Below are 124,336 nucleotides of genomic sequence, written 5' to 3' on the forward strand. Positions count from 1 at the left end.
ACGCATGCGGCGGATGGAGGCTAACGCGAAACCGGAAGGAAACGTTGCATAAAAAAAACGAGAATCAAACAAAAGCGAAAAGCTGGACAGCTGTTTAAAGGCACCCGAGAATTCATCGGCAGTTTTATACAGTGAAACCTGCTGTTTACCTGCGCTCGCGCTCAGTTTTCCTTGTTGTCGTGGCTTCTCGGTGAACACCTGCTTGCAGAAGGAGTGGGAAACACAAGTTTAAACACGTCAGTGAAGTCGTGCGCTCCATATACTCTCGCTGTCCTGCAAATCAGCCAATATGAGTGAGCAAGTGTCTACCGGAACGAGCACGCAGACGTGGGTCAGCGAACACTTACGCAGCTACGAAGACAGCTTTATTGTTAAGAAGACAGCGGTAAGTGTAGGAAGCGGCAGTTCTGTCGGTTCTGATTGCTTAGTTAGACTTCCCACAATACGCGGGTCAAGACCTCTTAATTGCTCTACATGAACTGCGGGTTTAACGTCCCAAAGAGATATGACCTTATCTTATTAAGATGGCTACCGACTATCTGTCCTCTTAGACCTATAGCACTAAGGAATCACGTCAGTTCTCGCTTCACCGCTTGAATTGCGCTTTCCTATTGTTCAGCAGCCGAGATAGCACAAAACAGACAGAAGAACGGAGATATGGACTGAACAGAGTATGTAAAGTGGCAGTCCTGCCATCGTGCTTTCTGCAATTTAGTATTTCGCGCCGTTTTCGTCGTTCAAGTAGCCTGCGCAACTGACCATTGAATTGACTTTGCAGACGTTCATTTTCCTACTCACGCAGCAAGAATATGCAGCGGAATGGAGCTGCCGGAGCATAAGGAATAGCATAAGAATTTCATTTCAATTCTATTTCATCTTCGCTCTTACCCGGCCCCTACGGCTGTCTCAATTAACGCCGCGCCCATCTTTCTCCCAGTGTCATTAGCTCAAGGCCGGAGATGATGAAGGTGTAGCGCAACAATAGTTAATTAAAAGAGCAAAAACAACAAAGAAAACCAACAGAATGAATCGATTCAAATACCAATGGTTGTTTTGTAATGGTCTTTTCGTCGAACTGAAACAAATTCTTAAGAAGATCGTGCGTTGCTGGTGGCAATAAGAATGACGAATACGTGCATGCCTTTGTAGGGCGGCCAGAGTCCACCAACTTTAGCAATGGATAAAGGGTTTCCGTGTCCATGCGCTGATTTATTTATTATGATGCCTCTCATAGGAAGTGGTCCTCGAATAGTTGCATCAATGTCTATTGGACAAGCTTATAAAAACAGCAAAAAAACTACGTCATGTAAGCTGTTGCTTAACGCGAAAAAGGAAGGGAAAAGCTGCTCCCGTTTCAGCGTTCCTGTTGGTTTTCGACTGTGGGAGAACGCTCATCATCCGCTAAAACACGTTTAGTAGGCACCGGCCCGGTGGACAGTCCGGGCAAGGCCAAGGGGGCAGCTGATACCCCTGTCACACGGTCAGGTCCGAACCTCATTGATTCAATGGTCATCGAATTCAGTGCAGATCAGAGCTTGTCATACGGCCACTTTTAAGCGCCATCGAGTACGATCCTGCTTGACTCGATCCCGACCTCCCGAGCACTGTCAGTGTTTCAAGCGCAATCGTAAACCCGCATTGACACTCTCGCCCTCACTGATCTATTAGACTAAAATCAAGTTAGTGAAGTAAAAGGAAACAAGTTAACGGATAAATTAATGAAAGCACAAGATAGGCGAATTTCAGAGTGTTATGCCTGCTATACAAGGGCGGATATTTACATAATATGAACACGCTCTACCGTCGGTGCAACAATAGCGTCCTCATGTTCGCCATTTGACGCAGCGGCCACTTCGCTGCGTGTTTCCACACGGTTGACAGCAGTATGTCGGCGAAGAAAATGAAGTTTGACAATTCGCAACTACCATCCCGCTCCCAGGCACAAAGACCCGACCTTGCATGCAGAGTGTTGGCGGACATTGGCAATCTCTCGCGTCTCGGCGGAGCATATGGCGCCTCATGAGGGCAACTTATAAATGAGCATTCAAAACACCCCGTGTAGCACCGCATGCTTCGATTCTCCTCGAAAACCTCGAGTTGAATTTGGAAAGAAAGGGCTTGTGTGACGGTAGTATAAGCCGGATGCCTCCTCTCACACAGGCGACAGCACCAAAAACATGCCGCATTCTTCTGGCGACTATATTTAGTTTGACCCCAAATCCTAGCGGGTGTGTGTTTAGCTGCACGTACGGCTGAACTCTGACGTTACCGTCGCTTCTTCTCGTGTTCACGAGAACTTCGCATCTAGGCTGCTGAGTTCAGCTTATCACGTACTCCCGATAGTGCCGTTACGAATGACCTGCATGCCTCTGCCGACCTCAGCTATGAGCCCACAAAGAATGCGAAGCGGCCACGAGCGCTTGGGGTGCGCTCGTGCTACTATGCAGATCTGTTGCGAAGGAGACGTGGCGGATTTCGCGAGCAACCTCTCTATCACAGGTTTCCAATGTAAAAAAAAGTGCTGCTTTCCCTTCATAGACCGCGTTACGTCATCACTGGGTTGACATTTTTCGGCACCTGAACCTTAAGCCCACATTAAAAGGCGTAGGAATGGAGTGGAGATTTGTTCCCACTCTAAACAGTACAGCGACCCAAGAAAGGATAGCGGTCACAAGTTCGCCAGGGTATCTGGGATTGTTCTACTGTTTTATGCTTTTTCTGAATTTCCCTCGTGTAACGTGGTAAACAGATTTTTAATCACGGTGATTGGCACTTGGAGAAACAAGCTTGTGTTCGTTATTTTGGATATCTACATCCAACGGCTCTCTATGAGAGCACACTGCAGAACTTTTATCACCTCGTTGAGGAGAGAAAAGTACACACATATTGCTGAATTAGTGCGGGTTCGTAAAGACGTTAGGTTCACCGCGTAGAGCTTTAGAATAGTGGGAACATGGTGAGAGCGGTTTGAACGCTCACTAGGCTTTAAATCACTTCACCCTCCGTTGCCGATCTTTCACAGTCATTGTAGTCCATTCTCGATTAAGAGGGCTAGCCCTGTCCATAGCATGGTGTAGCGCATGAATTCAAGGAAACGGTCAACGTATGGCCATGGAAAATTCGCACATGATGCGTTTCGGTTCGAAAGCGAAGAGAGGTATGCGAAACGTATGTCCTCGCGGCCGCAGACTTCGACCCGATATCTGTGACGTCATTTGCCTGGAGAGGACGAGACACTAACGTTCATCATTAGGTGCATCGGGTGACCTCTCTCGGAGAGCCGCTTTTTTGGCCGGTATTTGCCTGCCGCCGCGATCGTGCGCAAGCACACCGCGCTACCGACCATGATGTAAGGAACATGCGCATAGCATTCATTTTCGATGCTTTCGCTCGCGCCTCCACGGCGCGGAATAATTCGAAGACTATTAAGTTGCGTTCAGACTGTAATCTTGCGCACCATCTGTTCGCGGTGCAGCATGCTGCACCTCACTCGTACTTCTAACGGAACGCCACTTGACTACGACCTGTGAAGCGGCGTTGGGTTGCTCGTACCTGTTCGCTATATTTACTGCCACCACCGCTAGCGGCATTGTTATTGACGCTAACAGGTAATCTTAATGTACTATGTGTTGTTTCCTGCTCTGCTAGGTGTTGTTTCCTATATTGCTCTGATATGCATTTATACTAGTCTTTCTTTTATTGCACTCAATATTATATAGGCTCCTCCGTGATGGAAGGGCAGTGCGGCCGGCTCAGGATCAAAGGGCCAGCCGCTTCTGTGCTGGCTCAACAATTTTTGTTTTCAGCCCAACTGCATTTCTATCATCAGAATTCATGAGGTAATGAGGCTGCGACCCTCTCGACCAACCGCAATTATCGTCGCACCGTTGGAGCCAGGGTTCTTTGCCCCAACGGCAGCTCTAACTCTGTCGGGTTAAAACACGAAGGGCAATGCCGCGTACCACGCTGAATGTATATCCGGTGCAATAGGGGCGCCGTGGGAGCCGCAGGCTACTGAATAAATTGTTCTTTATAATAAGCTGTGCGTTATAGTGCGTTTGGTGCTTTAACTTTGTGGTCTTTGTTTTTGTTTTATAAAAATTATTTTTCTCTTCTTTTGCCCACTTTTTCTACGTTTACGTATTTATTCCCTCTTCCGCTCCCAGTGTAGACTGTTCGCAGTGCAATTTCACTGTATAATAAACTGCATCTGTTAGTGCATTTCTTCTTTTAAATTTGTGCTGTTCGTTTTCTGGACAAAAAATTATTTTCCTCGATTTTTTTTTGCACACCTGTTCTGTATTCACACTTTTCATTCATTTCGCGTTCACAGTGTAAACCCGTGTAGGATATTGCATGTTTTACTCCGAACTGTGTTCATCCATTCCCTGCTTCTTTTATACTGTCCCTGCATTTCTGGTTCTGATCTCTGTTCTTTTACGTTCTTTCCTTGTTTGACGTATTCGTCTGTGTTTATGCAAATACACAATCTTCTACCATCCTACTTCCAGAGATAGTAGCTTTTAAAATGAATCACGTGAACTGCTGCGGTGCAGATGCGGTATTTCGGAGAAGGATGTTCTTCGCTTTTAAAACTTAAAGCGACTGGATCATGACTACTATTATATCCACGTGCGCATAAATTGCAGTGATTCTGACCTTCAGGTTTAGAATCGGTTCATTTTATAGTTCGCACAGGAGGTTAAAAGAGAGGGCGGAGAAGAAGTTGTTTGAACCCAGCTTGACAATGATTCACCCCCTCAAAGGCAACAGTAACTGGCTTGCCGGTGCGTTGTGACCGTAGCTGCGGATGTGTGCTGCGAAACATATTGATTTTCTTTTTTTTCTGCCATTCTTAGCGGGATATTCTGCACAAGTGCATTTTTCAAAGGGGACTTGTTTAAGACCACAATTTCTTTCGCATACGAAAACACTACTGCATAACAATCAACACATCCGCGGTACTTAGTCGGAACGGTTGTAATTTGTTTGGTATTTATTGTGAAAATGCACCCCATTGGTTTCTATGGCAGTCTAAACTACTCGGTGCCAGACAAGAAAAACTTTAAAAGCAAGGTTTTGCTGCGCATAGATTAGTATATTCACATTAATATTTTCGTACAGTATCATGCGCACAATATAACATTGTTGCCTCGCAAATATTTTTAGATTCGCAGCCAACAGAGTTTGAAAGACAGACTTAACTAGTCGGCGCCAGCCCAGGGCAAACATTGAAAGCGAGATGTATTTGCGCATAGGAAGGGTAGACCACTTTATTAAGGCGGAAGTCTTTAATGTCTCATCGTTGTAAGCAGCAGCTGTCGACAGAAATGTCACGCTTTTCAATTGGTCGAAACCGTCGTGACATTTGACCATGCAACCAATTGAAGGGATCGTATAGTGGTGCTCCAAGTAAGTGGGACTGAGCTTAGTTAATCGCTTAATTGCCCAATTAGCCTAATCAAATTTTCTGGACGGGCCATATAAATAAATAAAACCGAGTAAGAAATTTGTCGAGTTCGGGAATCGAACCCCGGTCTTCGGAGTGCGAGACGAGCGTGCTATCCACTCCGCCATGCCAGCTCGATGGTTTGGAATGAACAAAGGTGCGTCTAGTGAATACGGTGTCTTCGCTCACTCCCATCCTCCTCCCTTCCCTTCCGGCGAGGTTTAGGTGTCCACTGAGATATGAGAGACACATACATTTCCTTTCCTCAAAAAACAATTTACCGACGAGCGAGGCGTAGAACAGAATGGGCGATGGCGTTCTATGAACTCCCTGGCAGCGTTGCAAGACGCTGTCGCGTTCCACTCTTGCAAGCGAAGCTTAACATCTTAACCACACATCAGTGACCGCACTTTAGGTCAAAAAAGTGCCCCCCTGAATTTTGACGGGTGTCTACCGAGATATGTGAGACACTTACTGCGTAATTTCCTTTCCTTAAATACAATTTTCATATTCTTCATTACGGGCCCTCTTTGTCTTTCTTCTTTCACTCCCACTTCCTCCCTTCCTCTACGGTGCGGTACAGGTGTCCAGCGAGATGACAGAGAATTACTGCGCCATTTCCTTTCCTCAAAAAGCGTTGCGTTCAAAGGGCAAGGCATCGTGCCGAACGGGTGGTGGCGTTCCGTGGGCTCCCTGGCAGCGCTACAACACGCTGTCGCGTTCCACTCCTAAAGGCGAAGCTTAAGCGACATTAATTAGCAGTTAATTAGTATTCTGGCATTAATCAGTACTTAACCATTAATTAGTGATTTGTCGTCACTTAGTAATTAGTACTCAATCATACGTGACGCCACCAGTGCCACAGAAGCAGTCAAAGTGGTGCGGAAAACGCTTTCGCCTCTACGCACTTTAGACAGTCAAAGTGCGCCCTGAATATTCAATGCATTTTTAACAGTGCCCCACTGTTTTTCACAGTTGCCTCACAATTCAAATTTATATCCAGGAAAACTGGACTTGTGTTTTTGACCTTGTTCGCCCACGGCCATAAAAACAGCCCGTGTCCATTAGGTGAAGCATGGCGCGTTAAAATCTAGTCTCACCAGACCTGACCTAAAATTGCGGCATTCGAAGGTGTCCCTCACCCTCTTGTCTCCGTTATTACAGATGAAGGCAAGGATTGAAGAAGGTATCATCCACTCACCCTATCCGGACTGCCAAATGCCGCCTGTCTCACTGTACTCACTCCTCGCTGAACGAATGCAGAGAAACAGCGATAAGACGGCCATCGTAAGTCCCTCAGATTCGCCTAGAAGCAATGTTTCATGCTCATATTCTGTATTATTTCTGGTGTTCCATAAGCCTGTGTCATAAGCCTTGAAAGCAAATGCCATGCTTATATAATTTATTTGCACATTATCTCCTGAATGCATTGGGTCTGCTTAATTCTTTCATATTCGCCCACTCAGGAAATATAAATCACAGGGACCAAGCAAAGCAGGTTGCTTGAATATTTCCCATGCAATTTTTTGTAAGTTGCTCCGAGATTGACACCATACGTACCGTTGAGCTTACAGTTAGCTGCGGTCAAACACATCCGGAACACCTAAAATGCCTTCAGCAAGAAGGAGCCTGACCTTCCTGTAGGATCACACATTCGATTCTGAAATCTCTTTATATAGAGCGTACTCTTGGGCACATGTCATGCTGTTTGAGCTTAGCGGTGTTGCATAGAACCACGAGTATGAATGGCCTGCTCGTATGAGGCCTTGTAGAACGATAATAGAAGCGTTGCCGCGCAATTAAGCTAAAGTGGTGTTTACGCTGCTTAACATTCATGAGACAGATGTAATTTGCCATCATGCACTGAACTGACACCAGGGGAGTCCTACGGTGCCAGAGCCATCTCATCGATCTTTCCTTTAATTGCGCTACGCGGACCTTTAAAATGGAATATTTGGAATGCGGCGCCGATTTCGCCAACCTGCGCCATTGCATTAAACTTTCTGCATCATCGTCTTCAACGTGACTGCGTCCGCGCCTGGACAAAGGCCAATCCCACAGCTCTGTGACTAACCCTGGCCTGTGCCAGCTGCGCCCAACCTATCACCGCAAACTTATTTTCGTCCGCCCACCTTGTTATGTGCACAGCCCTGCTCCACTTGCCATGTCCCACCCGTACCCTCAAAGACCACCGGTTATCTTGTCTTTGCATTACATGCCTGCCACAACCCTGTTTCTGCTTCATGATTTCAACTAGGATGTCATTAATCCGCCTTTGTTAACTGACTTTGCCTGCCCTCTTCCTGTCTCTTAACATTACAAATATAAAATTCTTTTCCATAACGTGCTGAGTAGTCCTAATTTATGATCAGCTCTTTTTGATAGCCTCCGCATTTCTACCGCATATGTTGGTGCCTGTAAGGTGCAGCTGTCGTGTCTTTTTATATTGCGGAATATTTGTAAGCTGGCAATTATAATCTGACAAAAAACTACCGAATGCGCCCCATCTCATTCTTATTCACGCAATTATTTTACACCCGTGATGCGTCGCTACCGGCCCTAAATAAACGTATTCCCTTACCACTTTATGCTCCTCGCTACATTTGCAAACTCCTGTTCCTTTGCGAGGCTGTTGGTCATTACTTTTGGTTTTCTGCATATCTTCTAGACCCACTGTTCTACTCTGTCAGTCTAATTCATAATGCTTTGCAGGTCATCTCCTGAGTAACTTAGCAAGGCAATGTCCTCAACGAATTGGAAATTACTTATGTATTCTCCATGAACTTTTGTCCCAGCTATTCCCAATTCAGGCCTAGGAATAACCACTGTAAACAGGCGGTGAATAGCATTGGCAATCGTGACTCTTGACTGACACTGCTCATTATTGGAATTTTGTGACTGACTTTATGTAAGACTAAGGTGGCTCTGCACCGATTATAGACATCTTCCAGTATGAAGGCGAAAACCTTTTTTGGCGCATGACTGGCTTGACCAGGATTTGTCACGCTTTCACCAATCCATAGCCAATCCACAACCCAATAAGATAATTCATATTTCAAACCAAAATCCGCAGTCCAATCCATAATCCACTCCATAACCCAAAAATGCAGGAACTGTCAGTGAAATGAAAAGAAAATTTGCCTTCAGGCGCTGTTCAAATCCAGGCCTGCGGCGTGCGAGACGGATGATTCCACTGCGCCCCAATGGTTCTTTTTTTCACTGTTGCACGGAAATCAAGCCTGCTCAGCTAACAAATGCTTTAGGTACGCACATAATATTCCGTGATGCAGACACACATTCTCATCCCTTTGTGCACTGCACTCTTCCAGCACATCAAAATTGCGGGAGACATACACATGCGTCAAGAATCGGCAACAATTCACGCGGCCGGTCCTGGCAGCATAAACGCCCCGCACAAATGCGCACTGTTCACTGAACGGATAGTTAGATGAACGTGGTGGTTCTGCATGTCGATCCATCATGCAGCTCTTCCACGGGCTAAAAAGTCTAATCAGCATTAACTGATCACACGGAATCCCGGAATTTTTCATGACAGGCAACAACTGTATACTGTAAAGTGAGGTCTCAGTGTCCTTTTTGATTGTACGCTGTAGTATGTGCTAGAAAAAAAAAACTGCATCGCGGCACCACACTAAGCAGTGATCGATTGTCTCTGTCTCGCCGCACATGTGAAAGTTCACTGACAATGGCACAAAAGTTCCCTTGGCGCGAAGCCAGACCTTGACGGTTAGAGCTAAAGTGTGGAGTTTAAGAAAGAAGTATTTTGCAGCAGGTTGAATATTCATTAGCTGAAAACGCTTCAATACACTCCAATCTATAAAACCAAGGTAAGGCTGCCGATGCACTGGCATAGGGAATTGAGATTCTCTTAGTACTCTTCACATCTGCCTCCTTGACAAGTCAAATAAATATTGCAACCAGAAGCACACGGTAAGGAAATAAAAGGTATTAGCAGCCTCATTAAGGAAAGCACACAACGCCTCATCTTGGCCCTCACCAGTAGAAGTAAGCAGATAAGGCAGGCGACAACTTAGTTGCCTTCTAAGCACCGTTCGCTGAACTGAGTGGTTTGCAGCCACTGGTTTCTATTAAACTAGGGATTGAATCGGTGGCTTGAGCTACAGCGGTTCGACGTTTGCTGCTGAATAAATGCGTGTCTAGTGTATGCAGATTTGTCTCAGAAGCGTACATGATTAATTATGAGCATACAAATTAGGGATGTCGCAATTTACCGAGTAGAAAAGTACGTTTAGAGAAAATCAACTTCTTGCTTGAAGTGTCGGAGTGCCATCATGCGGCACCCACTGGAAACCTCCTCGCAATGTACGACGCGGGCTCAGCAGATGGCGCGATAATGCAAGCACGAATGCTTTAGAATTACGGCACATAAGTTGTCTAAAATGTCTCCTCGTATTTTTTACTTTTTTGATATAAGGCTCTTCTACACCCTGATTCCATACTGGCTGCATGACTGCTGAAGTTTAGACTCAGTCAAATGCGTTCTGGTAATCTATAGAGGCTATATATAGCGGTCGGTTATATTCTGCGCATTTTTTATCGGCTGATTGATGGTGCGAATGTGATCTCGTGTCCAGTGATCTTTAAAAAGTCCTGCCTGATCGTTTGGTTGGTTGAAGCCTAAGGTTGTTCTGACTCTATTAGTGATTACCTTGGGAAATACCTTGGAAGCAACGGTCAGTAAGCTTATTGTCTTGTAATTTTTCACGTCTTGACGTTCCTTTTTTTTTACGGTCTAAGATAATCTTAGCGTTCTTACAAGCTGACGGTTTGCTCGAGGTCACAATGCATTGTGTATACAAGATGGCCAGCTTTTCTACCACAGACTCGCTACCGTACGTGAACAGGTCTGTGGGTACCTGAACCTCACCAGCTACTTTCCCCCTTTGCATTTTACTGAAGGCTTTCTTTAATTTCTCTTTTTTTTTACTAGCGCGATGTCTAATTCATGTGCGCTACTGCCTCTCTCATTAATGTACTGATTGCACTACCTACAAACGTTTTTGTAGCTTTCAACGCATACATCTGATTTTTGCCTAGGCCTAGTTTCCTCTTCATCGCTCTTAGACTGCCTCCTTTCTTTAGAGCATGTTTGATTCTCTCCATGATAAAGTTTGTAATGTCGGTTAAATTGCGCTTATTTGATCAGTTTTCCTAACTATGCCAGTTCTAAGCTGTCAGTGGTTGTTTCTTTGGCGTTCCTTACTCGCAACTTTCGTGTACTGAGAGAGCTTGCCGGTGTCCTGTGTAACGAATGCTCCCGCCTATTTTTTTGCATACACCCTTACGAGATCCGTCAGATTATCGTTCATGCTGCTATCAATTTGTGGTTTTTGATGAAATTGTGCCGTTATATGGCCGCGAATCATTGTAGTGTTTGTTTGTTCATTCTTTAAAGCTGCCGGCGTGCCCCTTTAGATCTTTTTTGTGATGCAGGATGCACCCAGATTTATCTCGATTTACCCCATCCATGCGGAGCCGATTCTACCTCATTCCAGAATGTTCTAGGAACTTTCAACGCTTGATCTCGAAAGTTCGCTCTGAGCTTAAAAATCAGCACGGCGGAGAGCGGCGGGCATTTGGTTCGATGACCGCCGACCACGCTTGTTGCTGCGGCGCCGCCGATTCATTCAGTCCTTTTGCGGGCGCCAGTCAGCCCAAATCAACAGTTTTGTTTAGAAGCCATTTTCGCGATCTTCCTACTCTCCGGGCTCCAGTCATTCCCACGCAACAATATTATTCTTACAACAGACAGAAGGGAAGAGGGTAAAAATGCCTCGCCTTGTTTATCTTTCTTCCCTTTTGACATCTGTTGTTAGTACACATTCTGCGAGTGTTTTGCATTTGTTCGACGTCGCCAACTCTGTGCCACAAAGCTGCACCAGCCCCGACTGCCGCCGATGTTCAGCGGTTCACCGGGCGAGGATCCTGACGAATTCTCGAATAGTTTGACCGTGTTGCCATATTAAACATTTGGGATGAAAAGACAAAATTAAGCCACGTTTTCTTCGTCTTGGAACAACCAGTCAGAATTTGGTTCGAAAATCACGAAGCATCTCTGGCGACGTCCGAATCATTCAAGCGGAAATTCCTGAAGGCATTCACAACCATCATCAGGAAAGAAAGAACTCAGCTGCCTACAGTCACGCATCCAGCACCCTAATGAAAGTGACCGCGTACGTAGAAGACATGAAGCGCTCCTTTTGACGAGTTGATCCTGACATGATAGAAGAGAAGAAGGTAGAGTTTTTGATGAGTGGTAAGAGGCACTTTTCGTTGGTCTGACCCGCAGTCCACCGAACGCCGTCGCTGAATTCACACCCGAAGCAGCCCTCGACAGCTCCAGGTGACTTAAAACACACTCTCCGATGGCACAACGTTCGAAGGAAACCTTCGGGATGTCACCCGCGAAATTGTACTGGAAGAGCTGCGTCGCCTGTTACCAACTTCCAATCAGCCGCAAGTAGCGACCCTTGAAGAAGACGTGCGCAAAGAAGAGCAGTATGCGTTTGGCTCTCCGTCATCGACGTCTCTAGCTGAAGCTCAAGCCTTGACCTACACCGCTACAGTACGAAGTCCTCAGCCACTGCGACACACCCTAAGACCACTTCTTAAACCCTTATCACACGGGCGCAGTTGTTAACCGTGGTCTTCAGTAACTACAGTTGAAACTGCTCACACGGCGAACCAAATCGCGGTTACGCCGCTAACCACGGTTATCGCGAACTGACCTTCGCGACCTCGGATAGCGTCGTTAACCCAGAATATGGCGGCGTCTGTGCACAGAAGGTCTCCGTAGGCATGCGAGTTTCGAAAAGCCTACGAGCAAGTGCGCTTCAGCAGCGTTTTTTCTCACGCGAAATCACGTTTCAAGAGCAACACATTAAGGTAGGCAGTGTGTAGAGTGCCATCCGATGCCGCTTTGCTGCAGCCTCAGAGTGCCGCCCGACGGCGCAGCAACAGCGTACTGCACCATAGTTCCGCGATGCTCGAGCTGCGCTTTCTAACGATGTCAAAAAAGGAACGGTTCCATCCGCATCTTTAAAGTAGGCGACAAGTGCGGAACGCTCCCAGCACCGGATTTCGCGATCTTACTGCGATGGCGCTGACTGCGAGCGCGGCGGACGACGGCACTCTGGCAGTCTGCTACTCCCTAGACGTCGCTAAGCCTAACTTGTTTCGGACCGAAGCCACAGCGGCTGCGCTTTTGGATTGACCAGCGATACAGTAAATGGTCTACTCATTGCACTGCCTTGCTGACTAACCCATTGTCTCATGTTAAAAGATATATGATCGACTGCAGCGACGGCTTAGTAGCGGAGCTAGCATGCAAGAAACTGGGTGAGCCGCGGTGCACCAGCTGTAGCTGCTACGCCCTAGCTGCTTGTATAGCAGTTATTAGACCTACTGTCAACTCGGTACTGGTCAGCAATCCTCAAGGGAGATTTATTTTTGACATTTCCATATCCTGCGGCTTATTATTTACGAGAGCATGAAAGCTTAGCACGATTTTCACACGCTGGCGCCAGGGCTCCGTCGCTGAGGTGTTGCGTTGGCGCGGACGGCTTGCAGAAGGCGCACCGATCTATGTATCACGGCAGTGAAGGCAGTGCTGCCACCGGACGTCGCCGTCGGACGGCACTCACGACACTGCGTTGTAAGGCATTTGCAAATGCTGCTTAGTTCTGCCGATCATCGCGTCACTGCGTTTGTTGCACCCGTCCGTTGGATGCCGAAACCGAGAACGGTACCGAGCCGTGTGACAACGGCGAACCCATAATCGCGATAACCGCAGTTAATTTCGGTAGCCTCCCTGCCTTCGCCCGCCCAGCCTACGAACGACGCCCAAGCCCCTGTAAATGTGACTCCTGAAGAACTTCCGACAACCGCCTACTGTGGTCTCATGGCAGTGAAATCGGCCATATTATTCGTCACTGCCCTTCCGACGTATAGATCCTCGTATTTTCCCCCTGACACACCCCGACCATGCTTCGGCTAACTCCCGCAAGTAATCGACGAATACCTGCGTCGTGACGAGTATGCGCCGAAACGCCTTTCGCGCTCACCATCGCCATCAAACTCCTGTTTCGCGTCTCCACGCCGCAGCTACGCCGGGAAGAGGAAGGTCTCGCACCCCCGTAGGGCCAACTAAAGGCTGCTGCGAAACGACGAAGGTACTCCAACGACCATACCGCATGAATACACTATCCCGATACGCCGAGGCCGCATACAATTAAAACCTCGACCACGACGCGAATCGTCTTCAAAACGACGCCGCCACCCAGAAAACATTTGATGACACGCCCTACCACGATTCACATACGCAACGAAGTCGTGACCGTACGCCGAGGACGGCGTGCAACCCAAGTGCCGGGACATCGAACTTAGAAGTGGTTATCGACGGTACCGCTCTATTCAACAGAGGAGCCGATTACTCGGTGAGTAGAACATTTCCTGCGCAGCTGAGGAAAGTGACGACCGCTTCGGACGGCCCGAAAATTCGCACCGCAGGAGGCCACCTCATTACGCCATACGGACGATGCACAGCGCAAGTGACTCTCAAGGGACAAACCTATCCTACGACCTTCGTGGTGTTGCGGAATTGTTTCTGCGAAGTGATCATGGGCCTGAATTACCTAAATGAGCATCAGGCGATCATCCACCGGCGATCGAAACAGATCACGCTTTTGACGGACGAGGCCATTTCTTCGTGGAGAACTCTGGAATATTACGTTTCCCTGAGTGTCCTGGCGGAATAAGTGAGCGCCCCACCCCGCTCAACCGCCATCGTCACCGTAGGCGCCACGAAAGCCAATAACATTGAAGCCGTATTCGAGGGGAACATGCAGTTTCTCCTAGACCGAGGAATCGGCATCGCAAGAGGCATCGCACGCTTCCTCCATGGCCAAACAGAAATACTGCTGACTTACTTCAGCGAAGAGTAACAGCACGTTAACAGAGAAACTACGATTGCTTTCTTCGACGAAATATCCGACATACGAGACTTCTTCAGCCTCTCCAACCGATCCGTACCAAGAGAACTCGCCCACTTTCGACAACAAGCAGCCCTTTCTCAGAACAGGCAGGACTAGATCCGCAATCTGCTTCGATGCGGGATGCGGTTGTCGAGAAGGCAAAAAAGACGAGGTTCACGACTGAAGACTTGGGATTTTCCCCTACCCAATCAGTGTTTGTAAATGAGCACCTGTGCCCGCAACTGAAAAAACTGCTCGGAGAAACTATGAGAAAGAAAAAGGAAATGGGCTGGAAATTTGCCTGGTCGAAGGGCGGAAAGATTTTTGCGCGGAAAACAGAAACTTCCACTGTCGTCCCAATCGCATGCGAAGCTGACTTAGCAAAGATATCTTGAAGTGCCACCCTCAAATGTGCTAGCTTATCTTACCGATTTTCGCGATGACCGCAACACGCGATGTCACACTCCCAAACAAAAATGGCTATCTTAGTTTTTTGCACTGCAATGCGCAGTCTGCAAAAAATAAGAATGACGAACTGACAGCTTTCTTTGACAGCTTTAGTTTCAAATTTGACGTCATCATGGTAACAGAAACCTGGTACACTTCACAAGAAGACGTACTTAGCATGGATGGCTTCAACAGCTTCTACTTAAACAGATGCCGACGCCGAGGTGGCGGCGTACTGCAACTTGTCTCCAACCGCCTTACTTGCAATATGCTCTCCGAATTCTCTGCTATGACAGCTGATTATGAAGTGTTAACACTACAAAGCCAAAACACAGTTTTTTCCGTTATATACCGCCCACCGGACGGTAAACCTGACCTCTTTTTCACGTTTCTAGATAAGTTATTAAGCTTTACATGTTCCAATCAATTGAATCTCATTATTGGTGGCGACTGTAACATAAATTTTCTTGAAGATACTTCCAGCTCCCATGAGTTTCAAACACTTCTAGATTCCTTTCACTGCAGTAACGTCATAACAGAACCCACACGCATCACCTCCTGTTCTGAAAGTCTTCTTGACTTGCTTATCACAAACAAAACAACGGAGTGCGCCAAATCAGGTGTCGTTGCTGCACAGCTAAGTGATCATTTGCCAATTTATCTGATCTGCAAACAAAATGGTGTTTTGAAAAACTGTGCCAATCCCCCAATGTCTTTTCTTACACGAAATATTAACCTGAAAACTCTCAATCTTTTTCGAAGTCGGGTGGAATGCACAAACTGGACCTCTGTATATGAATGCACAGATGGAAATCTAGCATATGACACGTTTATGACTGTCCTTAAGAATGTTTACGATAGTTGTTTTCATGTGAAAAGAGTAAAGAGTTCAAAAAAAATTCGCAAGCCATGGCTCACAGATGAGTGCCTCGAAATGATACGCGAAAAAGATGAAATGTACTTTCATTTCGTGAAAACTCGAAATCCTGCAGACTTTTCTGCTTTTAAAAAATACAGAAATAAAGTGACCAAGTTCTTGCGGAAATCTAAGAAAGATTACTACGAACATGTTTTTAATGAGGCATCTGTCCGCAGTGACCTCATATGGCGTGAAATAAATCATTTATTGAAACCAGGCACAAAACAGAATGATAGTCTGAAAATCACAATCAACGATCAGCAATTAACTGGTACGCAATTAGCATCTCATTTTAACGAATACTTCACAACTCTTGCAAATAGCAACTATAATGAACATGCAAAACTCTTTTTAGGTGCACCTAATGCAAACTCTGCTTTTTTTGAACCTATTACACCACAGGAAATTCACTCAGTTTTTATGTCCTGCAAAAACAGCAAAGCACGAGATATAGACGGGCTGGAAATCAGGCCTATTAAGTTTGTTGTCGACCTCCTGGTAGACGTTATTGCCCATATTTTCAATGTGTGTCTAGCCACTGGTGTCTTTCCATTGAACATGCAGAGGGCTAAAGTGACTGTCCTGTACAAATCTGGAAACAAAAATGAGCTTTCGAACTACCGCCCAGTTTCGGTGCTGCCAGTTATCTCAAAGGGATTTGAAAAAGTCATCTGTAAAAGGATTATGTCATTTTGTAATAAGCATAATGTTTTGTCGGAGCGCCAGTTTGGTTTCCGCCAAAATATGTCTACGGAACTGGCTCTTCTAACCCAAAAAGATTTCATTATCAAAGGATTCGAAGAAAGAAAAATAACATTAGGTGTTTACGTTGACTTTTCAAAGGCTTTCGACAGAATTAATCATCAAACTCTTTTCGCTAAATTAGAGCACTACGGTTTTCGTGGCATTGTCCTTGCTCTCCTAAGATCTTATTTAGAAAACAGAAAACAATGCGTTTCTATCGGAGAAGAGCAGTCCACATTACGAAGCATAGCATGCGGAGTACCACAGGGCAGTGTCCTCGGACCGGTACTCTTCAATATATACATTAATGATATAACACGGGTATCCCCAGAAGCCTCTTTGGTAATTTATGCAGATGACACGAGCTTTTTCATTCAATGTGACGATACGACGGAACTCGAGAAATTTGGAAATATTACCCTGAATAAATTGTCAGAATGGAGCAAAATTAATTCTTTAGCAATAAACAATAAAAAAACAAAGGCTGTCATTTTCTCGTCATCACAAAAATTTGTTGACCGTAATCTTAATCTCTATTTAGGATCTGAGAAGATAGAAATAACAAAGGAAGTGAAAACGCTCGGTGTCACCTTTCACGAGAACTTGATCTGGGATATCCATGTAGGCTGTGTGATTAAATGTCTGGCCAGGGCTTGCGGGATACTTTGCCGATTTAGACAAGTTCTTCCACTCAAAATAAAGCTGCTACTTTATAATGCTATTTTCAATCCTCCCCTAAACTATTGTAATCTTGTATGGGGAACTACATCACTAACGAACATCAACAAACTCCTTCTTTTACAAAAAATAGCTCTCTGTCACATAGCAGATGTTCCATACGACGCTCACACAAGTGACCTGTTCCCCTTACTTGGTGTTGTTCCTGTGACACATATGTACGAGCTGAATGCCCTATTAAAATACAAATATTCCCTGAAATTTAATCGGATGCCTTTTCTACGATTATGCAATTTAACAAAACCACCCGAGGTGCCGTACAATATAAGAACAACAGAAGTATGGTTGGTGCCGTTTTCCCGCACGAATCATGGTCACAACAGACTACAATACATTATGCCTACTTTACTTAACAACTATCATAATTCAAACACGGACATCCACACACTATCGAAACAACACCTTAAGTGTTTGTTCACTCACAATTTAGGGAGGTAACGTCAATGTTTTGAAATCTTGTTTTATTATTGCAGCTTTTTGTGCACGTATTTTTAATGGTGGCTGCATTACACTGTCTGTGGTAAAACTGTGGTCTGTGCTTATATGCCTGCAAATGTAGCAGGAAATGTTTTTAGTCCTGTATAGCCATATATCAATTTCGCCGTTAGATGTTCTTCAGTGTGCAAAATATTGGTGATTAAGTATTAGTATTCGTCTTATTGAATCCATGTCTATCAGTTACATTGAACCAGTATTATTACTTTTTACTAATATGCAGCATTTTTGTTTGGAATTACTATGTATATTATGTATTTTGTGTTTACAGTTTCTATGTATACTACATGCTCTTATCTTCGTACAATTTTAATCGCAGCTTTGTATTATTTCTGCTGTTATCCGTTGCCAAGAGAAAACAAGGGGTAAGAACCGTTGTCAAGCTGCTCGAGAAGCAGCTTTTTGTTCTTATCCTTGCATTTATTTCTGTATTGAAAGAAATGCTAAATAAATTGATTTGATTTGATTTGATTTGAAGCTACAGCGACTGCTTCTCGTCATCGCCAAAGGTCCGACAAACGCCGACTGCCAAGCATGGCATTACAACCGACCAGCACGCCCGACCTATCCGCCAAAGCCCTTACCGAGTGTCGCCGCGAGAACGAAAAGACGTCCGCGACCAATTAAAAGAAATGATTCGTGACGACTTCATCCAGCCTTCAAAGAGCCCCTGGGCGGCACCGGTTGTCCTAAACAGAAAGAAAAACGGCGCACTTCGATTCTGCGTTGATTGCCGAAACTTGAACCCACTAACAAAGAAGGACGTCTTCCCCCTCCTCCGCATCGATGACACTCAGGACCGGCTCTGTAACGCCAAGTATTTCTCATCGATGGACCTCAAAAGCGGCTACTGGCAAATTGTTGTCGATGTAAGAGATCGCTAGAAGACCGCATTCATCACTCCGGATGGCCTCTTCGAGATCAAGCTGGTGCCATTAGGTCTCTGTTATGCAGCAGCGAGGTTTCAGCGAGAAATGGATACAGCGCTGGTAGGCCTCAAGAGGAAAATTTGTCTGCTATATTTAGATGACGTCGTTGTCTTCGCCTCGACCTTTGAAGAGAACCTTAAAAGTCTCCGAACAGTACGAGACGCAGTCAAGTCTTCTGGCCCAAAATTGAAAGCCGAGAAGTGCCACTTCGCCTATAAACAGCTGCTGTTTCTAGGCCACATCATTAACAAGGAGGGAGTACGCCTAGACCCCGCAGAAAGCAGGTGCTATCGCACTTTTTTCCACTACCGGTCGCCAATAAAGCTCTCCGCAGATTCCTGGGACTGTGCGCTTAGTACCGACGATTTTTCAAGAACTTTTCGCGCATCGCCGAGCCTCTCACCCAACTCGCAAAGGCAGCCGTGCCATTTAAATAGCGCCGCAAATGGAAGCATCCGACAAACATCAGCGTTGTTTACAGTCCCCGCCGAGCGTCGTGCAATTTGATGAAAACACCGAGACTGAAATTCATGCCTACGCAAGCAGCGTTGGTCTCGGCGCCGTCCTCTTTGAGAACACCGACGCACTGGAGAAAGTAATCGCATACGCTAGCCGCTTCTTGTCCATCTCCGTGGCGAACTATTCGGCAACTGAGAAAGAGTGCGTTGCCATCATCTGGGCCACGTAGAATTCTGCCCCTACCTGTAAGAACGACCGTTCAAGGTGGTCAGCGATCAGCACGCTCTGTGCTGGCTTGGGAGTTTGAAGGACCCCTCCGGCTGCCTCGCTCGATTGAGCCTCCACCTCCACGAGTTTGACGTCACCGTCGTTTGCAAGTCCGGACGCAAGCACTGTGACGTTGACTGCTTGTCACGAGCCCCTGTAGATGCACCGCCGCCGGACGAGGATGAGGACGCCTTCCTGGGACGCATCAGCTCCAGCTCTTTTCCACAACAGCAACGCTCCGTCCTCGACCTAAAACGCCTCATCGAATACTTGGACGCCATGTTTTCTTCACCTCTCGCCTCCTTGAGGCAAGGATTGTATTTGTTCTGTGTACACAATGATGTCCTCGTGAAGAAGAACTTCGCTTTGAACAAAGCAGCCTGCCTCCTTGTTGTACCTGCAAGTCTGCGAGAAGTAGTTCTCCAGGCTTCACACGACGAGTCGACAGCTGGACATCTCGGGTTTTCTCGCACCCTCCGCCGCATTCAAGAAAAATATTACTGTCCCCGACTGTCTGCCGATGTCGCACATTGTGTGAAAACCTGCCGAGATTGTCAGCGACGAAAGACCCCTTCCACCTCACCACCAGGATTTCTGAACCCCATTCAAACCCCCTCATGGCCGTTTCAGCAGATCGCATGGACTTAATTGTACTAATATTAATAATAATACCAATAATAATCTTTATTCATGCCGATAGGTATGAAAAGGAGTCGAGGAAAAAAACTACGAAGCTTAGTAGGTCCTCGACAGCGGTACAATAGCATCGGCAAGCAGGACTTTTCTTTTCTCAGAGTTATTTCCTGGGACGGCACAAGCGAAGTTCACAAAGACAATAATACGTGTTTATACAGAAATAACATTATGAGAAAAGAAAACAGGAGTACACTCGCAATTAATAAAACCTAGAAAAAAAGGAGTAAACACGAAAAAAAATTATAAACTTCATTTGACATAATGTACAAAAAAGGGCTTAAAAAATATGACCCTTAAATCAACGTTGTCGTTTTCCAGTACAGTGAGGTGTTTTGGAAGTTCATAGGATAGCATTCGTTGCCCATAATTAGTTCTCATAGTTTCTATGTGAGGCTTGGCCCTGTCCGGAAGTCAACGTTTGGAAATAAGTGTATCATCATTGGGACCGACTACCTGACCTGCTACGCCGAGGCAAAAGCCCTGCCGAATGGAGCAGCACCAGAGGTCGCCAAATTCTTCATGGAGTTCATTCTTCTGCGGCACTGCGCCCCCCGTGTGCTCATCACGAACAAATCGGACAGAGGAACAACAGCATTCACGGCGGAACTGACGCAAGCCATCCCGTGTTACAGCCAAACCAGCCACCGGAGGACCACTGCATACCATCCTCAGACAAAAATAGTGACCGAGCGCCTGAACAAAACCATCGCCGATATACTTGCGATGTATGTCGATGGGAAATAAAAGACCTGGGACATTATCCTGCCTTTCATCGTCTTCGCCTACAACACCGCTGCTCAGGAGACCACCCAGATGCCGCCTTTTACGCCCGTCCATGGCAACGAGGCTACGACCACACTAGACGCCGTGCTGCCCAACGTTACCGAAGAAAGGAACGTCGACGTCACCGCCTACCTTCAACGCGCAGAAGAAGCTCGAAGACTTGCCCGAATACGGATTAAAGACCAGCAGCGGACCGACGCCAGACGCCACAACCTTCGAAGACGCAACGCGGAATAGAAGCCAGGAGACCGAGTCTGGGTTTGGACGCCCACTAACCAGCGCCAATTCAGTGAAAAGCTTTTGCGACGCTATTCCGTCACGTACAAGGTTCTTCGTCGGCTAGGGGAACTGTACTATGAGTCGTTCTTGACGAAATGACTGCATCCCAGCGACGCCACGTACGACCATAAGTTGTCCTTGTCGTCCGTCTAAAGCCCCAGTATGCGCCCTAAAGGACGCTGTGTTTGCACATGGTGTTTATTTGTTTGCACAATCCGTCTTAGTTGTTTGTAGCCGCCTTATGTCTAAAGCATCGGGTTGATGCTTCTTTGATAGGGGATTAACGCCGAGAATCTTTGCAGTGCTTGTTCATTCCTCAAAGCTGCCGGCACGCCGCTTTATAGCTTTTATGTTACGCAAAGCGCGCCGAGATTACTCTCTATTGATTGCTTCCAGGTGCAGCCGATTCCACAGATTCTGCTCCAGAATGTTCTAGTAACTTTCCGTGCTATATCTCGGAAGTTCACTATTAGCTTTAAAATGATTGCTGCCAAGAGGGCGGGCATTCGGTTCGACGACCACTGAGCTCGCTTGTTGCTGCGCCGCCGCCGACTCATTCAGTTCTTTGCGGACGCAACTCTGCTCAAATCAAGACTTTCGTACAGCAGCCATTTTCGCTGTCCTCCTGCTCTGCGAACTGCAGTCATCACTACATGACAATATTATTTTAGCATTGAAGAGCCCTGGCAGAAGTGAAGAGCATAAAAATGTCTCCCCTCGTCTATCTTTCTTGCCCTTTGACATCTGTTGTTAGCGCGCATTCTGCGAGTGTTTTGCATTTGTTCGACGTCACTGCCAACTCTGTGCCACTCGAACGCGGAGTGGGACATGGAAAAGAATAATCGCTTGTACGAGGCTGAAGATGCAGCTACATTGGGTTGTGCTGGCTTCACCCGGCTTTTGTTAAGCATCGTATCGTATTCCAGAAGTTCAATGTAATTCAAGACCGCGAGAATGACTTGTGACATGGCTTTTTTTTTTTTTAAGTTATAACTCGCTGTCAGGAAGCTCATTTGTACTCGCTCAAAAGCGGCATCAACATCTGAGCTTCGTGTTTGTACAGAAGAACCACATTAATTTGAACTTTCAGTTCAGAAAACTGCTTCACATAAATAGGCGCTGTAACTAAATTTAGCGGCTTAGAGTCATGCTATGTCATTCTCCATGGTGCCCATATGTTGATCAGATCACTCGTGATTTCGAGCTTGTGTATTCGCCGCACGTCTTCCGCTGCACGAACTTGAATAATGCTGCGGTGCGAGGAAACAGAGTCAGTTCGTCGCAAGCTCTCGAAGAGATAGCTGCGAAGCGCTTAGGGAGCATAGGGTGACGCCGAACTGATGAGGGGTGAAAACTAGCAGAACTATTTACGACGGCGACAACGCATGTGCGATAATACGGTTCTTCGCAAGTGGAGCGACCATGTTAGATTGGATGAAGCATGTGCTATGCCGTGAAACGGTGATGGCGGGGCCGCCCTCCTGGTGCAGCATCATAATTACCAAAGCAAAGCGGCCGCTCTCATTCCGGAACGATCGCTATCACCAGTGGTCAGTTTATTCGTCCTGGAATCCCCTTTTAAAATGGAGCGCATTTGAGAGCGCTAACGTCGCGAAACCTGAGCGAAGTCAGTTGCGAATTTTAAATGTAGCGGGCTTTATTTAATTTTCCAAAAAACAACTAGGCTAATGTCATCTTCAACTAAGCAGCTGAAATTGGCGGTTCTTAACCCTCACTGCAACATTTGCAATGAAAAATGTTCGCCAATGTAAGTAATGCAAAGTATTACTCACTTCTCTCTTTAAGCACAAGTAAGTTTGGACGGAAAAAAAAATGCGCTGACGCGGTTAAGACGGCTGCCTAAAAGCCTACGCTACTCATATCTCCGTGAAGCGCATTGCCGTTTTTTAAACCATGGCACAAGTCAGTTGAAACTCCCTCTATATCTTGCAAAATTTTAGCAATTTCTCATTGTAAGTTTCTACTACAAAACTCATGGAAGCTGCTTTAGACACTTTTTTGCCTGCTACAAAGCCTGTTCCAGAATGCTCTTGGTTATTCTCAGTGCTGAAAATGCACCCAAACTTAACGTGACTCGGTTCCGCCGTCAGTCCAGTGCCGCTACACGAGCTTTTATTAACGGTGTTTGGTTTGCATATCACTGGAGTCCAAGGAGAACCGGAGATTCAATCTAGAGTTTGAAATAACATTAAAACATGAACTCACGTCTCCAGGGTGTGCAGCGTCTTCATGCGATTAAGTGGGCAAAGAGATAAGCGCATGAAGTCAAATAATACTCACTCACGTTACTACAAAGTTTTCTTTTTAAATATTTGTCGCGTGTAGCTGCACTACACGATCGCCACGAAGGTACCTTTGATTTTGCTCACATTGACGTTTTCTTCTTTAGCTTCGGAGTACAAATGTATAGCAGCATCTATTTTAGCAGAATATGGCGGCACCTCTTTCACCGGCATTTATAATCGTAAGAAAGAAAATCTCGAAAGCCTCCGACTACATTTAGAAATATTCGCTAACTACCGCGGAACTCCATCAAGGCTAAATGCCATTCGAGGTTCCGAAAGTTGAACAACTGAAATGCTGTCTCAAGGTATATGTTGAGCACGGTTATGAGGCGTTGGTTAGGGCGGCAAATCAGAGCCGCACGTAGCCACGTTGCACGCCGGCAGGCTGCACAGTGTTGTTTTTTGATCAAAATCTAGTGCATAATACAGTGTAAAATCAGACATTTGTTTCTTTAGTTTATTTCATTTTCCACCGCCGCAGAGAAAATAAATATTCTGCGGTGCCTACCGATAGTGGCACATCAGGTCGTTTGTAGTTTCGATTTTCTTTCTTTTTTTTTTTGCACATAAGCGCGCATGAGCTCGTCCGGTCAGAGTGGACGAAAATAGCGGAAAAAAGGCAAATATCCATGAAGAAATCCTCAAACACAATTTCTTACACCAATTTTCATGACCTCATGGTCGAACACTTTCCACTTCTCCGTAACTGGAGGTCACATTCTGTCGTGCGAAAGACTACCAGACTGAGAAGTACCGACTTTGGGTCGACGCAATTTCTTGGAGGTCACATTTTGGGGGACCATTTAATGCTTCGTTCGTGATATGAACCAGACTAAACTTGCCAACCTGAAAGCAACTTTGTAACTCCTGTGGGCAGCTACCAATACCAACGGTTCCATTTTGCTGGCTGGATTTCTGAGCGCATGGGACGTAAGCATAGTGGAACAGGTAGAGCCAGGTGCATGCAAAAGTCGAGCTAGTAATGAGGCAGCGACCACAGAGCTTGGAGTGGTCGATAGAGCTGCACCTATAGCAAATGGGGCGAGCATTCCAGCAAGGGGCGCTTGCATTAGTTCCTGATCATTTTTTTTTTCTTGTGAAACGAAGTGTGGTGAAACTGTACCGAAGTTGAACTTCAGCGTGACAGGCAGACATGCCAACGGAGTACAGTGGTACACTAAGCCAGGAGGTAGTAGTCACTCGAAACAATTCCTGTCACTCTAACCGGAGGCAGGCTTTGTCAGCAGTTCTCCCACGGACTATTTCGTTAGAACACGGTGAAAAATAAAATCGAATTGAAGCCAATGGACATGGCGTCGCGCTGTGAATGATACAATAGCATAGTTCGGTAGCCAGACGGAATCTATATTAGTGCATTCCAAGACGCCTAAAGCAGAGAAGCGCTGAGATGTGATTTTATTTGCCTTCAGCTGTGCCAGGAGAAAGCGGTGTCTCACGGCGAGCTACTGCGGCGTTTCCGGTGCATCGCAGCAGGCCTGCAGGGTCTGGGGTTGGGCAGAGGAGACCGCGTCTACGCCCACATCAGCGGCTCCACCGTAGACGGCCTCTCCGCCCTGTGCGGCGTCATGTTCTCGGGAGCCACACTGATCCTCGCTGGAGAATTAAATAGAGGTGACAGCTTTGCATATTCTGCAAAACTGGGAGCTGCTCTGCGCTCCATGCGACGAATGCACAGGGACGAGTACAGATATTCATACAGTTTCTGGGGCGTTTAAGTGGCGTGACTCGAATGGCATTAGCAGCACTGCACGAAATGCGTTGCCTCTGAAATAGTGCGGAGTGGTGTCCCTTTCAACTGGGAATCCGACCAGTCGCCCTTTGCTATGCGCTGCGCTCGCTGCCGAGAAACTCAACATCGGGCGAAAACGGCGATGCACCATGCTTGCCGACTGCACCGTGACGCAGCTGCAAAACACTGGAGGGGAGGCTTAAGCTCCGCCTTAAAGGTATGACGCGGTAACCTCAAAGGGTTAAAGTTCATATATGCGCAACCGGAAGATCTAATCTTTACATTCAGAGACCGCTAGGAGTCTTCATTCTACTCTTGGCACAGCAGTGCAGTGGTTAAGCGACGCGCCAGAGCTCTGGCAGGTGGCTGTTTCAAAACACTTTTGTCGGTCGGGCTTTTGAGATGCAGATTGGTTTTCCTTAGCCACCTGCCACGTAGGTAGTTTGCTTTAAAATCCATTGGGCAGGTTGCGATGACGTTGCAAGCTCAAGTTACATTTTTCACTGAAGCCGATGACGACGCCGGGTTTTCCGCTGAACGGGAGCCGTTACGCTATCGTGTAACGGCCTTGGCGCCATTTCGCGATGGTAACGAATGGAAAGCGATATGTTAGCCCACCTGGTGCTCTACTGGAGACAACTTTTCCCAAACTCTGAATCCAGATGTAGCTGCTCATATTTCCCGCTGTACTTTTCCGTGCACCTGGTGCTACAGTTTGCACCGTGCCTAAGACAGGCGCATAGAACAGTTGAGCGAACACTATAGCGACTAAAGTGGCTGTTTGGGCTTGTTGGTCAGTGATCATGGTTAAAGAATGCAGCGCGAAAAGACAAGGACAAACGAAGAAGTGGACAGGACAGCGCCAGTCCTGTCCACTTCTTCGTTTTTCCTTATCTTTTCGCGCTGTATTCCTTAAGTATAGCGACGCCTGCAGTGCGCTTTTTAGAGAAGCGTCGCTGGAGTGACTGCATTCGAGGCACGTGATCTTGTCGCGCCATCAGAACCTGTCCACCGGACTGTGAGCAAACTTGGTCACCGTGGCAGGTGGCAGATAAATTATTGATTGGCCGCGAGAGGTTGCACGTGAAGAGTAACCTGGATCGCACAAGGCCCACCAGTGGTAGTACCTGCGATCGCAGGGAGCTGGCACATCACCTAACTGCTTCACCACTGCGTCAGGAGAGGTATGAGCACGCCCAGGATCTGTGAATCTAAATTCGAGAATTGCCAATTCCGCATATATGGACATTACATATAAACCGCATCATCGCGTACATTGAAGTGCCCCCTCCAGTTTTTAATGCTCAAAACCTCAGTTGGATTGGCTTTGCTATAACTTAACTGTTTATCTTATTTTAGTTTTTGGATCAAGAGCAAACAGTGCGCAAATAGTTTACCTAGTTTACCATCACTTCAGGTTTTGTTCTAGGATTTAGATTACATTCTGATGTGGTTCTGAGCCAAAGCCGCTATTTAAAAATCTTTGAGACGATCCGAGAGCCGAAGCCGAGAGTTAAGGTAATGTACCATGGACTGAACAGATGATAAAGCGTAAAGTGAAGCAGCATATGCACGGATGCTTCCACGACTAGTGCTCTCTATGCGTCTATTTCCAACTTAGTCACAACACAAGTAAATTGAGATAGTGAGGACCACTTACTAAGGCTCAGCTTGGTCAACTGTACCGGCACTCAAAATTTTCGCGGTGAGGATTGTGGTGTTACATGAACCATGACTTGTAGTTAAACAGTTAAACACTTCACTCGCCTCTACCGTCTTCGCTGATTGCAGCGGAACACCTGGCCAGCATCAGAAATATGGATGTCACTCACCTCCTCATCGACTCGGGCACCTCGGACATTTTCATTCCACTGCTACCGCAGATAAAACTAAAGGTGATTACTGCTTGTTCTACTGAATATTAGTGCCATTGGAATATAAATAACCCATAACTGGGTTTCCAACCAGGGATATTGAAACAGCAACAGAGCATAAAGGAGCACATGAAAAACCGCGTGATGAAACTGTCGAGTTCAAACGGTGAAGTGGTAGGTTAAAATAGTGTAAAAAATGCTCAAGGACATGACAGTTAACCGACCTCTGGATGCATAATAAGGCTGAACGTTGAGGGACCGTTAAAGCAGGAAATGTTGTGACTGGCTCAAACAGCAAGTTATGCAGTGGTCGTAAGCGGATGTCCACAATAAAAAGCTGTTATAGCAAAGGTTTTCTGAAATTCGACAAGGCAGTTGACACTTTACTTTTGTTTGCAGCTGTGCACGTAGCGAACTGTCAGTATTTTTAAGCGTATTCTGCTCTTTGCCGTTATGTTTTTTTTTTTTTCAGATTCAGTCCGTCTCATAACTGTTGTCATTTTTAACGTTATCAGCCGAATGCATTCAAATATATTTCAACACGATGAGTTTTTTCCACGTCTTGTTTCGGTTACGGACAAAACTTTAGAGGCACAACACCAGAGCCACCCCTCGGGTAATCAAGGTCAATGCAAGCCGAATGCTACATTGTGCAGCATCAGTCGACCTTTTCATGCATTAAAAATAACTACACAGACATCAGTGCAACACACGTTAAGTTATCGGAAATTATTCAGCATAAATTGAAAATGAAAGCAGTAATCGTCGCATTGTCATTTCCACCTAAGCGTACTCAAAGCTTGAGGGGCGCGAAATGGACGACACCAGGCCGAGAAAAAACGCGACGCAGTACAGCGGCCACTGAAAAATGCACAGCAGGGTGCGCGTGTTCCGAAATCCGCAATCACCGTGTCTTGTAGCGGTTCATTCCTATTCACTTTGCTTACCCAAGCTGGGTTCATGGTAAGACGAATGTGTTTCTTGCCTGGCAGAGACAATTGGTGCATTTAGCTTGAATCAGCGCTTGCCTTTCGAACGTCATCTTCGAATAGCGGATAAGTGTTTTTTGTTAGGTACAATATTATGTTCATCTTTTTCCTCTTCCCGTCTCATCCAGGGCAAGCTGTCGGTGGACGACACGCCCGGCTTCACGTGCGTGTCTCCCCTTCAGTGGGAGGCGAACGAGGCGGCATTCGACGACGACCACAGCAGCCAAGACGACGTAATGATGATCGCCTACAGCAGCGGAACTTCCGGCTTACCCAAGAATATTGAGCTTCAGCGAAGATATCTCATCTACTACGTCGTTGCTACCGAGTGAGGACGGCTGACAAACAATTCCTGTCGTATAGGCTGGTCACCTGCGTGTGTGCATTTGCGGCAACACATACACACGCACGCACACACAAATATATATATATATATATATATATATATATATATATATATATATATATATATATATATATATATATATATATAAAGTCTGCGGTAACTCAGGACGTTCTACGTCCGCCGCTTGTGAAAGTGGGTGGCGCTGATGAACACTCTCAAGGTTAGGTTACTTGTAAACATAAATACCCCCGAAAGCAGAAGAACTGACAGCCGTCGCCGTAGCTCAGAGGTAGAGCACCGGACGCGTAATTCGGAGGTCGTGGGTTCGGATCCCACCGGCGGCAGGTGGTTGTTTTTTCTTCTGCTTTTCTAATCAGTTATCTTTAAACGATAACATATTCCGTAATTTTCTAAATTGATCAACACCACAAAATAAATAACTTATAAAAAAAAAAATCCCCTGTGCCCCTTGGTTTCTGTGGCTGTTGGCTTCTGTCATATATATATATATATATTTGTGTGTGCGTGCGTGTGTATGTGTTGCCGCAAATGCACACACGCAGGTGACCAGTATATATATATATATATATATATATATATATATATATATATATATATATATATATATATATATATATATATATATATATATATATATATATATATATATATATATATATATATATATATATATATATATATACACATGGTCTGTTCTGAAAGTAGTAGGACTCATTTTTTTAAACAAAATTTATTCAAGAGAATAGTACAAACGATTACAATTTTTCAAGGTAGCACCCTTCCGCACCTACTCACTGCTGCTAATGAGTTTTACAGTATTCGTACGCCTCCAGCAACGCCTGGACCGGAATGATGTTTAGCTCCCTCGTCACGGCCTGTTCAACCACCTCTACCGGTCCGTGATGTTTCCCCTTGAGCGTCGATTTTATTCTCGGGAATAGAAAAAAGTCTGGCGGGGCCATGTCGAGACTGTAAGGGGGCTGAGGCAGCGCTGCCGCCTTGTGCTGGGCAAAAAACCGGGGTCCTCATTTACATGATGAAGATCCTTCCGGTTCGCCTTTTCCTCCTCTGACAACACTCCCGGCACCAACTTCGCGCACGCTTTCCTCATGGATAAGTTTTCTCTCACGATATCAAAAACTTGGGTTTGAGGAATGCTCAAGTCATCAGCAATCATTCTGATACTCATTTTACGATCACTCTTAAGTAAATGTTTCTTTCGCTACACATTTTCGTTGGTCTTGCTGGTCGAAGGGCGTCTGGAGTGGTCGTCTTCCTCCACTCTTTCCTTACCTCCTCGGAAAAGCTTGTACCACTCAAAAAACACCTGATATACCCATGGAAGCGTCACCGTAGGCCTCCTTAATCATGTTTTGAGTCTCTTTGCCCGTTTTGCCAAGATTTACTCAAAATTTGATCGCGTATCGCTGATGCAGTAAACGCTCGACGATGCTGCGTGGCGAGACGTTTCGACAGGGGTTCACAGTACAAGCGACCTCCTCTTTTTAACGGCCGAGAGCCGACTGCCGATTTTCCACAGCACTCCCAATATCTCCCTTCAACGATCCTGCACGCGCAGACCACCTCTCGTCCGCCCGTTCGCCCAGGAAAAAACCAGTCCTACTACTTTCAGAACAGACCATGTATATATATATGTATATATATATATATATATATATATATATATATATATATATACACTCGCAAATGCCCACACGCACTATATACTGGTGTGTGCGAACATGCTTGAGCCTCAAGGATTTCAAACCACTTCTTTCGTATGTTTTTTTTTTGTGGGGGGGGGGGGGGACCTTCTGCTCTACTAGAGGGACAGAATACTGAATTTCTGGCACCGAGTTTTCTCGACGAAACGCAAGGCCTGAGTCTAATGCGCTGAAACAATTTCTTTAGAAAGGCTGTAGATGATTTTTACCGAGATTTTTCCAGTGAATGCGAACGATCTTTTTTTTGTAGGCCGATGCTGGAAACCATTATCAGCAAGAACGATTGCGACTGCTTAAAATACAACCTAAATGTCATTCCCCTCAGAGTTTTAAACATTTCTTCTATCTAGTTCGAGAACTTGCCATGTGGCATAAGAAGAGGCTGTCGAGTAGGTAAAGCAGGTCGCGGGGGCTGTTCTTTGCCAGAGGCCTCAACAGACTCATGCTCTTAGTGTTGTCCGTTATCGACAAGGAAGAGTGTTCCTCCCTATTAGCCATAAGTCCAGCTTCAGTAATCGTTGTCTCAGCGGCCGGCGTGAAACGTTTGAGACATGCGCTGAGCACTGCATTTTCATGAGAGCCCCATCGGCCCGTCACGCATGGGGTAATGGGATACTTTACCCCTTATCGCCAGCCCTTATCCTTCTAAGAGATGCCTCCTCCAAACTCGTTAAATAATTAGAATGAGGATAATTGTACGGGGAATTAGGGCACGTGTACTTCTTATAAGAGACGAGAATATGGGAAGAGCGGAGCGGGTATCATTAGGGAGGCTAGGGGAGAGGCATTCGTGTTTAAGGCTTGGTGTGTAAGGAAGTCTGTTTTCCTCTTCTCAACATTCTGATTAAGATCTTGTGTGCAATGTATTTGGACACACTTCATTATTTTCATATTCAGAGCACGTATCTCCTGAGGGAGATGCTCAGTGTCTTCGTCGCTCTTCGGAGACGCGAAAAGTCCGTTGCTTTCATTAAACGCTGCACTGAAGAGAGCGTAAACTTTCACTAAACACGAGAAATAATGCTGAAAAAAAAACTGCGTTTAACACAAGTCAGCCATGTGATATCTTACGGAGTTGTAACGTGGAAACGTTCCACCTAATAATGGCTCGGTTTCAGCGCAGCATAGTACATCATTCGATTTTCAATGTCACATAAAACTCCTTGATATTCCCCACTAGCGTGCACGAACGAATATAAATTACAGTTTTACCGGGCAACCGCGGACAGATATATTCGGTTCCTGTCCTGCTACAAGCACAGGTTCATATGAAACTGACGATCTTACGAGGAGCATCAGGTGTAGGTCATATTGTCACGGGGCAGTTCGATATCAGTTCGGGGCAGACGATCATCGCGCGTAATACGGCTTAAGCCGCACTACGTGCACAATTTCAGGGCGGGGTGAACGACGTGATGACGGTCGTGTTCCTTCGGGCAGCACCTCGTTGTTAAGTTCGCCGATGCGGCGAAGAACTGTATACGGGCCAAAGTACCGCTTTATGAGTTTGTCGGAGAGACCTCGACGGCGTACTGGCGTCCACACCCAGACCTTGTCTCCAGGGTAAAAATGTACGTCGCGTCGACGGAGATCGTACCGACGAGCGTCGGCATGCTGTTGGTGTTCGATACGGAGTCTAGCGAGTTGCCGAGCTTCTTCCGCGCGCTCGCATACTATTCGGGCACCATCGTCTACGTCGACAGGCGGCTCGTGCGGTAGCATAGCGTCAAGCATCGTGGTGACCTGTCTGCCGTGGACCAGCTGGAAAGGGGTCATACCGGTCGTCTCCTGGACAGCGGTATTATAAGCGAATGTAACGTAGGGCAGTACCGAGTCCCAACTGCGATGGGCGACATCCACGTACATGGCGATCATGTCGGCCATGGTCTTGTTCAGCCGCTCCGTCAGCCCATCCGTTTGCGGATGGTACGCAGTAGTTCGGCGGTGGCTGGTGCAGCTGAGACGGAGGATCTCCTGTGTGAGCTTGGCCAGAAACGCGGCACCCCGGTCAGTGATCAAAACGGCAGGGGCACCGTGACGGAGCACAATGCACTCAATAAAAAATTTGGCTGCCTCAACAGCTGTCGCAGACGGAAGTGCTCGGGACTCCGCGTATCGCGTTAGGTAGTCCGTCGCTATAATAATGTACCTGTTGCCCGACTGCGACGTCGGAAATGGACCAAGAAAATCCATTCCGATGGTGTGGAACGGAACATGCGGTGGTTCGAGTGGTTGGAGAAGACCAGCTGGTCGTATGGGTGGTGTTTTGCGCCTTTGACACTCTCGACAAGTTCTTACGTAGTGACGCACGTATTTAGGAAGTGTCGGCCAGTAGTACCGTTCTCGAATACGTGAAAGCGTCCGGCTGTAGCCAAGGTGACCAGCTGTAGGATCGTCGTGGCAAGCTTGGGCGACCTCGGAGAGCAGGTCCTCCGGCACAACAAGGAGCCACGACCTCGGGCTGCTGTCGAAGTTCTGCTTGTACAATACGCCGTGCATTATCTTGAACGTCGGCAGCATGCGCTGGAAAACGCGAGGCACCGCAGCTTCGTGGCCTTCCAAGTGCACCATCAGCTGACCAATCTGAGGATCACTGCGTTGCCGAGCAGCCATATCTGCCGTGTCCAATGCCCCAAGAAAGCCGTCCTCTTCGTCATTTTCGCCTCCCGGTGCCGGCTCCACAGGGGCTCGAGACAAGCAGTCAGTATCATGATGTTTGCGGCCGGACTTGTAGGTGATGGTGACGTCGTACTCCTGTAGCCGAAGGCCCCACCGAGCAAGGCGGCCTGCGGGATCCTTAATATTGGCGAGCCAGCACAGCGAATGGTGGTCGGGGACGACACGAAAAGGGCGACTGTACAGATAGGGCCGGAATTTGGTGATGGCCCAGATGACAGCGAGGCACTCTTTTTCAGTTGTCGAGTAATTGCCCTCCGCCTGCGAAAGAGCTCGGCTGGCATACGCAATAACCCTCTCAGGGCCATCCTGGAATTGCACAAGCACTGCTCCTAGTCCTTTGTTGCTGGCGTCCGTGTGGAGTTCAGTGTCGGCGTCTTGATCAAAATGGCCTAGTATGGGGGATGTTGCAAGGGCGTGTTTTAATTGGCGGAATGCTGATTGTTGCTCCTCGTTCCACTCAAAGCCAACGCTATCCTTCGTAAGGCGGTAAAGTGGCGCCGCGATCTGGGCAAAGTTTCGAACGAAACGCCTGAAGTATGCGCAAAGACCGAGAAAGCTTCTGACGGTATTCTTGTCCGACGGTGGAGGGAAGGATGCAACGGCAGCCGTTTTCTCGGGATCTGGCTTCACACCCACTTGGCTGACGATATGACCAAGGAACTTCAGTTCACTGTATGCGAAGCGGCACTTCGAAGGCTTGAGCGTACGTCCGGCGTTCAGAAGAGCTTGAAGAACTGCTTCAAGACGCACCAGATGGTCTCTGAAAGTGCTTGAGAAGATGACAACGTCATCCAGATACACGAGACATGTCTGCCACTTCAGACCGGCTAGCACAGTATCCATGCCTCGTTTAAATGTCGCGGGCGCTGTACACAGGCCAAACGGCATCGCTTTAAACTCGTAGAGGCCATCCGGGGTTATAAATGCGGTCTTCTCGCGGTCGCTCTCATCCACTTCAATTTGCCAGTATCCACTCTTCAAGTCGATGGACGAAAAATAGCGGGCATGACGAAGACGGTCGAGGGTGTCGTCGATGCGTGGGAGTGGATACACGTCCTTCTTGGTCACCTTATTGAGTCGCCGGTAGTAAACGCAAAATCGAAGGGTCCCGTCTTTTTTCTTGACCAGCACTACAGGTGCGGACCACGGACTGTTGGATGGCTGGATGACGTCGTCGCGTATCATTTCGCGCACTTGCTCCTGGATGGTTTCCCTTTCCTTCAAGGAAACGTGGTACGGCGGTTGGCGAATCGGTTGCGTTGCGCTGTCGACAATAATTCGATGCTTGGCGACTGGCGTCTGTCGAACTCTGGATGTCGTCGCGAAACAGTCGTTGTACCGATGCAAAAGGGAGAGCAGTTCGCGTGTTTGGGAAGGCTCAAGTTTGGGATCGATATCCAGGGGAAACGTTGTAGGGCCTCGTGACCCGGGCGGGGCCGCCTCCTTAGGCAGCGCAACTGCTTCACGAACGTCGCTAAGCTCTTCCATTTGGGCTATTACTGACCCTTTCGTCAGGTGCTGCGGCTCGTTCCTGAAGTTGGTCACGAAGATCTTGGCTCGCCCTCGTTGAACATTTGCGACCCCTCGCGCAACACCAATGCCGCGCGTAAGTAATATCTGGACACTGCCTTCCAGAACGCCTTCTCCACATGCTGTTGTATCGGCTCGGACCGGCAGGAAAACTGTCGACAACGGCGGCAAGTGGGCATGGTCGGCATCAACTTTCATCGCAAAGCCTGTGGCCCGGGGCGGTACTGGCGATGAAGAACGTGCGCGGAGGGTCAACCTGTTCTGCCCTATGTCGATTACGGCGCCATATTCACGGAGAAAGTCCATGCCCAGAATAACATCTTTAGAGCAATTCTCCAATATCACGAAAGTGGCGGGGCACGTCTCACCGTGGATCTCGACGCGGGCAGTGCACTTGCCAACAATATGTTCATTACTTCAGTGAGCGGCTGATTGATTTCCTGGTTGGTCGATCGGATTTTACATAGGGCTACTGATGCTCAAACTTCTGATGACTTAGCTCGCGTGCGTGCCATCTCTTCGAAAGATTGGGATGATCATTGCTCTTGCAGTGATGCTAATCAATACTATAATCATGGCTGTCAACTAAATATCCTCCAGCAAGCATTTCTTAATGCGTTCTGTGGAAGCTCAGTTATCTGTAGTTAAGATTTTAATTTCCGTGTTTTCGCTCCTTTCTCTCTCGCCTTTCTTCACTTTTTCACAATGAAATGTTGCGCTTCTCCGCCATCCCCACCCACTCGGGCCCTCCGCCGGCTGCTGACGCACGCGGGGGTGGCCCCAGGGCCGGAGCTACCGGCCACGGCCATGGTGGCTGCATGACGTCAGAAACAGTTGGCACGGCGAACCAATGCTAGCTCTCCGCTGCTGACGTAACGAGCGCTGCATGATCCATTGCGTGTGGTTTCGGGCGAAAACCCTGAATCGGCGGTCACCCCGAGCCGTAGGAGGGCTAATTTAAAAAAAATATCTATATATTGCAAATGATAGCTTCGCTTTCGATGTTTTCTACACGGTATGAACGCTCGGTAGCCTATACTGTACATAATGGAATTGGAGTATAGCGAACCTCAAACTCATTTTTCTGGGTTTCTAGGTTTTACCTAAACAAATGTGCGTTTCATTGATATTCTCTAAATATTTTAGTAGCCTGATAATTTCCTACCCTGGAATTTTTGTCCACGCTTGCTGAATGCACTCATAATCGTCATGTCAAATCTATAACGAATTCCAAAAATGAGAAAGTAATTCACAAATTAGAAACATCATGGCAAAAACATTTATCAGAGAACACAGCTCAGCAAACCGCTTGAAAATCGGTGCTGCTGCTACTGCAAGCAGGACAGTCAGGTAAAAAACACCTGGGAAAACGCATTTTTAGACTTGCACCAGTTATTTGCTACAGCGGTCGCAATACATTTTTCAATGTCACTTCTGAACATTTTTTGGATATGATTAGAAAGACCTTATAGATACGAAATTCCTAATTCATAAGAAATTCATAGCAAAGGAGACATCAAGCACATGAAAAATTACAGAGCGATCAGGTTACTGCCCGCTGTCTGAAAGGTATTTACTAAATAATCGCTGATATACTTAGGAAAACCTTAGACATCACTGAACCCTCAACTGAGGGTTGACAGTATTTATAAATAAATAAAAATAAATAAATGGTCAGGCAGGCTTTCGTAAAACATACTCGACAATAGACCATATTCATGCTATCATTCAGGTGACAAAGAAATGTGCAGAATATAACCGACCCCTACATATAGCCTTCGTTGACTACTGGAAAGAACTTGACTCAGAGGAGACCTCAGCTGTCTTGCAAGCATTGCAGAATCAGGGTCTAGAAGGGTGTAGAATAAGGGTGTAGGCGTGTTTGTTGCTGCTCATGAAATTATTACTGATGCTAATCATCATCAATGCTAAGAGCCTGGATGTGATGTACGCACTATATCATTACTCTCCACAAGTTCCAGCCAAATTCTGTGAGTTATTATCTAAAGTGCATCTATCATTTCACCCTTTGTTTAGCTTACAAGAGAGAACCATTACAAATAACAGAAGAAGTTTTTCTGTTCGTTCATTGACATGATTTACTGATTCCTGTTTATATAGGGCTTGTGAACCGGTGACGTCTGAAGAAATCTGCATCATTGGCCCAAGCATCACCTTCGCTGTATTGATGTACCACTTGAAAGGACTCTATAGCGGTGCCGCATTCGTGATGATGGGACAACAGGGAACAAGCGGCATTGTGGATGCCATGTGGAGACACAAGGTGAACCGCAGATTTTCTTCTTTATGCATGATTGAGAGAAGTGCTGCTTTTTCCTGCCATCTGTGGTACTCCGGCATCCAGCGTGCTTAGGAACTCCGAAATTTGCCTTTGTCTTACCCATACTAACGTCCTTCTAATCGTTTTGACATTATCATTTGGTTAACCTTAATATAAATGCACTTTTCTGGAAGCCGAAGGACAATATGTGAAGGAACAGGAATAAATTAGTTAGAACGCACTAAAACACCAGAAAGCTCAAATTTTTCACGCTGCACACAGAGTGGTGCCAAGACACTTGCATTGTCGACACCACCCCGCTCCTTTCCGCCAGTATGTGTGGAAGGGAGGAGGGCTTCATCTCCAAAGAACGAAACGCAGCGAACAAAAACAAGACATTAGCCTGCAATATTTCCGAAACTTTGCTAGCCACGGATACGTTACGCGTATCGTAAATTTGCCTCGAATCTCTAACGAATACGAAACCTGACTGGGACAAGGCATTGCTTGCGGAAGGTGAAGAGTAAGGGAGCGGGAATAATATTGGAATATCAGTCAGCACATTGCCGCCGTGCTCTAGTTGCTTTATGTCGAGATATAAGAAATAACTGCTACATATAGCTTTCAACTAACCGGTGCATATAAATGATAGAGAGAGGGTGTGGTAGATGGTCCTTGGCGGTCACAAAATGAACAAGGGAGGGGAAAACCTCAGGTTGCTTGAGCCAACGTTTCGACAAGGGGACTTGTCTTCGTCTGGGCAAAGCGTTCATCATTGGCAGGGATTAAATAGAGCCTTCGCTCCGAGGAGGAAGGCCCCGGGTGGGGGAAGGAAAGTGGTGTGAGAGGGGATGCGTGTCAGGAAGGGGAGGGAGGTGAATCTTGATTCGTTAAGCTGCTATAGTGGAAAAACTTATATCCCGGGGGTGTGTAATGAACAAAGGCTTTCAAGGGGCTGCGACGGGGGGGGGGGGGGGGGGGGGAGGCGCTGGGTGTACCTGTAAAACTCAGATAAGAGGATTAGTCAGCGTGGTACCGGGAAATGAGAACAAGGCAAACAAAATAGGCTGGCACTGGAAGGAGAAAGAAAGGGGGGCATTTCCAAGGAATGACAAGGCAGGGGGGGGTGGGGGGAATGGCTCGAGTTCAGAGAAAGCCAAAAGGTGGGGGAGGAGGGGGTAACAGGAATGTCATGGTTTCCGAGAACTGATAGTAGGGGATTAGGAAAAAAAAAGGTGAACAAAGGGAGAGGGTGAGAAGGCCGGAAATGTGGTGGAAGATATGACGTGGGACGGGTGCAAAGAGCCATAATATACTTATGCGAGGTTCTAGGAAATGGTCTGACCACGTGCAAGACATTTGTTAATTTAAAATTATGCTAACCCTGGAATGTACCTGAGAGATTCCAGGTTTCCTCTGGACATGTTAATCCCTGTTGGTTGCAGTGTTTTAAATTTGTGGATTAGGAATGCTTCTCTGTATTTTCTGTCCCTAGTCGATTCGAAGCCTGACTGAAGAATGAACAATTTGAGTTCGTCGAATTTGTGATGGAGTTGATAAAAATGGGTCGACACTGCCTTCTGTTCATTCCGTGTTGTGTCAGCCCGGTGCCCGTTTAATCTGGCACTCATTGTTTGCCCGGTTTCTCCGATATATTGTTTCTGGCAGAAGGAGCACTGGAGCATGTAGATAATATTCGACGATGTGCAGTCAAAACGGGTCTTTATATCAAACTGAAATCGCTTAACCGTAGTGTCCGTTTGCAAATGTTTGCTTGTCTTGCATCTAGGTCGAGAGCATGAAGTTACTGTCGGTGGTTTCTTACCGAGCCCAGCATGCACCAGGATGCCATATAAAGATAGAGTTAAAGATGGATGCCATATAAAGATAGAGATAAAGGAAGCCAGCAGTCACCGATATCAAAGAAAGCGTAGGGGAAATTTTGTTGCTTGCAGTGTTGATGGATGCGAAATATAGTAGTTTAATAATTTTATGCGTAAAAACAAATTGATTATTCAGGCGAAAAAAACCTCCACATGCCGCGATTAGGATCCACGCCCTCGACCTCCTTAGGTCGCGTACGTGCTCTACCAACTGAGCTTTGACGGCGGCTGTTTGTCACCTGTGGCTACTTGTCGCGTGCACTCCCAGACACCCTTGGGGCGTGCGGCGGAAGTGGTCGCAGTGTCACAGTAGATACCCTTGACTAAGCGTGGGAATCTCAGTCGGAAACCAGATACCAAGTGACGAGGTCTGGTGGCCGTTTGGTGCCCAGCTTTTGCCTGTGGCAACCCAGAGATTAGGTGGGAGTCAAAGGTTCACAAACAAAACCAGCTTTATACAGAAAAGAGACGATACAATGGAATTCCTAATCAATGGTAATAACAGATTCAGTTTGGTTTGGCTCATGGGGTTTAACGTCCCAAAGCAACTCAGTCCATGAGGGACGCCGTAGTGAAGGGCTCCGGAAATTTCGAACACCTGGGGTTCTTTAACGTGCACTGACATCGCACAGCACACGGGCCTCTAGAATTTCGCCTCCATTGAAATTCAGACGCCGCGGCCGGGATCGAACCCGCGCCTTTCGGGTCAGCAGCCGAGTGCCGTAACCGCAGAGAACACATTCAAAGTGGTTGCTAAACAATGCAACACGTACAAAGAAACGCAATAAAGAGGCTGTAATACACGAAAGGTATTGCACACAAGCTATACTAACACAGGAGAGAGACAAAGCAGCACGTTTTGGCGAGCACGTTTCTTTCGAACTTTGACCTACGGCTCTGGCTGACAGACAGCGTCCAACGTCCTGCGCCAAAGCGGCGCGCACATCAGTATCAGCCGTACAGCTGTTCTCTCACTTCCTCGCAGGGCGCATATCGCCATTGGTCAGGCGTGGAAAGTAGCTTCCAGAGAATTCGAGCCTCTTGTTTCGTACCCAGAATGCTCAGCACAGCCGCGAGCGATTGAAGTTTAGAGGGCATCACTCACCACACTAAAGGTTACGCACTCTCCCTCGGTAAACGAGGTTCATTTCTGCAACGTTCTAGAATCATCGACGGCGCGCGCGAAGGACTTTTTGTCCTTCGCTCCGCTCCGCGCCGCGTTTACGAACGTGAGCCGAATTTTGTGAGACTCTTGAACCTTGTATTGTCGGAAATATTTATGTGGCGTGTAACTTTACCTTGAAAGTGTTCACCACGGCTACCTGTAGAAGATTGAACAGCCGCCACCATAGCTAAATCTGAAGAGCGCCGTTAACAATATGCAGAGGTCATGGGTTCGGGTCACACTTAGGGCATGTGGTTGTTTTTCTTCCATTTTCTGTTGCTTTAGTTTTCAAGCATAAGGTGATTAAATGATCAGCACCACAAGCGAAACGTATTCTCTATGCTGTCCATGCCTCGGTAACTTTGGCCTGATTGGTATGTATGCCATAACGAGCCCCTCATTTTCCTATTTTTTATCTGCTCGTTGTGGAGATTTAAAAAGCAAAACAGTACAATGGCTAAACTTTTATGGCGTAGAATACATTGGCATTGCTTCAGTGTTGCCACCAAATGCAGGGAAGCCATTTAACGGAAGTACAAAGAGCCAACGTCAACTTAAGGAGCGTTAGATGCCGTCCTTTTCATGTTCGGTATCTCGAACCATATTTCTGATTCGGAAATTTGAAAAATGCTAGAATTTCTTATGTTCGTGGACTTCGATGTAGCCACTTAACCTCGAGCCCTTTCGATGTGCGCGGCATTCAATGTGTCAACTCAATCTTGCTCCCTAAAACGAAGGATTAAAAAGAAATCTATTATACAAGTTTAGCACATTATACCACTTTATATACCATTATATCCGGTGAATAATTGCCACCTTGGCATACAGTCCGCATGCACAGTGGACACCGAGATATCGTCCACGGCTCCTAAAAGGAAACTATACATCAAGTAGTTTAATCCGCCCCGTAGATGCCTATTTTCAGTTGAAAATAAAGGAGATAGCGTTTCCTTTTCAAAAGTATGTGCGCATGTACATGCCTGCACTGGATGATACCTACTGAAGAAAGCTCTCGTTCAACCACTTAGATAAAGATGCTTCCTGAGAAAGACACGGAAATTACCAACGGGAGCTTTGTGGAGCAGCCACAGGTGAGCGTAACCTGGTGCATTGCGAGTGTAATAGTCCCCCAAATTGTTACCCCGTAGAGGCAAGAAGAAAATACTTTCTTCACAATTCCCTGAATTTAGGGAGACCTAGCAGTATATAAACAGGCTGCCAGGGTAGATTTATACTTTTTGTGCTGCCTTCAGTGTATGACTACATTTTATCAGTGCGGGTACATTAACTCGCGTATTCTACTAATTCTTCATCACTTTTGTTTAAATGAAAATTGAAGGCAACTGCATTTCTGCTCCTTACATGGCGCACTAATCATTTCGCTGGTTGTAGTACATACCGAGCTTTACTGTAACATTTTGTTAGGATCGACAGCGATCTTAACGCCTTATAGTTAAGGGATCCATTTCGCAGTTAAGCCGCTATTGGCTTTGACCGGTGGTGTGGCCGAAATATTAAGCTTTAGGGACTGATTTGCGACTCCTCAACGAGATGACCTCACGCGGCTAATTCAAGCACATCCGTTGGATCACACCTTTGCTTCCCGTATCCTTCAACGCGCGGAACCGGCACCGTGAAAGACATAAATCGGTGCTAGCATGCTCGGGTTGGTTGAAAACCTGTTAGGGACGTTTATATGTGCAAAGTAATTGCGGTGAAAAGTACATTGGGAAAAATAGGTCGGATTCTAACCCACAACGCTTGGATTGCAAGAATGGCACGCTAGCAATAGGCCACGAAATTTTTTTTTCAACTTCCTTTCTGTTACAATGAGACAACGTTTTAAGCACCTCAGCTATTTACAAACATTAAGAAAACAGTGGCAAATCAAGAAACCTAAGCAACGAAGCACGAGAAAAAAGTCAATGCCGAGCACGTACATACATAGCTAATACATCATAATATGACACAACTAAGCACCAAAAAAAAACGGGAAAAAAAGACAACGAACAGCACAGCTCTAAGAGTGAGTGTCACTCCGGTTCCAAATCGGTCTGGGCATAGAATTCTTTTACATAGGCCACAAACATTCGAAGGGATAAGTGGGTATATGTGGACCTGGTGAATGCGTGGGGGTCTTTGACTTTCTGCAGTGTCTTAAGGACATGTACTGATGCGTACATAGTTAATTATGACTGTGCTAATTAGTGGTTAGGTAATTTAACTAGAATAATTCAATTTATGATATTGCTCACTGTACTTGAACGGTTTGATGCGTGTGTGAGTGTGTGTGCGGGATGTTTCGAAATGATTTCGATCTTTGGATTTCCGATAGATTTTATATTGGTTAGTATCGGTCAAAACATATAAAACTAGGTTGCTTCGCTGGAATCGATTTTCGGCATCGCCCAGACGAGCCTCTAGCACACTAACCAGAGGAGTCGTCTCGGTTGTGCTGATTTGGATCGCCTCTAGGACAGTGCGCAATGTAGACAGACTTTCAGACTTACGCAGTGGGTTTCTAACGTGCTGATATGTGTGGTCAAATCCTTGATTTTCTTTTTCGTTGAGAGCAGTTGGCCTTTAAGCTCCAGCAATTCATTTACTAATTTTGTCAGGCCAGAAGGAATTCTTTTTAGCTAATCAAGAATGACGTCTAGGTTAACGGGACCAGCGTTGCTCTCAATGTCACCACACAGCAATAACAAGGACCGCAAAGGACGTGTTCACAAGAAGCACTCCACATTGATAACATGGTAACACTGAGGGTTCGGGAACTGTACCATAAAAAGTAACTGGTTTTCTATCAAAAAATGGCTGAGGCTTAACTTGGTTAACCCTGGTCAGATGCGAAGCCCGAGACGCGGTTGGGTGGGCGCCTGGATTGCCACGGAAGCCGCGTCCGCCTGCCCGGTGGACACTCATCTTCCTCTGTCGTGACGTCATGTGTCACGTGGTATGTCACGGGGTGTGACGTCACTGTACCACGTGGTGTGCACAGCGCATAACACGGCGAAGGGCTGTAGTGTACCTCCGTCTTCCTCTGTCGTGACGTCATGTGTCACGTGGTGTGTCACGTGGTGTGACGTCACTGTACCACGTGGTGTGCACGGCGCATAACCACGGCGAAGGGCTGTAGTGTACCTCCGTCTTCCTCTATCGTGACGTCATGTGTCACGTCGTATGTCACGTGGTTTGACGTCACTGAACCACGTGGTGTGCACGGCGCATAACCACGACGAAGGGCTGTAGTGTACCTCCGTCTTCCTCTGTCGTGACGTCATGTGTCACGTCGTATGTCACGTGGTGTGACGTCACTGTACCACGTGGTGTGCACGGCGCATAACCACGGCGAAGGGCTGTAGTTTGCTGTGATTGCCTTTATAAGCACCCTGCTTTTACAAAATAAAATAATATGCTTCGCATAAAAAGTCTGTAACGGCCTCCAAACTGTATGATGAGGCGAGTGGATTAGGCAACTGTATTGTAGCACAACCACCGAACCCACAGAGTGGCGGGGACGGTCACTGCGCATTAATAGTTGTCACGGTGAATATAGTGGCTGGCGATGGGACCTTCCGATCGTGACTGAGCATCCAGTTGTTTCGACCGGTCAGTGCGGGAAAGGGGGTGTTAGTGGCTCCTTAAGAGGGCAAAGCTGCGCCCGCCGCAAACTGCGCCGCAATAGGGAGCACGCTGCATCGCTGTCGACCAGGGGGCGCTGAAGATGTCAGAGAAAATGACGCAGATGATGGAAGGCGAGAACACCTGCATGACGAAGCTGAGTGGATTAGACAACTGTGTTGTAGCACAGCCACCGAGTCCATCTCAGTGTTCGTTCAAACCAACAATCAAATTGTGTTAAAAGCCTACATTAGTGTAGTAGTATCTAGTCTTGTGAATTTTGCGTGCTTGGCGCCTTTCTGCGTGCTTTTGTTCAGCTTGAATGACCTCAATGTTGAATGGGGCGGCGCAGGTGACGTGGTTTGCAAGTCCGCAGTATCGCGCGCTGGCCATCGCGCGACACGTCCTGAAGCGCGGCTGCGGTCCACCCCCGTCGCTAAGGAGCGTTGTGCTCTTTGGGGCTCCCGTGTCCCCGACCGCCGCCCGGGAGATCGTTGCCGCGCTGCGACCACTGGTGTTCCGCAACGCCTACGGAACCACCGAGACTGGCTTCATTGCTGTGCCGCCCCCAGGAGAGTACGCCTATGACAACGTCGGGTTTCCGGTGCCCGGTACCAGGATCAAGGTAAGCGCGCTTTCACGGAGCAGCTTGCAAATCGTTTCACTGGTATTCGTAGCGAGAGAGGACATTAACGGGAGCTTGAACTTGATCAGAGGAAAGGGTGGCAAGCCGCAGTACCGTGAACAGCAATCTAACAACAAAGCTTGTGATGTATTGTTGTCGAAAATACGCAGCAATTTTAGACAAAAGCATTTTTTCAACGGGAACGACTTTGTGACCTGAATTTTTTCATATATTGTAGATTTCCTTATAGCAATCAATATATCCGCAGATCTCCTGTCGACTGGCTTGCAATTTTTTCTATTAATAGTTTTGCCATCGTCAAAAACGATCCCAATTTGTTTTCTAAGCCAGTCCTAACTGCTGCATACGAGCAATTGTAAAATAATAAAAAAATTGCTATGCGTAAGAAGAATAGATCATTACCTTGAATATTTCGAGAAGGGTTCCTTACAGTAATCCAAGATTCAAAATATTTGAACAAGAATGCTAACATGTTAATATTCAATGAAGCGAAGCTTCTCCTTGGTTAAAAATTTCCCCGCTGCAATACTTTTCTATCAATGACGATCTCCTCTCCACTCGTTTGCTCTGAAAGCCCTGCCAGCCCTGGCCGCAAAACTGATGAGACAAGATACAAAGTAATTTTATTCACCGCGCCTTTAGCACCGATACCAGAAGCCATATGCCGACTACTGGTCATTATCTGCCACTGAGGAGATCAGCTTGTTTTTGGCCGGAGTGATTGGCGGCTCCGAAAGGAGGCCAAGCAGTTTTCCGTCTCTTTAGGGCATCGTGCCTAAAAGATAGGCTACGGTTTTATCACGTCCAAATTCCTTACCTGCTTACTTCGCGCTCCTATTTAAAACTCATATCTACTCACGGCGTTGGCTAAGCGGCTAGCGCACTGCGCTGCTGCGCACGATGACGCCGGATCAAATTCAGTCCTCGTTTCGGTGTAAGTGAATTCGTAAGACACCAATTCTACGTAGTATTACAGAAACTCCAAGTAGTACAATGAAATTTCAAGCCCTCCACTACGGCGCCCTTTTCTCTGTTCCATCTTTTCGTCCCTCCATCATAGTGTGATGTGCACATCACACTGTCAAGGGATTTTTGGAACGCGGCGTGTCGGCAGTGGTGTGTCGGACAGCGGAGCGCCGTGCGTGCCAGCCCCGCGTTGCGCGTGTGCGCGTGCGAATGGTGTGCACGAGGCAGGCACGAGGAGCGGAAAGCTGACAGGTCTGCTAACCGAGGTGTAAAGGAAGACACCGCAGCACAAGTCTGGCCATTCAAGCTTGTAAGTGGCAGCTGTCCGACGTTGGGTCCGTGCTGCCGATGACTTCCCTTGAATCATCGACGCAAGACCATTGAGCCCCGTTCAAGTATGGAGGTGGCAGCCGTCAGACTTCGGGTCTGTGCTGCCGTGGACTTCCCTTGAATCAACGACGTAGGCCTACTGCGTCTCTTTCGAGGTTTTGAAGGGGCAGCAGATGGATTGAGGATCCTTGTTGCCAAGGCTTCCTTGGATAGGCTGCACAAACCTACGGTGTTTTGGAACGCCGTCGACAGGACCCGGCTACGGTTTTCCTGCTGCAGCTGCCCAGTTCTTGGGGGCGGCTGACAGGAGTTCGTCAGCGTCTCCCGTGTGCATCTCCGTTCCTCACCTCCTGGGGCATACCCCAAGGATCCGTCATATCGCTCGTCCTCTTCAACGTGGCAATGATTGGACTCGCAAGACGGCTCAAGGAGATCCAGGGCATCCAACACGCGATGTACGCAGACGACATCACGATATGGGTCACCCAAGGATCACTCGGGGAGAAGCAAGAAAAACTACAGGAAGCGGCAACTTGCGTAGAAACTTACACCAGAAAGAGGGGCCTAAGATGCTCGTCGGAGAAGTCGGAACTTCTCAGGGTCGGCAGGCATCCCACCCAAGCGACACTGGAGGTCGTTCTCGAGGGACAGAACATTCCGGAAAAGAACATGATAAGGATCCTGGGCATGTGGTTGCAAGGAAGGCGGAAATGCAGCCACACCATCAGCCTGCTGAGTAAGGCGGCAGAGCAGGTGGGCCGTATGATCAACAGAGTCTCCCAAAAGAGATATGGAATGAGAGAAGAAGACACTCTCAAGCTAGTTAACAGCCTAATTGTCAGCCGAGTCACGTACTTTCTGCCGTACCACGCGACGACCAAGGCGGAAAGAGAGCAAGCCGACATCATTCTCAGGAAGGCGTACAGGACTGCTCTGCACCTACCCAAGCACACGTCGAACGAAAAGTTGCTCCAGCTAGGCATCAGCAACACCTTCAGCGAACTCGCCGAAGCCCTGGTGGGAACGCAAACCACGAGACTCAGAGGCACCCCCACGGGACGAGCGCTCTTAAGAAGGTTGGGTCGGGACACGAGCGGACTGGTAGACAGATACGCGGACGTACCGGACCACCTTAGGAAAACCATTAACGTGGGACCATTGCCGAAAAACATGGACCCCAATCTTCACGAAAACAGACGAAAAGCGAGGGTCGAGTACGTGGAGAGAACGCTAGCCCAGTTAGACGACACCGTATACACGGACGCTGCCGTATATCCGCGCGAGAGAGAACGCGTAGCCGCGACGGTAGTGGTAAACAAGGAAGGAAACATGATCACGTGTGCCACGGCAAAGGTCGCCGGCCCAGCGGAGGCCGAAGAGATTGCCGTTGCGCTGGCGGCAGCAGAAGGATACAGAACGGGCCGATCTCTCAACATAATGACGGACTCGAAGGAGACGTGCAGGAACTACACGAGGGGCAGGATCAGCAGAACAGCCCTTAAAATACTCAGCGGGGTTACCTCCGCCGAGGAGAAACCAAGGCATAACCTAATCTGGATCCCGGGCCACGCGGGCATAGGGGGGAACGAAAGGGCAGACAGCCTAGCTCGAGGTAACGCATTCCGAGCAGGGCAGTCAAATGCTCCGGAGCTCCGCCTACAGGCTTGCGAGGGGGGATACGCAGAGACCTTGCACTTGCATAGGGGAGCTAGAATTAGATATCCACCACCACACTAAGCCCTAACAAAGGAGGAAGCGACCGGCTGGCGCAGATTACAGACCAACTCCTTTCCTAACGTACACATACTTAATAAGATGTTCCCGACACAATACAGAGCCACCTGCCCTTGGTGCGATGCCACACCTACACTTTATATCGCGTGGGAGTGCGAACGCAACAAAGCATTCCACCAACACGAACAACCGAGTGCGGAGCAATGGGAGAGTCGGCTCACCAGCGTTGAGCTCGCGACCCAAAGGGCCTTAGTGCAGCACGCGAATGATGCAGCACGACTCAGTGGAGCCTTGGAATAGGGGCCCACCCTTGCTGACGAGTAGCCTCAAGTCGCCAGCGCCAGAGAAGACGGCGGAGACTTCACAACCGCGAAACCCTTGAAAGATCCAATAAAATTTTCACTCACTCACCTCCTGGCTCTCTACCACCGCTTCCCTGGACGCAACGCCAGCGACGCATCGCAAGTCGCCAACCCGCGTCCTTGCTGCCTGCACGGCATTTCCGCTCCACCTGGGACACTTTGTATCCGGTGAACTCTCTCATTTTTATCCGTAGTGTTGTACGCGTGTCTAGTGTGTGTTTTACTTGTTGTTTTCGTTTCTTTTATTGGCTCCTTTCCTTTAAAGTATATTTGGATTGGAAAACGTTTATTGTCAGCACTGAGCCCTAGTGGGCATTATACTAGGTGGCTTCGAGCCCATGGCTCTTGACGACCTTGTGAGCCCAATCAGTGGCCCGGACTTGCGTCAACGGGTCTGAGCGGGCCAGTATAGCCTCCCACCGCTCTAGAGAAGGGACTGGTAGTAGGTCCGCCGGTGGCGGCGCCTTTTTGCAGCTCCATAAAATGTGGTCATATCCGGCTATCTCGCCGCATTGTTTGCAAGTAGCGTTGTATTGTGTTGGATACATGTGTGCTAGTCTCGACGGGCTAAAGAAGGCTGGCGTCTGGAGCCGACGCCACGTTACCTCCTGGCTTTTGTCGAGCTTTTTGTCTGGTGGCGGATAGATCCTCCTTTCCAGTTTAAACTGATTGGTGTATTCGTGAAATGATATGAATGCATCTCTCGTGAAATTTGGGGATTCGACCCGGCTCACTGCTCGGCTGACACAACCTCGAGCTATACTGTGAGCCAACTCGTTTCCCCTGTTCCCCACCGCGATGCGAGTGCCAGCCAGTGTGGTGTGTGTGGTGTGTGTGTGTGCAGACATCACGCGAGAAACTCATTGTATTATGCCATCATCAGCCTTCATTCGCACTTTCCTTTTCCTCCTCTTCCCTTTCCCTTGTGTGGAGTAGCAGGCCAGAGCCATGTTACCACCGGCCGACCTCTCCACCTTTCCCTCATTAAAATTCCTTTCTCTCTCTCTCCCCTGTTCCCCGAGTGTGCCGGCGCCCATATTAGTTCCACCTCTCTTTGGTCCCAGTCTTTATGTCTTAATATTCGTTCTGCCTCCTGGGAGATCATACCCCGCGCAAAATTGTTGATAGCCACCTTGGAGTCGCTAATTATGGTGACTGCTTTGGTGCTGGCCATTGCCATGGCGATAGCCGCCTCCTCCGCTGTCCCTGAGTTTTTTGTTTTGACCGAACCGGCCGTTAATGTTTCACCCGAGTCGTTCACGGCCACGACCACAAAGGAGTCGCCTCCTTCGTATTCCGCCGCGTCTACATAGGTTGTGTGTTCCGAGCCTTCGAGCTTGGCTTCCAGGGCCTTTGCTCTGGCTCTCCTCCTGCCTTCGTGAAAAGCAGGGTGCATGTTTTTTGGAAGTGGTTTAATAGTGAGTAATTTTCTAACTTTGGTCTGTAATTTTGCCTGCGCGTTTCTTTCCGGAATTTTATCATGTCATCCTAGGTTGCTCAGGATCTTTCTCCCCGGGGGTGAGGTCGCAAGCCTAAACACGGCTTCGTTTTGTTTTGTTTGATTCATTTGTTTTCTTCTTCTAACCTACACGCAGAAGCGTTCCCCTTCAGCAGTTGGGGACGCGTCACTATGGTTCGCGACAATTTGTCGTCCGCGCGACAGGACGAAGTCGAAATTGTCGCAAATTGGGGTGACGCGTCCTCAACTGCTGAAGGGGAACACTTTCGCGTGCAGGTTAGAAGAAGAAAACAAACGAATCAAACAAAACAAAACGAAGCCGTGTTTATACTTTAAAGGAAAGGAGCCAATAAAAGAAACGAAAACAGCAAGTAAAACACACACTACATACGCGTACAACACTACGGGTAAAAAGCAGAGAGTTCACCGGATACAAAGTGGAGCGGGAATGCCTTGCAGGCAGCAAGGACGCGGGTTGGCGACTTGCGATGCGTCGCTGGCGTTGCGTCCAGGAAGCGGTGGTAGAGAGCCAGGAGGTGAGGAACGGAGATGCACACGGGAGACGCTGACGAAATCCTGTCAGCCGCCCCCAAGAACTGGGAAGCTGCAACAGGAAAACCGTAACCAGTTCCTGTCGACGGCGTTCCAAAACACCGTAGGCTTGTGCAGCCTATCCAAGGAAGCCTTGGCAACAAGGATCTTCAATCCATCTGCTGCCCTTTCAAAACCTCGAAAGAGACGCAGTAGGCCTGCGTCGTTGATTCAAGGGAAGTCCACGGCAGCAGAGGCCCGAAGTTTGAAGGCTACCACCTCCACGCTTGAATGACCAGACTTGTAGTGCGGTGTCTTCCTCTACACCTCGGTTTGCTGACACGTCAGCCTTCCGCTGCTCTTGCCTGCCTAGTGCACACCATAGGCACGCGCACAGGCGCACCGCGGGGCTGGTGGTGGTGGTGGAAACATTTATCGCCAATCAATGCAGAGGGCGCAAACCCTGCCTCCCCTTACGTGGCACGAGGCCACCCTTAAGGGGTTGCCCTTAACGGGCAAAAGACAGTCCTTGTAGGGCTATCCGCTTCAAGGCGTCAGTAATTATCCGGCGCTGGTCAGCAGCAGCGGAGCTGGCCAGGAGAGTCTCCCAGAATGACTCCGCCGTGGTTGGAAATGGAGGGTGTCGGAAGGTGGGGCAAGTGAGAAGGATATGAATAAAGTCTCCCGGTTTCCCGCAGAGCTTACAGGAGGAAAATAACTGATCGGGGTAGCGGGCATGACGAAGAATAAGGTAAGGAGCAGTACGGGTCTGGAGTCGGCGCCAGTGGGATGCCTGGGTTAGGGTTAGAGAGGGAGCCGGTGGTGCGTAAACGTGCCGGGTATCTCGGTAGTGTGTAAGGATATCTCTGAAGGTAAGCAGACGCTCCCGGGATGACGGAGGGGGTCCAGCTCCAGCCCGGAAAGTGAGACCTCGGGCGAGGAAGTGGACCTCCTCGTTACCCGGGAGGCCTGCGTGTGCGGGGGTCCAGGTAAGGGTTACAGGGCGGGTGGAGTGCCAGAAGCGTAGAAGCCGAGCCGCGGTGCGGGATATCTAGCCTTTAGCGAAATTGGACAGGGCGGATTTTGAGTCGCAGAGAATTTTCGCAGAGTCGCAGAGGTGGAGATGAGAGCGAGCGCAAACGGGGCTGGCACGCACGGCGCTCCGCTGTCCGTCGCACCACTGCCGACACGCCGCGTTCCAAAAATCCCTCGACAGTTTCGTGCGCACATCACACATACCTTCCATCATGTTAGGGTTCAGGTGTCTATCGGTGGCTAAACCATCACTGCGAGTCTCCTTTCATGATTATCAATGGTTGTTATTAGCTCAATTCTCCTTTGCCTTCCCGGGTGCAGAGTAACTGGCCAATGCTTTTTCCTGGTTACCCTCCTCAGCTTTTCTTCTCGCCCTCTCTCTCTATTGTGGCCAGAAGAGACAAAAGGGTACTCAGACTTATGTTCCCCGCCTTTACGTTGACAACTACTTACAGAGTTTAAAAAACAACAAAAGAAACACTTAGAGTGAGAAAAACTCAGAAATGGATGGAAGACATGGACAAGTGCTACCCGAAGAATCCTTAAGGACTCTGGATATATTGAGCAGCGTCGTCGCTTCTTTGCTCGTTCTTGTGCATGGCGTCGTCCTTCTTGAGGCCTATTCGTCGTTTCGCCAGAGAACATCACCCCATAATCTTGCAGGCGCTGCGTAGCTGCGGCCCGTCGACGCGAGGCCATAACATTGCCTCGTGTCGACGCGACGCCATAACATTGCAGCCGCTGCGTAGCTGCTCCCCATAGACACGAGGCAAGGTTATAGCATCGCGTCGACGGGCCGCAGCCGCTGCGTAGCTGCGGCACATTGACACGAGGCGTGAGTTAGATATCTATGGCGAGCTCTGCGGTTTGACATATACTGCTCTCACTCAGCGTGTGAAGCAGTTGATCTCTCGGAGTTGCTGTCCTGGGCTTGGCCGAGGCTCTCCAGAACAGAAACTACGGAGACTCAACCAGCAGGTTCGAGGGAAGTTACCGGTGTGCCAGAGCAGAGGGGTGGTTGTTTGTAGTCCAGGTGTCACATTATGAAACCTTGTGGGTACGTCATAAGTGAGGCGTTCGCGTGACTATTGTGTTTTGGGCGTTAAATAAAGGTCTAGCCGACGGCTGACTGCATGCCTCCATTTGGGCGACGCGGCGGCGTAAGTCAGTCTTGGAATCTGCGTTACGCTAGTAGCGAGCTATGGAAAGAAAAATATTAGGTGGGACGTTAACAGACCGCAAACGGCAGCGTGGGTGAGGGAACAAACGCATAGTATTGACATCCTAGTCGCAATAAAGAAGAAATGGGGTTAGACAGGGTATGTACTGCGAAGGCAAAATAACCGCTGGTCCTTAAGGGTAAAACAGTAGATTCGAAGAGAAGGCAAGCGTAGCAGCGGGTGTCAGAAAGTTAGGTGGGCGGATGAGATTAAGAAGTTCGCGGGAATACGGTGGCTGCAGCTGGAAAAAAACAGGGTTAATTGGAGAAACATGGTAGAGCCTTTGCGCTGTAGTGGGCGTAGTCAGGCTCATGATGATGATAGTGGTTTGCTCTTAGCTTGAGGGGCGTCGAAACCCTGAGAATTGTACACTCAGCACGTCCACCAGATGTCATACATGGTAACGGGAACAGGGAAGCAGGAGGACGGCAGAAGCCTTCCAAAAGAGACTGTTGAATGGGCGAACTTTTAATTACGAACAGCAAATAACGCCGCGGTGGTAATAGCAGCAAGATGAGCCGACGTGCGACGAGGACAGCATGGCTATTGCTCTCAGTCGCACTGTTAGACTTCGATTAAGAGATCTTTCGAGATCAAGGCTCTCAAAACACCGGTAAAAATTTCGCATCTTCATAGAACGCACCGCGAGTAATCACGGCAGTTACAAAGCTCAGCTCTTTGGTCGTGTCTCGGGTAAAAAATTGGTTATTGATGACGGAAGCCAACAGGCACCGAAACCAAGGAGCACAGCGGATCTTTTGTTGTTTAATTTGTGGTGACCATAAATGGGATAATAATGGGTCAAGTATTTAAAAAGAATTGATTATAAAGCAGACGACAAAACCACCACAGAACGCTGGTGCGATCAGAACCCACTGCCTCCGAATTTCCCGTCTGGTACTATACCAACTGAGCTACTGCGACGGCAATCTAGTCGGCTGCTTAATCAGAAGGTTAGAGAGCCGTTCCTGTAGATGAGCTGGTAGAGCACAGGACGTTAAATTGGGCAGTTATGAGTTCGGATTACATCGGAGGCATAGCGGCTATTTTGTTTTTGTTTTCTAGTCGTCATTACCAGCCTGATTATGTTCACTGCAGGGCAAAGGCCACTTCCAGATCTCTTAAATTACCCCACTCTTCTCCAGATGTGGCCACAGTATACGCCCAAACCTCCTAATCTCCTCCGCGCACCTAACTCTCGGGTGCTCCCTGCTACGTTTGCCTTCTCTTGGAATCCACTCGGTTATCTTTAAGGACCAGCGGTTATCTTCCCTTCGCATTACATGTTCTGCCCTAAGCTGATTTCTTCCTCTTGATTTCGACTAGGATGTCATTAACCCGCGTTTGTTCACTCACGCATTCCGCCGGCTTCCTATCTCCTAACGTTGCACCGAACATAGTTTTTTCCATAGCTCGCATCGTATTCCTTGGCTTAGGCTGAACCCTGTAATCAATTATCTTTAAATATTAACCCTATAAATGTCCCATTCAACAACACAACAAGTTAAAGGAAAGAAAACAAACAGGCCTTGGCTGCTTTTCTTCGGTAGCTGGTGGCTTCCATGATGTACGTCATAATGGGCTCCCCTTTTCCCTTCCCTTGCCTGCTAATATTGGTTATAGCCTAGAGGATGGTTTGACGGCGTATCGTACACTTATGAATCAGGCCTAGCGAAGCTCTCAAATCGCTGACCAAAGTCAAAAAACAAATGATGTCTTGGGAGCTCTAGGGCTCCCTTGTTCACGTTGGAGCAACTGTCCGAGTGCACTCTGGTTTTGTAGCAATAAGCGATTTTTAGCGACTTCGTATAGACGGATGCCAAGTTCCACCGTTTCTGTGTGGTGTGTTAGGTGTTGTCTGGATGGCAAGTTAATCGAAGGTTAAAGGTGGGGCAACATTGATTTTCGTCGTAGTATCTTGGCTTCGTCCGAGTTATTCTGGTGGCTACTTTCGTTTTCGTGGTGTTCCTTGCGTTTTCATTACTTTCTCGTTTCGCACGTCTTCCTGGTTTTCTTTAAGGCGACTCGTGAAGTTTTTGGTTTTGTCTCTGTACATCGATAAATTATTCGCGTAGGCAACTGCACCGTGTTCCAGCGGCGATAATGGCACTGAATAAGGAATCTTCGTGTCACACCGAAGTTTTCCTTTCTTAGAGAACAGCGTATGACATTCATTGGAACAGGAATATTGGTGTGTGGTCATTGAAGTGGACATTCTTGCCACTTGTTACTTGTCAAGGTCACATTTTCGAGACTTGGTTCGCATCCACTTCTCATGTTCTACATTATTATTGAGCACAAACTTATAATGGAGTTCGCCTTTGTGTCTCGCTTGCCCATAATCGTTGCTGCTATCGGTCATCAACAACTGATTTTGTTCTGAGATGCAACAAGTGCTTTCTGAGACATAATTTTTACTAGGACTTATGCAGCCTTTCACAGTAGAAGGCAGCGAAGAAGAGGACCGTCTTTCGGGCACTGGCCTGATCGGGAAGAAGCCTTCGTCGACTGACGAAAGTTTCAACAAAAGGATCTGTCTTTGTGTGGGCAATTGTGCTCCAGTTTCTTCATGAAAATAGCTTGCATGACTTTCTGTAGTTTGCAGTGAGCCCAAGTACGTCTCATGGTAATTGTTCGGATGAAAAATAAGGTGAATGTGTACGCGGTGGATGGCGTGAGCGTCACTTATACGTTGCCTTGTCAAACTTTTTTTCCAGCCGGGCAAGACAGTGACCATTGCTAAGCATAATGAAATCCTCTTGGTAGAGTTTCTGATTCATGCAGCACTTGTCACGCAATAAAAAAATGCGCATACTTTAGCTTACGAGGGTCTAAACAACTTTTTATACAAATTTTGTGTCAGTAAAAGCGGCGCAATGCTTCACCAAAATTAATTTCAATACATTTCTTTCCGCGGTATTTGAAAGTGGCAGAAATGACCATTGTAGTGAAATCGCTACAAACCAAGAATAAGCAAGTTATTCGCCGAAATTAAACGGTTCAACCACCTAGCTCTGCCTGACGTGATCGTAGAGGGCCCGACGAGCGTAAACCACTTTTTCTTCAACAAATTCCTTCCTATTCTTTACTCAGCATTTGCCACACAGTCAGATAAAAGGAGGTGGTGGTGGTGAAAACTTTTAATTACTGAAATAGAGTGTGGGACAGATAAAAGGAGCGGGATATTTGCTGTCTGAAGTATATTCAAGCTCGCTTTCCGTTTCTCATCTTCCTCCCAGTTGCCCTAAATATATTTTTCGAAAAGCACCGACTACTGGCAGTACGCGGTTACCAGAATTTGTATGCAAGTTTAGTGCAGGAATCAGTACACGACGTATGACGATTTGATGATAATTTGCGGCACCGGACGTTTTAGGTCTATTCAGCCCATTAGGCGTGTTTCTTTGCAGCTACCTTTTGTTTGTTATTGACAAAAGTGTATGCGGCTTGTTTTCATATGCATTGCGAATCTTGGCCGATCTCGCGGGAGGGGGGTGCGGCGTGTTTCCGGGGCATGTAGAACAAAAGGATGGCTGTTCATTTGCGTGGCATGAAACGTTCCCAGGTAATTGACGTGGAGTCCGGTACAGCTTTGGGGCCCATGAAGGAGGGCGAGGTCTTAGTGCATTCACCTGCACTGATGAAGGGCTACTACAACATGCCTGCTGAAACCGACGTTGTTTTGGACTCTCAAGGCTGGTTCCATACAGGTAAGCGTAATCTAAACAACGAATTTTAGCGCCGCGCCGCATACCTGGGGCCTACAACTGCTGATAGTAGAGTATTCTAACCATTGCCAGTAATCTCGGCGCAGCGTAAATTAACGAATATAACCTGTTATTAAAGCAATTAAGAAGAGTGTATCGCCAGAAATTAGCAAAAATTGGAGAAAAAAGGTCTAGAACAAAGCGACGTATTTTACGAAAACATCTATTTTTACGAAGACGCCTATATTTGGGAATCTGTACAGTTATTACAATACATATTTACTTTTAGAGCTTAACTCTTAGGCGCCCATTCTTGACTTCCACGTGGTAGTCGTCGGCGTCGGTATACCCGGTCATCCACGCCCCCTGCCAGGTGTGAAGAGGTGCACTCTAATTTCGCATTACCGGCTATACTAGTCATCTGCCATTTATTTATATTAAATGTAATGTCGTTTCATAAAGCAGTAAAGGCAAAATTGTTCAAGCTCCACTTGAACCCAAATCACGGCAGGCTGGAAAGATACAGGCCGCGTTATGTGCTCAGACTGTACAGATTGTCTTCTGCTTTGAATGAATGGTATACAAACAATGAAGAGTTTGGAAAAAAACGACCCTTTCGTTCGATTAACCACGTTTCGCAATGAGAGCTTCTAGTTGATACGCCTGGATAAAGTTTTTCGTTGTGAAAATGTGTGCAATGCGTAGGAGACGTCGGAATGTACGACAAGGACGGACGGCTGTACATGATCGACCGGATCAAGTGCATGGTGGTTTGCTTCAGCTGGAAAGTGAGCTCCTGCCAGCTTGAGGACTGCCTCCTAGAGCACCCACACGTGGCCGAGGCGGCTGTATTTGGCGTGGCGAGTGAAGAAGCGGGCGAGCTGCCCACCGCTGTTGTGGCGCTCCGTCCGGGCCACAAAAATCGTGGTGAGCAGTTGGCTGAAGAACTCAAGGAGCTCGTCGCTGGTGAGTTGTTCCCTCCTCGGCGCGCCGTCTAAAGCGGACATCCGGATGTCAGTGAATTTCCCGCAGTGAAGAGCAAGCGCAGAAAAAGAAACAGAAAGAGGGAAGCACGGAAGTTAATAATAAGGCTGTCAAGGTTTGCAGTTGAGCCGTAGAGGGAGAGCATGCGCCCCGCGAGGAGGAGTACCGCTAGGTGGATCCCGGTGCCACGCAATTCTCCACTGAGTAAACAAAACCAATGTGTCAGTAAAATTGTTAGCGAGGCCAAGGACGCGGCCTGATAACGGTGACTAGAGCTTGCTGTCGCATTCCCTCACCAGAGGAGGATTTTGCTACCCTGGTACAGTTATTGGCCACCAAGTCCTATATGAATACGCACCCAGTAGAACAAAAAACAAACATCTGAACCGTGTCAAACATTCGGCGAAGTGTTTGGTTGTTTTTTCCTAATGACAGATTTTTTTCTGTTTTGTAGTATTTTTATGGAGTACTGCAATTTTTCTTCAGTGCTCTTGTGTACTTTGTAGTGCTTTTCTTCACTAACTACAAAAAATTTTGTTACTAGCCACATTTTTTTGTTGTCAGTAGAGGTTCCCTGACAAAAAGCTAAAGTAAATCGTTGTGGCACTGAAAAATTTCTGTTGCGTTTTTCTACTTGGCAGTCACTCTCACCGCTCCATCTCAGCTCTGGTTAGACCTTTGACAAAGTGTAGAGTGCTAAGAGAGCTGCTCCAGACAGGCCGCCACTGAGGACTAAACGTGATGTTGTGCCCATGTTATGCCGAGAGAAGAACGGCAGACTGGACGAGTTGGTGTTCCATAGAGACAAGAAAATTGAAACGGCGCTAGACAACAGGATCAGAAAGAGGCGGAGACAAACACAGTGGACAAATTTAGCGCCATGTTTGTCTCCTCCCCTTTCTGGTCCTGTTGTTTAGCGCACTTTGAATTTTCTTATTACGTCGAAAGTTCGAATCAGGAACGCGGCTGTTGGAAACTGCATGTTTGCGGCAGTTTCACAGAACAAACGAGAACCGGCGATCCGGCCCGCTTATTTATTAGCTCCTCTGTCCCCTTTTCACTAGTTGGGTATGTATAACTACTTCACTAGTCCCCAATAAGGTGTTCACTCGTGAAGTTTTTAAGAGCCGCCCACCACAGGAGGCACGGCCGGTTCCCTTTCACTTTTCCTCCGGTAGCCATATCGATGATGCATCAGTTACGTAACACTTTTGGCGGTGACGGAGATTCTCCACTAGATCAAGCAGTACCCGCTGGAACGGGCCCTGACTCAGGTCAAGTTGAAGCACCGTCTCTAAGAATGTCACCGCCACTGAAGGGACGGTTACCTACCCGTGCCGCCACCGTTCCCAGTTCAAGAAAGATGCGGCTTTTGTTTTGCTTGGTCCCAAGCGGCTAGCACTGTCCAGCGGTGTCTTGAGCGAGCCGCCGATATGAATTGCAGAGGACGTGGGGATGGAGCCCTTCAATCGCACAACAAAGGGAAGACGATGTTGTTCTTGTCTCCGCGGCCAGGCGTCGGCGCCGCGGCGGGGAGTGGAAGACAGCATTTTCAGTTCAGGGATCCCGCAGAATCTCGCGCGCATTGCTGGTTGAGCAATCTCAACAGCGAGTTCACAGAGAAGACGACACCAAGAAGTCGTTGCCGCTGATAGTTGCATCACGAATCCGTGGTAGCTTCCCAGTCCGTGTTGTCTACATGTCAGCCAGCATGGCTTGTGCAGCTTTCAATGATCCTCGAAATAGAGCATTAGTGATCAGATCAGCGCCAAGCCCATGCTTCTAGCTAGGCAGCACACGTCCAGCCTCAGAGAATTGCCACAGGTTAGGATAACAAGCACAAAAGGTGCGAAATTAACAAGCTATACCACCGTCGCTTCGAAAGCACAAGTGTGGGTATCTTGCTTCCCGGGCGCAGTTGAGCTGTTTAATTCGGAAACGCAGTCTCGCTTCCTGCAGGAAATCGGACGTCGCCGTGATCCTCGTCGACGTTGTGGGCGAAAAATGGGCCCGGGTAGGGTGCACACATACTTCTAGGAGGCAGGTGGTCCACCTAATGCGCGTGATCTTTTAACGTCATCACAACCTGCTGACAGGATACAGAAGAAACTGCTCACCGTGGCAGGTGGCAGTTTAATTAATGACTGCTCGCGAGAGGTTGTTCGGGAAGAGCAGCCAGAGTCTCAGCAGCACCACCGATAGCACCACCTGCCATCGCAGGGCAGAGGCGCATCGCTTAATCGCCACACCACCACGCCAGGAGTGACGCGAGGACTCCCAATATATGATCAACGCCGCATATATGGGCATTAACCCATTAAAGCTCTTGCGTCATTCCCCTCATAGCGGAATTAAGTGTTTCCTCCAGTTTTTGTTTGCGCAGTATGCCTTATCTAAGGCTGTCCGCTTTCGGCTTGGGAACAATACATGGTGCTGTTCTCCGAGCATGTCTTAGTGACTGAGCACTGTTCCCACGCACCTGTCATGTCGACTACCTACGCGATAGACTCTGCTGCAAGCTGCTTTGTGGGCCCGATAGCTACGGCCGTACCACCGGCCTGCCCCACGAGCCGTCTGGAATGGACTACCAGGACTAGATCTTCGACTCATTTCGCAACAGCATTGCCATGGATTTTCTGCCGGCGAAGCCCTCAGAGGATCTTTCTTTAACAGCACCTTCAAGCTGAAGGTTCGCACACAACTCCAGTCGAATGGAAGTAGAGACCCGTTGTTGCAGGCACCATTGTCACCACTTCGTCGTCGACAGGCACTTAATCCTCCAACAACGTAAGCAGCGCGACCTATAAAAAGGGCTGAGTAGAGCTGCTTCCACGGCAAGACTTCAAAGTTATCCATCCTAGGCCTCGTGATGGACAATTTCAGCAACCCACCAAATCTCGGCATGTACACACATGGCGTGTGTAAGAACTGTGGATGAATCTGAACTTCTCGTCCGCCTGCGGCCGGGCTCGAACATCATTGTCTTGAGAACCGCAACCTAAGACTCCGCAGATATCTCTCGCCGCATCACCCAGCTGCAATTATGCGGCATAGCCTACCACGCTAACGCTTACGTGGTCCCTCCGGACGGAGTACCCGCGGGTGTTACCAATCGTTCGGACCCGGCTACAAAACGAAACGAAATTAAGGCCCAACTCAGCGTGCCTACAAAAGTAGTGGACATTCTGTAGTCCAGCATTCTTGGCAAAACTGGGACGGCAGTTGTCACGTTTAGTTGCCTCACCATTCCCCGCAGCTTACTCTGCTGCGGGGGGAGGGGGGAGGATATCTGCTAGCCTTACAAACCAACAAAGCAGATCTTCTACATGTGTCAACTCCTCGGCCATCATCAGACGTCTGCTGCTGCCATCACGTCTCATCATCAGACATCTGCTGCTGACATCAAGTTTTCACTCACTTTCGCCACTCATTGCCCAGGCGGCTACCACACTGCATTTTCAGACGCCGTTTGCGGGCAAGCGCATCGTGCACGGTCTTGGGAGTGCAAGAAACTACTCTAACCATGCAAGAAGAGACAATGCCCACCATCACGACGACAACCCTCGGACTCCACAGCTGGAAAGCGAAGCTGCAATGGGGGGCAGTCAGATTCAATCGCCAGGATCAGCCACCTCCACCCAGGAAGCGCTGATTCAGCTATGACCACGACACGTTCAGGAGCCTTTCCCGGTCCCAGTACAAAGCAGCCTCCAGGGACCCGCTCCGGCCAACCATCACGCCGACCCTAAAACACGGATAAAGAAGCCTAAGAAACCGACTGAGAAGTTACAGGGGAGCTGGTCTCGTGTTGTACCCTTTCCTGCTCAATCCCGAATAGCACATGTAGCACATTCGGCAAGTGGAAACAAACGTCTTAGAGCTCAGGTACAGCCGTCAACGAATGCCTAGATGCACTGAAGGCCCGTCTTACCAACACCCAAATACCACTATCACCCCATACTAAAACACCACGCACAACACAACAAAAATTTCCGCGTTCTTGCGTAGAAAAACTGCTGCAAGAAATTTAAGCACAACAGCAACGCCATAATCACTCCTTGGAAGAACTACGCCCATCTACCAGTGTGGTTAGTGATCCGTTTGCTCAGAATACGTTGGCCAGGTTGTGATGACGCCAAAAGGTCGCGAGACCTAGGGGCCACCTAGGTTCCTTCTCCACCTATTTTTCACTCGCAACGCAGACGCCAACGTCGACGGCAGATTTTCTGCAGAGCGAGTGACTTATCTCTATCGCGTTAGAAAAAGAAAGAAAACAAATTGACCTGACGGGACCCACTCTGCAAAGCGAGATTCACCGACAGCTCCTAAGGTGTTTATTGTTTATATTTTATGATAGTTCGAGGTAGCCTACACAAGAGCGAATTCATATCTAATATTCTGGAGTGCGCTTTTTTGTTTTCCTCACGTACTCACTTTTCGACTACTTGTAATCTCCACTCCGCAACTGTAGGCGCGTGGCGCCACCAATGACCCTCTCTTCAGATGGCACGTTTCGCAGCAGCTGGCCCAGATTTACGCCTCGGTTCTCGCCATACTGTCCCTCGTCCTTCCACTGAAACCACCCTTCGGATCGTTCCAGTAGTAACCTAGTAACCACGTCTGGTGGTAGCCTTCTTTTATGGTAACCATCCTACTCCTTACTCTGAAGCTACCCTGAAGCTAGGCTAGATCCCGTAGCAACCACCCACCGGTTACGGATTCCTCCACTCGCGTAATACCCGTCTTTTTCTACGGTAACCAACCTCCGAGTGGTTCACATGGCAATGCACCCACCGGTTACGTCAACGACGACGACATACTACGAATGTGCGAAACACAGGAGAGTGAGCTTGACAGCTGTCGCTGTGAAAGGAGCGATTACATTAAAGTGGACATTTTACGCAAACAAGATAGCAGGAATACGATAAGGAGCATAAACTGCATTTTATTTTTCGACAGGCAGCAAAAAATGTACACACAATCACACGCTCGTCATCTTGTAAAAAGCACAGTGCTGTTCAGAACCATAATGCTTTAGAGGGTGAAGAATGAAATATGAGAGACAAGCATATCTACCACCAGCTTTACATCAACTGAAACAAAAAAGTATTGTAGGTGACCGCAACATGGGTAGTTTTTCATCACTAATATCAAGTATAAAGATGCGAAAATTTTGACATTTTGAGTTTTGTAGAGCGAATGCTGCGGTGAAGCGGTAGTTCCGAGTTCAAAGCGCGGACCAGGCCAAATATTACTTTAACTACAAAGTTTCTCCGGAAGTTTTACAGCTTTCATTTGTAGTCCATGGCTGCGTTTAGGTGGATTCGAATGAGTAATTCCTTCTATTATTACAAATATACTCCACCTTGGGGGATTCCCCTAAAAGAAATTTGACGAAAACCATTCTTTCCGGTCTCAACAACCGCAAATGAGGCCAGCGAACAGTTCAGTACGTGAAGGCTGTTCGACCTTAACTGTCCGGTTGCCGGTCGCTCCGCTGTTCTACTCACACACTCCCTGATGACGTCGTCTATACTTGGGAGGGCCGTTCTTTCTTTGTGTATATGCAAAATCAAAAGATGGGATAAAATATTTTGAATCGTTCGGTTGCGCAAATGCGTTTTTATTATGCGCAGAGCACTAAAGAGCGTTCCCCGGAAGTGAGAGACTCTGGTATGGAAAACAGAAGCTGAACATACCTCGCGACCTGATCCATCAACTCACGCATGTATTTGGATTCCGTAGGATCTCCGAAATGCCCAGAGTTGTGGTGGAATCAGCACCGTTGAGAAGAGTTGGTAATATCATAAACAGCGCCGACAGTGTGCACTAGTCAAAATCAACTGCATACACTCCCAAAGCCGCCTCTAGTCCATCTGGTGTATACTGACGACCTCCAGCGGCGCTGGTTAAAAGGTCTTCTAGTTTTACGAGCTGTTCCATGCACGGCTGCTCAAAACGCTGATTTGTTTCACTTACGATTCAGTCGGCAGCAGCGAAATACTCCTTGCGCTGCGCGGCCTTAACGTCAAGTGCAACAGGCTGGACAGGTCTACGAGTCGTCCCATTCCTCGCAGGAGGTTTTGTCAGCCTTGACATACGAGGTTCCTTCAGGCCTAGGCGTGCTGCTGTTGTGCTCGTGTGCTGCCACAGCCTCTCAAACGCAGTTTCAGAGCGCAGCTGGGAGATCGCCTCGCAGAGGGCCTCTGCTGCCTTTTTTGCACCTGCGGGGCAATATGTTGAGCTCTGGAGAGCCCTTGCTAGTTCTTCCCCAGTCCCAAAGAAGGCTATGGAAACGTGGATACCTAACAAGGTTTCAATTTCTGCAAAACCCGATCATAACCTTTAAAAATAGCCTTGCTGCTTTCCGTCACTGGACCCGGTGTCTGAAAGAGCTCCTTGAGTGTCTCTTGAACTCTGGCGTGATTCTCAACGAATCTTTGCATCGACTTCAATCTAACGGTCCATCGCTTAGGACCAGCTCCGTGCTTCTGCTGCTACTGAAAATTTCAGTCTCTCCTGAAGAAGGGACGAGTTGGTGCCAGAATCTTGGATTGAAAGGGGTTTTCTGCATGAAGGCCATGAGATATGCTTGCGTCGGCCATTCTACTACCTTCGCATTTCAGCGCAGAATGAAACCAGCGAGCAAGTAGCGCTCAGAGAGGTACCTGCGCCAGAGTGTTTTTATTGTTAAAATTGCCGTTCTATGAAAACCAAAATGAGGGCTAGCACTCTAATCCATGTCTGTTTCAGAGAACTGAGGGTGTCTTAACGAGTAGTTTCCTACTGGGACGTCACGGGAACGCCGAGGTCGTTAGTTAGGTTACAGCCAAAAAAATGTAAACAAGGCAGGAATTAAGGTGGGGGAGGGCTGAGCCCCGTCATGAGAACACTTCGGGGAGCTGGAGCCCCCCCCTGCCCCCCCCCCCCCCCCCCCCTGTTCCGGCGTCCGTCTGACTCAGCACTTCACTTCAAGTAGAGTGACGACTCAATAGGCTTAGAAAGAGGTTTAGGCGTCCTTGCTACACTTGTTCGGGACATTCATATACGAAGTAGTCTGGCCTCTTCCCACTAATATTAGAGCCAAGGACACTCGGCCATTGCCAGCGACAATAGTTCACGGGTTACTTGGCTGCTTGAGCTTAGTTTTTCCATCAGTTTCCGTGAAGCTGGTGTCTCTGAATCATATGCTGATGCAATACAGCACTAATAGACGCTAGTGGAATGTTTCCGTCCTCACAGTTTATGTATTCACAGTAATGAAACCCGCTAAAGAGCAAAAATGCTCATGGATGCGAGTAATGTTGTCTTAAACTGCATAACGGCTTATACCAAGTGATTTGCACCGAGTCAGGCCTATGTGCATTCTGAGTTTGATCGGCGCATCAGTACGTGCCAATGACAAGAATAGTTTTTGCCATATCAAATTTGATTTCAAAAACGGTCGCTCGTCCAATCATCTTATTTATTGTATGCAGTTTAGTTCGTGAAGCTTTAAATGCGCTTCTGGCTGTCGCTTCCCATGGGATGACAAATTAGTTGTGACACAGACCAGCAGTACCTGCCATCGAATAGAACTGCGCTGTAGGAAATCAGAGAATGTTTAGAAAGCGTTCGCCTGGTTTCCGCCTTCGTCACCAGCTGCAATTCCTAGAACAAAAAAAAAAGGTTTAAGATGACTTCGCTTATATAATTGATTGGCGGACACTTCGACAAAGCAGTGTTCTCTTCGCTTTTTCTTCGCACGACCTGCATGATTTAAGCTGATTGCCGATTCTCGAGGTGAAATTGAGCTTCATGAAATCGTTAGTGATCAAGTGTTGTCGTTGGAGGAAATTCTTGATGCAGTTTATGCGGTCAAAACGATAGACATTCATGGTACTGAACTCTGATGTGGTAGGACTTACATACAGACCTTTACTCTTCCAAATAATCTATTTAGACATACTTAAAGCTACCGCTAGGGGCGCTTGCGAAAGACAGCAGTTAGTGACTTCTAAGAGAAGGCAGTGGATAATGTGTTGTGCGCAGACATCAGAGGCCGCGGATGCCGATTGCAACGCTTGTGCGTCAGGATGTAGCTTGAGTCGGGAATTAAAGAGCCTGACGTTTTTTGGTCATTCTGGCATGCTTGCGCGTATAAAATTTGGGGCATTCATCTGTTACCCGGTCTTTTCTCGTTTCTGCTCGCAGCTCGCCATTCCTGGTATAAGCATCATTGTGGTGGAGTCTACATCGTGGATGCCATCCCCATTACGCAGACGGGAAAAATACGGCGGCGCGACCTGGCCCAGATCCTTCCATCGCTGCAGAGAATCGACCGCACGATTTAGACAACATGAAAGCGACATAGAGCAAACAACATTTCACTCTCCGACATCACAGCGTAGCCAGGAATCCAGTGGTAATAAAAATGGGAGGGGTGACTGAATTGAAATTCGACAAAAAGTGATGGTGGTGGTGGTAACTATATTGGCCATGCATAAACTGTTTGAGTCAGCAACATATCCTGTAATAAAGGGTTCTGAAGAAGTGTACTGCAGAAGTTCATTTGATTCTTTGAATCATCTGCTGCGTCAACGCGGCCAGCTTACTTTAACTGCACGCCGTTAGATTATCAAGTTACAACTATCTGAGTGCAGAGTTTTTACACCGGTGTTTGTTTAGATAAGGGACTTCCTCCCGGTGAAAGGCGTGGAGGCACCTTTGAAATCAGCGGTATATTTAGCTGGTGAGAATTGCACTGTGAACCTGCAGTGGGTATGTTACATAGAGTGTATAGGTGACGGCCGCCCTTGCGATCATTGCGCTCTCTACGTGGATGTGACCGAGGCAGGTGTGGTTCATGCACACAGCACCTTGTCGCTATAAGCATAGAATATGACGCTTACGCAGGTTACTAAAACATTTTCGTTATCATCATCGCCGTCATCCTGACTACGTGTACTGCAGGTCAAAGGCCCCTCCCGTAAGCCTCCAATTAACCCGGTCCTGTGACAGCGGAGGTCCGTCATCCGCCCACCTGACACTGACGCCTTGGGCTACGCTTTCCCTGCCATCGAATCCGCTCTTTTACCTTAAGGGGTCATCGATTATCTTGCCTTCGCATCTCATGTGCTGCCCATGCCCATTTTAGGGAGCAGCTCTGAGACGCCCTTTCGCGCGTTTCGCGTCGTAGTCGAAGTAACAGAACACCTGACCGGTGTTGTGTGCAGGCGTGTGACAGGCAGCGTGTTGGGAGGTAGCAGTAGAGCGAAACTCCACCTATTAGGGCGAGGGCGGAGGAGTGGAGAAATAGAACGTGGCTGCCGCGGGGAGGTACAGGGGGCTGGTAGCGTGTGCAGAGCTGCTGCCAATCCATGCTTCCCTCCTCGTGTCGGTAAAGTTCACACGTACCATTTTCCTTTCCACACTCTAAACATGAGTTAGCCACTAGTGTAGGTGCGATGAGCCACCGTTGAGGTCCGTCCCAAAGAAGAATGCTGGGAGTTAAAAGGAGCACGGAATCTGTGCAGCAAGTCGAGGAACTGGGCGCCCTAATCAGGAAAAAGGTCGGTGTCCACGGCGGAGGTAAAGGCAGTCGGAAGAGATGATGCGGGCAAGGAACGAGGCCATCTGAGTACATTGAGCTTTTCTGAGACTGCGAGCGCGCTGCGGGGGTAGAGGCGGTAAAAAAAGACGTGATCGGGACGGGCAGTCATAGCGTGTCCAATGCACTCATCACGGTGCAAAATGAGTGGGCAGGAAGAGTCATTGCTGATGGATAGTTCGGCTCGGCCGCTTAGTGTAAGGATGGCGAACGGCAGAGGAAGCCTTTGGAAGACGACGATTTCAGCGAAGATATTTTATTTCACTATGTATTTGCATAAACTTTCTAGCATATTAAAAATAATTGTGTCAACACTCTCCCAAACTTCTACTGTTACATCTCCAGAAAACTATTTTCTGATTCATATTTTACCTTTAATCCTTGTAAAAAGGCTGCAGAGTTAAGAAAATGCGGCTGAAGCCAGGATCAACATTCACAGCATTCTTCCCGGCGTGAAACATCTCAGGCCATTCTTACAATTTTGTTCACTGCAAAGCACGCATTTTGGTTTTCACTTTTTGCGATGCAGTTTCTTTTGAGATATCTAGAGTTAGAAGAAAATTTTATAAAAGAAATTTGTAATTCGTGAATTTGAGAAACATAGAAGGCCTTGTCGTGCACTATGGTGCTAAGAGTACAACGAAATAAACGGGGTCAAATAGGGTAATAAAAAAATGTGGTCAATAAATAAATAAAATAGATAAAACAGTTGTGAGTATCCTCCGCACTCCGCAATGTGAGTATCTAGGCACCTTAAAGGTGAAAAATGCCCATAGTTAAAGATTTTCTCTGCAATACGCAGTCACCGTAGTTCTCGAAACATACAATTCATTTGGAGTATCTGGTCGATGACAGCAAAAGAACCTCGGGACATCATAAAAAACAGGCGTACAAGCGGATACAACTGTGATAAAAAAATCTCTTTCTTTTACCATTTATGAACGTTTCAAAGCCGCGTCCTCCTTTAAGTACTTGCCGGTTCCTAGTTGTGGCCATACGAAAAATAAGTATTTGATTTTCACGGTTTTAATTTTTTTTATTTTATTTAGCAATACCGCTGTCTCGGAGGAGAGACATAGCAGGAGTGGGTACTTACATTAGTAAAAACAAATAACATGGGTAGCAAAGAAATAGACAACATCTATGAAGTATTAAAAACAGATGAAAAGGTCAAATTATCAGGCAACTGAACAACGGACTCTTCAATTGGCAATAAGCGAATTGAGCCGTCCAATCAATTCCAAATTTCAACAGTTAGAGGAAAAAAAGAACATTTAAAGCAGTCTATATGTGGTTTGAAAGGAACGATGTTTAATGGGTGGTGCCGTCGGGTAGCACGTGCGCTTGAGGACACAAATGTGAAGGGTGCCTGAATGCCAGATGACGTGTGAACGATCTTGTGCAGCATAATTATGCGTTCACGTGTACGCCTATGTTCTAACGGAACAATCTATAAATATTGCATCGATTTGATCACGGTTATTTAAAGCGGAAGCGATGTCGTGAGTAAATTCAATGAGCTGAGTGACAGTGGACAGTGATGCGCGCCATTATGGCGTAGGAAAGTTGTCAGCAGAAGGGTGGTGTTACTGGATACACATCACGATACATCCTGTCAATGAATACGAAGCTTCTAGCCTTAGCACTAGAAAATTTTCAGAAATTATAATTGAGCTTCACAAGAGTGCGGCGCACCCAAGTAATCGGAACAGCCACTCTTTAAAGCAGTGAATAGAGGCCAGAATAATTGATTGTATGGTCTATATCTCGTGTCAGTATCCGGCGCAGGTGCCAAGTGCTAGAAACTAATTTCAGTCGCACGACATGTGTTAGTCTGCGACAACGTGAAAAAAAAAACCTAGACATATGAAACGAGCCTATTTCAATTAAGCCTTCTCTTCCCCTGCAGTTCTCAATCTGTATTTGGTTGCATGCGCCCCCTCTTCGTCCTTTCATGATGTATCGTTTCGAAAGGGAGGCCAAGATATAATAGGGCAAAGTGAGTGCTTTTGTTCTCTTCTTGTCCCGTGGATATGGGTACGGCTCATTGACCACGGCATTCGCTAGCGGACCCTAAGGTGATTGGAGCGATTCTCGGGCGCGGCGGCCGCATTTTGGTAGAGACGAAATGCAAAAACTCCTCTGTGATGTGCGAAGTCAGTGCACGTTAAAGAAGCACAGGTGGCCCAATAAATCTGGAGCTGCCGATTACGGCGTCAATTATACCCAAGGTTTAAATTATAGAAGTTAAGCCGAACATATTACAATATTCTATTCCTGTTGTATCCCGTACCAGAGCTCAAGCACCTTTTGTGCGCTGAACAGAAAAACCATTCCCCTAATTCCACCTAACGTACCGCATGCCATGAGCACACATCACACATTGATGTTACCTTGACTGGCGGTCATTGGTCCAAGCACACTTGAAAGCGAGCTACATTTTGGTTCCGACGCGACACCTTCCGTCGTGAAGCGCTTCTGCGTTGAGGTCGAGAGATCGTCACGGAGGCTGATCACGACGCGGGGCAGGACACATCGGCGCATGCCGAACCAGCCTCGGGGGCGGCCTGCGTCCGCTTGCAGCGCACGTGCTCTGTGGGCGCACTAATAACGTGCAGCAGCACAGAAGCTAAAAGCAGACAGTAGGCAAAGCGTGACAGCGATGCGCAAAGCTCCCCACGGACGGCAAGGCATCGTGACTGGCCCCGGTGTCACGACAGTAAGCGTTTCGTGGCATTCCAGGAGTGCCATCCGCCAGCCAACCAACCAGGGATAGCTCTCAAATCCGAACACCTTTGGGAGTAAGGAGACATGACTTTAGGTGTCGCTCGCTTCAGTTTTCGGTGGACTGCGTAGTTCTTTATAAAGAGCAGAATACGGTGGCGTCATGCTCCGGCGCTCTCAAGGAGGTGGGCCCTGCGCTATACATACCCGCGGAGCGTACATTTATCCACACGGCGCATGTACACAGACTGTGTACGTAAGCACGCTTTTTGCTTTCTCCTTTTCCTTTTTTTTCCTTTTTCACTTTTTTTTTGTGCTACCGCATTATTTTCTTTGACTGAATTTTTTTCTTGCTTTTGAGGCTACTTCGGAGGAGAGTTTTCAGAGCACACAAACCGGGTTAATATGTTCGCTGCTCTCTGAGATAACATTGTGGAGAAATTCTTGGCGACCTTGCAGCGGGGAGCGCGCTTTTAGATCTTTCTATCATTTGTTGGTTTCGCCATTTTTTTTTCTTTACAATCCGGGTTGTAAAGCGTGCCGCGTTCTCTTTTCCAACTTCTTCCCATGCACCGAATGCACCAGTTTTGCTATGTTTCTCGGGCATGCGCTACCGTTTGCGCGTTTAGACGCCATGTCCGTGAGGTAAGCCTGTTTCGCGTTGGTCAGCCGATACAGCATTAAAGTAATGTACGAATAAAAGAAGGCGAACTGCTCATGAAATTCCCCAGCTAGAATACCATCCGCCGCGACAAGCAGGACAGCTGTTGGTCTGAATCCCGTCTTGCCACCCGTATCATACAAGGCGTCTTTCGCCTAAACTTTTCGCAAACGCTGCGAAGCGTCCGACTGTATGAATGGCTTTTTTTCCTCAACGCGACACTCTCCATGCAGTTTCCTGTGCCGGGGGTCGTGTATAGTTGGCTGATGGCTTGTCATGTATTTGTCCCCTCCCCTCTCCAACCTTTTGTTTTTTATGGGCGCCTGCATTCAACACATATAGGCTGTGATATCGCCAGTTGCTGCGTGTGCGCTTCCAGTTTTCAAAGTTGCACATAATCCCCTAACAGGAACAATTCTATTGGAGTGGCTACACAACCCTCGCCGTTCAATAATTCACAAAATTAGTGCAGCTAGTTCAAGTAGAATCTCATCGGGACAGCAGTGCGAAATTACAACGACAGGAGAGCTGAGAGACACGAACGCTGAATTTCCAGCTGAATTTCTATCGATGGGAACATGCACGGTAGAAAAAATTTAAAAAAGCACGGAAGAATAAATACGCGCGAGGAAAATAAAACGACTATGAACCCTTCTTTAGCTTTTGTGCAGGTATTTAATGGGTTGTTTTCAGTGAAACCAAGCTCTAAGTTTAGTGCTGCCTTGCCCGGATCTCTCGGGTGGCATCTGTTTAGGCTTCTGTCCCCCTCGAATACGCCCATATGTTATTCCCCGTTTTCGAGATGTCATATTGCACTGCTGATGGTTTGAACTGAGCCTTTGCAGCGGCGAGTCAACGGAGATTGAACAATGCATGGGCGTAACGCGACAAAAAATGTGCACATTATCGTTCCCGCGCATTAAAGGGTCCATATGCGCAATAGATTTATTATCTCGCTTCAGCCATCGCTTCAGCCATCGCTTCGCCACAACGGGTGCTTTCAAAGGACGCTGTAGGAGCCTGCTGTAAATTTTATTGGTGCAAAAGGCGCGGTTGTTGGGCACCGTGATCGAAATCTTCCTTCTCCGTGTACTGCCCATAGACAGCGCCACCCAGTGGGCGCGCACCATAAAGAACACGTGGGTGAAAAGTGGCTGCTCTCGAAATCATCCGTCGCGTGCAAATACACAGAGCGATAATAGACAGACCGGCGAGGGTGGGAACTTATAGGAGCAATGGAATGGGGAACAGAACCTCTTTCAGTGTGAGTCGGTACATGCGTCTGGATTTGCGCATGTCCCTATTTGGACATGTGTGACGATTTTTGGAAGAAATACACATTTTGTTTTTGCTCGCTTTGTTATGTGTAAGCCCTCCTACTCATCATCATCATTATCATCCTGACTACGCCCACTGTAGGGCAAAGGCCTCTTCCATGTCTCTCCAATAACCCTGTCCTTCGCTAGTTACGAACACCGTATTCGCGCAAATTTCTTAATCTCATTCGCCCACCTAACCGTCTGCCGCCCCCTGCTACGCTTGCCTTCTCTCGGTATCCACTCCGTTACCCTTAAGGACCAGAGGTTATCTTGCCTTTGCATTACATGCACTGCCCAAGCCCACTTCTTACTCTTGATTTCAATTAGGATGTCATTAACGTGCGTTTGTTCTCTCACCCACTCCGCCCGCTTCCGTTAGCTTAACGTTACCCCTATCATTTTTCTTTCCACAGCTCGCTGCGTTGTCCTTAATTTAAGCTAAGCCCTCTTTGTTAGCCTCCTTATTTCTGCCCCATAGGTTAGTACCGTTAAGATACAGCTGTTTTATACTTTTCTCTTGAGGGATGTTGGTAAACTGCCATTCATGATCTGAGAGAACCTGCCATATGCGCCCCACCCCATTCTTATTCTTCTGGTTATTGCACTCTCATGATCCGGATCAGCGGTCACTACCTGGAATAAATAGACATATTCTCTTACTACTTCTAGCACCGCGCCATTAATTGCGAACTGCTGCTCTCTTGCTACACTGTTGAATATTACTTTGGTTTCTTGCATGTTAATTTTTGGCCCCACCGTTCTGCTCTGCCTGTCAAATTCATTGATCATGTTTTGCAGTTCATTTTTCTGAGTGACTTAGCAAGGCAATGACATGAGCGAATCGCAGACTACTTAGGTATTCTCCGTTAACTCTTAACACCAACTGTTCCCATCTTCAGGCCCCCGAATACCTACTGTAAACAGGCAGTGAATAGCATAGGCGAGATCATGTCTCCCTGCCTGACAGCTTTCCTTATTAGAATTTTACTGCTGACATTATAGAGAACTATGGTAGCTGTGCAATCGTTTTAAATATCTTCCCATATTTTCACATAATACTCTTCTACACCCTGACTCCGCAACGTCTGCTTGACTGCTGAGGTTTCTACTGAATCAAATGCTTTCCCCAAATCAATGAACGCTATACATATGTGCTGGTTGTATTCTGTGCCTTTCTCTATCACCTCATTGATAGCGTGAATTTGGTCCATTGTCGAGTATCCTTTACGAAAGCCTGCTTGATCTTTTGGTTGATTGAAGTCTAAGGTTGTCCTTACTCTATTAGCGATTACCTTGTAGGCCGCAGGCAATAAGCTGATCGGTCAGGAATTCTTCAAGTCCTTGACATCTCCTAATATTGGCAATATTAGGGTTTTTCCAAGCTCTAGGTACGCTCGAGGTCCCAAGGCATTGCGTATACAGAGTGGCTAGTTTTTCGAGCAAAATTAGCCCTCCATCCTTCAACAAATCTGCTGTTATCTGATCCTCACCAGCTGCTTTCCCCTTTTGCATTTCTCCTCAGGCTTCCTTTACTTCCTCCTTCTTTACTGGCGGGACGTCCCATTGCTGTGCTCTACTGCCTCCCTCACTAACATTCTGAGTAAGACCTCATATTTCATGTCCAACAATACCAGCGTCGAACACAGACGCGTAATAGTAAAACTACAATGTAAACACGCCAAGCGAGTGAAAAATGAGCAGAACAGAGCTACATTCACGACGGTGAGAAATGCGAACAGCGGCGTTTACCGCCACTGCGATGTTGCAGGGAGGTAGAGGAAGCCTTCTTGTTTGAGATGCTTCCTCCGGAAGTTTGGGAGCTAAGAAAAGAAATAGAAGCCAGCGTTTTTTGTTTTTTTTCAGTTCCCGCCAGCTGGATCTCCGCTGTCTGTGTGAATCATCCTGAACGCATTTTCAAGCAACCTCTGTGCTGGTGCATCGCATACTTCCTCTTAAGGTTCTTTCATGATATTTGGCACGGATATGCTTTGCTATATGCAGAAAGCAGCTGCACAGTTTTCTTTGCAATTCATTGTTGCGAATGCATTCAACTCAATTTGTTACAACTACCGTAGCCAAATCAAAAGACACATATGCTCTTTTTGGTTTCGGGAACTAATTTCTTCTAGCGTTATAGCGATCTGAGCGCCTTTGCTGCCCCTTTTCTTTACTTTTATAGTAGGAGTTTACTTTCACAGGGTAAACAATTCATTTCCTCAAAAACCAATTTACCGACGAACAAGGCGTAGAACGGAACGGGCGATGGCGTTCTATTAGCTCCCTGGCAGCGTTGCAAGACGCTGTCGCGTTTCACTCTTAGAGACGAAGCCTAACGTCTTAACAACGCATCAGTGACACAAGCAGCAACACCGCGCTTAAGGCTTTCGCCTCACCGCATCTTAGGTCAACAAAGTGCCCCCCTGAATTAGTGCATTTAGCCGCGAACGAAATGCGCCCTCACCATGGGTATCGAATCCGCGACCTTCGCATCAGCAGCCGAGCCCCACAGCCACCGAGCCACCGTGAAGGGTCTATTATCCGTTGTCTGAGGCAAGGAATGCCTCTGAAAATAAATGTTGCACAACGTGGTTCGGTCCTTGCGCCTATGCTTCACAAATTTAAGGTACACGACACAAAGAATGGGAAGCCATTCTCACTCGCCGCTTTATGAGGTAGAGGAGTGCCAGCGATTCGATAAAAGCTGTATGTAATCATGTGAAAGGCGGGTGCTGTTAAACCCAAGATCTCATGTCCATCTGGGGTACAATGCTGTATAATTACCGGAAGCACATTACAGAAGGGCCTATTAGCTTTTTTCCCAGAATCCAGGCATCCTTCATTCTTGTTGTCGCATAGACTGGATGCCATTTTTGCACTGCCTAGTGCAGACAGCATTCGATAGTTAAATCTACTAGCTGGCACATGTCATTTTGTCTGAAAAAAAAAATACCATGTTGCAAAATATGAGTGTCTTTACTGAGTCCCGAACCGGTTCGGAACGGCTCTTTTGAACTGTTCCGGTTCGGGTTCGGGTTCAGATGGCGAAAAAATTTGTCTTTGGTTCGGTTCCGGGCAAAAATACATGTTCGATTCCGGCTTCGAATTCATGTTTGGGTCCGGTTCAGCAAGCTCGCTGCAGCACACATCGTTAAACACAATTAGGTGGACAGTATAGCAGCTCCAACACGTGCCATGTGTGATAAGTCTTCGCAAAGAAAAAAAGAAACTTCCATTATGAGAAGGGAAAAACGTCCTCACCCTGATATTCTCTGAATTTTGTAATTTAAATGCCACAAAAAAAAATAGCTGTGGTTTAGCATCGCTAAGCAGGAAATATTGTGCGAAAGCACAGTTCTTTCTACGTGGCCTCTGCCGCCACGTACCTGAAAGCGCGATTCAGGTGTCCACTGACACAGGGAGCCAGTTAAGCGTGCCTTCAACTTTTTCATCGTGGATGCCAGTTTACCCGATGTAAGCCGGTCTATGCTCCAGTGCCGCCTTTATTGCGGCACTGCACGCGTATTGCTCTAGTGCCGTGTTTTTGTCACGACGTTGTCCACGCTGATTCATGAAGCGCACCTCTCTCTGTAACTACCGCCACATAGCTTAAAGCAGGAATATTAGTTTGATAGTAGTAGTAGTCCGTGAAGAAGACGATGTGCAATGCACAGCGCGAGAGTGTGTTGCAGCTTAGCATGAGGCTTGTTCGGCTGCGGCGATAGCCTAGCTCAGTCCTCTCGTGCAGTGGCCAACAAAGCTGTTCTGTTCGCGCAGCTACGGTTTCGAATCGCATTCGTGGCAATATTTATTTATTTATTTATGCTTTAATCAAAGTCACTGTCAAGGTCAATCTTCACGAAAACCGATAAGCCGGTTTGACCTCGTGGATTAGTGATTTCGCAGTAAGAACATCGCCAATGATAGACACGAAATTTCATTTCACGCTGCCTGTGTGGTCAGGTTGTCGGAAACCAGAGATGTTTTTTAGCACCTCCTGCTGGCAACAAAAAAAGAAGTATACAGCTGCTTACCCTGACGGTACAGGTGATCAGCGTTTACTCTTTCGAGGAAGAGTTTTCGCAATAATCACTTAGGCATAAAGCTGCAGAGGCTGAGTGTTCGGACTGCAGCGGTGGACTAGTGTATTGAGCATCCGCCTCGCATGCGGGAGGGGCAGGGTTCGATCCCCAGTGCCGTCAGGTACCCACGGGTGATAGAATGGGTACAAGTTTTCACCTGGTCTGGTGTTAGGCTTATCTGGAGTGAAGTGCCTGGGAAATGGGTCTTGGACCCAACTATGTGTGATGAAGGCCACCTTGTGCCATGGCGTGCTTTCACCAAAGTTGCCCTTGCATCGTATAAATTTATCCCTGTCATCATCAACGTTATGGGAGGGTTGCAATGAGTGAATGTGAACTCGTACTTTCAAATACAAACGCCAGATGTAGCTTGTGAAGGACTGGGCGGATTCGTGACCTGTGGAAAGTGAGCTCTTAATCAAGGTCTGGATTAGGGCCTCTGGTTCGAATGCGGTTGCCCAAGTTAGCCTTCATGGACGTTTTTGACCGTGGGGTCATCAGCTGAATTGAATTTAAAAAGGATTTATTTTTTTCATTCAGGCAAACGAGAAAAAAAATAAGAGTAGACATGATGGAAATTTTTCGCGGCTATAAAGCAGACAAAAAAATGGAAAGCTGACACGTGCCAACTTTATGTGCGCAGTATTTTTACGAATGACAAAGTGCCTTCTGCGTTAGCGGCTAGCAACCTCCGGTTCATTTCTGTTTCCGCAGGCACACTTTTAACGTTCACTACAGTGTTTACAGGGTGGAACAAAAACTTTTAACGGCTTTTGCGATGAAGCTCTTGTTAGCATCCTCATCATGATAGAGCAGGAACATATTTCATATTTCATACTCATATTTCCTCCAAAGTGCCAAAGCTACAAGTCATCTTATTTCGTAATGATTCTTGTCGTGATTCGCTCTTCCTTCCTGTTCGACGTATTTAATAGGAGAGTTTACAAGGACGTTGTGCGTTTACCTGTCAATCTTGACCCCACACGGCGCAATTGCGAGTAGTAGAAACGAAAAAAATAAATAAAAATTGGCGCATTTTGCACCACTCATTGCCTACGTGCACAGCCCGACCTTTGGTTTCCTTGGTAATGAGCAGAATAGTTTCCTGAGACGCTGCTGCGTCGAGCTCATACCAGTACTAGGCATTTAACAATATGAAGTTGCAAATCACCTTGCCCTTACATTCAGAGCGGGCAGCACATTCTTATACGCGCAGCTTGAGAACTCGACCCGCGGTGTCCAGCCCGTACAGAAGTACGCCGTCCAAAAAATTATTTTTTTTTCTTTGATTTTATATTTGGTTGGTCGATTAGCAGTGTAGGATACATTTTTATACACCTGACCGCTCTCTCCGATGTCAGTGCACGTTAAAGAACCCCAGGTGGTCGAAATTTCCGGAGCCCTTCACTACAGCTTCTCTCATAGCCTGAGTTGCTTTGGGACGTTAAACCTCATAAACCAAACCAAACCAACCAAACTGCAGTTGATCACAGTAATCGTCCCTGCGATGTTCTCTTCGTAGACACAGAATCGATCAAACTAGCTCTACGCACTCGGATATCCCTCGTATACATATGCAGAGTTGCGAATGCGTGACACCGGCGCACGCGAAGACGCGCCACAGATACGCGACCCGCACGTGCTGGCACGCGGTTCCGTTCAGCGGAGCGCTCGCCTCGCCTCCTCTGGGATGTCACCGTCGCGGCCACGCGGCCCGGAACGGACAGGCGCCGCTGACCGAGCGCGTCCCGGCCGCCACGCCGCCGGAGGACGAACGGGGGGGGGGGGGGGGGGGGGGGGGGGGGCCACGCACGCCACATTGCGAGCCACGGCGCTCTGAACTTATATAAAGCACACAGTGTGGCCTTCAGGGCAGACTGTCTAGAAGACGCCTGTGGCTTCCTTGTGTGCGTGTGGAAACTAAGCCTCGCTTGTGGTGCGGCGCCGACCGTGCTGAGTTGAGCTTCTTCTGTCTGTTTAGGGATTGTTTCCGAAGAAACACAAGGAGTGGCGGCACAGGAGGATCGGTGCGCAGGAGGTATGGGGGCGCTGACCATTTTCTCTTGGCTCCGATTATTGCGACAATTTTGCTCACATAATGCTTACTCGCTGTAAGGATCCGCCCGAGAGAACCAGCGGTTCGAAGACCTAGCACCCATCTCTGTGAAGAAACTTCGCCGTTTTCCCCGTAATCAGCGCTAACAATTATTTGCTCATCGCCCTTGCTGCAGAGAAGTAGCTCAAATGAGGAAATCACTAACACAGAACTTAGGGCAACTTTGTCGTACATACGTTTCTTGCTCAGCTGCAGCTACGTTTGCTCAGGCACTATACGAAATGATGTGCGATTTGTGCGCATTTTAAGACATGCGGAGCTAAACGGCACAGGGAAATATTGCTTCTTGTTACGGACCAACAATATGCCGGAAATCCCGTCTAACGCTCCTTCGGATCGCCGCTTGAGGTAGACTAAAGGTTTTCAAATATCGTTTTGCCAGCCTACTAGATGTTCAACAAAGGCTAATTTCCTGACAACATGAAGGAGCCGCGCACAGAACCATGGGCTCTGCAGAATGCCAGAAATGCAAGCATTAAATTTGACCTTTGGGAGAGTGTCAGGCAGCGAAAAGCGAGAATATTGGAGACTTGAGCATTGAAGGGCATTGAGGAAGGTGGCATTGAAAAAAATGCATTATTCTTGTACTAATCCTGCTGCTTCATAGCCTACCCATAATTCTATTATTTTACTGAGACTATAGATGTGGCTTGATGAGCTCTGCTTGCTAACGTTTTCTTGGGCGCGTAAGTATTCCTGTTATTGCACGTCAAAAACTATGTGATCTCACAGATTTGTGATCGTGATTTGTAACAAGGCGCACTCAGCTCATGCTGTCTTCTTCGCTCTGTCGTGGGGTGCACAAGTTTTGAACTTAATGACTACGTTGCACCTCCACGTTGTACGAGAGAGGGAGTGGTCGGTTTATTATGCTACCTACTAAATGTTGAAAATCTTCACTGCTTGAAACACCACGATCATCTAGGGCTCTAGGTGAGGAGACACTTTTCAGAGCCTCCATTAAGGGACGAAGGATTTGTAAGGAATAATCACTATTCACACCATCTTCGGTAACTATCAGGTGGGTCTGTTGGCACACTAAAACTGCGGACTATAAGTTCGGCCGAGCGATACACATCCTGAGGCCTGCCTACCCTCGGCAAGCTCCCTCGATCAGTGACGAAGTTTTTGTATGCAAAAGTTGATCTAATCCCACTACAAACGTAGGAGGCGACAACAACTTTAGAAACCTACTGCAAGCCTTGCCGTATATATCTTCATTGCAAGTCTAGTATCCTTGGGCGCCAATTTTAGCTGTCAAGTAAGTGTAAAATATTTTAAGACACTAAAATGGAAATATTCTAGGTAATGCCCAGTGTGCCCATCTTAGTTTTGAAGCTTGTTCACGTGCATCGAGTGGTTTAGACTGCCAACGGAAGCAACGAGGAATTTTTCCGACGACAGCAAAAAAGTTAACAGCAAAAAACAAGATGCCTTCCGAGCGGAGATCTGAGGATTTTTCGATTATTACAGTGTAACCTTACGATATGTGAAAAAAAAAGATCACGGGCTTTTAAATTGCAGCTAATCACGAATTATCATGTGTTCGCGCGCTAGGCCTGGCTTTGCATAGTTTACATTAACTTTCTAAGCTTTTGCTTGATTTCAACTGGCTTACCTTGGTGTAGATATCACTGATTCAAGTTTGCGTGATATTAGATATTTTTTAGAATTCTATTGCAGCATAGTCGGTCATTGTCTACCTTTCCTGGCGCAGTTGTGTAGTGCTTAAGCGACGAGCCACTTCCCGGCGGCGGCAGGGGCTGTCGGACTTGTGTGACCCAATTTGCTCTTCACAAGGCACCTCTCGCGACTAATCATTAATTGAACTGCAGTCTTCCACGGTGAACAGTTTGCTCACACTCCAGTGGGCAGTTTGGGATCACGTTGCAAGGTCACCTGACCTAGGTTGCTCACCTGCAACCCAGCTAATTGGCACCCATCTCTTCGAAATGGCGCTGGGATCACCCAAACAGACAACGGCGTTTCTACACTAAAAATTGTATCCATAAAAAACTTCCTGTTGAAAAATGCACTGGTCCAGAAATTGCGGATTTTGTGCTATAAACATTACAGTACTGCCTTTCAAGGCCAAATAATGCAGAGTCGTAGGGGCGTTGGACTGCGATGACACGTGAAAAGTAAGACCAATTGAGATAATGTCCTTGCTTTTATTTCATTGCGTGCTGCTGTTAATTCGTTGTGTGCTTGAACTGCTTTCATGAATACAGAAAAAAACAAAACCAATGTGGGCGCTTTAGTCACTTTAAGAGTGAAATTCAGATCAATTAGAAGCAAGTTGCTGCAAAATGTGTCTCGGTGTGCGTCAGTTCATTGCGTCTCAAATTCACAATATGGCCACATTCATCCTATCTTCATTGGAGAACTGACAATCACGAGCAGAGTATACCTTCATCAAGTTCCAGTTCGTACGTATTTTCAGTGTCATCTTCCGTTCTGGTGGCCCAGATGCCATCGACACTTTCCACCATACCGGTTCCAACCTGCTAGTCTCGCCTTTTCCAGGTTGCACGGGGAGGGGCGAAAGCTTGTGCCGCCCTGTGACCTTGAGGCGTCGTCGCTTTCGCGGCCAATCCGTCACTCTTGTGGCTAAAAGAGGACGTTAGAGAGAGCGACATTTTTATGATTGCAAAAGAAGTGTGTCTCATAGTTAACCTGGCATGGTACTCCAAATGAGGACGAAAAAAAGGATGAAATGTAATTTAGTCATAAATCACACTCACGCACTCATGATAACAGAAGATTTGCAAGGGGTGTGCATGGCTTTTTCCCCACGCGCAGCAGAAACCGTACCACGCTTCCAAATACATGCTCAAAGCACTGCGCACTGTAAAGACCGAGTCCTGAAATACCTTTAATGTCTTGAGGTGTGTATAATAGTTACGGCAGCCCCAAACTAAATGTGCGATATCTTCGCGCGCACCGCATGCCGAGCGCAGAGGGATGCTGGAGGAAATCACATGCTATGAAGTGCCACAGGGATGGGGAGGTACAATTGAATGGAATTCAGTTCAGTCACTTTGTCAACGGTTATGGTGTCCAGGTTCCTCAAAACCCTGTGGGCAGATTTTGAAGACGTCACACGGTCATGTGACCTCGCGACGTCATCGCTTTCGCGAGCAATCAGTGACTTTTGACGCTAACAAATACGAAATCCCATGATGTTAAATTCAATGTTATTGCTTTAATAATGAAACAGTGTCCAAGCGCGGCAGGAAGAGAAGAAATACTTACGGCGCTCCACCTATCTTCAGAGCCCAGCAAGTTGGTCGGCGGACACATCAAGTGATGCTGCAGGCTATACATATACGTGAAATAATCGAACATGCACTGCTAGTACTTGCTGTTGGGCTAGTTGGTTCATTATAAAATTTTGAATGGCGCAAAGAAACAAACACAGGAAGACACGGAACCAGAAAGATAACGCACTGACGACGATCATATGCTGGCGTATAAAGCTGGTGTTTTCCGCAATAAACTCAGTCGGTAGTAAGCGCTCTTCCTGTCTCCGTGTCTTCATGTGTTTGTTCCTTTGCGCCATTCAAAAATTTTAAGCACTACTAGTTGCACTTGCGACTGAGGAAGGTAAGCATGATGCAGCAGAGGAATGTGGAGACCACTCAATGCAAACGAGCAACGAAGAGGAGCAGGGTTATTAAGCGCATCGGTGGCGGCTGCCGCAGCTGACGCCAGGAAGTCGTAGGCTGCAGAGAATGACGACAGAATGCAGAGATCCGAATTCACTCCCGTTCCAACTGCGCTCCTGGCTGCGCTGCAGCTCTTCGAGCTCGGAACGTCCATCAAGCAGGTCAGTGAGAAACCGCCACAGTGGCGAAATTACAAGTTCCTCTTTCTGCCACAAATAAAGAGAATAAAATCTGCATTACCGCCGCCTATTGTAAATAGGTTAGATTTACTCGTACTCGCGGCAAGATTCCCACACATATGAAACACGCGAAGCTTTCAGGCTGGTCGAGGCGTTCAGCCATGAACCTTGTACTGGATGGTGCAACCCAGCTAACATCGCTTGACGTGAACTTTCTGTGTGGTGCCTTAACTCATCTTCTACTGCTGGTGTATGGCTTGTCGCCGGACGCCCAAAGCAACTCTGTGACCCTCAGCTTCACGCTGCTCTTCGCACCACAAGGCCACAAGCCCGTGCAACAGCACTCCCCTGCCTAACAGTCCATCATTTCAAACGGGAAAGCAGGAGAACACGATGGCTTTTGTTTACCTTGCTGTCGGCAAAGTAATGACATATTGTATTTTATGTGCCTTGCGTTACCTTGGATAAAGATATAAATACGTTTCTTAGTAGGGTCCTTTTGATTCTCTTCCCCAGTCCCCCTTCGCCTGCCACTGCCTCAACCGGTCTCGTCGCGCACCTGATTATTTATATTTATTCGTTTATCCTTTTACGAGAAGCACCTTTGAAACAAACACTGTTTTAGGTGGGTGGGGGGGCGGGGGGAAGGAAGGCCACATAGAAAGGTGATAAAGAGGGTTCGATAACTGGACGCTTGCCTACCTTGCCCATGATTTCAGGGTACCAAGCTTGTCGTTTTATAGCGCTCCATGCTCTCGCCGAAACCCTAACCGAGGCTTCGAGAAGAACGAGTGATACGGGGCGGAGTGATATGTTTTTGCGGGCGCAGTACTTGCAACTTATCAAGTGTTTATCAAGCACTAAGCCTACCATTCTAAAAAAAGATTTTTTGCAGACCAGAAAGACCTATCAAACTATGAGGTACGGTTCGTAATAAACTATCGCTGCGCACAGATAACGTGCACATTTCAAGCGCGAAGAGTTTTGTGTGTCATTTTTTATGGAATGAGAGGGCTTGTTATGACATGCGTATAGGCTGATATGATGATTTGTTATTTACTGAAGAGGGCGCGCGGTGGTAAGATGATTTCACTCCGTATACTTTCCATTCTGAGATTCTTGTCTCTTTGTCATTATTCTATGTCCTGCACTCAAACATGAATTAGCCTACATAGAATAAAAATGCAGTAATCTGTCCTCTAGCGCCCTCCCTATTAGGGCCGGTGTATGCTGCTCAAGCTGTGAGGTAGATTTCGAGCACTAAATATCTGGAACACTAAAGGTTCACAACGGAAGCAAATTCACCCTTCCACAATTGCTAAGTTCTCTCGGTAACGAACATTCTAACCAAGGTTTCAATCTCTTCTATTTTCTGACCTCAATACCTCCGGTGCAGCGTTTTAACGTCCCCACCCATTGCTAATTGCGTCAAGTTACTGCGCTTTTCGGTGGGATATGCCTCCGCTGTGCAGAGTATGCACTTCAGATTAGGTGGTCGCCACTGACAACAAGAATGGTTTTACTGAGAAATTTTCAACAAGCACAGTTCTACCAGGTCGCCACAAGAGGAGTCCCTCCTCCCCCACCTGGATTACTTGAGGCACCCCCTCTGAGTGGTGAAATCGCCAATAGTCGGTACGGTCATGACAGGAAAGGTAATTTTTGTATACAGAAGACCTTGGTATTTGAAACATGGAGCTATTGGAGAAGTTCCCCCATCGAGAGTATAAATTGTATCTAGAATTTGAGGTTTATTTGCGTGGCACACAATTTCTTTCTTGTGGTAAACAATTTCTTATATATTCCACGTTTTATACCACAGTAAAGACCAATTTGTAACTGAGTACCACCAATTGGCTAATTTGCGAAAGTAACCGACCAGTGTACATACAAGAAAGAAAAAGAGTTCACCTTCTTGTTTGCCATGAGCTCAGGGTTGAAAAACTACGATGGCCGCAGCTACGATTGGATGCGTACCCTATTAGTTGTCCAATTTATATGTAACTTTGTCATGAGGAGTGAAAAGAAAATTTTCTTTTTCATCCCAGCTATTCTGCAGCGTCCTAGCCACAAGTAATAGTTCAATACCGGCCGAGTTACTTATTATTTGCGATGCACAAGAATCAAAGCAGCTGATTGCTTGCATAAGAAATCAGAAAAGGGGAGTCGACGAACTTGGTTTTGCAAAGGTCATACACAGCACAACTGTACGGCTTGATTTCGCCGAGTGTATAGACTCTGTGGCATTGGCTCGGCAATTTCTACAGCGCAAAGGTATTTTTCTAGAGCCGGCTGAGCAGCTTTCTTCACTCAAGCACGAGCCCTGGCCATTACGCTCGTTTCCTGTTGATTAGTGTGTATGCGTAATAATAAAGGTACTTCGCTTGCATAGGGCAAACATTTTATTTAAGTAATGCACCTAGGCAAGAGAGCGCCATAATTGAGTTCTAGCGCAGTCAATACATTTTCACCACCTACTAGTTGATACGACAATTATTACGTTGGAGAAGAGAGCACATAACTTTATTATATCAGGCTATCAATGACGCTTTCCTCTCATACCTTTTTAAAGCCACAGAACAGCGCCACTACGGGTACATTAATCCGGCTCTTACGAATCTCAGTCAGAGCGGCCTGCAAATCTACGACGGAGAAAAAGAAAAGACGCTCATGTGTGCGGCGTCCGTCCCCGTTAAGCACTTCAGGCGGTCAAAATTACCACAGAACTCTCCACTGCGGGGAATTTTTGTCTCCCTCGTTTCACCCCCTCATTTAACTCTTCCCTTAGAGCAATGTTCGGCTGTCGACCCCGTCTGAGACAATTACTGCTTCTTTGCTTTACTTATAATCACAAAGTTTAGTGCGCTAGCACTTGCAGTGGCCATTCCTCGCATTTAGACTTTCTGTGTTTTTCTGTTTGTTTGTTTGTTTGTTTCGCTGAAACCGGATTTCTGACAGGCTGCTACCTACCCACCGTGTCAGGTGGCAGCTCAATTAATGGTGAGAGGCTTCTCGAGAAGAGCAACTCGGATCGCGATCCAACCCAAGCAACCCAAGTCAATCTGATGGCAGAAGCTGCCATCGAAGGACAGTAACGCTTCACTTCACCACTGCAACAATGCGCCAGGAGCGGTACGAAGACTGACAGGCACCTATGAATGTTGATAATGAAGAATTGCGCATATACGGAATATAAATAACTCATTATCGTTACTCCAACAACTGCCATTCGTGAACACTGGATCTGAACATCAGAACAGAAGTGAAAAGCGAACTGCTAGCCCATCTAATTCGAATTTGGCCTAAGTATGCAAGTGGGCCATCATTTTATTATTAATACAAGGGCAACCCTGTTGACAATGTGGAGCGGGAGCAGCCGGACGTTCAGAGCACGCGCAAAGCTTTGTTTAGACTTGCCATTGGACACTGATATGGGAAGTTTTTAAGTATTTGCTGAATAATCATATGTGGCTTTGAACACAGCCACAGTCATCATTATCAGAACACCCACGACTAGTTCCAGGTAAACGGGAACTGCACTTTTTTTTTACTAAAATGTTGTTTGAGGAGCAATAACAGAAATTTTCTTGAAACCACTGAAATATTCATCGAGGTTATCAATTTAGTCCATTTAGAGTTCATGCAGAGCAAAACTTATTTATTTATTTTATTTATTTATTTACATTTCTGCAGCGCCATGAAGGCATAATTGCAGGGAGGAATACATACAAATATTCAATCGTACAGCATGTGCCAACTTTTTGTACAGGATAGGAAAGAACGGATGGCAGAGGATGAAAAAGAGGATTAAACATAGCATTCACATCAGTCAATTGGTCGGGAAAGGACAGGAAGAGGAAAAGCAGGAGAACAGCAGATGAACATGGGTGTACATCACAGTACCGACAACAGTGCTCGGAACTTTTCTTCGGACTGGCATTCAACAATGCTATGAGGCAGCTTATTCCATTCATTTATGGCGTGCGGAAAGAAAGAGTGTTTGAGCATGTTAGTACGGCATTTTATTTCACGTAGTTTCCAGTCGTGGTCGCGCCTTCTGAATACAAAATGAGGGGGCAGCAGATAAGTTTCGGGGTTAATAGCAGTTTTTTTTAAATAAATGCGTTAAAGGAATTCTAATTTTATTCGTAAACGGCGCTCCTCCAAAGAGTCCAAGTTGAGCTCTTGCTTAATACTGTTGCTTCGATAATTAAAAGAATATTTATTGGTAACAAACTGCGCCGAACGATTCTGAACCCGTTCCAACATGCCGCAATAGGTTACTACGCGAGGGTCCCATACTGCGCAGGCGTACTCCATAATTGGCCTGATGTTAGTGAAGTATAAAAGTTCCTTAACCTTCTGAGGAGCGTCCCGAAAATTCCTTTTTGAAAAATTTAGCATTCTAGATGCCTTTGCCGATATATATTCAGTCTGCTTTCTCCATGTCATGTCAGCTGAAAAATAAACCCCGAGATATTTAAAATCTGTTATTTTAGATAAAAGCTGGTTGTTTAAAACATATAGTCAGAGAAAACAGGAGTACGACTGGACGTAAAAGAAATATAGTAACATTTTTTAGCATTCAAAGCCATGTCCCATTTCTCGCACCAGCGCTGAGTGCGGTCCAGATTTTGCTGTAAATTATTTGTGTCAGATGAGGCTTTAATCGAGCGATATAAGACACAATCATCTGCGTACAGGCGTACCTGACAGTTAATATTTTCTACGATGTCATTGATATAGATTAAAAATAGTAGAGGCCCCAGTACTGATCCCTGCGGAACACCAGATGTGACAGAAGCAGTATTTGAAAGCCAGCTGTTGACCAATACGCGCTGCTTGCGCCCTTTAAGATAGTTTTTAATCCATTGAAGCACTTCTCTTGTTAAGCCAAGAAACGATAGCTTGTGAAGTAGCAGGAGGCCGGGAACTGTGTCGAATGCCTTTCTGAAATCTAAAAAAACGCAATCAATCTGCTCATGGCGGTCGAAGGCAGAGCAGAGATCATGGTTGAATTCAGCTAGTTGAGTTACGCAAGAACGGCCAGCCCTAAAACCGTGCTGTCTGTCGGTGAAAAATTTATTGCATTCAAGATGTTTTATCACGGAACTGTAAATGATGTGTTCTAATAGTCTACAGCATATGAAAGTAAGAGAGATGGGCCTGTAATTAGCTACATTATTCTTGGAACCACCTTTATGAATCGGCACCACGTTCGCTACTTTCCAATGATTTTAAAGTGTGCATGTGCTAGGCTTTGAATGTAGCAGCAGTTGGGGCTACAGCCAAATTTACAACGATACATGTATCACAGAAGGAGGAGGTGGATGCAGTTAGGATGCATGTGGTTATTATAGTACAGCGATTTAAATGTCAAATCAATTTTTCAATGCAAGCCTGAGGAAACACAAGAATTCTTTGAAGTCGCCGTCATCAGCAACCCTGGCTGAGTATCGTAGAAAGTGGTATTGGGGGTCGTTCTTTATCGACACAGGACAATTAATTTTTCACAACGTACACCATTGCAGGAAGAGCACCGATACCTTACACACTACGAAGAAAGATGAGGATTGTGTTCGTTAACTATTCTTGGCTTTATCATCCACATAAGCGTTGCCAGTTCAGTAGGGATAGCGGTTCGTGTGTTTGGGGATGCACTCGATGTTCAAAGTTGATACATGAGCCGCGGAGATGGCCGGTTTGCATGGATGGCGGGTTATGGATGGCGGGTTTGCATGAGCATGCGCGTGCGCTTAAGTTCTTGCAGTGAAATAGGTTACTTATCTGAATAGATGCAATTACAAATCAGCACTGCCTTGTGCACTTCTCTATACCGTCTTTTGAGCGCTAGTTGAAATGATATAGTAGCAACTGTGGCCCAACATATCAATTATCGATGTAAGCATTCCGGGATAACATGATTATTTCCTCACCAGTGAGAGCAAAACACTGCCAAGATCACTTGCCATTTAATAAGAATTGGCCTTCTTCTGCACTGCGGTCCAGAATTGTGGCCTTTAGGTTCAGCCCTCGCTCTTAAGAGCGGAATGCACACCTCTTCATGCACTTCTCCGCTATGCATTTCCACTACCAACAGCAGTGTGTCCGTATTTAAACTCAATATCGGGCAGAGGAGATGGGCCGATTTCATGGCGTTAGCTGTGCGATTTTTTATTAAGCAAATATAAAAATCAACGACCAATCAAGAACACCTGGCTCAGCACACCGCAAGACCTCGTGTCCTGCTCGTGCATTTCATCTCCCTCCCCCTTTGAAAGTACTAACTAGGCGTCGCCGCAGTCAGCTTGTGGCGCAAAAAAAAAAAATAATAAAAATCGCTTTCGCTCGGTGCCTGCAGAAGAGCACAGAGCAGAATAAATTTGAAGTCGCTAGTTATATTCGAAGTCTTTATGGTAGATAAGCTTTGAGCCGCACAAGATAACAGCTATGAAGCGAGCCCCGCCGACAGAGTAAGGTGGAATCATCTTGGTTGCAGCGCGCATCTCACAACTCCTACAAAGTAAGACCTTGTCGTTCTGTCCTTTACGGTTTTACTTGCCAAGTTCAACCACAGCCTGAGTCGGATCACTGTGGTGTGTAATACCAACGCAGACATCGTCAGGAACAAGCAATATATCAATTATCTCTTCTCTTGGAAACAAACACTTCCGACCCCCCCCCCCCCCCCCCTGTAACATACTTGATAGTCACCCGTGATTTTTTTTTCTTTTGTTGCCAAACATGCCTGACCCTGTAGAGAACCGTGTGTCTATGCGTCACCGAGACGGTTGGCCAATGCTGATGGGGCCCGCAGCAGCCGTGGTGTGCGTCGTCGCAATCCTGTTCGCTTCTTCACCGGCGGCATCCACTGACGCCACCCCGGCGGAGACCAGTGGTGTGCCGACGTTGTCGTACGGTAACCGCACGCTAACTGCAAACCAAGCTCAGCCGGCCAACAGAGGTGCGCTGATGGCCACCGCATTGCCGGCCACGTTGGGTCTGGGCGGCCTACTCTACGGACTGACCGTGCTGCCAGCGCTGATCGCGCTGTTCGGCAGCGGTGGAGCCTTTCCCTTGACTGGATTCCTGGGGAGCCTTTTCAGGGAAAAAAGGTAGGCGTATGATGCAAAAGCAGATACTACCAGTCATTCACGCTATCGCGGACGGTCACTTCAGCTATAGCTCAGCCTTGCCCCAAATTGAAATACTCTCAAAAGAATCTTTGGTGAAGAGACCGTGAAACGGTTTGAGGCCCCAGCTGTGGTCTTGGTATAAAATGGCTCCACTACTCATTGCCTCTTGTAGCAAACCCAGTCATTAATAAAACATCTAAGAACACGCTGGGGCTCCCAATTATTTATTTATTTATTTACACAGTACTACTATCCTCTAGTTGAGGCTCTAAGCAGGAGCGGGAGATAAGAGAAAAAAAACATGTGACATGCGCAAAACAAATCAAGGCACAACAAGCTGCTTTCACAACCAATCAGATGCACTCACGTGCAAAAATAGATGTTGCAAAGTTGCGTGCAACAACACAAAGCAATAGCAAGAACACTCCATAATCGTCAGTTCCAACTTGAGAGCATTTATAAATGTTTCAGTAGAAGAGCGTTTGAGTAGAAAGGCATTCTACCATGCTGGCCGGAAGCCGGTGCCACTCAAGGACCGTTTTTGGAAAACAGAGTTAGCGAAGGTTTGAGTGTGACAGGAATAATTTTAAGTTTCTTGCTATGATGCGATCGGGTGATTCGTCGGTGTACAGACTCTATGTACTCGTGTTTTTGAATACCTAGTTTACCATGAGACATCAAGTGCATGTATTTTAATCGATTATACTGACCCCGTTTTTGTAAATTATCTAAACCTGCCTTTTTTACTAGAGCACTCGCTGAAGTACGCCCACTATATGATCGGTATATAAACCTAGCTGCTTTCTTTTGCGCAGATTCCAGCTTGAGCGGGTCCCAAACAGTTGACCCATATTCTATTTCTATTCTATATACTATTTTATTATTCATTTTTTGTCAAAGCATGTGCACAGCTTCGTGCACACGCTGTTCCCGCTTCATGAACTTGTTCTCATGTACCAAGAGTATCAGATCGGGTGCTAGACTCGAGCTGTTTTTGGCATGTCAGTCAATGGTTGGAGCTTCGTGGTATCTGCGCAAATTCCTCGCATTGGCCGCTGACGTGCTATCGACGAATGGGCACCGGAGCGTTCGCAGGTCTTCATCGGGCGACGGGGGCGGCGCCAACTCCAAGAAGGACGCCAGCAACCTTCTGGCCGTCCTACAGGAGGCGCTGCAGCGGTGGGACGGCTCGAGCGACTCCTGCCGCAGCATGTTCGTCTGCCAGGTGGCCAAGGAGGCGCTCAAAGCCGGCTATTTACCCGACATGAGACCTTTCGATGGATTCTTCTCGCTTTTCCTTGGGTGAGGAATGGCTGTATAGCGAATGAAGAAAGAAAAATGCCGCGTTTCTTTAGGCTTGCATCGCAATAATATCGTTTCCGAAAATGCAAAGCATTAAATGGTAGTGATAGTATGTCAGGTTTGACGTCCTCCAAAGCTACACAAGCGCTAACAGAGACGCCGTAGGGGAGAGCTCGAAATAATTCTGACCGACTAGGGTTTTTTTAACCTGCACTCACATTTCATAACATAACGGCGTTTTTGGAGGACAAAAGCTTCTGATATATCTCTCCAATTAACATGTTCCTGTGCCAGCTACGGGAACTTTATCCCCGCAAGCTTCTTACTCTCATCCGCCCACCGCTTGCCTTCTCTTGGAATCCACTCTTTTACCCTTCACTGCCATCGATTCTCTTGCCTTCGCATTACATGTCCTGCCAAAGGCCATTTTTTCTTCTTGATTGCGACTATAGGATGTCATTGAACTACATTTTTTTCAGTGACCTACTCTACGGTCTTTGTTTCTTTTAACCTTACATCTATAATTTCACTTATCACCTGTCAGGAGCAGCAGCAGTGGTGGAGGCTTTGCGCAGCTGCTTCCTCAACATCCGGAACAGCCCCTCCCCGCGGGAGGCTGCCGATAAGCGGTGGAGGCCAGTTAACTCTATCGCGTCTACTTTTAAATGCTAAGCTGAAGCGTCCTCAAATTTTTGTTAGCCTCCACGTTTCTTCCGGATAGGCGATTTCCAGTAAGATACAACTTTTATATACTTTTCTCTTGAGGGATATTGGTAAACTGCCATTCAGGATCTGAGAGAAGCTGCCATATGCGCTCCCTCCCATTCTTGTTCTTCTACTATCGTGATCTGGACCTGCGGCCACTAGCTGCCCTATCTGCCACTTAAATCACCTCGCTAACAGTTGTAAACAGCTGTTCCTTTCCGGGGCTGCCGAACATTAGTTTAGTTTTGTATCTATCAATTTTTAAAATGGCTGTTCTGTTCTGCTTAAGTGACTGACATTCTTAGCAGTTCTCTTGAGTGTCTTAGCTACGGAATCTCATCAGCGAGTCGGAGACTACTAAGGTATTCTCCATTAGCTCTAATCTCCAACTGTTCCCATTTCAGGCCCTGGAATACCTCCAGTAAACAGGCGGTGAATAGCATTGGCAAAACCATGTCTCCCTGCCTGACACCGTTCCTGTGTGGAATATTATCGATGATTATATGGAGGACTATGATGGCTGTGGAGCCGTTGCAGATATTTTCCGTTATTTTTAAGTGAAGCTCACATACACCCATAATCCGTAATGCTTGCATGAGAGCTTAGTTTCGACTGAGTCAAATACGTTGGCGCAATCTAGGAAAGCTAAATATTGGGTTTCGTTAGATTCTGCGCGGTTCTGTATCGCCTGAATGATAGTGTCAGTAAGGCCTATTGTCAAGTAGCCTGTACGTAACCCGCCCTGATCTTTACGTTGATTTCCAATTTTCAAGCCTTCGACGTCGCCTTTCTTACGAGTTAATATAATGTTAACATTCTTCCAAGCTTCCGGTACGCTGAAGGTCATAATGCATTGCGTATACAGAGTGGCTAGTTTTTCTCACGCAATCTCTCCCCTTCTCCCTCTAAAGCTATGGTGTTGCCTGAGCTGCTGTCCTCCTCTTAGAATTGAAGGAGTGCTGGGAACGCCTTTCTGTGGAGTATTCGCATGTGCCATATTCCACTCCTTTTTCCAGGATCGCCTTACGCCTGCGACGCGCACAGCCTCTGCAGGAGTGGATATATTGCTTCTCTTACGGAACTTCCGGAAACGAAAAAGCTGCAGTCGAGCTAAGAATCTACGGCATTACTTTGAGTTGCCAGTGGGGCGCACTCCCTCTTTACTACCGCTTTTATTTCTTTCGGAACTAGTATTTACTACACGAGGTTATCTATGTGCAGAAAGCAGCCATATGTGGCATCTAATTTTGATCCGATGCGACGTGATAGTCTTTTCATGCTGGTTTTTACAGGAGGATTGGGCTAAGTTGAACTGTATGTGAGACAATCAGTTGTCAGTTCCTTCTTTTTCGTGATTGTTCGGATCCTAATATTAGAGCATTCTTGCAGTTTGCTTTCATGACCCTCTTTCCAAACATGATGATTTTTCAAACTTCACTGAGCACCCATCTTTAATAGGCTTATTTCAGGAAACTTGTGCACCTATGGTTGTTTTTGACAGTCCGATTTTCTAACCAGTACTTATATTCTGTTTCGCGTTCTCGCCTGTACAGGGATTCGATAATGATGCTATTTCAGCCGCCATTGAATCGTTCTGTGTACGAATACGGCCTCAACGGTATTGATGTGTTAACGCGAATATGCGAAATTCCGATTTATCCTTCCACTTACATACCGAAGGTCTACCTGTCAACACATGGCTACATAAGAGACATATTTCTGCTTTTAGTTAACTGTCGTTACTACGATGTACCTGAAACCAATGAACAGTGTTTTATTAATGGAAAGGACACGATTTTGTTTTCGGATGTGCTGTGCAGGACGCTAAAGAAACACTTTATTTTTGTACGTTACCTTGCGGCTGCTCAAACTGATTACGAACCCTATGACATGTTTTTATTCAGTGGACTTCACAACCTACGTAAAACGCGCATGTTAGACCGTAGTGTTGAACATTTTGTTTCACCCAGAACCCATTTTAGCCGAATGATGCTCCAACGCAGGGACATGGTGCTCCAACTCACGGCATGATGATGAAGGAGACTTTCTACCGGACTCGTTTCTGCTGTTGATGTGGTGTCTGCCGTTGCCGCCCTTTTAGCTGTGTTGTTTTCTGTCAAGCTAGTGCAGTGCAGCCACTTGCCGAATGCTTTGTAAATAATCTTGATTGCAGCTGGGACGAGCATATGTCCTTCGGAATACATGCGTAGGGATTATTTTGAGTTTCGCCGTGGCTTCCTGCGTACATTTCGTAAACTTCCGTTGCTGAACTCCAGAGATCCCTGCCGCATTAGAGATGGCACAGTTCAGCAAATGATGAAGCAGTCGAGGCAACCGCTGCGCGCTAAAAAAATCTTCGCTCTAGAGAAATTTCATGGTACACGCACGGTATGTTCAAGACTTGCCCTTCCTGAACGAGATGAGTTGTCTCCTGTTGCATAATTTTTTCCATCTGGTTCACCGCGGTGGCTGAGTGGTTATGGCGCTCGTCTGCTGACCCGAAAGATGTGGGTTTGATCCTGGCCGCGGCGATCTAATATTGATGAAGGCGAAATTCTAGAGGCCCGTGTTCTGTGCGATGTCAGTGCACGTTAAAAAACCCAAAGTGTTGGAAATTTCCGTAGCCCTTCACTACAATGTGTCTCATAGTTGAGTCGCTTTGGGACATTAAGCCCCATAAACAAACAAATAAACAAACAAACAATTCTTTGCTGCAGGATTAAATGTAGCTTCACCTGAGCTCTCGTCGAGCATTCGCTCCGTAGTAGTACTGAAGTATTAAGTATTTAGACTAATGTTTCACTGCGAATCGAGAAGGTTTTCAGTATCTGACAGTTTTTTCCTTGAATCGAAGCATTGCTGGTTTCTTCGAAGCGTTTTTCATCGTAAGGTTGCTGTTTTGAAACAGATGTACCAAAATATGAATGGCGGCTCCGCAGGGCATGAGAATATTCTCAATTGGTGATTGAGCTATATTTCGGAGAAAGTACAAAAGTTACAAGCTTGTCTCTTGTCACACGTATGCACGAAAGGGCGTGCCTTCGATTAATGGTACTTGTTCTTAATCTTTGCTCAAGCATATTGCTTATTCCTGCGCCCAAAAGGAGAGCACTGTATTTAAGTTCGGGGGAATCAGGGACGGACCTAGTTTGCTTGAGATGACGGTCACATATGAGTATATAACTGCACTGCTTTACACGAGCGAAGCAAGTAAGCATCCTCCAACTCCTTCTGGCCATAGAGAGACTGCACTGGCAGTTATACTCTGCGCTGAAGGAGGCATTTCACTCCTCACGCAATTTATGCGGAGTAAACTGCTCCTAGAGACAGTATAGTAGCCGTTATATTCTATCCGATAGATTGCCATTTCTTCGAGCATAGGTGCAATGATTCGCACATACATTCTGCGCGAGCGTGATTCCTGCAGAATTCTTATTCGTTAATCACTGACAGGAATTTATACCTTCCTCTGTTCTTCGGGAGAGTTTCCCATCAGACATGTTTAGCTGCTTTCGAGCGTCGCATGAAGAACGTTGTACCTGTGAGGCTTTCAAAAAAATATGTTCTTCCTTCAGGGACTATGGCAAGGCACCGTCCACCAGCAAGGATGCCAAGGCGCTGTTTCCGCACCAACTCTTTTTTCACGCAATGAGGGACGGCTTCCGGGGCTGCAAGGCGAAGTCCGACTGCGATGCCCCGCTCCAGCCCCCACGCTACCCCCGCACTGGGAAGCACTGACACAGTAACCAGGATTGTGACTACGATCATCTATTTCGATATTCCTTCCATATGTAGTACAACGGTGCGCGTGTGTCATGGTTGTACACTATTTATTACTGTAACACCCACTCTGTATTGCATCATCCATTCCTCCTTCTGGTGCGACCTCATTTGAGCAGGCAAGTATACACATGTAGCAGGCACGAAACAATACATTTCAACTCTCATTAATAAAAGGAAGAAGTTCAGCACTTTCTGCACAGAAAGTCCAGAAATTCTGCGCTGCCATACTCCGACGTGGGAGTAAAATTAAAGTGGATACACGATGAAACGAATTTTTCAAACAGGTGGCTGTGAATTCCAGCATAATATACATAATAAAATTATATAATAATGCTATAAAAGAGGAAATAAAAGAGATAATAACTTTCGTGTTCTCCGTGTCGTTTGCGTTATTCTTATCATTTCAAAATGGGACCGCGGCATATCTATTCCAATTTCACTGATGCCATTGCAGTGGCAAAATGCAATAGCTGGCATATTCAAGTTACTTAATAGGTTATTTTTCGTCTCATTCATGTGTATACAATTGCAGCCCATCGCAAGGTCCGCGAAAAACATCGTGACACGTGTATGTTCGCGGTCCTATTTTTTCCACCCCTTTTTTATCTAAAAAGAACTGTATATTGCCTTATTTACCCAACTTCTGTTCGCATAAGATCTCTTCTAAACACGAAGACGTGGTGGCTGATATTCAACACAACATTTGAACAAATATACTAACCCAGTAGCGTGGCTTTTTGGGCTTGTTGATATATAGTTAGAATACACTGTAGCGCAGTAACAGACGAGGACACAAGAGACGAGAGCGCTCGTGGTGTTCGTCTCTTGTCTCTTGTGTCCTCGTGTTTTGCTGCGCTACAGTGTATTCTAAATATACCAAAGCACGAATTCTTAGTGGAAGGTTTGAAAAGCGTGTAAACGAAAGCCCTAAAAATATTTCAGATCGCCGCCGTCAATGAAGAATACGATAGGTAAGAGTGAAAGCTCGTGTGTGGCCCGATACCTGCCGGCAAAGGAAAACATAACCCTACAGGCTCCACACAGTAACACTGCCCGAGGGCTCACACACGTACAGTCTTTGTCAAAAGTAAGCAGGCTGCATGGTTTGCTTCTAGCTCGTATAGTGGAGCCCTTACAGCTTCCCTGAAGCTGAAATGGTCGTTAAAGGTAAGGACTGGCGGGTCTTCTTACCTTCCAACACGTTTTAACCTTAAGGGCTCCGCTATACAAGCTAGAAGCAAACCATGCAGCCTGGTTACTTTTGATAAAGACGGTACATGTGTGTATATATATGCGCGAGCGCGCGCACACACACACACACACACACACACACACACACGCGCGCGCACACTCACACGCACGCGCGCGCGCACACACACATACACACACGCACGCACGCATGCACGCACGCACACGCGCACACACACACACACGCACACGCCCACAGACACGGTGTTTCAACTAAGACTTTATGCAGTTTTTAAATATAGGCTTTCTGAGTTACGAGAGCGCTGTTTTCAGCACAGGATTGTAGGCGGAGAAGTACGTCAGATTGCAATTAAGGCGTGCAAGCAGCAGGCTGCTTTTCTAATTTTGAATAACTAATTTTTTAACTGTTACTGTTAGGCTCCTTAATTAATGAGAGGCGTGTAGCCCGGCGTAAGTAACAGCCATATCAGTTTGTAGAATTTAGAAAACGGGGTTACCTCGGCGCTGTGTTCCAAGAAATTTTGCGAACATTGCGCCAAAATACAGGTGCTTTCGAGAAGCTTGGAGGCAAAGCAACTTCTCCAGTTCACGTGAGTCATCGAAATAGCCAAAATTTGTTTGCCCACAGAGCCGAGAGTAATTGAGTTTTCAAGATTCTAAAAACTCATATCAGTATTACTCGCTCTGGGCTACACACCTGCCAATAATTACGCAGTCTAACGGTGCTAGTTAAAAAGTTAACTACTCAGCATTAGTTAACCAGCCTGCTAGATAGTACATCATAGCTATATTCTGGTGTACTTCCCCGCTGACAATGCTATAGCAAAAAAAGCTCTTTTAAACAAAAAACTATTTCAAAAATTGTGTACAATTATAGGTGAAACACCCTGTGGTGTGTGCGTGCGTGCGTGTGTGTGTACGTGTGCGTGTGTGTGCGTGTGTGCGTGCGTGTGTGTGTGTGCGTACGCTTGCGTGTGTGTGTGCGTGTGCGCGCGTGCGCGCGTGTGTGTGTAGGGGGGGGGGGGGTCGAATTTCGATGAAGGCGAAATTCTAGAGGCCCGTGTACTGTGCGATGTCAGTGCACGTTAAAGAACCCTGGGTGGTCGAAATTTCCGGAGCCGTCCACTACGGCGTCCCTCATAGACGGAGTCAGTTTTGGACGTGAAACCCCCATATATCAAACCAAAGCACTTCTTGGTTTGGCCAACACTGTTCCCATTTCGAGTTATTGTACAATTCGCTCTCGCCCTACCGTAATCGTGCCGTCCCGCTTAGCTTAGTTGGTAGAACGACTACTGCGACAGTACGAATTTTTCTTTTACTACGAAGTTTATAAGAAGGCTGTTAGCTTTCCTTTTTAGCCGTATGGCTGCGCTGGGGTGTATGCCAGTGAGTAATTACTCCCTTATTACAAACCCTCTTTCTGGGAGATTGAAAATTTGGTGTGAATTGCAGGAAGACAGGCCTCCCTGAGTGAACTTCACAATCTTTTAAAATGCTAATCATGCAGTAATGCTGCGGGGCACTGATATTTCGCACGATGCCTACAGCGAGCGAGAAGAAGGGTGCGATGGCATCGCCGGTCGCAGACACCTTAGCCCGTTGATACGAGAGGCTAGATTTTCAATGCCTATAATGCGAGTTCAACGCTTCCGTGTCCCTGAGCCTGCTCGTCGAGTGAGAAACACTGCAGCAAAGCTGAGGTTTTTCATACGTGCTTTTTTATGTGGCCCCCTTGCTTGGGCCATATGTTCAAGGCTGATCACCGAAAAGCCAGCCGCTTCTTCCACCTAATCTTTCCAAACCTTGCGCCGATTTCTGATTATTTCTAGAAAACAGGAGAAGGAAGGCGGGCAAAGAACTGCTTTGGAAAATATTGATACAATCTTGCATACACATGGGACCACGTGATCGTTAACCGCAGTTATAGTTTATCGCCAAGTCGCGTACAGTTTTTCATAATTTGCCCGCTGCTGTTGCCCTTGACATTAGCCGCACCGGACCGTTTGTATCTAAGAACGTGGAAAGGACTTGCCAATGTGGCTCAGTGACTGCGAAACAACGCCACGAGTTGCGTTTACTATCACGGCACACAACCGCGCCCTTAGCGCGAAATCCTGAAACCCTCCGATACTCACACTTCAATACATGTTTATTGATCAAGCCTGATACGGCTTGTATAATAACATGTAGTGAAGTGAGAGAATTTCTCAGGCAGCAATGAACCTATTGGGTCAAACAAAAAAAAACAACTATTCAGTTGTTAAGAGTTCCGGCTCACTCGGGAAACTCTGGTAACGAAGCAGCGCACATCAAAACTCGAGTATTCTTCAGCCGAGCAGAGGACGCGGTAGTTAGAGCATTACTAACCACTTTAAACTAGAAAGGAGGGTCTTCCCTCCTCCAGACAAAACCTTTGATAAGGAGCACGGGACCACCTGGAGGCGACTTCAGACTCGATTCTTACTACCAAAATTCTATCCTGGTGATTAGGACCTGGAATGTACACTATGTGGCTATTTAGCCGCTTACGATCACATATTGCGGAACTGTAAAGTGGAGCCGCCATCAGAATCACTAATACAAGTTCCCCCTCTCGAGCAATGGGAGGCCGTATGGTCAGCTCAGACATGGGCGTTCGAAAGCAGGCCATTGGATGCGCTACTCAGATCGCTGTCAGCCGTGGGCTGGTCGCCACCTTTCGCATTTCCTGACGAAATAAATGCTTCGCAATCAACCCCAATCAAAGAACCCCAGCAGGTTCAAATTGATTCGTAACCCTGCACACGGCTAAACTTCTCTCTCATCCTTCGAATGTGAAAATTGACCAGTTATAAAATCAGAGAAACGCAATTCACATTCTTTGGTGCTCCCGTTTAAATGGCCATCAGCAGCAACGACTGCAGCTGATGGCCGCCTTTAGAGCGCTTAAGAGCTATGTGTGAAGCGTTTCTCAACGGCCGTAGCGGCAGTGCCATCGAGAGCGGCATCGAGTCACATGTGCGCCATGGCGCCTCTTCGAGGCGAGGATGAAGACGAGGTGCGGGGCCCCGGCGCTGGAATGGCCGCGCCTGCGGCTGGCTTGAGGTCCCATTCCAGCGAGCAGTCCAAGGTGAACCCAGACGCCAGCATGTCCGGCCTGTCGCTGTCGGACCGCTGCCGCCGTAACATTGAGAGCGAGTCCGAGTACGAATCGTCCGAGTCCACCGGTGAGTGTCGGCCCCGGCCGGCTCTCATGCCAGCTTTAGTAGCACCACTGCCATTCACGCAGCAACTTGTAGTTTTTCGCAACTTAGTCGTGTCCTCGATTCTGAACAGCAGGCACTAAGCTGTCGGTTCATGCCGCTCGAAATTCTGAAGCGCTTCGGGTGCATTGGTTATGCCAAACCAGCTGCTGTAGCGTATGCAACGAAGTGCATGTTTCGTCGTCCTGACCATAGTGACACCGCTTTTCTGCACTGCAAATAGTATCGCTGGTCGTAATCAACAGAACGGCTTTCAAAGCGCCCGTACGTTTACTTCCCTCCTTCGTGGTCTAGCGCACGCTTTAATGGATTCTCTACCTGAAGCACCTGAATTTTCTGTTTATGGACATGTGGAAGCGTCTGGTGCGCTGTCACTACTAGTGTGTACTGCTGTCGCGTGTTCATACTTGAAATAGCGCCAAAGACGGGACAAAAGAAGGAGACACCACAAGCCATTCTTTTGTTCTGTCTTTCGCGCTCTTTTAAGTATTAACCTTACCAACAAGCCCATTTCGCCACATTGTCGCATGTGCTGAACGCCTTCTGCTGCTCCTGGTGAAATGCATACATGTGCTGCTTTCCGTACGCTTCCCCTACTTCTGTTTTATCACGGGGGTGTTGTTTTCAGTACAGATGCAAATAATAACGGTGCGGCTATGGTTCACTTCATCGCGAAATGCTGCACAATAGTACACGGTGTAACTTGCCATGAGAACCATAGTTAAAAGAAGAGTAAATAGTGTAGTGGTAAATGAATCCCATTTATTGATAGCATAGCAGTGACAATACATTTTTTCCTCGCACACACTGCTAACCACTAAATGTGGCTCCACTTTTTCAAAAAGTTCGAGCAAGGCGCATCGCTATGACATCGTATGTGAAGGCTGTTTGTCCTGTGTTGCTTTGTAAGAGCTGCCTGGTATTTAGGCGAGTTTAATTTATCACTTTGCAGCTTTCAATTACATTCTGGCATTGATGCGCCCGTTTGATCTAATGCGTGTACGATTAACCATTCGTCAAATGTGACTAAGTTGTAGCGCTCAATAGACAACTTGTAACTGAAGGTACAAGGTGCACACAGCAAAAGAGGCAAGGTTCGCGCAGCACCTGTGCTCTGTATACTTTCTCCTACTAACTTCCCGACCAAAGGTTCCGCCTCTGCTGTGTCTGCATGCAGCGGCAATGCTGAAGGGAAGAAAGAACTAGTATATAACCAAGTGCTACTGGTAAAATGTCAGTGGAAGCACGCTTTCTTATATTGCTCTGAATGGTTTTCCACCACACCAAAAACACGGACAAAACGTTTGCAAATTCAGAGAAGTAAACAGAATTCATTATTAAGTGCGAACATAGTTTTTCATTTCATATTGTGACTACTTTAAGCTTCTTCGCCTTCGTTGTCTCTATTGTGCTGAAGCTTATAGTTATCGAACATTAACGAAATGAAACGCGTGCTCTTATTACAAGATTCCCGGAAGGCCGGTAAAGGGTCGTCTTCTAGTGCCGAGAGATCTCCATTGAGTGAGTTCAGGGTTTCTTAGTGGTCCACCGTTAAACATGTGAATGCGTTCAGGTACCTACGTAAAAATTCTGAGTCTTTAGTCGCTGAATTAGTGCCAGGGGTCGAGTGAGGGCGAAGCAGAATTACCGACAGTAGCACGGGCTTCTCGATGCCCGCGTGGCCTGGTATCCGATAGAAGGTGAATTATGTTCCGAGTAAATGTTTCTGCCTCCCCATTACAGCAGCTCCAGCATGAAGTAAGCCAAGGACACTCTTCTCGCAGTCGTGTTAAAGCTGCAGCTAGGAACTGCACTGTTCGAATGCAAGCATAAGAGGGCTATGTCTAGTGCAAGCATTAGAGAGTGTTTTCCAGGTGGGCCGCTTTGGAGTTCACAACGCGCAAGAGAGCAGTGCTACTTCCGTGCTACTGGGTGGCGTATAGTACGTGAGGAGCTGAATGTACTGAGCTTCATTTGGGATACCGCCGCTGTGCTGGAGACGCTGTAAGCGAAGCGTCGACATATTCCATGCACGACAGCCATGCCTTGAAACAAGCTATCCGTCGCGACGTGATTACCACTGGATTTGTTTAGAATAAAATGCCAGTGGTGTAGCCCTGGTTCAACCAGGTTGTGTTATGAAAGCAACGGCTGGCTGGCTACGCTTAGGATTCGCTTGTGGTTAGGCGTGGTTAGGCTGACTAAGCGAGCGCTGGCGGAGCCGGCGGCGGGAGCTGCTGCGGTTGCTAGGCGACGGCTCAAGGTCATTCGTGGAGTCGCCGCCACGGCGAAAGTGCGGCCACGCTGAAGAGGCGAAACGGTGGACGTAGTGTTGCTTTCGGAACAAAAAGGTGTGAGCTCGTTTTGTATATGGCCACGTCGCGCATCATAGCGGGACTACCATGACACACGCGCATCTCGGCTGCGGCCATTCCTGCTATGCACAACATTATTGACGAAACCGTAACCCGACATGTAACAGGCACAACTTGCACGAAACGGGGACGAACTTTTGAATGCTGGGCGCGCCCACTCTCCTCACCGATCAATTGTGAAGGTAACCGGCACCGCCCTGGCTTCGTGCACACCTCGGCCGCTGCAGACATACGGCTCCACCCGGAGCACAAATGGCGTCAAAAGCTTCGCTTAGATTGGCACACGGCCACTGATGAGGAATACGACGAGGAGGAAATATAAATAGATGCAATCCGGTTAGCCGATATCATATAAAAGGCATGGCGCAGCCGTGTAAACTAGACTACAGTGGCTGCCGTACTATTCGAGTACCCGATGGGTGCATAAAGGAGATTAACTGCTGACTATATACGGCGCTTTCCTGCAGGTGAAAAACGCCCTGGCCGGTAACACACTACTATAAATTGACACGTCGCGCAAAATCCGAATACCCTGTGATTCCCATGAAGCCGTGCATTAGCCCCACAATCCATTCTCGACGCGCCCAGTCGCACAGCAGGTTATTTCTATAATTAGAGCCCCCTCAACGCGCAACGTGCTCATCCGCCTCACGTGGATCCCTGGACACACGGGCGATGACGACGAGAACCAGCCCGCTCACAACGCTGTTCGGGAAAGTATCTCTCTCTTCCTTCGCTGGCACACCCGGCCGTGACCGATGACCCTAGTGATGTGTCCAACAATTTGGCTCTCCTGGCGTGCAATATAGAGCGAGCCAAACAGAGCAGTCGAGCTCGACTCAAGGCCATTACACCGTCGGGTACCTTGCTACCTAAGCTGCTCTCATACGTCTAAGCAGATCTTCATTAATAAGATCGTCGCCTACGCCGCCTAGACACCTAACATCAGCCGTCAATGGCTTATCGGCCATCACTGGCATCATGGGGGCAATGCAGGCGTTGTCATAAAGTGCCCGTACTGCGGCTGTATATGCCGTGCTGATCTGTACCACCTAGTTTGACATTCCTAGGACTTCCACAAGGGACGCGACAACCTCGTTGCCAAGCATCGTTTTCCCACCGATGGCGAGGAATTTGCATTCACAACAGCCGGAGCTAGCGGCATCTGGGAAGATATCGGCAAGCTAAGTGGCCACTACAAAATAGTGTTGAGCGTGGCTAGACCCCCAAGACGTCCCCCCATGTATCAATAGGTCCCTACTTTTCCCTTCCTTAACAGTACAATTCCTATCAAAGTGCCTCCAGCCTCTTTCTAAATAAACAATTCGTTCGTTCGTCCGTTCTCTCGTTCGCCCGTTCCTTCGTTCATTCTTTTGTTCTTTCGTTCGTTCTTTCGCTCATTCATTCATTCATTCATTCATTCATTCATTCATTCATTCATTCATTCATTCATTCGTGTTTCAGCAGAAGTGCTTTCATAGCCTGCTAAAAGTGGTACGCGGCAATTAGGACTATTTGCGTTATGTATGACCGAAATGTAACCCAGTTTGTGATCGGCACGTAATTTCTTTGATGATTTGAAAACTGCGCTTTATTTTGAGCTGGCTGGTTTAGTTGTTGACTAATTAAAACTGAAGATTCGTATACTTCTTCCGGGGGCGTTAAAAAAATAAGGACAAAGTACACGAGTTTTTCTTTTTTTTTTGGCAATGTCCACCAAGCCCCGTTCTGTGCACTAAAGCTATGAATTACTTTTTAGATACCCAGCTGTGGAAATAAACTACGGCGTGCATGTTTACTTGAAAAAGTTTTTCATGTTTTTAATTCAAAATAAAAACCTTCATGTATTGCTCCTGTACATACTAATATGGAAAGCTTTACTGCACTCTTTATGATCTCAGGGTTCATACAAAAGAAAACTGGTTATGATGCACTGAACGGATGAGTGATGTCTAACTTTAAAAAAAGAACTGTATTACCTCGTTTACCCAGTTTATCGCCTTGTATGCTTTTGCTTTTATTTACTTATCTACTAATACTGCCAATGGTACGAGTCTAATACAACAAAGCTGTCACGTAAATAACAAAAAATACGTGAAATAAGGCTAGTGCAGGCAATATTATACAAAGAATTAAAAATGTGGAAAATAATTCTACTATTAGAATATATAGACAATAAGTAAACATGAAATATTATGAACGTACACTGCCAAGCCATTGACATGGCATATGTAGTTTTTGTACTCTGCATAGGTGAAATAAAACGTTTCTACACAATAAAAAAACTACCTAACCATGGGAATAACAGAACAAAAGCAATCGAAATATAGTACCGGCACATGATGTCAAGAGCAATGCTGAATTTTTTCAGTGATGAGCTGTTAGTGATGGATGGACTACGGCTGTTCTATGCCCTAATTGCTAGCGGGAAAAACGAGTATTTCAAGTAGTCAATATTAAAATGATAATCACTGACGAACTGAGCATGTGAATGTTTATGACAATTTGATCTTGCATCGGAGAGAGAAATATATTTAGTGGTGTCCAGTTTTATATGTCGATTAATTAGTTGAAACCTATGTTTAAGCCGCGCGAGTTTAGCGCGAGTCCGCAACGATTTGATTCGTTCTGCTCTCATTATTTCAGTAGGCGAATCAGTTTTTTTTGTATTTACTAAATATGAATCTGACTACCTTTCTCTTTGCTGCTTCAAGTTTGGTTATATCGCGATTAGTATAAGGAAACCAAACGATGTTAGCATATTCAAGGGGAGATCTAACTAAATCATTATAGGCTAATAGCTTAGTTTGAAAAGAGGCTAATCTGAGGCGTCGTCTAATAAAAAAGAGTTGTTTTAGAGCTGTTGAGGTGATTCCATCCACGTGAGCATTCCACCTAAGGTCATGGGTTATTAGTCCGCCAAGGTACTTAAGTTTATTTACTGCAGAAAGTGGCGTCATTTATAGTGCACTGAAATTAGGAGTTATGCTTCTTCCTGGAAACTGTCGTAATAGCAAATTTAGTAGCGTTAAGTATCATCTGCCAGCCGGTGCAACCTTTAGTTATAGTTTCAAGTGCGTTGTTAAGGACTTGATGATACTCTATTGTATTAATTTTGCAATAAATTATGCAGACATCTTGTGAACAGTCTTATATTAACGTTCAGATTAGTCATTAGATCAGTTATGACAATTCGGAAGCTGGTTCGGGAAACGCAATATTGAAACTAACGAAAGCTTTGATTTTCCCATCTCTGGTCTAGTGCTTCGTCGTTTAAAACCCACAAAATTTGCGAAGCACCTGGGCAATCTGAAGGGCGAATCGCTTAATTTTCAACAGCCGCACATAAAAAAAAATTATTTTAAAACTTTTTGCTGCATGCTTCTCTATTAAGTTTGCCACGAGACAGACGAAAAGTTATGTATTGACAATTTCAAATTTTCACCAAATTGCTAATTTTATTTACCACTCTCACCCTCAGACCACTTCAGAATATTAGTATGACAATATTTCTTTGGTGTAGGCAAGTGAACCGGAAGTACCTGAGACATATTATGTTCTTCTGAAAAGGACAACAGCGTAAACTGTACGGAACAGTAATTTCGATATCCTCTTTTACGACTAGTGGCTAATAACACGTCGATGCCGTAACTGGTCGTGCATCATCGTCACAAAAGTAGCAAACTGCCTTTCTCGCATGTCCAACATTCTTGGATAAAAATTTTGAATACCGGAAATTGTTACGTATTTTTATGAAAATCCTTAAGGCAATGGTCCGTTTATGTGATGGGCCGCAAGATCCTTCTCTTAAAGTTTGTCACCGTTCGCATGGAGCAGTTAAGACCACATTAGAAAACCAATGCGGAACACTTTTTACGGTCGCAAAAACTTTAATAGCGAAGAAATGCAAGCCTGCGCATGGCAGACCTGCCGATATACTGATTGTTATAGTTAAACATTACAACATGTAAAAAATTGTGTTTCTTTCCCGTTAAAAATGTCTTTCCCGTTCAATGCTTTTCTCCAGAATTGCTGAGAGCCGCCGCGGTGGCTCAGTGGTTATGGTGCTCGGCTGCTGACCCAAAAGACGCGGGTTCGATCCCGGCCGCGGCGGCTAGAATTTCTTTGGAGGAGAAATTCTAGAGGCCCGTGTACTGTGCGATGTCAGTGCACGTTAAAGAACCCCAGGTGGTCGAAATTTCCGGAGCCCTCCACTACGGCGTCTCTCATAGCCTTAGTCGCTTTGGAACGTTAAACCCCATAAACCAAACAAACCAGAATTGCTGAGAGTGTTTTAGCAACAATGATTACCTATCTAATAGTCCTATACTTTCACTAATGAAATGAATAATGCGAGTGTGAGCGCGATAGCAGCATGTTCAAGAGCGACTCCAGTGCCAGTGTCTAAAATTAACAAATAATCTGTACGGACGGCGATGTCGCCGAAAAATCTGCAATCCCGCGAATCGTGCGGCGCTAGCGTTGGCGCTAAAGCCACACAGAAGCGCCATGCATGCTAGTTCCGTCGTAGTCAGTTTACCCGAATCACGGTCAGCCGTTCACACCGACGCTTGGAGTTCGCGAACGCTTTCTTTTTGCTCGCTTTCCGAGCGAATGACCTACGCTTCTCTTTACCCATGGGCTGCAACGCATGACCGCGTTCATTTGTCACATAAGCGACCCCCGAAATAGGAGGACCCGGCCCAAGTGGCGCGCCTCACACGCACAGAAAGCGCTACAACTAAGCTACAACAAGCGCGAATGGGCGCGATATTCCGAGTCTATTATAGCGCGCTCGTCCTCGTGCTGCGGTATTAGCGCGTAATTGCGCGCGCTGTAATCACTACTGCGCCCCGAGAAAGCAACTCGTTGCGTGACGGATCGCGATTAAGCTGTCTCTCGGTAGAATAGCTGGTGGGCTTCGAGTGAGCAATGGCCTCAGCGCTGTAGCACATTATTTCGCTGTGCTCGAGGGCTGACGCCGCACGGAGCTGAAAATGAAGACGCCCTTCGGCACACAGAAGAGCGTCACGGAGAGCCTCCTTTATTTGGGTTTCTACGACGCGTGAGATTTCGCCAACCACAGCGCGGAGGCAAGGCAGGCATGGCCTGTATGCCTCCGGGCCGCATGTAGTGAACTCTCAAACCATCGCTTCACTGTGCCGGCATGAAGGAAACACATTTTGCACCACTTTCTCGAGGAACAGGGACCTGCTTTCTTTTCATGTCCGTAAGTATTACCAAGCGTCCAGTCTTTAGGCGCTTAAGAGCACACTCTGTCATTCTTGGCTTCTTCTGCGCGCACCAGAAACTACATTTGACATAATATGGAGCGTACGTGCCATGTAGTTTTCGCGTGAGAGTGCAAATTTGCGCTGCGCTCCAAGAAATGGCACGTCGAAATCCTCCGACAATGACTGTAATTATTCCAGGCTTTTGCTGATCGCTCCTACAGGACACTGGTGAGAGCCGGTAGCTTAAACGCCAAAATATTTCGGCCTTGTGTACTTTCGTACCTTTAGAGACATTTGTAAATGATCTGGGGCAACACAAAAAAACTGCATGGTGTCCATTTAAAAGGAAGTAGACATATCGAGAACAACAATATCAGAAAGAATGCACCCTGTTTTTATGCCGGCACAAGAATACGCAGTCCTCGACAACGGCGATGCCTTCAATTCATAACTCCTTCTTACGTACTGACGGCATATTCTTCAAGGTAGCATGAACTGGGTTATTTATGGGACACCTAATAGAATTCGAATGTGTCATTTGAAAGACTCCCATTTAATAAAAGACTCCAGCATGCACTCCTTTTTACTGTCCGCACTATGTTACCCATGGTCCTTGTTGTATGCGTGTCAGAAGGGAGGATTTCTTAACAGGATTAGCTGTTGGTAGGGCTTCTTCCCGAACAGTGAATAGGCGGCAACTCCAAATAGATAGACGATGCTTTTCGGTCTTCGCACAGGCAGCATCTTGAGTGTTTTGTTTTTTTCGTTGCGTATTGTTAGCTGACAATGTTGGGTGCGCGCTACTCACGCTAAAGCCAGAAATAGAAAAACGGTCCTCAAGCCACCGCGTAATCTCCATTTGATTCCAGCTCCCAATCAAGCGACGCCACTTTAAAATCCCGGAAGTAGTCTTGGCTTTAGTGAGGGAGTGAGGGTAGTCACCTGACATTTTCGCAATTTTGCAGGCGACGGAGAGTCCACACGCAGAGGTTTTTGCCACACTATAGAGCGGTGAAAGATGTTTTTGAGGAGAAAGTCATTTTTTTTTCATATAGACACCGCAATGGCCGTTTATTTTGCTCTAACCGTTTCTTACCTATGAATGAGGAACATTGAGGCTAAGAGACCTTGTAAATAAACTGAATAATTGCATTGTACTTTGAAAGATGTGTAAGCCTAAGACAGAAAAGAGCAACGTGCACTAGAAAACTAGTTAGCGGCGTCTTAGCGGAAGACGCGAGCAAAAAAAAAAACTTTGCCGACGATTACGCTTCTCGGTAATGCGATTTTTGAGCTTAGCTGCTGCGGTGCTCGCACCGAAGGCGACCGCGTACAGAACACGCAGTGTCGAACGGAGGCGGCTCTTGGTTTTGACTTGGCGCAGCGCGCACAGTGTTCCGCAGCCAATAAGCCTAGCCTCGGGCGAACGGCCAGCGCGTTTACAATGCGTGCTACACTGGCGCCATCAGTGACAAGCAACGCATACCTTACGAATGACGTCAATGGTGAGCTGACGACGGCGCGCGCTACTCTGGTGTCGAGAGTTGCCGGCGCGCCACCATCATTCACAGTGACTTGGTTTACTGGGGCTCTACTACACCACACTACAAACTATGAGAAAAGGAAACAGAAGTATAGCCGTCCTCCACTTTCCTCATCGCGCTGTCTTCGCTATCGCAGTCTTTCATCACCCGCTTCGCTCCGCACCCGGTTACACCAACGACGGCAAGGCACACCGCTCAAGCCGGGTACGGGCTTCTAAGAACTTCGCTCTAAATAAAAAAAAAAGGGGGCCCGAACCTGTAGTTTCTAATGCGTATGGTCTTTAATGGCAACTTAGTTGATTATTATCTCTTACCGATGTACAGTATTTGGAAATATGGGAAGATTGCACAGTGTACGGCCACGGACTGTAACGGTGGGCGGCCGCGCTCTCTGGCGCAGCCGACGACTGGGTACGCGCCAGCGACGGCAACGTTCCGCGCAACGCGCTCGTGGCGGGCCAGAACCTGAACGGCGAGTGCTTCTACGTGGGACGCGTGATGCTGCGGGGCAACGTGCTGCCGGGCAAGGTGCTGCCCTCGTCAAGGGTCTGCTTCGTCTCGCTGGACCAGATTGAGTTCTCCTCCAACGTGTACGAGGTGCTCGTCAAGGCGCCCTCCGTCAACTACCAGTGGGTGAGCGACGCCCTTCACGTGACTGCTGTTTCATCTCGCAACAAGCGAGCGGTGTTCAAAATCAAAACTTCAAAGCTGTTCGGGCAGTATCAGATAGTGTGGTGCCTTGAATATTGTGTGGCGGTACATCTGGATTGCTGAAGACACGTGCTTAAGGCATTACTTACCTTCGGTACTTTTCAAATACAGCCTCGGCGCAGCTGTAGCTACCGATTTTAGCAAACTATGAGAAATATTTTGAGGGATTATAGCAGTCATTATACTAGACACCTCGAACATGGAGTTAATGAATGAGGAGGAAGGCATTTAAAAAAAGTCCATGGTCTAGACAGAGAAGGCACATTCGAGACCTTTCGTGTGTGGCTGCGTTTGTGGCGCTTCCTCTTTTTGCAAAGAGTCGGCAACATTTCCTCGGCAATATGCTATCAGTGAGCTCACCTTCGTTACTGTTTCCTTTTAAATATCTCGCAGCCACTTGGGTTCCGTGAGTGAGCGCCGTTCTGTTACGCGACTGTCAAAATCGCCCATTGAGGTTACAACTGTTGCTGCGAAATGTAGACGCTTGGTGGAGCGCTGTCACAGATGACGCTCGATAGTTGCGCATTCAACACTTTCTAAAACGTCGTCCGCCACGATTATGACCTCACAGCGCATTGGTGGAGATGGAACGCAAGTGCCTGTTCGATAGCACAGCTCTGTGCGTGAAGCTTGCCGCTGTGGACTCAAAGCCATCAACTCATTCCCGCAGGTGCGCATGGGTGGTTGCGTGATGCCACGCAACGCCATCCCAGCGGGCCGCAGCGCGACGGGCGAGCTGATTTACATCGGCCGACACGTGCACAAGGGCGAGATGACGCCGGGCAAGGTGATACCGTCGCAGCGCTGCATCTACATCCCGTACCTGGGCAAGGAGATTCGCTACCGCGACTTCGAGATCCTCATCCAGGGCGAGTACCCCTACTTCGAGCGCACAAAGGGCAAGAGTAAAGAGAAGGAGCAGCCCATACTGGACCCGGCCAGTGCAAGCGCCAGCAGCAGGGACCTGTCGCTGGCCCCGTCGCCGCCGTCGGCCACGTCGACATAAGAGACTGCGGGGACGCTCTTGTCTAGGCTGGCCCCCGTGCTAGTACCCTCGACGTTAACGAAGTATCTGCGTGGATATAAAGTACGAAGGCGAACATCCCCAGCACAGAGCTGCGATCATTAAATCGCGCCACAGGGATATTGCGAATGCAAGACGGCGCTCAAGATTTTTATTTTTGTTTTGGGACGATAGCCGCCTATAATGGAAACATGTATTTGTCTCCTTTGTCACTGCCTTTCGCCGAACGGCGCTTGGATGCGATCCAAGGCGTAGGCGAAGACACAGATCTAAAATTTTGCCCTCATGGACTCCTTTGTCAACGCCTTTCGCCGAACGGCGCTCGGATCCTATGCAAGGCGTAGACGACGACACAGATTTAAAATTGTGCCCTCATGGACTTCTTTTGTTTCGAAAAACGTAATTGGCATGGAGCTCGTAATCGCCATGCGTTTGTTGGAACGTGCATATCAGCGATGATTCCGCTGTTTGCCGTGTTTGCGTAATATCAACGGGCCTGCTTAGATGCAGTGTTGTTTTTGGTTGGCCGCTGTTAAGGGTTAAATAAACGACTGTATAGCACTGCTCCAAACGACTTTTTTTAGTCTCGAACTACGACAGGACCGATAACCAGTGCTGTACACGTGCGCAGTTATGCTGGTCGCTTGTCTTATATCGCATCAGGTTCAAGACATGCACTGCTGAAAGTGTTCACGGTCGTCTAGGCAAATATTTTCTAGATTTATTATTGTGCCTTTCTGCGCCGTAAGCACGAATTAGCCTATAGGGGAGTAAAAATGGAGTGAACAATCCTCTAGAGCACTCTCTAATAATGGCGGGGTGTGCTGCCGAAGCCTTGGGATACATTTCCATCGCTTAAAATATGGAATGCTCGCAGCTGACAACGGAAGCACATTCCCTCTACAAAACATGTGACGTTCTTGCAGTTTCCAAGATTTTAACTGATATTTCAATCTCCCTAATTGCCAGTGTCAGCCTTCCGTTTCTGGGCTTAGAAGAGTACCCTTTGATTGCTGACTGCATCAAATCATTGCGCTTTGATGTTGGACGGCGCCTGTGCTGCGTCATTAAGAATTCCATGTATTTAGTGATCGAAATCTACCTGGGACTTAAACAGCATACCCTGTCTCTAAGACGGACTACTGTAAAAGACTGTTTACACGTTTCATACCTCCCAGTAGGGTAATTGGTGTTTAGTGTGTGCCACTAGTAGCTGGGTCGTGTGACGTCATGGCTGGCAGCTAAACAACTAATGTCATTACAGCTGCCTGTATCGAAGATGGGTAAAGGACCAGCACAACTGCTTGCGAAAAGTATTACTGCAAAATGCGGTCTCTGATTTATACGTGCAAGATTGCTATAATGAAATCAAAAGAGGCGTTCTCTATGCGAACTGCGAGACTTAAAGACACCAGAGAAGATGGCGTGGGAGATGTGTCGGCCACTCCTGTCCAGTGCCTAAGCCCTAATCCTATTGCTACCAACTCTGATCAAAATCCCCCATTGTCGGTTCACTTTGTCTGCTCATATTGTGTGTTCGCCTAGCGCGAGTGGTCTGTCCCGAGGCACTGCCCAGGCATCGTCGTTTTCTACGTAGTAAAAATCCGTGCTTTCCGACTTATTCAATGTAGTAAGAATTCTTAGCTGTTTTTTTTTTCTCCATCAGCTTGTTCTTATTCCTTACTTAGTTCCTTAGTGTGTAATAGCAACTATGAGATGCAGCGTACCACGTTACATTTACTTTCGCATATGCGAGAGCCAGCGACACTGCTTTGGATACCAGTACCACCACAACAGTTAACCCCGCATCCGCATGCCTACAAAACGCGGCAATATGAACCCAATGTAGGTATGTTGACCTACGTTTTGTTTCTCCCGGTCACCACGTCCAACCAGAGGCTTCTGGCCTTGGGCGTGGTGAACACATTTCGGGAGCTTCGAGAAGCCCACTTAGTCAACCAATACACGCGTCTTGCACAGACCACGTCCGGTCGCCGCCTCTTGGACCGGCTACACATCAAACATAACTACCACATTGAAGAAAGGGAGACAGTGCCAGAACCCTGGAGACGCGCCCTCCGCGTCCTACCCCTTCCCCGCAACATGTCCAGAGAAGACCATAGCGGTCGTCGCCAGGCGCGCGCGCAAGCGTTGGCGCGACACTATGGTAACCAAGAACACGTGTATTACGTGGACGTTGCCGGCTCACACCACGGGGGGTGGTACACGGCCGCAGTCGTACACAACACAAACACAGTTAACGGCTCACTTTCAAAGCCTACAACGCAACACACGCGGAAGAGATTGCCATTGCTCTCGCTCTGACGAATCCCAAGTCAAAACACATCATCACCGACTCGCGAGGTGCCGGTCGGAACTACGAGTTGGGCTGGGCTCCCCCGCTTGCCTGGCGCATGCTGGAATATAGCTGTCGATGCGAAGATCCAACTCCACGCAACCTGATTTGGGCCCCCGGTCACCAGGGACTCCAGGGAAACGAACAGGCCGATCAGGCCGCCCGCGCACTCTCTCCCCGGGCTATCTCCCTGTCCTTGAAAGGGTACTCCCAATCAGAGAGAGAGAGAGAAAACTTTATTTACAGAGGAATTCGGGGCACGCCCCATGGTCCCCGCACGACCCCACTGCACTCAAGTGTTTATGTTCCGAAGGTCCATAACACTGGCAGCACGGCCGGTGGCGATGGTCTGCACGGCCGGGTCCTCCGAGCGCAGCAGGGTCTCCCAGTCCTCCCAGGTCTTGAGGTTCTCTAGGTCCCGCGGGGGAGGGCCCGCCGGGCAGAGGGAAATGATGTGGAGGGAAGAGGCGAAGGGTTCTGGGCATAGAGTGCATGCCGGAGTGGGGAAGGAGGGATGATAATGGGCTAGGGTAAGGGGTGAAGGGAGTGTGTGTGTCTGTAGTCTGCGCCAGAGTGTTGCGTGTTTGTTATCTAGGGAGGGGTGGGGCGGGGGGTAGAGCTGGCGTAAGGCTCTGTGCGCCTGGGTCAGCTCACTGAATGAGTGCATGCGCTCCTTCGTGAATCCCCAATCATAGGCCACCTGAGCCCGGTTTAAAGAACCTCGGGCTAAAAGGTTGGCGGCCTCGTTTCCGGGATTCCCGGAGTGCGCGGGCACCCATATCAGCTCCACTTGGCGGGGCGGGGGGGCATCGGGCGAGTCCAGTATGCCAAAAGCAGGGACATGGACTCGGCCTCGAGCAAAATTTAGAATCGCAGTTTTAGAATCGCTTAAAATGTACCGGGCTTCCGTGCGGGTTATAGCAAGGGCAATGGCGGCTTCCTCTGCAGCCTCTGGGGACGTGTCTGGAGGGAGAGGTAGTGTGAGGAGGGCGGATAAAGAGGAGTCCACCAAAGCTGCTATCGCTTCATCACCCGTGCAGGCAGCGTCCACCCACACGGCGTCCGGCTGGTGGCCGTACGCTCGATGGAGTGCCTTCGCACGGGCTCTGCGGCGCTGCTCATTGTGGGACGGGTGCATATTCCTCGGGAGCGGCCTGATGAGGAGCTCTCGGTGAAGGGATCGTGGGATGGCGAGGAGGGTTGGGTCGTTGGCCGGTATTTTGATTCCGAGGGTGTCCAGGATATACCGACCTGTGGAGGTTTGTGTGAGCCTGATGTATTGGGCCTGTCGGTGGGCCTCCACCAGTTCCCCGATCGTATTGTGGAGGCCCAGGCCTAGTAATCTGTCTGTGGGTGTGTTGAGGGGAAGGTGAAGTGCTACCTTGAATGCCTTGCGAATCAAAGCATCCAAAGCGTTTATGTCATGTTTGGATAGGTGTAAGTATGGGGTAGTGTACAGCACACGGCTGAGGCCAAAGGCATGAATGAGGCGACATAGGTCGCGCTCCTTCATGCCTCTATGACGTCCCGAAACCCTGCGGATGAGGTGCGATATCGCGCCTACAACGTACTTGAGTTTCTTGAGGGTGGTGGTGTTTTTGCCATCGTTCTGGATGTGCAGGCCCAATACACGGAGGGTTCCAACCTCAGGTACCAGTTCACCATTCAGTTCAATGGCAATGGGGGAGCGGGGGCAGCGGTGGTTCTTAGGCCGGATGAGGAAGAGTTCGGACTTTTCTGGGGAGCAAGACAGTCCGATGGTCCGTGCGTAATTTTGGGTGAGGGTGGCTGCTTCCTGTAAGGTGTTCTCTATGTCTCCGTCACTGCCGTGAGTGGTCCACAGGGTGATATCGTCGGCACAAAGAGTGTGCTTCAGGTGGGGAATAGTTGCCAATTTTCGGGCGAGGGGGATGAGGGTAATGTTAAAGAGAAAGGGGGAAAGGATGGACCCTTGAGGGGTGCCGATACTCTGAAGCGTGTAGGAGGGGGAAGACAAAGGGCCGAAGTGTATCTCAGCTGTGCGGTCAGTGAGAAATGCTTGAATGTAGGCATACGTGCGCACACCCACATTCAATGGGGATAGGGCAGTCATGATCGCCTGATGTTCAATGCGATCAAAAGCTTTGGAAGATCCAAAGCTGAGACTGCCTTGGTGTGACCTGGAAGAAGCGGGTCAAAAAGGTCGTGTGTGAGTTGCAGCATGGCGTCCTGTGCGGATAGATGGGGGCGGAATCCCTCCATGCTATGCGGGTAAAGATTGTTGTCCGCCATGTGGCTTGTGAGTCTCGCTATCACAACATGCTCGAGGAGCTTCCCAAGGCATGAGGTTAGCGAAATAGGCGAAGGTTTTGAAGTGTAAGTGGTTTGTTGGGTTTAGGTATGAATATTACCTTCGCGTGGCGCCAGGACTGCGGGAGGTTACCCTCCCTCCAGCACTGGTTGAAGTATTTCGTAATGTGGGTGATCGATTGGTCATCCAGATTACGGAGTATGGAGTTTGTGATTTGGTCTGCACCAGGTGCGGAGTTGGCGCGGAGAGTCAGGAGGGCCGCTCTGACTTCCGTCTTCGTGATGTCAGTGTCGAGTGTTGGATTTGCTTGTCCTGTGTAGTGCGGTAGAGGTATGGGGCCGCCTGGAGATGTGTACATGGTTTGAAGTGTGTCTAGAAGGGTGTCGGGATCGTCAATGTGTTCATGTGTGAGGCGTGTCACGTGGTGCTGTGTTGCTGATTTGGTGCGCGTGGGGTCAATGAGGTGTCGGAGGAGTTGCCATGCGCGTTTGCTGGACAGGTTTCCGGCGATGCCGTCACATATCTGTCCCCAGTTGGATCGGCAGAGCTCCTCAGAGTGCTGTTGGATTTGTGTCTGCAGCGCGGCCAGCCGCTTCTTAAGCGTTCTGTTGTGTTTGTTGCCTTTCCAGCGTTCTAGGATGCTGTGATAAGCCTCCCAGAGGTGGGCTAGGCGTGTGTCAAGGGTAGGTGTTTCCGTTGTAGTTTCTATGTCTCGCGTGTTGTGGTGAACGTCATGCTTGAGTGACTGCACCCATTCGTCGATGCCTGCGATGGGAGTGTCTGGGAGGGCGGTGCGTACAGCGCGAAAGGCATCCCAGTTAATGAGTTTGTGTGTTGTATTTGCGTGACGGGGTGCTTTGTACGGGACAGTGATTTGTATAATGTAATGATCACTGCCCCGTGTATGTTGTGTTCTGTTCCAGGTAACGCCGCGGATACAGCGGCTCAGCGTCAGGTCCGGACTGGTGTCCATGCTGACACTGTTGCCGATCCTCGTAGGCGTCTGAAACGTGTTGTGCACAGTGAGTTGGAGGTTCTGCAAGAGCAGCCAGAGCCTGCGACCTCGATGTGTCGTGGTTGTGTATCCCCAGTCAGTATGCTGACTGTTGAAGTCCCCACCGATGAGTAGGGGATGTTTCCCTGCTAGATGGTGTAGCTTTCGCAGAAGTGATTCTTGCGGTGCCATCGGCAGGGACGGGGGGTGGTATATGTTTGCTATAAATATAGAAGGAAGTGAATGTGTGTGATGTATAAGTTCTGTGATCACGCAGGGCGTCTCAGACGTGATGTGATGAGTTTTGTAGGTGAGGCTGCGGTGGATGAGTGTGGAGGCCCTGGGTGTGTTAGTGGTAACCGAGTGTGTAGATGTGTAGGAGGGGAGTGTTGCCCGGTGTGCAGTCTCCTGTAGAAGTAGTATGTGGGGCGTGGGTGTGATGGTGGGAAGGAGAAGTTGCAGAGGCGCGCGCTTTGCCCGGAAGCCGCGGCAGTTCCAAGTTAAAATGGGTAGATAATTAGTGTTCCCCCCCCCCGCCATATTGGATGGTAGGGGGATTGAGGATGGAAGTAAGAGGGGTGTCAATTGGTATGTGTGGCTCAGGATAGGTGGTTTGTGCTTGCGGAGGAAGGATGGGGGGAGTGGAGGGAGTTTGAAGTTGGGTGAAGCGATGGTTAAGATTATGTTCCAAGAGCTCCATCATCTTGGTAAGCATAGCGTCCATGCGCTGCTCAAGTTTTTCGGTGAGGGTGACGGCAAGGTGATTGAATCTGGCCTCGAGGCGTGCGTCTAGCTCTTTTAGTTTGTGGTCAAATTTGGCTTCGAGTGCTGCTAATTTAGCGTCTATTTCTGAGGGTACGGGAGGGGGTGTGGCGTCTGTGGTGCGTTGTTTCTTTGCGGGAGGGGTGCTCGATGTGTCTGTGGATGATGGGGTCGAGTAAATGACAGCGGGTGCGGGTTTAGGGGGCATGGAGGGGGCGGGGGTGCTTAGGAGGGAGGAAAGGCGGCTTACCTCTTCACGCAAGGCCTTGAGCTCCTGGTCTCTCGGATCTGCCTGGGAGGACTGGGGTGGTGGGGGATGACGGGTAGCCTTGCCAGAAACGCGGTCTGCCCAGGTGAGACGCGTGGCGTTCTTGCTGCCATTCTGCCGGCTTGTAGAAGGCGACCGGGAAGTCGTCGAGCTGCGTCTGCTGGCTGTGCCTGGTTGATCGCAGCGGGAAAGCCGCGATGTATCCGGAGGAGAGAGAGCGGTCTTCGGGGACGCTAGTTTGCGGGCCCCGTCCCTTGCAGTTCCCGGTGCCGGTCATATGAGGGCCGCCGCAGAGAATGCAGCTGGGGGTGCATGAGGGCACATCTTCCTTTGGGTGGGATGCCCGCAGCGGGGGCACTTATGAGACCTTGGATGGACGCACACATCCGCCCGGTGACCTGGGACGCGGCAGTTCGTGCAGGCGTCTATATGCCCCCGTTACGGTGTGCATCTGTGGAGAGCTCCTCCATAAAGAACTGCGCGTGGGAAAGGTCCAGCCCGGAAAGTTATTAAGATGGAACGCGTGGAGCCCATTCGGCGGGCGTCCACGATGAGGGCGTCTGGGTTGCCGGTGAGCAGGTCTTGCAGGAGCTCTGACGGGGTCTCATTCCAATAAGCATTGGAGATGACTCCGCGTACTGCTCCGTCCGGCGGGGCTATGTAAGGTGCTACGGCGAATTCCTTGCCTTGGTGTGTGATGGTGTTCACCCGAACCAGAGCGAGCGCGTCATCCTTTAGGGGCGTGCTTACGGTGCAGGTGTTGTTGACCGGGTGTACCCTGATTTGGGTACGCGCTGGCTCCTTAAGCTGGGACGCCGCTTGGAGGATGGCCTCTCGTAGTTGTCGGGGTGGAAGCAGGTCCAGCTGCAGCCCGCCTCGTGATCTAAAAACGATCTTGTAATCTGCAGCAGGAAGCAGTGGCTGCTGCCGCGAACGCTGCGCAGCTGTGCGCGTAGCTGGCAGGTGCGCTGACTTTTCAAGGCATGGAGACTTGGGGGTACCGGTAGCAGAGGCTGCGCCCTCCTGGTATCGGGTTGTTGAAAGGAAGTCCTTGGAGCGGGCAGGCACACTAAGAATGTGCGTCTAGTCCCTTGGGTCGTAGTCGTTGGGGTTAAGAACCTCTCCCTGCACCTGCACCTCCATGATGGCGTTGGTGGCGGAAGCGTCCGTCGGAGTAGGCCTAGCTCCCAGCGGAGCGAGGCCTCGCTCAGGCGGAGAGGTCACAGAGAAGAAAGGGCCGTGGGTGCTCGAAAATAATCTGGCCCTTACATTCAAACAAATCACCGATTACTACAAGGAGGAGCACCGGCGCTACCCGGCCCCTTGTAAGGGTCTGGATCGCGCTGACGAGCGCCTCCTCATCAAAATTCTTACTAACACTGTGCTGTGCCCCGCGGTGCTTAAACATTTCAATACAACCTTTGATGGCGCGTGCCAGTTCTGTGGGGAGGTGGCTGACACCTTCCACATGGTTTGGGCGTGTCAATCAAACCCATATATCCCCCCCAACCCCAACCCCACCAGAGAGGACTGGGAGGCGGCCCTGCTCGGCTGTCAAGACCTAAAGAGCCAAAAGGCTTTGGTTCAACGGACGCGGGCGGCGTTGTTGCCAATGGGGCACCGTAATAGGGGCTCCACACAGTATTGTAAGGGGAAAGGGCCAATAGGGTCCTACCCCAATCACCTTTCTGTACAAAAACTTCATTTCCCATAAACGTTTTTCACCACCACCACCAGCGTGCCACAGAGACCGATGAAGAGCGGGATGAATGTCTGGCTACGCGGCGTGCTCAATATGCGGCTCGGCGACAACGTTCTACAACAACTGAAGAACAAAGCGAGGAACTTTACCAAGCCTAGCCATCCATATGCTTCGCATCTGACAGTAACGCGTAACAGCAGTAACAGCAGTAACGCGTAAACATGATCAATACGTATCGGCAAGAACAAGAATACTTAGATATTTGGCAATGGAACTGCAGAGGCTACCGCAAAAAGCAGGCCGTCCTAAAACAATATATAAACACACAACTCACACCTCCTGATGTAACTGCGCTACAAGAGACCGGAATCAAGCCGACCTTACAAGGGTACGAGGTTTACGAGAGTCAAAACGAAGGTAAAGCGGCCGTCCTAGTCAGCAAAACCATTACCGCCATCAAGCACGATACCATCGCCGACACCGACGTTGAACACGCGCTTGTTGAACTTATTCCGAAAAAGCGAAAGGGACGCAGCACGTTCTTACTGAACGTGTACAGCCCGCCGAAACAAAGAAAAGCCAAACTCTTCGAACTGTTTTATGGAGCGCACAAGCTGGCCAAAGAAAATGCACTCATCATCGTAGGAGATTTCAACGCCATGGACAGGAGTTGGGGATACCAGAAACAAGACATCAAGGGAAGAACATTAGTGGAAGTAGCGGAATACTTTGGCTGCAGTCTAATCACAGATCCTGCGACCCCCACGAGAATCGGAATAGCGTGAGCACGAACACATGCCCGGACCTCACCTTCGTAAGGAACAGCAGGGAGTCACAGTGGGAAAACATGATGGAAAATCTAGGCAGCGATCACTTTATCCTCCGGACACGAATAGCATCCGACACCATAAGACGCCAGATTGGACAGGCGAAAATCACTGACTGGAACGCGTTTCGTGGGGCTTGCAACAAATCTGAAGGCGGTATCCAATCACTGGAGGAATGGAGCGGCATGATGAGAGAAACGCGACAACGATGCACAAAAAGTCTAAGGAGAACGACAGCAACGCCTGAAGTAGACGCCCACCTCCTCAGACTATGGGAAGCGAGACGCAGTCTCACCAAAAGATGGCGGAAGCAAAAACACAACAGGAAACTGAAACTAAAGATAGCAGAAATTACGGCAAAGGCGAAAGAATACGCGACGCAACTCGCGAAACAAAATTGGGACCAACTCAGCGACTCACTTAGGGGAACTCTAGGCACGGCCAGAACCTGGAATCTCTTAAGAGCACTAATCGATCCGACCAAAATAAAATCAGAAAACAATAAAGCCATCCACCGGTTCATCCACTCCTTCGAGGGATCAGACATCGCCCTACTGGAGAAGGCACGAGAAAAATGTTTCGGCGATCACAACCCCCCGCGATACCAAGGAACGTATCGAGGAGCCGAAAACGAGAAACTCGACCGCCCCATAACTGTGGAAGAGGTTTACGCGGCCATAAGAAACACCACCAGAAACACGGCAGCCGGAGCGGACAGAATCGGCAACGCCCTAATCCGCAACCTGAGCGACGACCTCATACAAGAGCTCGTCACCTTTCTTAACAAACACTGGGAGGCGGAGACGGTTCCCGAAGATTGGAAACACGCCGAAGTAATAATGATACCTAAACCTGGTAAAAAGCTACAAATTGAAAACCTCAGGCCTATATCACTCACGTCGTGCCTTGGCAAGCTTTACTAACGGGTTGTGACTTTCAGACTGCAAAATTATATGGAAGACAACGACTGTGTACCACATACCATGTTCGGCTTCAGAGCGAAGCTCTCGACGCAGGACGTTCTCCTCCAAATACAAGAAGATGTCCTGCGAAACGTACCTCGGACGGGAGAAAATGTCATAATGGCCCTGGACATCAAGGGGGCATTCGATAACGTCAGCCACGAAGCGATCCTTACGGGCCTAGACAACCTGGATTGCGGACGCAGAATCCACGGCTTCGTCAAAGCCTTCCTGTCCGATAGAACTGCCACCATCGGCATAGGAGACCTTCGATCGGAAAAACTTCGCACTCCAAACAAAGGAACACCCCAAGGGTCAGTTATCTCACCCCTACTCTTCAACATAGCTATGTTAGGCCTAGCTCGAAAACTAGAGAACATCGAAGGCATCAGGCATGCAATGTATGCTGACGATATAACAGTCTGGACAAACACGGGCTGTCTCGGAGAGAAGGAAGAAAGGCTACAGCAAGCGGCCTCTTGTGTAGAGCAATACCTCGCAGGAAGAGGACTCTCATGCTCGACCGAGAAATCGGAACTGCTGAGAGTCTGGAGAGGCAAGCAAAACCGGACCGTCCCAACCAACGAGGACCTAATACTCAACGTCTACATAGAAGGGACGCCCATACCCGAAAAGACAACAATAAGAATTTTGGGCATGTGGGTTCAATCCAACCAGCGCAGTACTCACACTTTTACCCTACTGAAAGCAACAACGCTACAAGTCGCACGCATGATCACCCGCATCACCAACAGGCGACATGGCATGCGTGAAGAAGACACACTAAAACTAGTCAGAAGCCTAGTAGTTAGTCGAATCACGTACAGCCTACCCTACCAGTGCCTCAACAAAAATGAAATACAACAAGCGGATGCCCTGCTACGCAAAGCGTATAAGACAGCGCTCCGACTACCACGCAACACGTCTACAGAAAAACTCATGGCCCTGGGATTACACAACACCTTTGAGGAGCTACGAGAGGCGCAGCTTGAGTCGCAAAAACTCAGGCTGTTGCAAACAACGACAGGAAGAGCGCTCCTGCAGAGGCTCGGATACCGCGAGCAGATGCGAGAAATGTCGAGGACGGCAACGATCCCCGACGAGCTTCGCAAGACCCTCAAGGTAGCGCCAATACCAAAAAACATGGATCCCAACCTCCATCGAGGCAGAAGAGAAGCGAGGGCCGAATTCATCGAGAAAACATACGCTCCTCAAGCCACGACCGTGTATACAGACGCGTCTTGGAGAGGAGGAGATACCAAAATCACTGTAGCGGCGGTGGTCGATTCGTCTTTACGCGAAATGACCAGCGCGTCTCTCCGAGGCTGCACAGCTGCAGAGTCCGAGGAAGTAGCCGTTGCTCTAGCGGTGGCGGAGGGCTATAGAACCGGGCGGTCACTAACAATACTTACGGACTCTCAAACAGCCTGCCGAAATTACATGAATGGCAGGATAGGTCGTCACGCGCTCCGTGTACTCCTCGCAGCGAATGACAGAATTAAAAACCGGGAAGAACAAAACGACAAGATCCGACACAAAATTGTGTGGGTACCGGGGCACACGGGGGTGGCAGGGAACCGAGAGGCCGACAGGATAGCTCGAGGATACATTACTTTCCGAGCTTCCGACGAGACCGCGGAACTCGCGCCAGCACCCAGGGAATACTCGGCCATACTACAAAACTATAGAGGCAGAAGAATGCGATATCCCCCACCGCACAAATCTCTCAGCAGAGAGGAAGCTGTCACTTGGAGACAATTACAAACAGGCTCTTTCCCAAACCTACATATACTAAACAAAATGCACCCTACGATATACACGAACAAATGTCCCTGGTGCGACGAAAAACCTACACTATACCACATCACATGGGCCTGCCAAAACATAGACGTGGTCCCCAAAATACAAAACCCGAGTGCGGAGCAGTGGGAGACTCTGCTGTCCAGCGACCGCTGCGAAGACCAACAAGGTCTGGTACAGCGAGCTCAACGGGCGGCAGTGGCCAGCGGAGCCCTGGACTGAGGTCAACCGACCACTGATTAGAGGCGGACGACTTCGACAGAGAAGGCTCCTGGGGGTAGAACCAAGACGTCTCTGAAGATCCCCCAAACCGCAGGAAAAACCATTAGTGTAAATAAAGTTTTCCCTTCCTTCCTTCGCATCTGACTAGGCTTAACCTTTACTAAGCCTCAGCCATTTTTTTCTTCTTTCTGATCAATTGTCGATAAAAATAATTAACTTGTTAGGCTCGTATTGATGCACACCACAAATTATTTTTTTAAAGAAAGTACACCCACTATGCTCCTTGGTTTCGATGACTGTCGGCTTCCTTTATGTCCTACAGCGAGAGTCGGATATAAACCGCCGATCAGAGAATTCAAGATACAGCACTCCGAAAACAGTGTGACAAAGCTGCCCTTTAGCGATTGGCATTTAGTTTTTTTTAAAAACAGAACAATTTCAGCGCACTAAATCTTTAACTGAAAATCACTTCAGCGCAGTTACGTTTCATTGGAGTAGCATTTTTCTGGGCGTAGTTATTATCGCATCCCAGCGAGCGCATGTATTTCCGCATTGCCTTTTTACGCAATCGCTATGCATTTATTTTTTTCTGAGCATCGTACCATTGCTACATGCCCGCCTTTCCGTGGCTTATTTCCATCGCATGCAATGAAGAATTTTCTGATTGTTAAAAGAAACACCAAATTATATTTCTTTGGTTTGTAATAATAGCATTAATATGTGAGGTTTAACGCGCCAAAGTGACGCGGAGTATATGAGGAAGTCTGTAGAGGAGGACTCGATATTAAGGTACACCAGCTAGGGTTCCCCAAGTGCACTCACATCGCATAGCATGATCGCATTTTAGAGCTCAGCTCTTTGACGCCTGTTTCTGCGTTCCGGGCGTCGCCGTCGCTGTCAACGTTGTCCGTTACAACCAGCAGTGGACACCTTAGTCGCGCTTTAAGCTTTGACACCAATGGAGCGGGAGCTTGGAAAGCAGAGGGCAAAATTGTGAGGACAGGAAATGCGCACTTTCTGTCTCACTCATCTCGGTGGACACCTGAACCAGAAGAAAGGCGCACAACTGCCCCCTTGGAACAGTGGACACCTCAATATTGCTTTAAGCTACGTGGCGGTAGTGACAGATGTGAGCTGCGTGCGTTGGCATTGACAACGTTGTTCCAGAAACGCGGCGCTGAAGCCGTAGGCTGTCGGCGTTCATTGTGTTCACTGGCGTTTGCACCGAGAACCCTTACAAAAATGACTTTTGAGCTTCAGTTGACACCTTGATGAGCTGTTGCTGAATCAAGTGGAAACCAACATGAACCCAATGTAGGTATGTTGACCTACGTTTTGTTGAACGTAGGCAATGCATTAATTGTTGAGTGTTTTCTGATGAATTTTCGTTGAATCGGGTCTCATTACAGCCGTTTCAAGCCTAACTAAATGACATCAGTTCAGTGTGTGTCGTGTAATCTGAACCTCATCACGACATACATATTAATAACACATGCAGCACCCATTAAGACTCTCGTAAACCGCTGAAACTCATTTTCTTGCATAGAAAAGAGTACTAATGGTGCAATATGCTCCTTCAGGCATACCTACTTCGGGGTATTCGTGTGTGCGCATATAAAAAATCGCGCTTATAATTAGTGCTTTATTTCTGTGGTTAATGAATGAATGAAGGTCAACTAACAGAACGTTGCATGTGAACTTGCTTACGTCTACTACACATAAAATAAACAAAAATAATAGTTATAACTGAGATAACTTTGCTCATCGGCAGGCCACTACCTGCGCAGATCCGGACACCCATGTGTAGGACTATATATGAGTGAAGCTGAGTTTGTGCGTAAGATGGAAAAGTTATGAAGTCCTAGTGAGGATCTTATAGTTGCACAGGCGATATTGTATGTATGTATTTATGTTAATACATGTGTGTTTGTGCGTATATTCGGAGCACTACACGAATGGGGATGTCAGCGTCAAGTTAACGAGAAATTCTAGAAATAATTCTGAATATTCCACTGGCAATTGCATCGGTAGGCCCATCTGGCGCAATACAAATGTGTTCTTAGGAATTCTTTTTTATTTTGCTACAATCGAGATTCAGAATGGTGTGTTGAATCACCCCAGTAATTTTAACATGAATTTAAGATGAAAGCAATGCAGAAAGTCTGTTGAGAATGCTCAGTTCTAGCACAGTGACCACTTTTCGTGGACTTTAAACTCGGCCTCAATAATTCACTAGCGCGAGGCCATCCTGGTCACAGCAGAAATTCAATATGAATGTGGGCGGCGCTTCACTGCAGACTTAAGCTGTGTCTGGGAATAGCAATGATTCCTAAAAAGCTTGTTTATAGATACTGAGCCTAAGAAGACGAGGGTGACGGTGAATATTTATTCAAGTGGGGCGTAGGTGGTGAGCCTAAATATTCTTAGCAAGGTAAAACTGCCGCGCAGATTGTTGAGGATGATGAGAAAAACAGTGTTTTCTCTCGGGGCTAAGTTGTTTCAATAAAGATGAGAGCACAGGATGATTCCTGCTCAATCAAAGCAGTTATTCCACCATTTCCACGCTTAGTAGATGCTAGGAAAGCTTCCTTCTGAAACAGTGCTCCGTGCTGGTCATTTCAGTAAATGTGTTTTGTTAATCATTTTTGGGCATTCGATGTTGTGAGACTGCTCCGAATGGTTATGCACAGAAGCTCAGTATTAACACCTTCTCTGCGTCGTGGGTCACTGGTGAATCACGCCGTGTCTTCCTACCGTGTTGCACTCTGAGGTCGTGGGAAAGCTCAGATTTTTCAAACAGCCTGCGAAGAACACGCATGCCAGGTTTTTATTTGTCAACTATTGTCGGTTCGAACAAGCTGACTTCGCTGGAGGCTCACTGGTGGGTCACATGGCACCAAAGAAAACCTGAAGGTGTCCCACCAGTGGGCCATGACGAACAATAATTAGGGCGCCCCTCTACCACCCTCTCCCTTTGTTCACCTTCTTTTTTTCTCCTAAACCCCTACTATCAGTTCTCGGAAACCATGACATTCCTGTTACCCCCTCTGCCCCCACCTTTTGGCTTTCTCTGAACTCGAGCCATTCCCCCCCCCCCTGCCTTGTCCTTCCTTGGAAATGTCCCCCCTTTCCTTCTCCTTCCAGTGCCAGCCTATTTTGTTTGCCTTGTTCTCATTTCCCTGTAC

At 47.6% G+C, this 124,336-nt stretch overlaps 4 protein-coding genes across 4 annotated transcripts; all 4 read left to right on the plus strand.

Moving 5' to 3' along the window:
• The first annotated feature begins 229 nt into the window (after positions 1–229).
• Positions 230–64,902, plus strand: LOC149344340 (uncharacterized). The gene is made up of 10 exons (XM_089542604.1): positions 230–385; positions 6,614–6,736; positions 24,956–25,157; positions 27,067–27,170; positions 28,267–28,466; positions 36,560–36,722; positions 43,744–44,016; positions 55,240–55,384; positions 56,087–56,347; positions 64,559–64,902. Exons 1-10 carry the CDS (start codon positions 290–292, stop codon positions 64,696–64,698), a joined length of 1,707 nt encoding a protein of 568 aa, XP_089398730.1. The 5' UTR covers positions 230–289; the 3' UTR covers positions 64,699–64,902.
• Positions 46,053–47,070, plus strand: LOC149344341 (uncharacterized). Its single transcript, XM_089542801.1, has one exon. It carries the CDS (start codon positions 46,096–46,098, stop codon positions 47,068–47,070), a length of 975 nt encoding a protein of 324 aa, XP_089398927.1. The 5' UTR covers positions 46,053–46,095.
• An 11,730-nt stretch (positions 64,903–76,632) lies between the features above and the next one.
• On the plus strand, positions 76,633–93,921 carry LOC149344342 (uncharacterized). Its single transcript, XM_089542605.1, has 4 exons — positions 76,633–76,775; positions 87,461–87,815; positions 88,923–89,138; positions 93,419–93,921. Exons 2-4 carry the CDS (start codon positions 87,475–87,477, stop codon positions 93,579–93,581), a joined length of 720 nt encoding a protein of 239 aa, XP_089398731.1. The 5' UTR covers positions 76,633–76,775; positions 87,461–87,474; the 3' UTR covers positions 93,582–93,921.
• Positions 93,922–97,842: 3,921 nt separating this feature from the next.
• Positions 97,843–108,950, plus strand: LOC149344343 (pfs47 receptor-like). The gene is made up of 3 exons (XM_089542606.1): positions 97,843–98,044; positions 107,634–107,866; positions 108,615–108,950. Exons 1-3 carry the CDS (start codon positions 97,843–97,845, stop codon positions 108,948–108,950), a joined length of 771 nt encoding a protein of 256 aa, XP_089398732.1.
• The last annotated feature ends 15,386 nt before the right edge of the window (positions 108,951–124,336 follow it).

Source organism: Amblyomma mixtum, chromosome 5 (assembly GCF_055824585.1).
Source record: "Amblyomma mixtum isolate Tamu chromosome 5, ASM5582458v1, whole genome shotgun sequence".
Lineage (NCBI taxonomy): Eukaryota > Metazoa > Arthropoda > Arachnida > Ixodida > Ixodidae > Amblyomma > Amblyomma mixtum.

Coding starts and splice junctions, on each gene's coding strand:
- LOC149344340 (XM_089542604.1), top strand. CDS start 290: ATGAGTGAGCAAGTGTCTACCGGAACGAGCACGCAGACGTGGGTCAGC. Junction 6,737..24,955: donor ACAGCGATAAGACGGCCATC/GTAAGTCCCTCA, acceptor ATTTGCCTTCAG/CTGTGCCAGGAGAAAGCGGT. Junction 28,467..36,559: donor TACTACGTCGTTGCTACCGA/GTGAGGACGGCT, acceptor CTGTTTATATAG/GGCTTGTGAACCGGTGACGT.
- LOC149344341 (XM_089542801.1), top strand. CDS start 46,096: ATGATCAACAGAGTCTCCCAAAAGAGATATGGAATGAGAGAAGAAGAC.
- LOC149344343 (XM_089542606.1), top strand. CDS start 97,843: ATGGCGCCTCTTCGAGGCGAGGATGAAGACGAGGTGCGGGGCCCCGGC. Junction 98,045..107,633: donor CGAATCGTCCGAGTCCACCG/GTGAGTGTCGGC, acceptor TCTCTGGCGCAG/CCGACGACTGGGTACGCGCC. Junction 107,867..108,614: donor CCTCCGTCAACTACCAGTGG/GTGAGCGACGCC, acceptor TCATTCCCGCAG/GTGCGCATGGGTGGTTGCGT.
- LOC149344342 (XM_089542605.1), top strand. CDS start 87,475: ATGCGTCACCGAGACGGTTGGCCAATGCTGATGGGGCCCGCAGCAGCC. Junction 87,816..88,922: donor AGCCTTTTCAGGGAAAAAAG/GTAGGCGTATGA, acceptor TGGGCACCGGAG/CGTTCGCAGGTCTTCATCGG. Junction 89,139..93,418: donor TTCTTCTCGCTTTTCCTTGG/GTGAGGAATGGC, acceptor TTCTTCCTTCAG/GGACTATGGCAAGGCACCGT.